The 144,179-nt window shown below is 42.0% G+C and overlaps 1 protein-coding gene across 1 annotated transcript; it reads left to right on the top strand.

Annotated features, from left to right (window-relative positions):
* Positions 1 to 58,540: 58,540 nt before the first annotated feature.
* Positions 58,541 to 127,618, top strand: SLC7A14 (solute carrier family 7 member 14). Its single transcript, XM_060100026.1, has 7 exons — positions 58,541 to 58,844; positions 87,546 to 87,782; positions 89,375 to 89,592; positions 98,397 to 98,543; positions 101,082 to 101,290; positions 103,479 to 104,356; positions 127,296 to 127,618. The coding sequence occupies exons 1-7, from the start codon at positions 58,541 to 58,543 to the stop codon at positions 127,616 to 127,618; spliced, it is 2,316 nt and encodes a 771-aa protein (XP_059956009.1).
* Positions 127,619 to 144,179: the final 16,561 nt, after the last annotated feature.

Here is a 144,179-nt window from a genome sequence, read left to right as displayed (position 1 = left end):
AGCGGTGACACGCCAGGGGTGACGAGGAGGACGTGATGGGTGAAGGGAAGCTCCCTGGCCAGAGGGGGCAACCCTGGGGAGAGGATTCTCACCTGCACGTAAGCCTCCTCTCTTCCCCCATGCCAAAGCACATCAGTGTCCTACGAATCCAGAGGGCCAGAGTAGGGCAGTGTGGCCTTGCAGGACGCAGCCCCCACCCTCCTTCTCGCTCTTGAGTCACCCCCTCCCTCCCCCGCCCCCCCCACACAGGTTTTTTGTTTTGTGATTGAACAGTAAGATGGAAGTCGCCAAATGACTAGAAGCGAAGTGAAGGCGGAGGAAAGATGCGGGAACGCTGGAACAGTAGAGCTCTCGCCTGTTCCTGGCACTCCCCACCTCACCACCTGTGCCAGACTCGGTTCATTGAGGTCTTGAACCGAGAGGCGCAAAGGAACCGGCTCTGGGGAGGGGTTCTCACCGAAGTGGCGGGGCCGGTCACTGGCCAGAGTTGACCAAGAAACACAGAATGATAACCCACCTCCTCCTCTCCACCCCCCCACCCACCCCGACCAAAGCCCCCTCCAGGAAAGGGTCCGGGAGAACGCCAAGCGGCAGGATAGCACCAGTCAGGAGCCTGGACCACACAGAGGATGGCGGGGAGGGACGCTGTCCGCGGTGCTGAAAGTTCTCCGAGACAGGGAGATAATCCTGCCAGGGGACTGGCGGCTCACCGCTTGCCAACATTTCTCCAAAGCAGAAACTGCGTTAGAACCACGTAAAGGGGGGCAGGTAGAGCAAGCGACCTAGAGAGATGGGTAAAGGTGCTATGCATTCCCTGGTTCTCTGCCTTCCCCCGGACTCCGCTTGGAAGGAGATTTTCCCCACCCCTGGGTAGAGGAGCAAGGAGCGGCTGTCACTCCAGCATCCAGCTTTGCTGTCTTCGAATGGGAAAGAATGTGGCGCCTCGTTCTGTTTTCTCTGCCTGCGCTGTGAATCTTCCTGTTGGTAAAGCGTTGGAAACACAGTTAGGGTTGCTGTTCTGGTAAACACTTCTGTGGCTTTCAAGAACCAGAGAACTGTGAGGCAGCACAAAGGAAGAGGCTTCATCAATGGAGAGACCGGACTTCCTATTCCTGGCTAAAGATTTTTCTCTCTTCAGCACCCTTCTCTCCCCACCACACGTTGTTTACAGCTTCTAGATATAGATCTCTAAGCAGCCCGGTGTGTTTCTTTGATGAGTCCTTTACATTATGGGCTAGATGAGGAAGGAACTAAGCCAATTTAGGGAGGCCACGATAAGAGAATATTTACTAAAAACCTACGATCTGCTGAATCATATTATCTCATTTAAGCTTTACAATAGCTGCTAACCGTAAGTTTCACAAAGTTAAGAAAACTGAAGTTACGTATCTCAAATCCAGAGCTTGGGTTCAAATTCAAGTCTGCTTAACGCTGAAGTGCAAGCTATTTTCATGCCTTCATTTTGGCATTTGGCTTTGGATAGCTGTTACTGGAGAATATAGCAAGAGTCTGTCAAAGGTAGAGGGCCTGTTTTTTTTTTTTTTTCTTCACACACACTACTCTCTCTTCCAACCCTTTCCTCTTTAATCTGTTCACCCACCCACTGTCACTCACTCCCACCATACCAACTGCTTTTGTGCATGCTGCTTGAGACACCACTGTTTACACAACTTGAGCTTCAGGATAACAGAAACACATTAGAGGACTACAACAGCAGGCTTTCCTGAAAGAACAGCAGGGCTTCGGGGAATCTGGAGGATTAGAGCCCACTTGTGCTTTCATAGTTAGAATTACACCCTTGAGTTAGAGGGCTGGAATAATCTTCAAATTCATTAAGCATCATTGTTTTACAAAAAGGAGAATTTGGGAACCACAAGATGGTTATTAGTCTAAGTCAGAAAAATGAAAGGTTAGGATTGGAATCCAGTTGACCTGACTCCAAGGCCGGTGCCCTTTCCACTACCCCCATGGTGCCTCAAATATTCTTCCATGTCTTCTTTGATTATCTTTGACAAGAACATCAGCATGAGTGAACTATGTTCAGTAATTATAAACACTTAAAATACAAGCAGTCCTCATTCCTACTTTTTCTACCTATTCTTTCCCCTTTGGTCTCACTATTCCAGTGTTGTCTGACCCAACATAACTGAGATACCTGACCCACCTTCCTCAGTAACTGTTCTCCTTATAGCAACAAATTGCAAATGGGGAAGATGGTGTGGCATTTCTTTGCTTGCCTTTATGTTGTCTATATTTCCTCTTCTATGATCTACTCTCAACAAATAATTCTGCCAAAATCAGTTACCCTTAGCATCTTCCTATGTTCTCAAAGGTACTTGGAAGAGGCCTCAAAAAGATCTAGGCAGAAATAACTGATCATCATAAGTGCTGATATCTATCAAATGCTAGCCACTATGCTCTAGCCACTATGCTAAGTCTTTTCATAAATCATTTCGTTGAATTTTCACAATTCAGTCAAGTAGATAATTTCATTAGAGATGGTCCTAGAGTTCTAGTCTACTCTAACATACAGTGGACCTGATACTCTATTCATTTTTGCTTGCTTCTATTTCAGCCCACAGTAAAATCTCACCTTCATTAATAGGATTTTTATAGCCCTAGTAATCACACTGGCAAAATGTAATTTTTATATTGAATTGGATAGTTCTATCCTGCTCCAATATCTAGAATTTAGAAATTCAAATTCAAATTCAATTCAAATGGCACTGTTCTGCTGTTTAATCTCTTAATATTTACCACAACATATTCCTCCCATTTGTTATCCTTTACTTAGAGATCCCTTTATGTCTTCCTAGTGCTATTACTGACATTCTGCTTCAAACCCCTTATCGAAGAAATTAAGGCATAACTCATAATTAAATGCGTAACTTCTATTATACCCTCACTGGGTGATCCTGCAAGGGTGCTGTTGCTGGGTTGCTCGGCCCCATGAACCATAATCTTACACTGTCTAGAACCACTCTATCCAATATGGTAGTCATTAGCCACATGAAGTTATTTACATTTTAGTTAGTTAAGATTTACACATTAAAAATTCAGTTCCTTAATCACAATAGCTGTATTTCAAGTGCTCAGTAAAACCGTATGTGGCTAATGACTGCCTTATTGAACAGTGCAGATACAGAAAACTGCAGAGAGTTCTGTTGGACAATGTTGCTTTGGAAAGTGCTAAAAACATCCTCACAGCAACTGAGAACGTGAAATTGGGAATAAGGATTTGGGATGCCGTTTTGAAACATTTGCCATGAGAGGAGAAAAAGCAACTTGTGACTAGGATATCCCCCAAAGCCCAAAGATGCTCAAGACAATAAGGCTAGCAAGGAGAACACGTCTCACTCAAGGAGCTCGTGACCTCTGGAGTTTGCTTCACATAGATTCCATTTTACCATAAAGTAAAGCAAAACGTTCCATTTTACTGTCTTACTGGTTTCCTGAATTCCAACTTAGAAATAACCTAGCGGTTCTTATTCAAAATTCAAATTTATATAAACTTTATATATATATATATCTTATATATGATATATGTATATATTTGTCTTAAGATAGATAGATAAATAGATCTTAACAAAGGAATGGTAACTTGTAAGATACTCTGCCAGAGAAATAGCTGAGATATACTCTTAACCTGATGCTGGTCAAGCATGCTACTCTCAGCCAGTTGTTGCATATGTAATTTTATCACTGAAGGAGAACTTAGGGAGATTGTCAACTCTGGTCTCTAGCAGATCATGCTGGCTTTAATTATAAATACCATTTTGGGAGGAACCTTGGCTTATTCATTTCATGGGAACTGCGTATCTCTTGAAAGGGCTTGGATTTTGCAAGGGAGAAAATATTTTACCTCGGAGCTGAAAAGAGTTTAATTTTCACTGTTTTTAGCTTGAGGGATTTAACTGATTTTACAACCCAAGAAGTAAATAGAACTGACAATGTAGCTTTGAAACTCATGCTGGTAGTATACAATCATTCACTTAATCAATAAAGTAATTGAGGAGTGTCCTATATTAGCAGAGAAATGCTGTGGTCACAGGTGTTGCAATTCCTATAGCCTGGCACATGGGTGCTCAGTAAATATTTGTTGAACTCAGACCATTGTTCCAGGTCTGTTCGTGCCATACACTCATCTAGCCAAGAAATGAGTATTCCCTGAGGCATTTTCCTTCAGCAAATAAAACAGGAGACAAACACAGAACATCAAATCTTACCCTGACAACCACCCTCCTAGCCCCTCTAGGGGCACAGGTAGCGATGGCCAAGACAGACTGCTACTGAGAATTGTGCCTTGCTGTCCTCTTCCAGAGAACAAGGGACACATCAGCCCAAAGGCCTTGCATTTCACTATGATGAGGCAATTTCAGAAACTTAATGCTTAAATGCAATTGTATGTTATTTTTCACTTTTACCTGAAAGAGATATTTATTTCCTTGAGAAAGTATTTGATTGGCCTTCATGATTGTTGCAGGCAATTACTCTTATTACTAAATTCATAGGGAGCTTAGCTTAAAATGAAAACACATATATTGATCAGAGGAGAGCTGATGACATCACAGTCTGGCAGGTCATAGAATATTATCCTTTTCCAGGAATAACTGGGCCTCCCTTTAAAAGTTTTAACTGGCGATTACTGACAAAAATGAAAGAAAAATAGATCATTCTATTCTAGCAAGTCAATAAGCAAATGCCTGGAATTAACTGATTCTCATTTGCCAAAGGCAAAATATTCCAACCCAATAAACTGTCCCACAAATGAGCAAGCTGGTTTCCATGGCCTGTTCATTTTTTAAATTGTTTTTTTTCCCTTTGTTTGTTTTTCAAATAATTAGCAAATTAAAAAACAATTGCAGGGCTTCCCTGGTGGCGCAGTGGTTGAGAGTACGCCTGCCGATGGAGGGGACATGGGTTTGTGCCCCAGTTCGGGAAGATCCTGCGTGCCGCGGAGCGGCTAGGCCTGTGAGCCATGGACGCTGAGCCTGCGCATCTGGAGCCTGTGCTCCGCAACGGGAGAGGCCACAACAGTGAGAGGCCCTTGTACCGCAAAAACAAACAAACAAACAAACAAAAAAAAAAACCGATTGCATCCAGGTGTTTGAACATTCTGATGACAAAATGTTTCTCATAATTGTAAAGACTTGATTGTTCATTAGAGAAAATATTTATACAATATATTATTGTGCCAATATTTTGTAACAATCACACAGCCCAACTTTCTTATTTTGCAAACAGAGAAATCGAGGCTGAGAATGGTCACCCAAGTTAATAGCAGAGGCAGAAGCAAGACTTGAGCCTTCTCTCTCAATCCACTGCTCTTTGCGTCTTTTTACATCATGCATCTTTTCATTAGTCATGAAATTTTTTTTTATCAATGAGTTTAGCCACCAAACTTTTACCAGAGCTGCTAAGAGTAGGAAAGTGAAGGTATTTGGATTTCAGATTATTTTCCTTGCACCCCCAGGTGAACTACTAGTCAAGGATAATCAACAGGTAGAAATTTCATGGGTAGAACTATGAACCAGAAGAAAAGCATTAAAAGCTTCAGAATCTTTGTTGCAAGAATTTGAGCAAGGATTTAACTCCTTTTACCTTCATCATCTTCATCTCTAAACCAAGAAATTTGAATTAAATAGTGTTTCAGGTCCTTCCAGCTATAACATTCTATGGTTCTATGAAATGAGGCCAAAGACTTGAATATACTACCTCACTCAGACCAAATAATCAAAAATAAATGAATTCTTATTTTTACATCATTATTTATTGGAAGCTCTGACATTTCATGCTAGTACTTCACAAAGTAACAACAATAATAACAATGATGATGATCATGATAGCTAATACTTATTTACACTTACTCTGACCCTAAATGTTGGTAATGTTATTATCCCCTTTTTACAGATGAGAAAACTGGATCCCCAAGCAGTTAAATAACCTGCGCAAATTCATCCAGCTAACAAGTTTGTGCTTTTAAGCACCATGTGACTCTGCATCTTTGAAAACCAGATAGCCGGTCTCTCAGATAACTGATGTGCCTCATTTTTAGGCCACTTAACAACACACAAAGCCCCTTCTCTGGGGAATTTTTACTTTACCTACATTTTCTGGCTAGAATAGCAATCAAGAAGGTAAATAGAACTTCAGGTCTCTGGTTCTGATGAAACTATATAGGGATCTGCATTGTCTTTCTGCAAGGTGGCTCTTGTCCTTTTTCAAGTTAATCAATTGTTTCAGTGGTTCAGTACTGAATGTTGGGCTTTGCATGATGCTGCTTTTCCCAGAATGTATGAATTGCCTGCATTGCCAGAAATGAATGAATGTTGGTATAGGATTCAGCACCTTCTATGGCTACAAATGTCAGCCTACCACATCTTCACTGTTCAGTAGAGTTTTCTGGATTTGCCTCTAGGTTTTTTACTCAGAGTGACAATCTAGACAGCTTTTAAGGCAGAGATGGAGAGTTTCCAGAGTGCCATTTCCTGGTGGTGGGCTTCGGTCAAAAGTAAGACTAAAATTTTCAAAATCATGTGTGAAATTCATTTTCTTCTCATTAACCCTACCTTACCAAATTAGTCAAACAGAATATATCACAGTATCTATCTATCTCACTGTGGATTTTAATGTGCACTAAATCTGCTCCTCATATTACAAGAAGGGCCAATGAGATAGCACTTTTTAAACTCCTTATAAACCATAAAGTCTTTACAAAAGAAAGGAACAGATTTTTCATCCTTTCAGTTCTTCTCGGTCAAAAATAACTCTCAAGGGCCTCCCTGGTGGCGCGGTGGTTGAGAGTCCGCCTGCCGATGCAGGGGATACGGGTTCGTGCCCCGGTCTGGGAGGATCCCATATGCCGCGGAGCGGCTGGGCCCGTGGGCCGTGGCCGCTGGGCCTGCGCGTCCGGAGCCTGTGCTCCGCAGCGGGAGAGGCCGCAACAGTGAGAGGCCCGCATACCGCAAAAAGAAAAAAAAATAAAAAATAAAAAAAAAATAACTCTCAAGTTGCTGATATACAGTCCTGAACTAGAGTTGATGGCTAAATCAAAGTCTTTAGGGTTAAGAAGATCTTAGATCTAAGCTGCATGTCTAGAAAATGGCATTTACAATATGGGAGGCCTCCTGGTTTCTTCTAAAATCAATGGTTCTCAACCTCAGGTGCTATCTCACTAAAGGGTTTTTTTTTTATTGTTACATACACTGGGGGTGGGTGTTACTACTGGCTTTGGTGGACTGGGATCAGGAATGCTGAATATCCTGCACTAGACAGGACAACCCCGCACAATAAAAAGAATCCTACCTTTAATGCCCATAGCACTCCTCTTCCACTGAGAAATAGTGCTCAAGGTGAGATGCTGTTCGTGCTTCCTAGTTCACCAGTTGATACAGAGAGAATTTACTTTTGGTATCCTTCCCCAGGTGAAATCCAGACATACTCATGTGAAGTCTACAACAGCTCAGAAGCATTACTGGGATTCTAGTAATTTTATCGAGAAGTAAAATATAAGGTCAGAGATCAGTGGTTTTCAAACTGGCCCTCAGAAGTTTATATAAGAAGCCCCTTCCAACTTCTGCAGGTGCAAAAAGTCCCAGTAGGGTAATATGCCCATATTGCAAGGCCCAGACTAAAGGTTGGCATTTGAGGACCCAAAATTAGTGAATACAATTCTGAAAAACACCACCTTTACAGTTCACTGGAGAAACACTGGGTTATGCTCTTACTTTATGAGAAGCATGGATCTAGCTAAGCACTGGCACAATCCCTGCCCTCAAGTCACCAACACTCCAGCAGTCAGACATGTAAACTCCACTAATTATCTATGCAATGTGACATATGCTATAACATGTTATGAAGGAGCCTCCAAAAAGAGACAAGGGAACGATTCACTTCCATAGAGAAATTACAATTGCACCATACTTTGAATGATATATAATATTTTCTCATGTGGATAAATGAGGGGAAAGGCTATTGTAGAAATGGGAATAGCATAAGCAAATTCTAGAAGTATGAATGAAAATGATATATGTGCAGACTGATGTGGTTAAGTAGAGACCTGGCTAAGAATGGTGAAAGGTCATACTAGAAAGACTCTGAAGAAACTTTAATACAGCTGAGTGGATGTATTTATCAGCCTGGAGTTTATCCTTTGAACAGGGTTTTTATGAATATTTTGGGAATATCATTGAATTCAGGGCTGGTTCATGGCAGATATCAGAATCATGAAGTCTAATCTCACAGCTGGAAGGAACCTCAGAAATCATCCCAGCCAGCCTTCTCCTTTCCTTATGTTTTACAGTTGAAGTAATTAAAACCCAGAGACATTAAGTGACTTGCTCAAGGTCAGCCAGCAAATTAGTGACAGGAGACAGGATAAAGACTAGAGCCTAGTCTATCCTCTTAGTTCATAACATTTTGCCCTGCTCTGTACTGCCTTCAGGAATTTTATTCATCATTGGAGCATAATCCAATGTAACACACAATGTGATTATTAAGTATTTACGAAGCTCCAAGTTTTCCATAGCTCACTATTAAGATATGGTTCCTTCATAACAACCAAGTGAGAGATCAGATCCTGGGCTGCTTCTACATGAGAATATTCTCTTCAGAAACACAGACAAGCAGCATACCCAGCACATGGGCATGGCATTCTTCCCCCGCCTCACACACCCTCCCCGCCTCTTCGTTTCAAACTGCCAGAGATTACAGAGGCACAGCCTGAACAGAAGGCATCTTAATCTCTGGTGATTCTGTAAATAATATGCTGTTCATGCTTGCATATAAATGATCACAGCCTCTCTATTTTCTAGAATGAGGGAGCCTTCAGAAAGATGAAGTTGCCTGCACACAGAGCATGTCAGAGATAGGATTTCAGGCTCCAGAGCACCATCCCTCTTTGTAGCAGGGTTAAATTTTTCACCCATCTGCACACTCCTAATAATTTATCCAGGCTTATGGTCTTAAATTTCACCTCATAGTCAAGTTAGTCTGTGCATATTTAGGTTCTGAGATTGCTTATTTCCCACTTTCCTTTCTCTGGCCACCTGTCCTCCAATATACATCCAACAGAGATCATCTAAACCAATCCACTCAATTTACAAGAGATGAAACTCTCTCTCTGAGAGCCAGAAAGGTGAAGCCACTTGCTCAAGGTTGCACAGCTAAAAGCAGCACTGTGAACAGACCAGATTCTCTGGCTCCCAGTCCCAGGCTTTTCCCTCCACACCAAGCTGCTGCTTTCCAACAGTAGGTAACAGAGCATCCTCCCACTCTCCACACCCCCCATTCATTGACCAACCCCGTAAGGATGGATGGAAATGACTGACTGCACTGTGCTCAGATGCTCATTCCAGGACCTTGTTTAGAATACCCACAACTTATTATCGCCCACATTGTATTGATCCATCTATCATATTAAGAAGCTGGTTATGGAGGCAGGACACTTTCTAGTCTAGAGGCTATATACGATTAAAGCCATTAAGATAGAGATCACCACAGAAAACAGTGTGCCCAGGAAAAAAGAGGGCAGGGTCCATGGCTCCCATCATTTGATAAGGGAGCAAAGTTCATCCCAAATTCATTGGAAATGGCAGGTTATTAGATTCATAAACCCAGAGACCAGATAATCGGGTAAATGGATAGATTTAAGCAAGATTGATTTAAAAAGAGTAAGAAAGTAAAAAAAGAGAACTCCCAAACCATTTCTGCTTCAGGGGCAAGGTGTTTTGCCCAAATTGATCAGCACGGTACATTTAATTTAATGTACACAAGGCTTACAATGATAGGGTTTTTCTTTTTTAGAAAATCAATGAAACTCATATTTTCTATATAAATTCATTCTGAGAAATCATTTAAAGACAAAAACAGGTGGTGTTTCCGTAAAAATTGTGTTGAAAAGAGAATGAGGGAAGAAATCTAAGAACTGGCTTCTCAGGTAGGGTTTCATAGGGTCATCATTGTCTCAGTCTGACCAGCCTTACTACGTATAGAAACTTGATTTTATCAGTTCTATCAAAAGTCTTCTAGCTCTGAAGAATCAAGCCATAATCCCCAAATCCCAAGAGGCTGATGTGTTAACGAGATGCCAATATAGTCACTTGCAATGCAGGATGCTTGTGAGTGTTACCCAGGTCATTCCCATCCTGGTATTAGGATAGCAAAAAAACTGAATGAGATGACTTGTGAGCACATCAGGATCAATGGAGTTGGACAGGCAGTCTCATGAAATTTGCCATCCAGGCTGCAACAAGGACTAGAGAATTCTTCCAAATTCCACCCAAGAACACCTTTCAGGTTACTGGAATGTTGGGCCCTTCAAATAAAGGGTCTTGTTTCCCCTTTCCCTAGTGTTAGAGAAACTTTGGGAAATTATTTCAGCAGGAGGTAGAGACTTTATCTAGTCTCCATGCATTCCCCCATCTTCTGTTAGGATATTATTTCATACACGTTATAACTTCCTAACTCATAGTCTATCTTATACTTGTTACAGGCTAGTCTTCTTTAGGGAGTTCTGGTAGGTGCCCCAGTTTAACCACCAGTCATGAATAAGCCATACTAGTGGTTGGGTTATTTCTGTAAGGGGCAAAACTCTTGTACTTTGTGCTGATTCTGTTTATTCCTCTCCAGAGGGTGCCATGATCTGACCTTGCTCTGAGAGCACCAGATCTGGTTTATCCTTGTCAGTAATCTTCATGTGTGGACCCTGACATTTGAAACTGTATTCATTAGTCACTCTCAACACAGAAAACATTCATGGGGTGACTATGACTCATCCACAAAATGCCAAAGGAATCAACTCTCAAAAGGTTTTTTAAAAATCAGACACCATTGTTACCTCTGACAGAGGTCAAACAACCATTTTAACTATTCTTATTCTTCCCTTGAGCAGACTAGTTATCCTAGTTCCAAGCAGGCACAAACTACAACAGACTGTTTGGGATTCATCTTAAGTTCTTTCCTAGTCACACAGACTTTTGATACACTTTCTATTCCAGCATCAGAACACAGAGGAAGACAATATCTGAATGAGTATAGACTGTCGTGCCAGAAATAAATTCCTAATGTAGATGACTAAAACATGCCACCATAGAACTTAATGTCAAAATAGAAAGAAGACTTCTCTATCTCAATAATGTCTTCATGACTAGCCTGTGTTCTTCTTTTCTGCCCCCAAGACTATTCCAAACTACAGTTGTAAATAAATACTATGGTGCCAACACAGTACATTAGGCATCTGGGGAGAACCTGTCAGTTGAGCTTTGTGATGTTATCTCTTTATACATGTGATTCCAATATGGCAAGTTACTGAGTGTTCTTAAAGTCAAGGATAATTACATGGCTACGTCATAATACTTCTGATAACAGTAATAACAGCTCACGTTTACTCATTTAATCCTATGATATAGGTATTATTATCCCAATTCTACATATGAGAATTACTGAATTTAAATGACTTGCCCAAGGTCTCATAGCCAGAGTCAAACACTGTGCCCTCTGACACCAAAATCTTCCCCATTCGCGTTACTCATCCGCAATTTTAAACTTCTCTCTGAAACAGACTAATCCTAGTATATCTTACATGAGTGCATGGATGATAAGAATGACTCTGCAGCTGTACCTTCATGGCCTTATCAGAGGACTAGACCCAGAGGTCCAAAGACTTAGTGTGGAACCTTGGGCAAGTCATGCCTTTTCTAGGCCTCAGTCACTCCATCTAAGAAAGAGAAAAATAGAGGCTCTTTATTCATTTAGTTATTCACTCATTCAACAAAATATATTAAAAACTGAAGCTACAAAGGAGAAAAACACAGACTAGGAGCTGTTAATAAAAATAGGAACCCCTGTTCAGACTATTGTTGCTAAAATTAAAACAATACTAAGTCCCAAGTACCTAGGGTATGTGGAGAATTGCATTCAGGATTGATTGATTGGGGTTCATTTCTTAATCAGCAAAGTGATTTGAATTCTTCTCACGTAACTGTCAACTAAACAAAATTACAGGCCCAACTGACCAATGTAATGCAAGTTACTACTTACAAAAACAGTGGCCTGCATCCTCAAGGTTCCTGTGAATGGTTTCTGAAGACAAATTTGTCCTAAACAGTCAGTGATGCAAAATACATCTCTAGACTTAAAAGAAATGAATACTGTAGAACTTCAAAGTGCATTTTCATCTGCCTACAGGAACTCATTTCTTTCAGTGAAGGCTGAGATTATGTGATTACCCCAAAACAAGAACATAGTACAGAAAGACTAATAAGCTGTAATGGGAGAACTGATGGCAAAAGGGATATTTATTAAGCAAAACAGGATGGGGGATTTGAAAGAAAGGGAAGTAATTTGAAAGGCCATTTTGTTGTTCAGTTTAAGAAAATTCTAAAGTTTAATCTTGCTGATGGACTAGAGGATATTAAGAAAATGTTGAATGAGAGAGTAAAAAAGAAACTTAAGTCAACCAAAAAAAATGGAGGGGAAAGAAATTGCATTCTTCCTAAAGTACTTTCCCTTCAAAGGAAAAATTGGGGTCGGAGGCACAGGGGCATTTTCTGGGCAGTAAGAAGTGAGATGCATTTCACTTCCCTCAATCAAAGTCTTTACCAGTGTCCCAGGCTTGAGAGTAAGAGGTATATCTCACACAAATAAGCAGATGGGTCTTTCTCAGTTCTGAATCACTCAATTTGCCTCCAGTTTTCCAAAGTCACTTGCAAAAGGCATCGTCATGAAGCCATTAACTAATGATCCCCAATTCACTAAGCTTAGAAGCCTAATTTATATACAGGAAACTATTTGGACTTTTAAGGTAATTTTCTCCTCTTAAGACAAGGGACATCAAGCCTTTCCCAGCACATGACCAAAACAAAACAAACACAAACTCAAAAATCAAGGGAGAATCACAGTTATTAGAAAATGAAGTAAATTTGGACTTCCCTGGTGGCGCAGTGGTTAAGAATCCACGTGCCAATGCAGGGGACACGGGTTCAAGCCGTGGTCCCGGACGATCCCACATGCTGCAGAGCAACTAAGCCTGTATGCCACAATTACTGAGCCCACATGCCACAACTACTGAAGCCCATGCACCTAGAGCCCATGCTTCGCAACAAGAGAAGCCACAGCAATGAGAAGCCCACGCACCGCAATGAAGAGTAGCCCCCGCTCTCCGCAACTAGAGAAAGCCTGCACGCAGCAACGAAGACCCAATGCAGCCAAAAAATAAATGTTAATTAATTAATTAATTTAAGAAAAAAAGAAAATGAAGTAAATTTGCCAGCCTAATCTCACAGCTTAGCGTGTCTGCAGGGCCAGTTTCTAGTCAAAAAGGGTAATACCAGTTTGTGAGTGGAATGTTAAAATGTAACTTATGGCTTGACTGCATCACAACACTAAGGGTGATCCATTTTAACTTTGCTTTAAATGTTAAAGCAAAGGTTTCAGGGTTAGCTTTTTCCTGTTTGTTTTTTTTTTTTTTAGTGAACTATAAGGTGGCCCTCACCAGAATTTGTTTGTTGCTCAGCTGCTTGGAGTTTTTTGGAGAAGTGTTTCATTACAAGCTCGATGGCTATAAGATTAGTAAAACTCATCTGTCCTGGACCTTGAATGCTGAGCTAATGTTAGGCTTTAAGTCACAAGCAGTGGGAGCCCCCCAAGGTTTTCGTACAGTGAAGTTGTGACCAGAAGAGTGACAGAAGTTTCTGGCAACAGTGAGTGGGATAGATGAGTGAGACAGCGAGAGGGTGGAAATAGAAAAGTGAAGTCAGGAGATTAAACTGTGAAAAACGTACAAGAAAAAGCGCATTAGAAAAAGCGCATTTCATAGCTGTAAGAATCAGGGGCCATTGTTGCTATTTCTTGGCTGGTGTGGAATCATGTCGCCTGGATCTTGAGATGAGCACAGCTCCCAGGTCTGGGGAGAGAGAGCACCCTCTCTCCTAGGCGTCACACCTGACTTGTGGCCCCCCTTTCTCTCAGCTGACAGGAGCCCCTCTACACTTGTGGTGAAAGGGTTGGTGGGGATGAGCAGAAGTACAAAGAGGGGGAACACCAGATAAGCTTTGCCTGCCTGGAACCAAAATGGCGCCAAGGAGGCACCATGAGGAAGTGAAGCAGGGGCGGTGGTTTCAAGTCTGCCTCTCTCCAGCTGCCTGTGCGTCACCTTGCACAGGTCTCTTTGCTTTTCTGGGCCTGAGATGCCTCATCTGTAAGACAGAAAGGCTACCATGGATGATTATCATGGTTCTTTTCAGGTTGAAAATGTATAACACCAGCAGCGTATTATTAAAGATGCATTTCACGGACCATATTCAATTCAATTCAATTCCAGCATGGACCACTGTACAAAATGCCAAAGCTCCAAAGGGCTTGATTTCCTCTGTTTATTTTTTCTCCCTCTGTTTCTTGTATTTTTCCATTATTTTTCTGATAGAGTATTTTTCCCCTGTTCCATTTGTTTCTTCATTTTCTGGTGGCAGCAGGGGAGGGGCTGTTTCAATAAGACAAGAAACTGAGATCACCTGTTTATTGACAAGACAAGGAGAAGCCAGGGCCTAACCAGCCAGCTCTTTTCCACATCATTCTGCTGGTGACCCTCAGCCCAGCACCAGCAAGAAGAGGAAGTTGAACTCACCCTCCCTTCTGACTTTTTTTTTTTTATCACTGCTTTCTCCACCAAGCTGCAGGCTTCCAGATGTTCTAGGCAACTCTCTCCCTCACTGCCTGCAAGCCAAGCAAGGTGATGGTTGTCACCCCCTTTACCCTAGGAAAAGTAATAAAGAGAGAGGCATTTTTTACAAGTCTTGCTGTAGTTTAGATTGACAATAACTAATATGCACACGCACATGTACACACACAGTGCAGCCTCCTATCTGCACCTGCCTCTGTTTAAGCTTGGCTTCCTCAAATCCAGCCAGTCAGCAGGGCCATGGAGGCCTCACTTCCAAAGGACCGGACACTGAATTCGTCACTTGAGCTACTATTGCATTTGAGAGGCCTCAGCTCCTTGTCTTGCTCATCTCAGCTGAAGCTGAGCTCAGCTAGGGTCTCCCCTATTTTGTTCCTCTACCCAACTCCCACCCCCAGCCCAGGGCTTCCGACCCACTACTTCGGTGTCTCACTTCCTATGCCAGTCTGGTTAATATTCCAAGGGCAACTTCGTTATCTCAAAAGAAAGAGAACCAGGATGGTATAGGAAGTGAGAGTCTATTTCTCCTGCTCCTCATAGGTTAAGGAGACTAGAGATTTTCTCCTAACAACCCAGGATTCTGCAATGAGAACCAGATTATTGGGTGGCTAGAAATATTTTAAAAATAAAAACTTGATACCCAAGAAAGGCCTATGTGGATCTACATAGGGCCCAAAGCTGGAGAGATAAGGAAAGATTTCGTCGCCAAAAAAGTTCTATGGGAAGTACAAGTTACTATTAGAATTAGAAGAGGTAGTTGGTCCCGCCCTGTATCCTAGAGTCATGACAATAATATCTGTGTTTTAATCCAGTACATACCAGGCACTTCATATATTGAATACATTAACATGAATTAGCACAATAATCCCATAAGGCAGGCATTTCTATGTGCATTTTTTAGATAAAGAAACCAAGGCTCAGGGACTTCCCTGGCGGTCCAGTGGTTAAGACTCCGCACTCCCAATGCAGGGGGCACGGGTCCCATCCCTGGTCGGGGAACTAAGATCCCGCATGCTGAACAGTGCAGCAAAAAAAAAAAAAAAAAGAAAAGAAAGAAAAGAAAAAGAAGCCAAGGCTCAGAAAGACTATAAACTTTAACAGGTGAGGCAGAGACTCTAACACAAATCGGTCTGACTTCCAAGACTATAGCCTATTACTTTTGCAAAAGGATAAACTGCTAAAACTTAAACTTGATGAAATAAAACCAAAGCCAGACACACCTCCTGGGTCCTGGGACTACTGCCTGTAACCAGCAGTGTGACCCTGGGCACATCTTTTAGGTTACAGTTTCCTTGTCTATGAAATGAGTTTCGGATCCAATTATTTCTTCCAGCTCCAGCACCTGGGAGTGTGCTTTCTAGTCCCTGCATGTCTCTTTCACAGGAGCCAGCAGCTAAAGTCTTATCTCAGCACAATAGATCTCTAACAACAGGAAGTGCCACTTCAGAGGCTCTGGAAATGACTCAGAAAATCATTCTGTTCTCCAAAGAGAACCTATAATTTATATGACTGTGATTACCCACTGGTCAGGGCCAGCCTAGGTAATATTCAGTGCTGTTTATTCCACCAGCATTCCACTCCACGGCATTCTGATGACATTGGAGAGAGGATCTGTGCCCCGTTTTTTGTCACCCATGTGTTAAAGGGGACAGTGAATCAAAAATGAAACAGGGTAAAAGGTCCATATTACAACCCACACGTACCTCTTATGTGAAAACCCATTACGAGAACATGTTAATGGTAGGCAGGGCTGGGGTTATTTACTATCAAGGAGTCTTCATTTAATAAAAGGAATCACCAGGATTCCTAAATAGTGTATCAAGTTCAGTCTGTCAGAGACTGAACTTGATGGAGTGATAGATACTAAATCCAATGCTGACTGAATGCAGATCAAAACCAAAGTGGGAACGTGTGTTATTTAATGTGAAAATAAGATATCCTGTTTGCAAAGCTTTGCTTTACACACAACCATTAGGAACTGGTATTTGCTGAACTGATGTGAGAGTACAGTTTGTATGGCAGAAGGCCCACAGGTATGAATCTATGCAGCGGGGTGAGGGAAGGAGAATGGAAAGTGGAGGTAAGATGTGACGGAGCCCCATTTTTCTGCTTAGAAAGACATCATGGCAGTAAATATTGCACTGACTTTTTAAAAAACTAGAAGGATGTTGCTAGAAGAGAGGATGATATATGGTGCAATTCTTTGAGTTAAACAACCAAAAGTGAAGCTTCATCTAAGCCATGTAGAATATTAATAGGACTCCTTTGGTCAACATGTTAACAATTAAAGAGAGTTTGACAAGCAAAAACAATATTTCTTGTAGCAAGGCCGGCAACCAGACAATGCCAACATAAACAATATTTCCCAGGAGGAATCAGGAAATCTTATTACTGCCTCTGTGGTTTACCATGTCCTGACCCACAAATAACAATACATTATCAACAACACACTGTGGATAGCCTTTTAAAGTTTATATCACTTTTCCACATGGCATTTCTTATTTAATCCTCTTCACAACCCTGCAGGGTACACAGAGCGAATATACCATCTTCATTTTGTAGACAAAGAAACTGAGGTTCAGAAAGGTAGAATGACTTGTCTAAAGACACACAAGTTTTCTGCAACAGATTAGTCTAATACCCTAGGCTTCTGACTCAGTCCAGGGCTCTCTCCACAATACCCCAATAAGATCTGAGGCTTGGGGCGCCCCCAACTATATCAGTTTAAGTGGAAAACAGCTTATATATTTTGTGTGAGGTGCAGACATAGCAACTTCTCACACTGGGAAGTCTGTGAATCAATTAACAAATATTTGTGGCAAGAAGTTTGCTAGGTTGTATATTAACCCTGAAAAAGACTAAAACATAGGCCATGTCCTCAGGGAGCTGACAGCTGGGGCGCCTAGACTGTGAAGGGACTTGAGGCCACAAGATGTATTATCAGAAGTAATATTAGCATCAATTAAGGCTCAGAGAATGAAGAGGTGAGTCAGAAGAAAAAAATGGGAGAGCGAGGGGAAGAAGGGTTATAAGACCCAGGACAGGGCACTAACGCTTAAGGACTTGGTTTTGAAGGTACACGCAGGAAGGACTGTAGATTTAGGCCCTCTGGAAGAGGGGACTTGAAACTGAGACCCCTACACAGATCTAGGACCTTCAAAGTACCTCATTCTCAGTGAAAGGAGAGACAAGAAAAATCCTACCCACTCCATCAATGATCATCAAGGGAGCTTGTCTCTGCCCAGAGCTCTGAATAGAGAACAAAAAAAGTCTTGCCTGAGAAATCAAAACCTCAGCCTTTCCACACAAGGGTGGAGTCCAGATTCACACTGCTCACTCAGTATGAGAATCCCAAGGCTGGGAATTTAACATAAAAATTGGGCCACAAATACCCATGAGGCACCTGGCAGAAGAAAAATGCAAAACAACTCTGGAAGGATACTCCCACAACCCAGGCCAGACAGGATATCCAAGATAAAACAAGCTCCACTGAAGTTTGCTCACAATCAAAAATTTAAAAACAGATAAAGAATTACTCCCCCATGAGTCAGAATGAGTAAACACAGAGAACTGGAGGTTTTCCCAAGAACCTAAGATAATAGAAAATCTGAAGGAGACTGAAATAAATGTGTTTAAAATAATTTAAAAACCAAAAGAAAGTGGGGAGGGGACCACAAAGAAAGAACAAGATGTCATGAGAAAAAAAAAATGAATTTGAAAAAGAACCAATTGAATTTTTAGAAGTGAAAATATGGTCACTGAAATTAAAGCCTAACGAAGAGATAACACATAGCTGGAGAGAGAATCAGTGAATTGAAAGATTTTAGGCAACTGTACAGGATGCAGTAGAGAAAGATAAAAGAGCTGGATATATGAAAACACCATTAGAGATAAGAAGAATGAAATGAGAAGGCCAAGCATTTATCAAGTAGGCATTTCAGAAAGAGAAATCAGAAAAAGAAAATATGTAGGCAACAATGTTTGAAAATATAATGCCTGGGAATTTTCCAGAATTTCATAAAGATATGAATTCTCAGGTATAAGGATAGCCACCTGTTCTGAGCAGGGCAAATAAAAATAAACCCATACCTAGATACATGTAATAAACTTCAGAATGCCAAAGACAAGACAAAAAAATCCTAAATGTACACAGCAAGCATAAAAAGATTACCTAGAAAAGAACAACAGTGGAATCTAAGCATACTTTTCAATAGCAACAATAGAGACCAGAAGACAGCAGAATAATAATGTTCAAAATGCTGAGGGAAAATAACTGTCAATTAGTATTCTATACACTTTTAGAGTAAGGCTGAAATAAAGATATTTTCCAACAAATATTAGGATACTTACTCACTCAGAGACCTTCAATAAAAGAACAACTAAAGAATATTCTTCTAGGGCTTCCCTGGTGGTGCAGTGGTTAAGAATCCGCCTGCCAATGCAGGGGACTCGGGTACGAGCCCTGGTCTGGGAAGACCCCACATGCCGTGGAGCGACTAAGCCCATGTGCCACAATTACTGAGCCTGTGCTCTAGAGCCCGTGAGCCACAACTAATGAAGCCCGCGTGCCTAGAGCCCATGCTCTGCAACAAGAGAAGCCACCGCAATGAGAAGCCTGTGCACCACAACCAAGAGTAGCCCCCTCTCACCGCAACTAGAGAAAGCCTGTGTGCAGCAACGAAGACCCAACGCAGCCAAAAATAAAATTAATTAATTAATTATTTTAAAAAAGAATATTCTTCTAGAGGAAGAATATTGAGACCAGAGGAATAATGAGCAAAAAAGGAAACTGGAAACTTGGGTAAACCTAAAGAAACACCTCCACACCAGTGAGAGGCCCGAGTACCGCAAAATAAATAAATAAATAAACAAAAATAAAGGATAATGGCCAAGGCAGTGTGGACTTAAAAACAAGGTAGGGGGGCTTCCCTGGTGGTGCAGTGGTTGAGAGTCTGCCTGGTAATGCGGGCGACACGGGTTCAGGCCCTGGTCTGGGAGGATCCCACATGCCGCGGAGCAACTGGGCCCGGGAGCCACAACTACTGAGCCTGCACGTCTGGACCCTGTGCTCCGCAACAAGAGAGGCCGTGATAGTGAGAGGCCTGCGCACCGCGATGAAGAGTGGCCCCCGCTTGCCGCAACTAGAGAAGGCCCTCGCACAGAAACGAAGACCCAACACAGCCCAAAATAAATAAATAAATTAATTAATGTAAAAAAAAAAAAAAAAAACAAGGTAGGAATATAATAGTAGCCAACAATAACACTGAAGAGTGAAGGAGACATTCGACTTCCGGGTAAGATGGCGGAAGAGTAAGACGCGGAGATCACCTTCCTCCCCACAGATACACCAGAAATACAGCTACACGTGGAACAACTCCTACAGAACACCTACTGAACGCTGGCAGAAGACCCCAGACCTCCCAAAAGGCAAGAAACTCCCCACATACCTGGGTAGGGCAAAGCGGAGAGATTCCCGCACAGAGGAGCGGTGCCGAGCGGCACTCACCAGCCCGAGAGGCTTGTCTGCTCCCCCGCCGGGGCGGGCGGCGCTGGAGCTGAGACTCGGGCTTCGGTCAGAGCGCAGCGAGAGGACTGGGGCTGGCGGCGAGAACTCAGCCTGAAGGGGGCTAATGTGCCACAGCTAGCCGGGAGGGAGTCCGGGAAAACTCTGGAGCTGCCGAAGAGGCAGGAGACTTTTTCTTCCCTCTTGGTTTCCTGGTGCGCGAGGAGAGGGGATTAAGAGCCGCGTAAAGGAGCTCCAGAGACGGGCGCGAGTCGCGGCTGAAAGCGCGGAGCCCAGAGACGGGCGTGGGACACTGGGGCTGCTGCTGCCGCTGCCAAGAAGCCTGTGTGCGAGTGCAGGTCACTGTCCACACCGCCCTTCCGGGAGCCTGTGCAGCCTGCCACTGCCGGGGTCCCGGGATCAAGGGGCGGCTTCCCTGAGAGAACGCACGGCGCGCCTCGGGCTGGTGCAACGTCACGCCGACCTCTGCCGCTGCAGGCTCGCCCCGCACTCCGTGCCCCTCCCTCCCGCCGGGCCTGAGTGAGCCAGAGCCCCCGAAGAGGCTGCTCCTTTAACCCTGTCCTGTCTGAGCGAAGAACAGACGCCCTCCGGCGACCTACACGCAGAGGCGGGGCCAAATCCAAAGCTGAGACCCAGGAGCTGTGAGAACAAAGAAGAGAAAGGGAAACCTCTCCCAGCAGCCTCAGAAGCAGTGGATTAAAGCTCCACAATCAACTTGATGTACCCTGCATCTGTGGAATACATGAATAGACAACAAATCATCCCAAATTGAGGAGCCAGGAGTCAGTGCTGTGCCTCGGAGGTGGGAGAGCCAACTTCAGGACACTGGTCCACAAGAGACCTCCCAGCTCCACATAATATCAAACGGCGAAAATCTTCCAGAGATCTCCATCTCAACACCAGCACCCAGCTTCACTCAACGACCAGCAAGCTACAGTGCTGGACACCCTATGCCAAACAACTAGCAAGACAGGAACACAACGCCACCCTTCAGCAGAGAGGCTGCCTCAAATCATAAAAAGTCCGCAGACACACCAAAACACACCACCAGACGTGGACCTGCCCACCAGAAAGACAAGATCCAGCCTCATCCACCAGAACACAGGCACTAGTCCCCTCCACCAAGAAGCCTACACAACCCACTAAACCAACCTTAGCCACTGGGGACAGACACCAAAAACAACGGGAACTACGAACCTGCAGCCTGCAAAAAGGAGACCCCAAACACAGTAACATAAGCAAAATGAGAAGACAGAAAAACACACAGCAGGAGAAGGAGCAAGATAAAAACCCACCAGACCTAACAAATGAAGAGGTAATAGGCAGTCTACCTGAAAAAGAATTCAGAATAATGATGGTAAAGATGATCCAAAATCTTGGAAATAGAATAGACAAAATGCAAGAAACAGTTAACAAGGACCTAGAAGAACTAAAGATGAATCAAGCATCGATTAAAAACACAATAAATGAAATAAAAAATACTCTAGATGGGATCAACAGCAGAATAACTGAGGCAGAAGAACGGATAAGTGAGGTGGAAGATAAAATAGTGGAAATAACTGCTGCAGAGCAAAATAAAGAAAAAAGAATGAAAAGAACAGAGGACAGTCTCAGAGACCTCTGGGACAACATTAAACGCACCAACATTCGAATTATAGGGGTTCCAGAAGAAGAAGAGAAAAAGAAAGGGACTGAGAAAATATTTGAAGAGATTATAGTTGAAAACTTCCCTAATATGGGAAAGGAAATAGTTAATCAAGTCCAGGAGGCACAGAGAGTCCCATACAGAATAAATCCAAGGAGAAATACACCAAGACACATATTAATCAAACTGTCAAAAATTAAACACAAAGAAATCATATTAAAAGCAGCAAGGCAAAAACAACAAATAACACACAAGGGAATCCCCATCAGGATAACAGCTGATCTCTCAGCAGAAACTCTACAAGCCAGAAGGGAGTGGCAGGACATAATTAAAGTGATGAAGGAGAAAAACCTGCAACCAAGATTACTCTACCCAGCAAGGATCTCATTCAGATTTGATGGAGAAATTAAAATGTTTACAGACAAGCAAAAGCTGAGAGAATTCACCACCACCAAACCAGCTTTACAACAAATGCTAAAGGAACTTCTCTAGGCAAGAAACACAACAGAAGGAAAAGAACTACAATAACGAACCCAAAACAATTAAGAAAATGGGAATAGGAACATACATATCAATAATTACCTTAAATGTAAATGGACTAAATGCTCCCACCAAAAGACACAGACTGGCTGAATGGATACAAAAACAAGACCCATATATATGCTGTCTACAAGAGACCCACTTCAGACCTAGAGACACATACAGACTGAAAGTAAGGGGATGGAAAAAGATATTTCATGCAAATGGAAACCAAAAGAAAGCTGGAGTAGCAATTCTCATATCAGACAAAATAGACTTTAAAATAAAGACTACTAGAAGAGACAAAGAAGGACACTACATAATGATCAAGGGATCGATCCAAGAAGAAGATATAACAATTGTAAATATTTATGCACCAAACATAGGAGCACCCCAATACATAAGGGAAATATTAACAGCCATAAAAGGAGAAATCGACAATAACACAATCATAGTAGGGGACTTTAACACCCCACTTTCACCAATGGACAGGTCATCCAAAATGAAAATAAATAAGGAAACACAAGCTTTAAATGATACATTAAACAAGATGGACTTAATTGATATTTATAGGACATTCCATCCAAAAACAACAGAATACACATTTTTCTCAAGTGCTCATGGAACATTCTCCAGGATAGATCATATCTTGGGTCACAAATCAAGCCTTGGTAAATTTAAGAAAATTGAAATTGTATCAAGTATCTTTTCCGACCACAATGCTATGAGACTAGATATCAATTACAGGAAAAGAGCTGTAAAACATACAAACACATGGAGGCTAAACAATACACTACTTAATAACGAAGTGATCACAGAAGAAATCAAAGAGGAAATTAAAAAATACCTAGAAACAAATGACAATGGAGACACGACGACCCAAAACCTATGGGATGCAGCAAAAGCAGTTCTAAGAGGGAAGTTTATGGCAATACAATCCCACCTTAAGAAACAGGAAACATCTCGAATAAACAACCTAACCTTGCACCTAAAGCAATTAGAGAAAGAAGAACAAAAACATCCCAAAGTTAGCAGAAGGAAAGAAATCATAAAAATCAGATCAGAAATAAATGAAAAAGAAATGAAGGAAACGATAGCAAAGATCAATAAAACTAAAAGCTGGTTCTTTGAGAAGATAAACAAAATTGATAAACCATTAGCCAGACTCATCAAGAAAAAAAGGGAGAAGACTCAAATCAATAGAATTAGAAATGGAAAAGGAGAAGTAACAACTGACACTGCAGAAATACAAAAGATCATGAGAGATTACTATAAGCAACTCTATGCCAATAAAATGGACAACCTGGAAGAAATGGACAAATTCTTAGAAATGCACAACCTGCCAAGACTGAATCAGGAAGAAATAGAAAATATGAATAGACCAATCACAAGCACTGAAATTGAAACTGTGATAAAAAATCTTCCGACAAACAAAAGCCCAGGACCAGATGGCTTCACAGGGGAATTCTATCAAGCATTTAGAGAAGAGCTAACACCTATCCTTCTGAAACTCTTCCAAAATATAGCAGAGGGAGGAACACTCCCAAACTCATTCTATGAGGCCACCATCACCTTGATACCAAAACCAGACAAGGATGTCACAAAGAAAGAAAACTACAGGCCAATATCACTGATGAACATAGATGCAAAAATCCTCAACAAAATACTAGCGAACAGAATCCAACAGCACATTAAAAGGATCATACACCATGATCAAGTGGGGTTTATTCCAGGAATGCAAGGATTCTTCAATATACGCAAATCAATCAACGTGATACACCATATTAACAAACTGAAGGAGAAAAACCATATGATCATCTCAATAGATGCAGAGAAAGCTTTTGACAAAATTCAACACCCATTTATGATAAAAACCCTGCAGAAAGTAGGCATAGAGGGAACTTTCCTCAACATAATAAAGGCCATATATGACAAACCCACAGCCAGCATTGTCCTCAATGGTGAAAAACTGAAACCATTTCCACTAAGATCAGGAACAAGATAAGGTTGCCCACTCTCACCACTCTTATTCAACATAGTTTTGGAAGTTTTAGCCACAGCAATCAGAGAAGAAAAGGAAATAAAAGGAATCCAAATGGGAAAAGAAGAAATAAAGCTGTCACTGTTTGCAGATGACATGATACTATACATAGAGAATCCTAAAGATGCTACCAGAAAACTACTAGAGCTAATCAATGAATTTGGTAAAGTTGCAGGATACAAAATTAATGCACAGAAATCTCTGGCATTCCTATATACTAATGATGAAAAATCTGAAAGTGAAATCAAGGAAACACTCCCATTTACCATTGCAACAAAAAGAATAAAATATCTAGGAATAAACCTACCTAAGGAGACAAAAGACCTGTATGCAGAAAATTATAAGACACTGATGAAAGAAATTAAAGATGATACAAATAGATGGAGAGATGTACCATGTTCTTGGATTGGAAGAATCAACATTGTGAAAATGACTCTACTACCCAAAGCAATCTACAGATTCAATGCAATCCCTATCAAACCACCAATGGCATTTTTCACAGAACTAGAACAAAAAATTTCACAATTTGTATGGAAACACAAAAGACCCCGAATAGCCAAAGCAATCTTGAGAACGAAAAACGGAGCTGGAGGAATCAGGCTCCCTGACTTCAGACTATACTACAAAGCTACAGTAATCAAGACAGTATGGTACTGGCACAAAAACAGAAATATAGATCAATGGAACAGGATAGAAAGCCCAGAGATAAACCCACGGACATATGGTCACCTTATCTTTGATAAAGGAGGCAGGAATGTACAGTGGAGAAAGGACAGTCTCTTCAATAAGTGGTGCTGGGAAAACTGGACAGGGACATGTAAAAGTATGAGATTAGATCATTCCCTAACACCATACACAAAAATAAGCTCAAAATGGATTAAAGACCTAAATGTAAGGCCAGACACTATCAAACTCCTAGAGGAAAACATAGGCAGAACACTCTATGACATAAATCACAGCAAGATCTTTTTTGACCCACCTCCTAGAGAAATGGAAATAAAGACAAAAATAAACACATGGGACCTAATGAAACTTCAAAGCTTTTGCACAGCAAAGGAAACCATAAACAAGACGAAAAGACAACCCTCAGAATGGGAGAAAATATTTGCAAATGAAGCAACTGACAAAGGATTAATCTCCAAAATTTATAAGCAGCTCATGCAGCTCAATAGCAAAAAAACAAACAACCCAATCCAAAAATGGGCAGAAGACCTAAATAGACATTTCTCCACAGAAGATATACAGACTGCCAACAAACACATGAAAGGATGCTCAACATCTTTACTCATTAGAGAAATGCAAATCAAAACTACAATGAGATATCATCTCACACCAGTCAGAATGGCCATCATCAAAAAATCTAGAAACAATAAATGCTGGAGAGGGTGTGGAAAAAAGGAAACACTCTTGCACTGCTGGTGGGAATGTGAATTGGTACAGCCACTATGGAGAACGGTATGGAGGTTCCTTAAAAAGCTACAAATAGAACTACCATATGACCCAGCAATCCCACTACTGGGCATATACCCTGAGAAAACCATAATTCAAAAAGAGACATGTACCAAAATGTTCATAGCAGCCCTATTTACAATAGCCCGGAGATGGAAACAACCTAAGTGTCCATCATCGGATGAATGGGTAAAGAAGATGTGGCACATATATACAATGGAATATTACTCAGCCATAAAAAGAAATGAAATTGAGCTATTTGTAATGAGGTGGATGGACCTAGAGTCTGTCATACAGAGTGAAGTAAGTCAGAAAGAGAAAGACAAATACTGTATGCTGACACATATATATGGAATTTAAGAAAAAAAAATGTCATGAAGAACATAGGGGTAAGACAGGAATAAAGACACAGACCTACTAGAGCATGGACTTGAGGATATGGGGAGGGGGAAGGGTAAGCTGTGACAAAGTGAAAGAGCGGCATGGACATATATACACTACCAAACGTAAGGTAGATAGCTAGTGGGAAGCAGCCGCATAGCACAGGGAGACCAGCTTGGTTCTTTGTGAACGCCTGGAGGGGTGGAATAGGGAGGGTGGGAGGGAGACGCAAAAGGGAGGGGATATGGGAACATATGTATATGTATAACTGATTAAATTTGTAAAATAAAAAAAAAAGAGTGAAGGAAATCAATAAGAGCAAAAGGAGTTAAAGGCACTTGTTTCATGTAGAAAGTAAGGAAAGATATTGACTAGCTTCATATTTTAGGTCAATAAATTAAGGGTAACTAACAAAAATAATAGATGGTATATAATCAAATGAGTAAAAAGGAAAATGTATTTTTTATTCATTTGATTAAAAAAGGGGTAAAGTGGAGAGCAAAAAAAAAAAGACATGGTAAATACATAAGACAAAATAATATAGGGGAAATAAATCTAAATATTCCAGTAATCCAAAAGTATAAACATATTAAATGAGTAACTTTAAGGTTCTAGGGTGGATTTTTAATATTTTATTTAAGGGATATACTTGAAAAACTAAAGACATAGAAAGGTCTAACATTAAGGGCTAGAAAAATATAATCAATATTTTTCAAATACTAACCAAAAGAGGATGTTATAGCTCTTTTAGTATCATACAAAATAATTTTAGTATAAAATATAAACAAAAATGATAGTAACATAATGATAAAAGGAAAAACTTATCAGGAATATATAATTCTGAACCTGTATACCCCTAACAATATAACTTCAAAATATATAAAGCAAAAGTTATCAAATACATAAAATTCCCAAGTGTGAAAAGCTATTAAAAATTTTTAGATGTAACATAGTAAATCAACAATACTTCCATAAAAAATTATTTGTTTTGAAAAATAATGTTTAGATAAACATATAAAACTTTATTGTGTCAGAGTAAGGAAAGATTTCTTACATAAATCACACACACGCACATACACACACACACAGCATATCATAAGGGAAAATACTGATAAACTGACTACATTAACATTAAAGACTTCTGTACAAAAGACACTATTTAAAAAAAAGACAAGTCACAGAGTCGTTATAGCATTATGAGCTACATATGACATATTAGAATGCAGAGTGAATCTTAAGATAGAAAAGAACACTAGCTCTCATAGCTCATTTCTTTCTTATATGTGTAAGAATTAAAAAAAGTTTAGGGAACTGGCTGGTACTGTTTTTTACAGGTCAGTACTACACAGTTAAATGTGTATGTGGATGTGTGTGTGTCTTTTCTGTTATGTATTGTTCTAGACACATGGTGAAAGTGGTTATATATGTGACTCAGGCAATATCAATGTATAGACTAAATAAAATAAGTCAAACAGATTAACTGAATATAATATTTCACTGGAAATTAAAAACACCATCCAGCTATGCTCAGGATTTCCTTCTGTTATGGAGAAGAGCTGCAAATGCTAAGACACTCCCTGCTCTTGGTATGGTTTTCCATAAACCAAAACTTTGGTCCATCATGTGCAGATTATGAGGGGCTCTGTGGAGAGGCAATGCTTGTTTTGTTTCTCAGGGAAGAGGCTCACCTCCCAGTTAGTTGACTTCTTTTGGTTTTTTAACATAGAAGTTGTTTTAACCAAAAAATTTTTGAAGAGCACAGCCATACTGGATAAAGAAAACCCAATCCCCATAGCTCCTTTATTTGGAGTAAAATTTCTCTCCTCAGTATTTTCACAAGAATTGGGATACTTAAAGCATTATTCCAACTAAATCCTCTTTTGAAGCAAATTTTACGTTAGCTATCAGAGGTAGAGAGAAACATCACAGGAGGTCTACATTTGCCAGGATATTTTAGCACCTTCCATTTTAGATTCTGAAAAACATGCTTCATTGGAAAGAAAAATCTCTGTTTAATTTGAGGATTCTGTCAGCAAAAGAAGTGCAAGAGCTGTAAGTCTCCTTGACACCACGATAAAATGAACTTCTAGCAAAAAAGAAAAGAAAGGAAAGCCACAGATCTACAGAAGATACAGTCAATGCATTTAACTATCAGAGAATTAGTATAAATCACATGTATTTTAAAATTCCTACAGATGTATAAGAAAAGAAACAACAGCACAGTAGAAAAGGGGCAATGATCAGGAATAAGCAATTCACAAAAAAGGAAACCCATGCGGTAAAACAAACAAAGAAAAACCATGAAAAGACCTACTTAACAAATTGAATAATCAGAGAAATGCTGAACACATTAAACCCACTGAAGGCTTTTCAAACCTATCATATAAGCAACAATTTTAAAGCCTGATAACACTAGGTGTTGGTGAGGATGTGCAGAAACATAAGTCTTGCACGTTTCTGATGGAAGTACCAATTTCTGCAACCATTTCAGAGAGCAGTTTGGTGGCTCGCTAGTATCTAGTAAAGTTAAAGGTCCCCCCACTTTATACCCAGCAACCCAACCACACACATGGAAGGAGACACACACTGAAAGGATGTTCCCTGCAGCATGGTTTGCATTCGTGAAAAAAGAGGAGCAACCAAACTGCCAGCATTAGGAGAATGAGTAAATAAATTAGTAGATTTGTACAGTAAGATATTACACATGAATGAAAATAGATTACCTAGACCTAGAGACAGATCAACCTCAAAATTAAAAATTTAAGTGAAAAAGCCAGTTGATACGATTTTTAAACATTTTGAAGACAAACACAATAATCTATAAGAATACAACTTAAGTGGTTAAAAAAAATGTTTAAAACATCCATGGGAATGATGTGTACTATCTTCAGGATAGTAGTTACCTCTATGGAGAAAGAGGGAAGAGATAAAATAGGAGAGTCTTAGCTATTAACTGGTACCTTTTATTTATTTTCAGAAAGAGAGATCTATAGCAAAATTGGTAAAATCTGTTAAATAGGAGTGGCTATCATAGTGCTTTCTATACTTTTACGTATGTCTGAAATATTTCATAATTTAAATTTTTTATGTTTTGTTTTAAAATTTGAGGCACTGTGCCTAGTCCCATATCAGAGCAGCAAGATGGCCTCACTGAGGTTGGGGGATTTGAGAAAAGTCTTCTTAACAATTCATGAGAGAGTGGAGGGGGAATTCCCTGGCGGTCCAGTGGTTAGGACTCTGCACTTCCAATTCAGTGGGTACAGGTTCGATCCCTGGTCAGGGAAATAAGATCCTTCATGCCCCACAGTGCGGCCATTGTCAAAGAAAAGAATTCTCAAGTCCCAAGAGAAAATAATTTTTTTAAAAAGAGAGTGGAATTTTGGAGGTCACAGTCCTACAGAGAGAGATGAGGGATGAGACCATCAGGTACCCCAGGCAGGGCTCTCGCACACCTTGACCAGCCCAGTCCGATCTGTGTTTGTTTCTTCAGAGACTGGAGATCCCAGCAGCTACAGCCACAGGTGCTCTGTCATGGAAGGAAGGTCCTGGTCCCAGTGGATGACTCAGCCTGGCCAGAAAGTTGGCAGAGACTGAGCTGGTCCTTCTCACCTCTGAAATGCCAGTGGACTGAAAGGGTTCATTTCGATTTGGTTGTTAATTACACACTGTGTGAGACTGGAATCTCACCTAATAAAGCCAACCATAGTCTGGCCTCCCAAATTCAAGAGGGGAGGGGGGTCGGGGGGAGAAACTCCGCATGTGTCAGTTGAATCTATTTGCTTGTTTTATAGCCCAGGTATTAGAATTAGTAATTTTAAAAAAAAATCTGTGGCATTCAGCTAGAACAGGGATTAATCAATATCCCATTCTTTTTTTTTTTTTGCGGTATGCGGGCCTCTCACTGTTGTGGCCTCCCCCGTTGCGGAGCACAGGCTCCGGACGCGCAGGCTCCGGACGCGCAGGCTCAGCGGCCATGGCTCACGGGCCCAGCCGCTCCGCGGCATATGGGATCCTCCCAGACCGGAGCATGAACCCGTATCCCCTGCATCGGCAGGCGGACTCTCAACCACTTGCGCCACCAGGGAGGCCCCAATATCCCATTCTTGAGTCAAGCAACCTAATGAGTGTTCAAGGGTGAAAAATTGTTTGCTAGAGAAAAGGAAGGAACAAAAAATTACTCTGTGAATGCTACATCCCTTACATGAAAACAATTTTTAAACTGGTATAATGGTAGGCATGTTAAGGTGGTAGACTATAATCTTCTTCCTACTTTCTAAATTTTTTACAGTGATAGTTATCAATTTTATAGTAACAAAGTTTTTAAGAAAAAAAGAGTAACACTGTATTTCTGAAATCAGAAATACAGTTCTATTGTATTTCTACTGATTGAGAGAAATAGATCTTTTCTGGTACCCAGAAGAGAATCTTACAATCACTTAAGAAATCAATTTGAATTAATGACATTCCACCTTTCTAAAAGAGAAAAGAATTGCATTCTATCTTCTCCCCCTGAACAAATTTAAAAATTGAAACAACCCTGTGAAATCACTAATGTTCTGTTTAAACAGGCCCTTTATCAGCATTAATACTAGCAATTGGTAGAAACACATTAATTAGTAATTTTGTGAGGTACAAGTTTAGAAAGCACTGTATGTCACTTGTGGTTTTTACGAAACAGACTTTCATGCAATTAGACTCCTATATACACCTCCCAGGGCCGTCATTTAGCCAGGCAGTTACTAGCATGAAAATCAACAGTTCCCCACAGAAAAACATAATTCAAAAAAACACATGCACCCCAATGTTCACTGCAGCACTATTTACAATAGCCAGGTCATGGAAGCAACCCAAATGCCCACTGACAGATGAATGGATAAAGAAGATGTGGTACATATATACAATGGAATATTACTCAGCCATAAAAAGGAATGAAACTGGGTCATTTGTAGAGATGTGGATGGACCTAGAGACTGTCATACAGAATGAAGTAAGTCAGAAAGAGAAAAACAAATATCACATATTAATGCATATATGTGGAATCTAGAAAAATGGTACAGATGAACCTGTTTGCAAGGCAGAAACAGAGACACAGACGTAGAGAACAAACATATGGACACCAAGGGGGGAAAGGGGGAGTGGGATGAATTGGGAGATTGGGATGGACATATATATACTAATATGTATAAAATAGATAACTAATGAGAACCTGCTGTATAACACAGGGAACTCTAGTTCACTTCGCTGTACCGTAGAAACTAACACAGCACTGTAAAACAACTATACCCCAATAAAAAAGAAAATCAACAGCTCACATTCTTTAGCTGAACAGGGCCACACACAGGGAGAACTATTTATATCAGGACTACGCACTATTATAACAGGACGGAATTGCCACCCCTTCTGCTTAGGTGTAAGGAGAAGCTTAAACAAGCCATTCTTATACTATAACCTTATATTTATAGCCAGTGAAAAAGCCCAGTCATTGAAATCCAACTTTGTAATTCTCCATTGAGAATGACATTATAAGAAAAACATCATGTTTAACTCTGTCATTTGACATTTTTCATACCAAGTGCGTGTGTTCCCTATTTGAATTTCAGCCACAGTCTTATCACTGAGCTACTCACATCTACCATGGTGATCTGAAAATAAAACTGGCTATTTGCCCAGATAGTGTACAAAACACAGCAAGTTAGAAGTAGAATGGGGATTTAGAACTTGAGAATTGTAAACCTGAAAGGGAATGTAAGTAGTTAATCCCTCCCACCCTGCCTTTTTATTTTCTAAATTAAGAATACCAAGGTTCCCAGCAGTTCTGCCCGAATTGGGTTGGTGCAGTTTCCCAGTGACTTGAACACAGGACAAGGTAATATGAGATGCCCTAGGGGAGCTCCTCCCTGTATTCCAGACTTATCCTTCTTGCCCCCATTGTGTAGTACAATCCAATTTCCCCTTGGCTGTCAGGACCAATCAGCCCAGCCAACACAGTAACCCCCTTCCTTCCCTTTTGATTCAGAGACATGAATATTACCCAAGATTACAAAACTATTCAGTGGGAAAGAGAGGACTAGAATTCAGAATTCACTCTTGTCTCTCAACAGATAGTAATTAAACAACATTTACTGATGCTTACTGTAAGTCCTGCATTTTCTAAGCACGTTCCATGGAGCATCTCTTCTAATCCCTACAATAGCCCTTTTAGGGAAGATGCTATTATTACCCCCATATCACAAAAGGAAAAACTCAAACCGAGATGTGGAGAGCTCAAGTTACAAGGTCACACAGCTGATCAGTGACAGAGCTGGGATTTGAATGGAGGTGGTCAGATGCCAGATCTCCACTCTTATCCACTAGGTCTTATTATTTCCTTCCCATCTATGTCTCCCAACCCAATGCCACCTCCACTACACGGGCTCAAAGGGGTCCCACCACTTCATTTCCAGCCTCAGCACCCAGCACGGAGTCTGACACAGAATCGGCGCTTGGTTAGAGTTTGATAAATAGGATTGAACTATTCTAGGTAACAAAATTAGGCAACTCCAGAGGCACTGTTCTTAAAATCAGTATGGAATTACATAACTCAGGAACAGTGACAAATTAAGGCTGATTGAAAACTTCCTGGCCTGAAGCCATGATATGATAAATCATAAAAGGTTTAGTTTGTGGTTTTGTTTCTTTTTTTTTTAAATTAATTAATTTATTTATTTTTGGCTGCATTGGGTCTTCATTGCTGCGTTCAGGCTTTCTCTAGTTGTGGTGAGTTGCTCCGCAGCATGTGGGATCTTCCCAGAGCAGGGCTCGAACCTGTGTCCCCTGCATTGGCAGGTGCATTCTTAACCACTGCGCCACCAGGGAAGTCCCTGGGTTTGTTTCTTTAGTACTTCCAATGTGCCTGGACTGTACTAAGCACTTCACATACATCATTTTATATCATTGTTCACAAGAACCCTGTAACGTAGGTGCTGTGATTATCCCCAGTTTGCACAGCTTGGCGGGCTGGAGTAACTTACCCAAGACCATGCACTAGTATGGGGTAGAGACAAACTTTTAACACAGAAATGTTTCATTCCAAAGTGTGCACTTTTCTACTATAAATATAAAATATGTGTTAATCCAGCCATTTTGACTATTTTTTCCCATGTGGTGACCCACCATTTACTGTGCTGATGTTGAAAAAGAGGATTAATATCTTCCTTGAAGAGCAACCCTGTTATATCAAACTTGTGTGGCATCCTCCAGGGCACTAAGTGATTCACTGAAATGTGCACTACAAAAATAGCATGACAATTAAAACCCACCCCTACAAGGAGCCCTACATACATTTTCCCTTTTAGTCCTCACATCCAAGTAGGGATGATTAATAGTGTTTACAAAAGAAGATCTGAAATCCAGAGAGGCAAAGGTGCTTTGCCCAAGGGCACACAGAGCAGCAATGGAAGCCAGAACTAAGGGAATGCAATCCTGCGGACTTCCCAACTTGCCATACTGACTCCCGGCATCTAACCCCAGTCCTTATACAGGCTGCAGGCCGTCCTGAGCCCCATGGGACATTAGTTATCTATATGAGAAATGGGCTGTGATCCCAACCATTTATGAATATCATATCTTAAATATATGTTATTAGCTAAAGTCTGAAGGTACAAAAACTTTCGAATGGCATGCCTTAAAAGGTAATATAATTCAATGCTTCCATTTTACAACTGAAGAAACTGAGATCCAGAGAGGTGAACCGTCTTTTAATTCAACCAACAGTTATAGTACACCCACTTCAGGCAGAACTTTGTGCCAGCTCGCACAGGGTAGACACGTTAGTAAAGGAGATAAAACAAATATGCCAATTATTAAAATAACAGGCAGAAGAGTTATAAGTTGCCATCCTCTAGGAATCTCTTCTAAGCAGATATAAAAAATGTGGTCAAAAATGTATATGCAAGCAAGTTCATTTTGCATTATTTATAATAGTAAAAACTTGATAGAAACCTAAATGCCTAACAGTACCAACAAGAGATGAATGATTATGTTAATTATGGCACAACTATATCATAAAACATTGAATAACCATTCAAATCATATTTTATAAGACTATTTAATGATCTGAGCAAATGTCCCTAACATAATAAGAGGTGAAAACAACAGAATCCTATATTGTATGTACAGTTTGAGCATAACTTGGAACATTTCGCACCAAAATGTTAACAGTGGCTAATTCTAGGCCAGAGACATTGCACAGGCTGCCCATTTGTGGAGAGGAAAATGCTGAATGTCAGTTAAAATGCAGTTTCAACATGGCCCTTTGGACTTCGTACTAAACAAATGAAACATAGGCATAGAAGAGAAAATACTGAATCAATAAACCCCGACAAAAATCATTTCTCCTTAGCTTAAAAAGCCAGGAGCTGCCATCTGGCTCATGGTTAATTTCGTTCTGGTCATTCTGAATTGTGTTACTGACGTCATGGCTGTGCGGTGCAACATGTAATACAATCAATACTCTAATCACTCCTAGCCATGCCCAGCACAGTCCTTGGACAGAGGAGAAGAGTTTATCCTCTTCTTGCTCTTGTCCTCTTTTTTTTTTTCTTTTTTAGCTCTGAAATCTGCAGTTTTCCCCAATGACTGACTATCAAAGTCACACCACGGAGGGGTTAAAAACACCGGAGGGAAAGTTACTGGAAGCATGTGCACCAGAATATTCACAGTGCCATCTGTAGACAGTGGAATTCATGGTGATGGATGTTGTTTCTTTTTATTTAACCATATTTCTTAAGATTTTTCCAACTAGTGTGTATTAATTTTGGAATTAAAAAAAACATCAAATCATGCAAAAAAAAAAAACTTTTATCGGTGGCTTGGGCATCAGAGCAGTAGCAGGAGAATTGGTGTCCAGGGTTGACTCTAGTGCCAATGTTTGCAAATAAGTAATTTAAACACAGCAGCTGCCACTACAGACAAACTTATTCTTCCAACTGTTCCCTGCACTCTGGCTGCTTTTAGTTCCCCAGAGCTTCCTCATCTCTCCATAGCCTCTAATTATTTTCCATCAGACATTTCCACTTTCCTTGAATATATTACATGGGGCATTTGGGTATTAAATTGCCTCTTTCCTAATGGAACAAAAAGGCTTTGCCTCATCATAGAATTTCTAGCATTTGGAAGACTTTCTATTGTTGTTGTTGACGATGATGATGATGAAGTTGGTATTTTTACCTGGAAGCTTCCTTTCCTTACTCTCTTGAATTACACATACAGACCCCTGTCTGTCTTCTCAAATAAAGGTATATGTGTTATATAAATAAGTGATAATAAATCTTTGTGAGCTTCAAAGCTAATCAATGCCTCAGGAGAAACAGAGCAGTTAGTTTCCTGAGGAATAAGAACTTAGGGGAGTACCCTGAGAAAACCATAATTCAAAGAGTCATGTACCAAAATGTTCATTGCAGCTCTATTTACAATAGCCAGGACATGGAAGCAACCTAAGTGTCCATCAACAGATTAATGGATAAAGAAGATGTGGCACATATATACAATGGAATATTACTCAGCCATAAAAAGAAATGAAATTGAGTTATTTGTAGTGAGGTTGATGGGCCTAGAGTCTGTCATACAGAGTGAAGTAACTCAAAAAAAAAAAAATGGTCATGAAGAACCTAGGGGCAAGACACAGACCTACTAGAGAATGGCCCTGAGGACACGGGGAGGGGGAAGGGTAAGCTGGGATGAAGTGAGAGAATGGTATGGACATACATACACTACCAAATGTAAAATAGATAGCTAGTGGGAAGCAGCCGCATAGCACAGGGAGATCAGCTCGGTGCTCTGTGACCACCTAGAGGGGTGGGATTGGGGGGCGGGAGGGTGGGAGGGAGATGCAAGAGGGAGGAGATATGGGGACATATGTATATGTATAACTGATTCACTTTGTTATAAAGCAGAAACTAACACACCATTGTAAAGCAATCATACTCCAATAAAGATGTTAAAAAAAAAAAAAAGAACTTACAGGAGTACTGAAGATTCACTCTTGCAACAAAATTCACTGATCCCAACAGTGTACCAGGCAGTGTACTTTGGACTGAAGTGGAACCAGAGATGCCAAGATGAACAAAGCCCAAAGTCCAAGCATGTTCCTTGGGAACTCAAGGAAGGGCACGGCCAGCTGGAGAGGGGACCCACAAGGCTTCCAGAGGAGCTGATGGAGCTGGTTCTAGAAAATGAATGTGATTTCCTAAGAGCTGTCAGTGTGAGCAATGGAGGGGCAGTGAGTAGTGGCAAGGCCAGTTCTGTAGGCCAGGTGGCGTGCAGGACAGGGATCTGGAGGGTAATCAAGCTGATGAGCTATGCTGGAAGGCTTGAACTTCATTTCACAGAGCATAAGGAGCTATTAAAAGCTTTTGAGCAAGGAATAACCTGGAAAGACTCATATTTTAGCCATGTGGGAGATGGGCTGGAGAGGCAGAGACGGAAAAAGGCTGAAGGTACAGAAGGTGCCTTTAGAGAAGTGGTTCTCAATGGGAATATTGCTTCCTGAGGGATACTCTAGAAAGTTATGAGACATTTTAACTGTCAAAATGATTGGAGGGCACACTGGCATGTAGTTGGCAGGGGCTAATAATGCTAGATGTACTGCAATGGGCAGCATAGTCTCATAGAAGGAAGAATTTCCCTGCCTCTCACATGACTTTCAAATGCCCCACTGGACAAACATACAGGTGAAAAACCTGTTGACAATTGTCTGAGCCCAGAACATAATACCATTTTACATGCAAATACTATGCATAAATTTTATATATGCCATAAAGACAGGCATACAGATCAATGGAACAGAATTGAGAGCCCAGAATTAAACCCTTACATTTATGGGCAAATGATTTTGACAAGGGTATCAAGACAACTCAATGAGGAAAGTATAGTCTTTTCAACAAATGGTGCCGGGGCAGCTGGATATCCATATACAAAAGAATCTTATCTCAAACCATATACAAAAATAAACTCAGAATGGATCAAAGATCTAAATGTAAGAGTTAAAACTATAAAAGTCTTAGACAAAAACATAAATATAAATGTTCATGACCTTGGATTAGGCAATAGTTTCTTAGATATGACACCAAAAGCATAAGCAATAAAAGAAAAAATAGGTAAGTTAGACTACATCAAACCCCAAAACTTTTGCATTGTAAATGATACCATCAAGAAAGTAAAAAGACAGTCCACAGGATAGGAGGAAATATTTGCAAATTATATATCTGATAAAGATCTAGTATTCAGAATATATAAAGAACTCTTAGGTCTCAATAATAAAAAGACAAATATTCAATTTTAAAATGGACAAAGGATTTGAGTAGACATTTCTCTAAAGGAGATATGCAAACAGATAATAAGCACATGAAAAGATGTGCATTAGTTATTAAGGAAATGCAAATCAAAACCACAATGAAATATCAATTTATACTCACTAGGATGGCGGTAGTAGAAAAGATGGATGGGGGCTTCCCTGGTGGCGCAGTCGTTGAGAATCCGCCTGCCTATGCAGGGGACACGGGTTTGTGCCCCGGTCCGGGAAAATCCCACATGCCGCGGAGCGGCTGGGCCCATGAGCCATGGCCACTGAGCCTGCGCGTCCGGAGCCTGTGCTCCGCAACGGGAGAGGCCACAACAGTGAGAGGCCCGTGTACCACAAAAAAGAAGAAGAAGAAAAAAAAAGATGGATGATAACAAGTACTGATGAAGATGTGGAGAAACTGGAAACTTCCTATGTGCTGGTGGGAAAGTAGAATGCTGCAGCTGCCTTGGAACACAGTCTGGCAGTTCCTCAAAATGTTAAACATAGAGTTGCCATATGACCCAGCAATTCCACTCCTAGTATAAACCCAACAGACTTGAAAGCATATGTCCAGACAAAAATTTGTGCACAAATGTTCACAGCAACATTATTCATAATAGCCAAAAAGTGTAAACAACCAAAATGGCATCAACCAATGAGTGGATAAACAAAATGTGGTATATCCATACCATGGACTATTATTCAACCACAAAAATAAATGAAATTCTGATACATGATACAACATGGATGAACTCTGAAAACATTATAAGTGAAATTTATGACACAAAAGGCCACATATATTATTGCATTTATATGAAATACTTGAAAAAGGCAAATCCATAGAGACAGAAGGTAGATTCGTGGTTTCCAGGAGTTGGGGGAAGAGGCAATGAGGAGTTACTTTTCATGGGTATGCGTTTCTTTTGGGGGTGATAAAATGTTCTGAAATTAGACAACTGTGATGGGTATGCAACTAAAAATCACTGAATCATACATTTTAAAAATGAATTTTATGACAGGTGAGTTATAACTCAATTTTTAAATTTTATATGTGCTGAATTTTTCAGAAAGGCAACTAACATACAAATCAAGGGCAAGTGGTATTAGGTTTAATTTGGAAGTTTTCAGAAAATCACTTCACTCACAAACCCTCATCGGTAGTATTTGGATCACCAACAGCCCACAACTTTGTTACTTGTGGCTGCTGAGAGCACCCTGGGCATAGATGCAAGTTTGAGTACTTCATTATATTGTGCTTGAGAATTTACAGTTTGAAGAGCATTTTTATTATAAATTAATTGCCTTCTAGTTCTTCATACTGCAAGGGCATTATATTGATTTTTCTTAAATAATGTTTGTGGGTTAATTATATTACCTATGAATTTCATGTCAGTAGAGGAATGGGTATGATTCCCCATCACATTAATAATGTAATGCGTGCTATAAAAAAGCTGGCACTGAGGCTAATAGAATTGAGGACCTTGACCTATTTTCAAATCAACCCCTCATTACACACATACTCAGTCACAACCATCATTTAATTATAACCCAAGATCTTCCTCTTTTCTTCATTGAAGCCTTACCCATTAGGCCTCTGCCCCTGTAATTAAAAGATTTCCTGTAAAAAGCTTAAATTGCTTTTCTATCTTTGCTCTCATTCACACTCCCCATGCCTCCATGGGTTTGGGGTAAGGTGATTTTTCCTGATTGATTTACATATGCTTTCTCCCCTGCTCATGTTTTAAAGTATAGTGTGGAAGTGACCACAGGCACCATTGTTTACTCTCAAAGGATGCAATCTTCATGTCACTGTTCAAGCCAAGTGCCTCTCTGTAGGATGTCAGGTGGGGATAACTGTTGGTATTCTTAATTTCTGAGATCCTAAATAAGTGTCACATTGGGGACATTTAAACAAATTTCCTCAGCTCTGGCTGAGTATAAAACCTGTAGAGGAAGAGCCTGGAGAGGCAGAGAAGGGACAGAAAGCCAATGTCCAAATCTGGACCTAAGCTGTGTCATCATTAACAAGTCACTTTATGTCTCTAAACCTCTTTTTTTCATTCTTAGTTTAGGGATATTAATGCCTTACTTCCTGCCTTACAGACTTAGGACAATTGAATGTGAAAATATTTACAAAGTGTTTTGCAAGGAATGTCAACTCATGTGTCCATTCCTGTGTTGCCAGAAGTCCTGGCTTGGTGCTGGGGACACTACAGTGCCCAAGACAGACACAGCTCTGCCTTCATGGAACTCAGAGACTAAAAGGGACAAACTCTGATGAATAATGACACAATTAATTCATTTATTCCATGGAGTGTTCAAAAGGAGAAGTGTGGGGTGCTATAACAGCTTATAGAGGTGGGGGATAGGACCAAGCTCATTCATAGATCAGAAACGATGCTCAGGTGAGGCCTGGGGCTCAGTAGGAGCAACCTAGCCAGAAGTTTCAAGAGTCTGGTCTGTGATTTTGTTTAAAATATGGATTCTTAGACCCCCACTCCCAGAGATGTGAAAAAGCCTGAGGAGCTGTGTTTGTGCTTTTGGTTTTTTGAGTTTCCTGGGTGATTTCTCATGTGCAGCCAGATGCGGGAACAACTGACCTCAGCAAAGAGTGGGGAGGATCAAAGCAGGTAAATAGAACAGCTCCTGCAACGGCCCAGAGGTGGGATTGGGTCTTGCTGCTAGATGCAGACCAACTACACAGGCAGAGGCATTTTCTGAAAGCTTCTTAGAAATGCAGAATCTCGGGCCCCATCTCAGACTTACCGAGGCAGAAACTGCATTTTAACAAGATGCCCAGGTGATATTTACGTACATGTAATGTACCCAGGAGCACTGGGTAGGAGAAGGCATGAACTCTGGCTTATATATCTTGGTATTGTTAGCACCCAGTACACATTAGACACTCTGTAAATGCAGCCTGAAGCAAGTTTTACTGATGCAAATTTTTATTTTATGGGAACTGCCAATTTCAGAAGCTGTTAATACTGGCGGGAAATGGATACAGGCATATGATACTGAGGAGTGTGTAAAGTGCCACAATCTTTTGAAAGGACAATCTGGCAAAGGCACCAGAACGTAAAAGATGCATACCTAATTAACTGGGCAACTCCACTTCTAGGAACTTAGGGTAAGGGATTATATGGAAATGTCTGCAAAATATATGTCCACTGGGCATTGCTTATGAGAGAAAAATAATGAGAAGAGCTTCAATTTCTATTAAAAGAAGATTAAACTAATTGTTGAACATAGATGTTCCTCTATGATGGAATTACTTCCTAAGAAACCCATCATAAGTCAAAAATGCATTTAATACACCTAACCTACCAAAAATCACAGCTTAGCCTAGTGTAGCTTAAATGTGCTCAGAACACTGGACTTCTCTGGTGGCACAGTGGTTAAGAATCCGCCTGCCAGTGCAGGGAACATGGGTTAGTGCCCTGGTCCGGGAAGATCCCACATGCCGCAGAGCAACTAAGCCTGTGCACCGCAACTACTGAGCCTGCACTCTAGAGCCCGCGAGACACAACTACTGAAGCCCGTGTGCCACAGCTACTGAAGCCCGCGTGCCTAGAGCCCGTGCTCTGCAACAAGAGGAGCCACTGCAGAGAGAAGCCCGCGCACCTCAACGAAGAGTAACCCCCACTTGCCACAACTAGGGAAAGCACGCGTGCAGCAACAAAGACCCAACGCAGCCAAAAAAAAAAAAAAAAAAGTGCTCAGAACCCTTGTATTAGCCTACAGTTGGGCAAAATCATCTAACACAAAGCCTATTTTGTAATAAAGTGTTGAATATCTCATGTAATTTATTGAGTACTGTACTAAAAGTGAAAAACAGAATGGTTGTGTGGGTTCAGAATGGTTGTATCAGTTGTTTACACAGTGGCTGACTGCCACTGCCCAGCATCAAGAGACAGTATTGTACCACATACTGCTAACCCAGGAAAAGATGAAAATTCAAAAGTTGAAGTATGATTTCTACTGAATGTGTATCGCTTTCACACCATCATAAGTCAAACCATCGTTAAGTTGGGGAATGTCTGTATTCATAAAATGAGCAAATCTTTGCAGCTCTTTAAAATGATGTATATCTATATTAACTGTCTCGATATCTCTGATACACTAAGTGAAAGAAGATCATAAAATAGTGTCTCAATTTTGTAAAAATATATACATATGTGTGCATGCATGTGTGTGTGGTTAAAAAGAAATAGTAGTAGTTTTAACTTTCTTTTTTAGATCTCTCTAAATTGAAGTTATTTATAATAGGTATATATTGTTTTGTTTCCAGGAGATGGAAAATATTATCACGTTCATAAAAGAAAACAAAACCCTCCACTTCAGAAAGTGGAACCAACTCTATCTGGCTTGTTGAGTCACCGCAGGAGACAGAAGAAGGAGCAGGACAGGGTTCTGATGTCCTGAGGTTGCTGGTTGCTCCATCCAGGGTCTTAGTGCATTGGAATCACCAGGGATCCCCCCATATCACTGATGCCAGGTTCCCAACTCAGACCAATTAAATAGAAATCTCTTGGGAGTGGAACTGGCTATTGTTAGTTTTTGAAGCTCCCCAGGTGACTCAAATTGTTCTAAAAGATTCTAAGGCTGAGAATGTCTGGGGGTCTAACATGAAAGGCCAAGGAGGTCTGTGTATCATCCACCTGCATGTGGTATTATTCATGGTGCTACAGCTCTCACCAACAATACTAGTTCAAGTCCAGCCTTTAGGCAGAAAAAAATGATTTGACAAGTAAAAGCCTGAACCAAATCACCTTCTAGAGCCAGCTGAGTATCAGTGTGAGGGGGCCCCCCTCTGATTGCTTTACTGGTGGACACACCAGGAAACAGCATAGTTTGACAGTGGAATTGCTCCAGGAGGTGGCTTGGAGGTCTGACTGGGAATAGAAAAAGCTTCTGTTTCAAAGTACAGTGCTAGATTTCATATCTTGAGAAGTTATAAAATGCCTTATCCCTTTCTCCTTCTCTATTTGTACTACCACGTGAATTTGTTCCCTCTAAAGAAGTCAGTGGAAATGAGGACACTAATTGACGTCACTGCTCTGAATTTTTAAGTACCATCAGGTTGGCTGTAGCTGCATAACTCAGTCATCATTTGAGATCCACCGAGTCCAGGGTATGTCACAGGGGAATAGGAAGCATCAAGGAGACTCAAACACAGATGCCCTTCCTCCCCGTTCTTCATGCCCCTCCTCCCCATTCTTCATGCCCCTCCTCCCCGTTCTTCATGCCCTTCCTTCCCGTTCTTCAATGTCCTAAAAGAGTCCTCCTCAGTCTCTTCTCAAGCTGCTTTCCAACGAACTCCTATTTTCCAGGTCATTGGAAATACTGGCTTGCCCCTCCCCACCAGGAAACATTAGATTCTGCCTCCTGTCTGGGAGTTGGATGAGTCTTGTCTCCAGACAAGACAGCGATCGCATTTTGTGATCAGATGGGCAGACTGTTATCTGAAGAAGTCACAGCATTTCTTCTCTTCTGGTGCCAGAAAGGATTGCCTGGGTGCTTGAGGCCTGGGTGCACTAGTATTTGAACTTGGGCTTTCTTTGTTGAATAGAGTTCTGTTTTCTCTGTTCATGCCCAACAGTTAAAGTGGGGTTTCCTATTCGCATAAGTCTTAAGTCACTAAAGTAACGCAGAGGAAGGCAAATCAATGAAATGTTAATAGTTATTGAGAGGTTACTGGGTACAAGACACGGTGCTTGGCTCACCATGGGTTAACATAAAGTTGGTTTATTCAAAACTATGCTTTAGAAACATGACAATCTTCCAAACCATACATGATTGTCTATCTTTTCTTTAATAATACTATTAGCTAATGGGAACCTAATCGAAAGAAGTTTTTGTTCTGTTTTGTTTTGGGGTGTTTTTCTTGGTGGGTGAGGAGTTCAAATTAAAGAGCAAAGCTGGAGGTTGATATAACTTTAGTACTTTTAACCAAAGGCTGTTTTGATTTAGGGGCATATATCTTGTTACCAACGGTAAAAGAATTAGGGTGGGTTGAAAGGAGGAATAACCAAGAAGAAATAGACAACAAAATAATAGTTTGAGGTAAGCCCTTACGAATATTAAGAATGAGTACACTACTTTTTACCAAGCTGTTCCAGTTTAGTCAGTGAAACTCTACAGGGCCATGCCACATCCCCCAAACACGTAGCACGATGTTCTGTCTCAAAGTGCTGTTCTACTGTTACGGCATTAATAATAAAGGAAGGGAAAAAGAGACTCTTTGATAAGGGTGGAGGAAGACAGATAGGCTTTCTGATCCCGTTTGGAAAGAGATGAAGAGCCAGGAGAGTGGATGGGGGTCAGAGGCGGGGGTGTATCTCTGGTGACCACAGCACGTGGTTTTAGAGGCTGGTGGCCTGGCTCTTCCACGTTCCAGCTTCAGAACCTTGGATAAATCCTCAGCTTTACTGACACTCACTGTCCTCTTCTGGAAAGGATACCACCACCTTTCTGATGTTTTTTTGTAAGTTATTAAAAACGGACTCTACAGCTATGTTTTCCAGTATAATAGCCACTAACCACATGTGGCTATCTAAATTTAAATCATTAAAATTAAATAAAATTTTAAATTCAGTTCTTCAGCTGTACTAGCCACATTTCAAGTGCCCAATAGCCATGTGAGGTTATAGCTACCATACCGGACATCACAAAGAACACTTCATCACCACAGGACTCTGCTGGACATTGCTGCTCTAGATGGGCCACTGCTCTGGAGATACAAATCCTGGGTTCAAATCCCATATCTGCCACTTAGTAGCTGTGTCACTTTGAATAAATGCCTTAATTGTTCTGTACCTCAGTTTCCTCATCTTTCATTTAGAGATGGTTAAAAATAAATCTCCCTCACAGGGAGAATAAGAATAATATATATATATATATATATATATAAGAATAATATATAATTGTAAGAATAATATATATATATATATATAAATCAGTTACATTTGTGCCTGGTACATAGTAAGCATCATAAAAGTGGTGCTATTCTATAAGTGAATTGTTACCCAAGATAGGATATGGGCAGCGTCTGGCACATAGAAAGAGATGGGCAAATATTTCTACCTGACATGTGATGAACAGAAAAGGCAGAGAGGGAAGACCCTCTTTTTTAAGCACTATGACTTGCATTTTAGACATATAACCATATGACCTCCCCATTTTTAGCCTCACAATAAAAGACTCTCTTTTTTGTCTATTTTACCCCATATCCATTTGCAACAGAATGAAATCCAGGGTTCAAAATAACAAGGGGACTGTTTTAATCCTTTTATGTGTCCCAAGGGGAGTTCACCCCTTTTTACTTGGAGATTTTCACTAACTAAATAGAATGGGGTCCTAGTCAGACCCAAACCACAGACAGGAAGGAATTACACTCTCAGCCCTTGCCTATGACAGGTGAGACCAATTAAGTGTTCTCAATACCGGGCTCCGAACACAGAGGCTCATTTGTTGGGATACTCATCAGTTGTCAAAATATGACACAGAGTTTGACCCACCCTACCCCGCTTGGTGCTAGAGAGACTGTACTTCTTTATGTATCTCATTGATGCAGAATATAGTGAAATGGGTCTTCTGGGGCTGGGTCTGAACACCAGACACCATGGCCTTCTCTTCTGGGGTAGACAGAGAAGAGTAGGTCACATCTGGGCTGGCATCTTCCGGGGAAAGAGGGGAGGTCAAAGGCTCCAGGGCAGCAGGTCCACCAGCCTAGCTTGGAAAAGGGACTTTACACCTTCTACCAAGCTTCAGATCTCAGAGAGGGCAACAGTCTCAGACACATCAGTTCCAAGTACGGGTCAAGGTGCATGGATGACCAATAGCCCAGATGGACCTGAAAGTTTGTAAACCATCTAATCCTCTACCTCAAGGAATATTTGTATTTTTGTTTATATTTGCTAAGTAGATTCTCCCATTTCTTTGTCATGTTGAATGAAAGGGTGTCTTTTCCCCTTCTAAATCACTCTTTCAGCCAAGACATTCCAGCAGCATGGCATAATGGTTTCTTGATGTTGACTCACACTGACCAATACATGGTTACTTGTAAATATCATTCTATGATTCCATTTAACAGTAGACCCCATATTAAGGACTAAAAATGTACCAGCAGTGAAGATCTTCTAGAGGATGTGTTCTTCCTTTTAAAATACCATTACACTAAAGAAGAAGAAGAAAATCACAATAGCTTATTCCTAATAGGAGGTCACCATCAAGCTTGCACACTACTATACTCAACCCATGGCTCTCACTGCTATAAGATGAAATAAGAGTGTTTGAGAAGGAGGACATGAACAACAGTGTTGAATGCCTCTGACAGGCCAAGGCGGGGAGATGAAGGCTAGAATATGTCCATTGGATTTAGCAACACAGATTACTTCAGCAATGCAGTTTTGGTGGCAGGGAACATACAGAAGGCAGAACAGAGAAGGCCAACGACTGACAAGATATGAAGAAGTGGAGACAGCCTGGAGGACAATAGCTAAAGTGTGGCAGTACCTAAACAGGGCACGGCAGTTTGGGGGAGGAGGGGTGTTTTTACTTGTTTGTTTTGTAAGATGAAACTATCGAGAATAATTCAAATTATTAGAACAGTCCAAGAAATTATCAGAATTAGTTGCCTTTGGGGGATGGGGGATAGTCAACCTGGAAAGAAAGAAAACCAATCTAAGAGAAGCCAGGGTCATAGGACTGAGGTATTTGCTTCGGGGGCAGATTCTATCTTCCTGTGTTGGCCTGAGCTTTGTGTAGCAACTGGAAGAATCCTGACTCCAGGCTCCTGGTGATTCCAATCTGCTGTGTAAGGATGATTCTGTAACCAAGTCAGAGCTTTCCTTGGAAATAGTCTGAAAATTCTATCTCCCAAGTGAAAAGAGTGATAATGATAATGTTGGCTAATCTCATTCCATGAGGGAAACAGATCCTAAAACAGTTCCCCATAATGGAGATGCATGGAGACATAACTACAAAAACCAAGGATATATCTTCATTGCCAGGAACAGGAGCAGGCTGTTTTGATTTTCAATTAAACATTTTTTCCTGATTTAAAAAAAAGATACATGCTGACCACAGAAAAGATGAAAATAGAAATCATTCCTAATTCTACCACCTACTGATCCCTCCTTTTTTTTTTTTTTTTTTGCCGTACGCGGGCCTCTCACTGTTGTGGCCTCTCCTGTTGCAGAGCACAGGCTCCTGACGCGCAGGCTCAGCGGCCATGGCTCATGGGCCCAGCCGCTCCGCGGCATGTGGGATCCTCCCGGACCGGGTCACGAACCCGCGTCCCCTGCATCAGCAGGCGGACTCCCAACCACTGCGCCACCAGGGAAGCCCTGATACCTCCTTTTAACATTTTAACACTCTGCCTTCAGAAGAGAATGAAATTAAATAGTACACTGTACAGTTTATATCCTTTATTATTGTTATAGTTGTTTTAAATTAATATATTCTGAGTAATTTGTTATGTCATTAAATATTATTTTAGAACAATATTTTATTGGATGCTTAAAATTTTATTCTTTGAATGCCTCATAATCCATTTAACTCTGTCCCTATTTTTGGCATTTAGATTGTTTCCAATTTTTACCACTATAAATGATATTGCAATGGCCCTTGAAAAAAAAAAAACTTCTTTTGCACCTGATTATTTTCACATGATAGATTTATTTTCCAAAAACATTTATGTCAATTCACACTCCCACAGTCAGTGTATTGAAGTATCATTTCTTTGACCCATTTCTTTGATCCATATTATTGAATATTTGTATTTGCATTAACAGTTGCTATTTAATGTGCTCTATGAGGAATACATTTGAATTCAAGAACTTGCAGTTTACAAACATTTTAACTCAACAGCTTGGAAGCAAGCACTTTTAAGTCAAATAGCTTGTAGGTTGGAAATTCATTTAAAAGTCCCCAAATGGAATCTGGCATTCCTCTGTGAGTTAAGTGCTGTTGGCATTGAAATGTGCTCTCCCAGTTTTCAGATTTCCTAATGAACAGACATGCTGATAGTCAGGAAAGAAACCTGCTTCCAGAGAGGAGTTCTCTCGGCTGTGGATCCAAAGTATACACCAAGGGCCTGCAGATCCATGAACCCTGAGTGGGTGCTATCTTCCAAGTAGACTCAGAAGCTAGAAATGAACAGTATACCCACAGGGCAAAGTGATCTCCATTTTTCAAAAACATATTAAATTCCAGGCTGTCAAAGTGCTCAACTATTTTCCTCCCAGATGAAGGAAAAAAAAAAAAAAGCAATGAAGCAAACTAAAAATTATACCTTCTCTTCTATGGTGCATACTCTATAATGTATGAGATATTTACTGCTCTGATTGGGTAAAAGACTGTTTGAAGTCTCCAAGGAGCTATTGTACATGAACCATCTATACCAAAAAGTACAACTCTAACCTTAACTAGACATTACTGTTTTAATGTTAAATATTTTAATATTATAATATTGTGGATTTTTAATTCAGTCTTCCATTGACTTAATTAATATTAAAGGATCAAAAACACAGAAATATAATTTATTTATAACTAGGTAATATAGATAATTTGGTTTTCCAAAGGGATTTGTGAAGGCAGTCAATGAGCTTAATCATTTGTAAAATCTGAGACTTGAATTAAATGATTTCTGAGGTTTTGTGTTCTTTGATGCTATGCACAAAGGGTACTCAACAAAGGAAGTCATCTTACACTGTAATAGATGTCTCAAGAGAACATGGATTATTACAAACTCCTACTGTAAATTATATCTTTTATAAAGAAATATTTTATGCCAAATATTCTTTTTAGCTGTGGAAAAATCTTCATTCTACAAACAACTGTTGATTACCTACTGTTTGCCAGTCCCTGCTATGGTCCCTGGGGATTCAAGAAAGAACGACACAGACAAATCCATACCTTCAAGGAGTTTACAGTCTAGAGAAAGGATACAGACAATGAAAACATAACTAAATAAATGTCAAGTAGGGATAAATTACTCAAAAATAAATGGATGGATACATACATAAGTAGAGGACAGAAAGATAGATAGAGAGATAGATGATAGAACTTGAGAGAAAGAGTCTGAAAGACCAGGGCTACTTTTAGCCCAGATGATCCTGGAGGGCTTCTCTCTGCAGAGGTGACATTTCAGCTAAGACTGGAATCAGGAGAAAAAGAAAGTCATGCAAAGACCTGAGATAGGAGATTCCAGGTAGGGGAAATAAGTGCAAAGGCCCTGAAGCAACAGAGAATTTAGTGTGTTTCAAGAATGGAGAGGAGATCAGTGGACCAAAAGGGAGGGTGGCAGGCAATGAACTCTGAGAGGAAGTAGACACCAGGCCGCTTACGGCCCTGTAGGCCATTGTAAGGAACTTGGATTTTATTTTCTTTCCAAGACAAAACCATCTGGGGGGCTTTAAAGAGATCCAAGCCTTCAAGTGTATAACAATCTGTGGCAAGACACAACTTAACATATGCTGAGTTGGGGGAAATCAGAGAAGAGGAGCCCCAAGTGGTTAACATACATTTAACGACAGATGAGATATGAGCTGAGTGCCAAAAGAACATGAAAATATGGATAGCTTTGGGAAGGGAAAGACGGGGAAAGAAGCAAGAAGCAAAGGCTAAGAAGTAAAATCTTGTTAGTCAGTGTGTACTTCATCGTCATGCCTGTCTTCCTGGCCAGCCTGGGAGCTCTGAGAACAAGGCGGGCATCTTCCTCCTCTTTCTGTCTCTGCATCTTGCACACATGATGCCAGACATTTAGTAGGTGCTCTGAACCCATAAAGCAGATGATGTGTATTGAAAACTGTACAAACCCAGAGTAAAGAGGGGTTGGGTATGTGGCGTCAGGCTTTGCTGAGAACCGAAAGTTCATGAGGCATGTATAATAACCTACATCGATAAAATTAAGATTCTGTCCACTTGTCTGTTTATTATTGTATCACATACAAGCGGCCATTATCAAAATTTGAAGGATCTGCTTGAAATTATCTGACTTAAAATGCAGACTCTTTAGAATAGTAGAAATTTCCTTTGGGGGCACTGGAAGGAATCTCAGAGACAAGAATCTCCAGAATAACTGAATCAAAGTACAAAGAGGCCTGGGTATGCGTTAAGACACAGTGAATAGGGAACACAAAAGGAGTTTCGAATATGGGCTCCAAACCCAAAGGCACAAAGGTATCCAAATTGCAGTTATGGATTTGTGAGGGAGCTTCTCACATGGGCAACTCTGTTTAGCATATGCAGGGAGAGAAGCTGCAGGGATGTATCTACTTAAGGATTTTCCTGAGCGATGCTGAGGAAGCCAGCTGGTTAATAATGAAAAGTGTTTATTAGACTCCTACAAGACTCTTGCTTCTCCAAATTAGGATGAAGAAATTCCCACTGAAGCCAAGTCGATAGGAAAAGTTTTGAGGAACATTAAACACCCTCAGCTCCTTTAAAGGAACATTACCACACAGACAACTAGGTAAATGCCTCATTTTCCTTTGGGGGTCACCCCAAGCTTGGTATGACTGTGATATCATACAAAGAAAATGTAGGCAGCTCTGTCCACCTTCTTCTTTTTTTTTTTCATCTTTATTGGAGTATAATTGCTTTACAATGGTGTGTTAATTTCTGCTTTATAACAAAGTGAATCAGTTATACATATACATATATCCCCATATCTCTTCCCTCTTGCGTCTCCCTCCCTCCCACCCTCCCAATCCCACCCCTCTAGGTGGTCACAAAGGAGCGAGTTGATCTCCCTGTGCTATGTGGCTGTTTCCCACTAGCTATCTATTTTACATTTGGTAGTGTATATATGTCCATGCCACTCTCTCACTTTGTCACAGCTTACCCTTCCCCCTCCCCATATCCTCAAGTCCATGCTCTAATAGGTCTGTGTCTTTATTCCTGTCTTACCCCTAGGTTCTTCATGACATTTTTTTTTCTTAAATTCCATATATATGTGTTAGCATACGGTATTTGTCTTTCTCTTTCTGACTTACTTCACTATGTATGACAGACTCTAGGTCCATCCACCTCATTACAAATAGCTCAATTTCGTTTCATTTTATGGTTGAGTAATATTCCATTGTATATATGTGCCACATCTTCTTTATCCATTCATCCGATGATGGACACTTAGGTTGTTTCCATGTCCTGGCTATTGTAAATAGAGCTGCAATGAACATTTTGGTACATGACTCTTTTTGAATTATGGTTTTCTCAGGGTATATGCCACCTTCTTAAATATGGAGCAGTAGGAAGAGCACTGGTGTGAGGTTAGGGGGAGGAAGGAGGGGAAGATGATATCAGGTGGGGATATCCTCCCTGCGTGGGTGCTGGAGGAGAAAATGACATATATATATATATTATATATATATATATTATATATATATATATATAAAACTGAATCACTTTGCTGTACACCTGAAACTAACACAATGTTGTAAATCAATTTAAAAGAATAAATATATATTTTAAAATATGTGTCAGAAAAAAGATAGATGTCATTGTTTTAACATATTGAAATTTAAGACTGCTTATTACTGCAGCAAAAGCTGATTAACGCAGTCAATAACTTTTTAGAAACAGAAAAACAAATAGTAAGCTTTGTAAAGGAAGCTGAAATGATACCACCTCTTTTGCATAGCTATTCAGTTGTCATAGATTCAAACTTTCCTGTAAAAAACATTCCAAGCAAAACAAAGCCAGCTGTGTCTGAGATCTCACATACAATGTAAATGGGCTAGCACATTGATAAGTAATGTAGTAGGTGATCAAGAAATACCTCAAGTGGACTTGATCAATCAAACACTTAGCAAAGACATAATTGGGAAGGTTGGCAGTCTGAAAATCAGGAACCCTGGTTTTAAAGCCAGTTGTACATCTGAGTGAATTTGTCAGGCACCAGCATTGTATGATTTAGGAGGTTCATGCGTGCACGCACGCACACTCACTCTCACACACACTCACACACACACACACACACACACACACACGGCCAGACGGATCAAAAACATCTCCCTTACCACTCTTTTATGGTCCAAGAATGTCACCATGATAAACTGCAACCTGCCCAAGAAGTACAAATCAGAATGTGATTGATCTAGAAGCCATACCATGTGAGACAGTGCCGATCACTGAAGAAATTGAAGATGTTTAGTCTGGGGAAGATAAGACTCCAACAGATATGTTAGTTGCCTTCAAGAACTTGAAGACTTTCCTATAAACAGATTAGCCCTAATCAGTACAGATACAGAGAACAAAACTGGGGACAACAGGAGAAATTTACCAGGACACAGATCTCAATTCAATTTACTAGGGTGTTCTGTTCGGATGCCGCAGACCCTGGGATTCACATATATCTGACCTGTATCTGGCCACCCCGTGTAAAATCATAGTGACTGACAGGCAAGTGACTCCACAGTTGGGATATGAACTTAGAGCCACAACTGGCAAGTTTGGAAGAAATAGAAGAGCAACAGAAGCCAGAACCTCAGCAGAGAATCTGCCATCAAAGACTCTGGCTAAGTGAGCCACAGTAAGCCACAGCAAGAAAGTCAAAAGGAGGTCGTGCTTTCAGGGATCGGGTGGTGACTACAGGTGAATCCACCATGCCCTAGCCACCTTTGTGTGTGTGCATTTGGGGCAGAAAAGTCAAGGGTGTAAAGGAATGAGAGCAGATATAACATCCAAAGGTCCAAGCAAATCGGCTGAGGATACCCCTTTAGATAACAAAACACGGGAAAGGAGAAAGCCCTTCCCTAAAAGCATGAAAAAGGCAAGCATGAACACCTAGGAGTGAAATACCAGGGTGTACAGTCTGCAGCCATAGAATCCAGGGGAGCTTCAGCAGAGAAGAGCCCCGGGTAAGGGCTGGGCAGTAGGCCAAGGACCCTCTAAGAGCTGCCTAGGGAGGTGGGAGGGGGTGTCAGCAGTCAGGGACAAAAAGACCTGGTCATCGGCCAGAGGAGGGTGATGCTAGCAGGCTGCCACTTCCTGGCAGTCATGTATGCCAGACACTGTGCTAAAAGCTCCACACGTTAACTCCTTTGCTCCTAACTAGCCCTGTGAGCTAGTTAGCGCCCTTATTATCCCATTTTACAGATGGCAAAACTGAAGCATGGAGAGGCTCTTAGCGAGTAAGGGCAGAGCCAGACTTTGAACCCAGGGGAACTGGCTCCTGAATTAGGTTCTTAACCAGGAGCCAGGAGCTCAGCCCAGAGGAGAAGCAGCGGGGCTGGTGGGGAGGAAGGCTAGCACACGACCCAGGGTACAGGAGTTGGGGGCGGGGCCTCAGAAGGCTCCTTCAGATCCTGCGGTCACCTGGAAGGGGGCTCATCAAACCTGGCACTTTCAACTGCAACCTCCTTTTGCCTGGGGACATTGATGAGAAGAATTTTGTTGCAATCTTAACTGTTCAACCACGTGAAGGGGCAGCTTCCACCGGCCAATGTTCCTGCTGCTCCAGATGTTCCAGCAAAGGCTGGACACCAGCTCATGGGAAGTGTCAGGAAGGGATTTTTGTAATCCCTTAGTGTATTTGCAAAATCAGGCAGGAATGATTTGAGGCTGTTTACTGTTTTGTTAGCCTTCGTTTCCTTCCTCTCTTCACCTCCAAACGCAGGCTCCAACCTAATTCAACAATCCTACCTAGTCGGTGAACTTCCAAGCCATAATTCTTTTCATCCTCACACAAACCTGCTCTTACTGTCATTATACCTGGAGCCCACTGAACCCTCAAGCATGCCGGCAAACACCACAATGATGACTCCCTTCTCCCAGGGGCCCTGCAAGCCTTCCTTAGCTATAGCTGTGAAGTATTTTGAGAAACTTGAATTAAAGTGCTAGAGAAAGCACAACACACATTTATTGCTCATCTTGGAAAGACAGCAGCAATAAGCTTCCAAAACTCTCTTTGATTAACATAATCTGGGGGTAATGAATATGGATATTGTCAATAGTCACTTAGAAGCATGTTTTCTTTTGTACATTTTGTTCTCTCCAGTAAATTTCCAACCAAGAAAGGAAATGCCCCAAGCCCCTGTTTTCATCAATAAAGCAAGCACTCAGAGGAATTACATGGAGGGAATGGAGCCAGGAAGGAATTCTACCACCTTCAATCTTTATTCTAGTTGATTCTCTATGTTTTCACCATGATTTCTAATTATCTACCAAATTGAACCTGTCACGTCCCTAAGCAGCCTGGTTCTTTTCTCAGTGTCTCTGTGACAGTTTCTGATGAAGGGCTGATCAGGACAAATATCCCAAAGGGTATCTCCAGATCCACAGTCACTGCCTGCAGAAGACTGCTGCTGAAAGGCCCAGTTACCTGCCCAGGAAGAGAAACAGGAAGTACCTGTCGGCCTTGGGACCCCACGTGGAAAATGGCAATGGGTCAGTCAAGGTTCTCCAGAGAAAGAGAACCAATAGGATTTATACAGATACATATGAGGGGATTTCTTACATGAGGAATTGGCTCACATGTTATGGAGGCTAAGAAGTCCCATGATCAGCTGTCTGCAAACTGGAGAACCAGGAAAGCTGGTGGTATCATTCAGTCTGAGTCGGAAGGCCTGAAAATCGGAAGGGGCAGGTGATGTGAGTCCCGGTTTGAGTCTGAAAGCTCAAGAACCAGGAGCACCAGTGTCCGAGGAGAGGAGAAGACGGGTATCTCAGCTCAAGCAGAATCAGTGAATTCACTCTTCCTCTGCCTTTTTGTTCTATTCAGGCCCTCAACGGATCAGATGATGCCCACCCACGCTGATGAGGGGATCTTCTCTACTCAGTCCACCGATTCAGATGCTAATCTCTTCCAGAGACACTCTCACAGACACACCCAGAAATAATGTTTTACCAGCTATTTGGCATCACTTAGCCCAGTCAGGTGGACAAGTAAAATTAACCATCACAGGCAGCATCTGGTTTTCTACACCAGCACTTTAGTCATTACTCACAGGGCAGTGGACCCTAACCCTGCTGTGCTAGAATCACTTGGGGAGCTCTAAGGATCTAAGGAATCCCTATATCTATGCCACACCTCAGACCAATTAAATTGGGATTTCTGGGGCTGAGGCCAGGCACCATTGTTCCTGAAAGATCCCCAGGTAACTGCCCTGTGCAGCCAAGTTGGAGAACCATGGCTGCCCTCAGCAGCAGGTCCACACCTCACTCCCCTCTGTACTGATACATCTGTCCTGGCACTGACTCATCATTGGGCATGAGTCTTCAGTTAACTGAGCAGCAGCTACAATGAGCTTTTAAAAATGTAAATCATATCATGTTGCCCACCTGAATAAAACCCTCCCATGGCTTCTCATGGCTCTTAGAGTAAACACAAACCCCTTGTCTTGGCTTGAGAGACCCTCAGCAGCCTGACCCTGTGCCCTTCAGGCAGGAAAGCCAGGAATAACAGCTTGGCAAGTGGAGCCAAGGCCCAGCTCTGCACTTATAGGCTCCATGACTTTGGAGAAGTTACTGGACCTCCCCGGCCTTCTCTGCCTCACCTGTAAATGCAGATTTAACTAGTTGACACATGTAAATCTCTCACGTGGTACCTGAATCCTCCTCATCACACTGTCCCAGTGTCACTCAGTTCCCAGAGCAGGCCACCCCATCTCCCCTCTGGCCCAGCTCTGCAAGACACTCTCCTCTGACACCTGGCATGACTGGCTGCTTCCCGTCACTCAGGAGCCAATGCTGTGACCACAGAGACCCTCTCGCCCCTTCATCACCCTGTTTGACTTCCTTTATGGCCTGTATTCATTTGCTAGGGCTGCTATAACAAAGTATCGCAAAGTGCAAGGCTTAAATAACAGAAATTTATTGTCTCACAGTTCTGGAGGCTGGAAGTCTGAGATCAAGGTGTCAGCAGGGTTGGTTCCTTCTGAGGGCTGTGAGGAAGGATCTGTTCCAGGGCTCTTTCCTACCTTCTGGTGGTTTGCTGGCAATCCTTGGTGTTCCCTAGCTTGCAGATGCGTCACCCTGATCTCTGCCTTCATCTTCACAGCTCGTTCTCCCTGTGTGTGTGGCTCTGTGTCTGAATTTCCTCTTTTTATAAAGACACCAGTTGTATTGGGTTAGGGCCCCATCCTACTGCAATGTGACTTCATCTTAATTAATTATTCAGTACATCTGCAACGACTCTATTTCCAAATAAGGGCACGTTCTGAGGTACTGAGGATTAGAGCTTCAACATATAAATTTTGGGGGGACACTACAACATACCCTTTATCCCTCTCTAGAATGATCTGGTTTTATTTTTCTATCTGTGTGTTGAATTGTCTTATCTGTCTTCACTAAATGTTATTGTTGATACTGTCTGATTTTTCTGCAATGGCCATGCTATACATTTGTAATATGAAAAATAAGTAAAGACAAGGCTTTTAGAAAAAAAAAAAAAACCTTCTCCCTTGCATTGTGATTTGGGTGGCCATCATCTCCAGGTCTAGACTGGAAACTCCACGAGAGCAGGGACCGTGTCTTAGCATCCTTGAGCCTAACGTCATGCCTGGCACATAACAGATGCTCAGTACATGCTGGCTGAGTTGAAATTAAATAGATATGTACATTGATTTCCCCACAAGAGCTCAAGTAGAGCAGTTGTTCTTGCAGCCTTCCTGGTATACATTTTCTCACAAATCTGGAAATCTTAAAAAAAAATGCTGGCACTCTAGGCTTTTGAATGACTCTGGTATATACAGTGGCACTATCTAAATGTACTGATATCTAAGATGTCAAGAATTAACACACAGCATGAAGCAACGCTGTCAAATTTAGGAGGAAATTAAACCAGTAGTTCCATCACCCAATGCCTGTGAACCAAACTGCTACATTTCACCTGATTCTTCTAATTAGGTTGTATCTACAAAGCTTTTAGAAGTGGACAAGTGTTACATTAAGTGCTAAGTAGTATTAATTAATAATATGGGTAGGTTACACAGGCTGGAACTTGCTGTAAATGTAAATGTCCTAGGCTTATCAGCACAGTACTTGGAATCAATGTTCCAGATGTATTTTTTAAATTCTTTATAGAATTTTATGAAGCTTCTGGCTTCCAAAGAAAGTAACTTCATATAATCTTGGCATTTTCTAACTTGACAAAACTTTAGAAATCATCTAGTATAATAATTCTCAAGTCTATCAGACCCAGCACCTCTTTTTTGTAATACATGTTTTGATACACCCCTCTTTAATATCCTAAAGCAAAATTCATGGGTAACCTGCCTATATATAACATATTTCAGTATTTAAACACTCAGGCAAGTACAGCTGTCATCATGAGATGCTTGCACTATATGAAAAAGTACTGTAAACGTGCCAGTTTCAAATGGCAGTCTGTTACAGGTGTGCTGAATGCGTGATGCAACACCATGGGTTGCACTGAAAGCGTGTCTTGGTTTTCTAAAACAGTGATGAACTCCACTTAAGTTCAAAACTAAAGAATTTACAATCTTCCTTCAATTTATTCTGTAATTGCCTTCCTGGAAAAGTCAAGGTACTTGTCTATTGAAACCATCCAAAATAATCTCATGTGCTTATATGTAAAACAGAGTTAGGTTTTAGGTTCAGATCATCATAACCAGAATTTTCACCTACAAGAATGTCCGGGGCTTCCCTGGTGGCACAGTGGTTAACAATCTGCCTGCCAATGCAGGGGACATGGGTTCGATCCCTGGCCCGGGAAGATCCCACATGCCGTGGAGCAACTAAGCCTGTGCGCCACAACTACTGAAGCCTGCGTGCCTAGAGCCCGTGCTCCGCAACCAGAGAAGCCACTGCAATGAGAAGCCCGTGCACCGCAACGAAGAGTAGCCCCCGCTCACCGCAACCAGAGAAAAGCCTGTGCACAGCAACGAAGGCCCAACGCAGCCAAAAATAAAATAAATTAATTTTTTTAAAAATGTCCGAGGGCCTCCCTGGTGGCGCAGTGGTTGAGAGTCCGCCTGCCGATGCAGGGGATGCGGGTTCGTGCCCCGGTCTGGGAGGATCCCATATGCCGCGGAGCGGCTGGGCCCGTGAGCCATGGCCGCTGGGCCTGCGCGTCCGGAGCCTGTGCTCCGCAACGGGAGAGGCCACAACAGTGAGAGGCCCGCATACCACAAAAAAAAAAAAAAAAAATGTCCGATATCTGAAAATGGTATGACACCATCCCACATGTTTAACATCTCTGGGGCCCACCAACCAAATGCCATGAACACTCCCCCTACCCCAACCTCTGAGAGCAAAAAATTTCTCAAAACATTTTCATTTCATTTGAGAACAAAGTTCGAAGACAATCCCGTGGGGTGGCACTGCCCCTCTTGAGAGTTGTAGATCTAATTTTACATCCTTATATAAAAAATGAGGATTTGTGTCCCCAGAGATTATGCCCAAGAATCACAGACCAAGTCTTGGCAGAGCCAGGTAAGAAGCACTTAGAGTTTGACAGAAGAGCGTTTTCCACAGGCCAGGCATTGTCTTAAGCTCTTTTTAGACAAACACTAATTTAATTCTCACATTGACACAAGGCAGGAGGCTTGATTATCCCCACTATGCAGTAGAAACTGAAGCACAGAGACATGAAGTAACGTTCCCAAGTTCCCAGAACCGTAAGCAGCAGAGCCCTGACTCAGACCACCCTCTTCATAACGACTATGCCACACAGTGCAAACTATGGACTGTCTTTTAGGACTGGAGGCAAGACAAAGGGGGAAATGCAACCCTCCTGCATTATAAATACACAGGTTAGATCAGTTCTACCAGTTCAGTACACGGACCTCCATCCATGCCTTCAAGCCATGGTTTGTTTCCCACCTGGTCTCATCTTCCTTTTTCTTGTGTTTTTCCTGCAGACATTCATTCCCAGGAGAAGGCTGCCCTGGGGCCCTCTCGACCTCTCCTAAAAGGGAGATCCCTGGTCACTAGATGAGTTCCAGAAGCATCCACTAAGGCTTCTGCAGCCCTCTGCCATCAGTTGACCTTCACCACAACCCATCTCGCTCAGGATGAGTGGCTTCCTCGCCTCCCTGGACCCCCGGCGAGTGCAGTGGGGGGCTGCCTGGTACGCCATGCACTCCAGGATCCTGCGCACCAAACCGGTGGAGTCCATGCTGGAGGGAACTGGGGCCACCACAGCACATGGCACCAAGCTAGCCCAGGTGCTCACCACCGTGGACCTCATCTCGCTCGGAGTTGGCAGCTGCGTGGGCACTGGGATGTACGTGGTGTCTGGCCTGGTGGCCAAGGAAATGGCAGGACCTGGCGTCATTGTGTCCTTCATCATTGCAGCCGTTGCATCCATATTGTCAGGTAAGCATCTTGTGCGGGCGCAGGCCTGTGGAGAGCGTGCCCGCAGGCCTGTTACTGTTCGTCCCACCCTCCTAGAGTATTTAGTGGTGAGATGAGCAAAGTGGTCATCATGCTCCCTTTTTGCCTTGACTATCAGTGAGTTCAGTGCTAGGTTTTGGCTCATGTAGCAGCTTCCTTTTTCTTTGGTTTTTCGATCCAAATAAATATTCTGGTGCCTAGCCATTGCCCAACTTCTCATTCCCTGTCATGTCGTAATGGCTCTATTTTTATTCTGTCTCCCTTTCAGGAGAAGATAGGTCAGTTCTTTCGTGGGGGGTGGATATAGCCAGGATATAAATAATAAGTACTGGATAGGCAGAGTAGCAAAATGACAAGTCAGTAAATCTGATGTGATTGGGATTTTATGAGCCTCAGACTGGCACTGTGATCTCCAAGCAGGAGGAAACCAAGTTAGGAAATAAAGTCATCGTGAGAATCACAAAGCACCATCTGCCACAGCACTTCAACAGACTGATATTCTGCAGAGGTAGCTCAGCTAGCTCCTTCTCTCTCCTTGAGAAACAATCATAAAACTCGTTTGTTTGTTTTATTTAATGAAGTACCAGGACTTACATGTTGATAATTTGTGAAATAGCTCTATTTCCTTTTCCTCTTTCCTCCTCTTCTCTTGAGTTGGAATCCACAGTATCTTCCCAGATGCTGGGGACGGGTCAATGGACACCTTGAAAAAGAAAGAAAAGGAAACTTCCTGCTTCTTGATGGTTATACTGCAAAAGCATGAGGCTTTGCTGGGTTTGGGATTGGCAGATCACGTGGGTCAACTCATGCCTTGGCAGTGAATGTTGTGGCCTCTTCAAATGCTTCTGGAGAAGTAAAGATGCTAACTTACACTGGGAGTTCTGTGTACTAATGCACACCATCACAAGAAGAGTTCTACATTAGTATCATACATCCAGACTAAACAGTCTTCATCCATGTGGGATGCACAGACTAGGGATACGCCATCAGAAAGTGCACTGGTTTATATCTGACATCGTTTTAATGTGATGAGGAAAATATTTCCAGAACCGATTTTATTTATTTCCTGTCATGGCTTATATCCTTGTTGGTCTTACCACTATCTTTTCCTGAAGTCATTCTCTAATATGCATGAACATCCTAATATTTGAGATTCCTGCAGAATAGAGGATTTTTTCCTTATAGATGAAAATAAATTATTCACATGAATAAATTCTGTGGATGCTTGAAATTCTATTAATATTAACCTGATTGCAATCATTTTCAAACTTGTTTGGCAAGGAAATTATTTGGGGGAAGGTGCCAGATTCTTACTCACCATAAATTTATAAATCTAAAAATGTTAGCACATAGAACAGAAGAGCAGGGGTAAGACAAAAGGCAGGCATGTAACCAGGGAGTGCTACAGAGGGCTCAGGGCAGACGGTTCAGAGTCCTGCCTGGTCAGTGCAGACTGCACAGCCTCCTCTAGATCCCATCCTATTAAGGCCCAGTCCCCCAAACCATGACAGTTCCCACAAACGAATGCTTCTTTCTTATCCTTCAATGTGCTTCATTACATTTAGAAATTAGAACAAGGCCCAGTCACATTCCGGTAGCCTGTCCCCCTGACATCATGCTCGTGGGTGCTGTGTAACCTAGACTGGGGCTGTGGAGGGAGTATTTACACCATAGAAATTTGAAAATGCTACCAATCAGAGTTTGTTTGTTTGTTTGTTTGTTTGCTGTTTGTTTTCAGAGAGTGAGTTGTTAAACATTTACCAGCACATCAGTGAACCAGCTTCACCAAAGGCTCTGGTACTGGCCAGTAATTGGTGCCTTCACCACGGCACCAGGCACCAGAAGAAAGCCCTGCTTCTGTCCCAGTAGGGATGCCCCTCTCTGCACATGGCCTCATCCATAACATTTCTCTACACTTTGTAACTGACATCTCCCAGCTGAGGCCAGCCAGAATCCTCCTAGAGCCCCCAGCCAGGGACAGGACCAAAATAACTGTGCCAAGGTTAGCATTTTTATATGAGTTTTCTTCAACCAGGCCTCTCACTCTATGATCCTTTGCCATTAAACCAAGGAAAGTCTCCCTCCACCCTCTTCTTTCCACTCCCACACCGTCATCTCCGTAGAGCTTCTCTCTGGACCCAACTTCCCACTGCTTCTCCATATCTGCATCTATCTCCAGCAATAACTGCTGCTTGGTTGCAAGAGTAGAATAAAGAAAAAGTTGGGATTGACTAGATTTAGCTTTTCCCAGGCAGAGAGAGAGGGGGAAAAAAGCAATGGGGCTGGGAATACTAGAAAAGGAAGAGGAAATACTGCTGGACCACACAACTTAGGTTGGATGAGAAGGGAAGTGAGAACATGAAGGCAGCGGTGACTTATGAGAAGTGGTAGGATCGATGAAGACTGGTGTTCTCAGTGAGGTCAGGAAATCACTGAAGTAAAAACACCGAGAAAGTGAACTAGAAGACAGAAGTGAAGTTGAAGGGTAGGATGCTTGAAATTAAGATTTCAGAGAGGTAAAGTAATCAGTAACGATAATTTAGACTTGGAACCTGGCTCAGCCACTGATCAGCTGTGAGACTCTGAGCAAGTTCCATAACTTCTCTGAGCCTCAGTTTCTCCACCCTGAAGATGGTGACAATAATACCTACTTCACAGAGATGTTGTAAAGACTAAATGAGGTATCTGTAAAATGCCCATACAACACCTGGCACGTAGCACCTATTAAGTGGTTATTATTATTTTGTGCCAAACCCTATATTAGGAGTTTGCCATACATCATCACATTTAAAATTCATAATATCTCTTCAAAGTAGGTTTTATTATCTCCAGTTTTACATATGAGGAAACTGAAGTTTAAATAACAGAAACTAGATTTGAATTTATTACGCCAGCAATATCTCTCAACCCTGACTATGAATTTAAATTACTTGGGGAATTTGCTTCTGAATAATGGACTGGGGGAGGGAGGCTCAGCTTTACTGAGTTATAAGTACATACAGTAAAGTTGACCCTTTTAAATATACAATTCTATGAGTTTTGACCAATACATACAATTGTGTAACCTCCACTACAATCAAGATACAGAAGAGTTCCATCACCCCCCAAATAATTCCTTCATGTTACCTCTTTGTGATTTTCCCCTCCTGCCACCCCCAACCCCTGGCAACCACAGACGTTTTCTGTCTCTATACTTTCGCCTTTTCCAGAATGTTATATAAATGGACTCATTCAGTATGTAACCTTTTGAGTTTAGTTTCTTTCACTTAGTATGATGCATCTAAGATTCATTCGTGTTGTGTGTTATCAGTGAGACGTTACACTTTATTTCTGAGTAGTATCCCACCTTATGGATATTCCACAGTTCGTTTTTTTTTTCTTTTCAATTTATTTTATTTTTTATTTTTATTTTTTGGCTCTGTTGGGCCTTCGTTGCTGCGCACAGGCTTTTTCTAGTTGTGGTGAGCGGCAGCTACTCTTCGTTGCAGTGCGCGGGCTTCTCATTGCGGTGGCTTCTCTTGTTGCAGAGCAAGGGCTCTAGGCATGCGGGCTTCCGTAGTTGTGGCACGTGGGCTCATTAGTTGTGGCTGGCGGGCTCTAGAGCGCAGGCTCAGTAGTTGCGGCGCACAGGCTTAGTTGCTCTGCTGCATGTGGGATCTTCCCAGACCAGGGATCGAACCCATGTCCCCTGCATTGGCAGGTGGATTCTTAACCACTGCGCCACCAGGGAAGCCCCCCACAGTTTATTAGTTTACTAGTTGTAGGACAACGGGGTTGATCCAGTCTGGGACCATTATGAATTAAGCCATTATAAATATCTGTGTACAGATTTTTGTGTGAACACAAGTTGTCATTTCTCTTGAGTAAATACCTAGGAGTGGAATTGCTGGGGTTTGTGGCAAGTATATGTTTAACTTTATAATAAACTGCCAGACATTCTCCCAAAGTGGCTATCTTATTTTTGATTCTCACCAGCTATACATGAGAGTTCCAGTTGCTCTGTTCTTTGCCAGCACTAAGAATTGTCAGGTGTGTTTTTTTGTGGCTGTTTTATTTGTTTGTTTGCCATTTTAGAAGGTGTATAGTGATATTTCAATATGGTTGCAATTTGCATTTCCCTAATTATGAATATTTTGAGCATCTTTTTATGTATTTATTTGCCATGCAAATATATTCTTTGGTAAAGTGTTCAAATATTTTTCTCATTATTTAATTGGAGTCTTCATTTTCTTATTAACTTTTAAGACTTCTTTATATATTTTGGATACAAGTTCTTTATTAGATATATGGTTTTGCAAATATTTTCTGTCAGTTTGTGACTCATTTTAAAATTTTCTTTTAATTTCTGTTTATTTCTTTTTAAAAATACCGATGCTCAGGCTCTACGCCCTAGAGATTCTAATTCAGTTGGACTGGGATAGAGCCCAGGAACTGGAATTTAAAAAAAAATTCCCCAGGGAATTCTAATGTGCGGCCAGGGTTAAGAACTACTCCACTATAGGAACTAGGAGCTACCTCTGGAATAGCCATGACCTACAAGAAGAGGAAATGTATGTTAAGATAGGAACTATTTGGCCAGCAGATTCTTAAGAGACTTTTGCCCTTGTGGCATCACCTCCCATGAGATGAGCAAACCAGCTTATAACATGAAACAAATCTAAGAGAGAGAGCCACTTTCTCTATAATTTGACAAGACCCAAAGTTACAAAAACTTCCCAGGGACTTCCCTGGTGGCACAATGATTAAGAATCCGCCTACCAATGCAGGGAACATGGGTTCAATCCCTGGTCCGGAAAGATCCCACATGCCGCGTATCAACTAAGCCCCATGCACCACAAAAACTGAGCTCTGTGCTCTAGAGCCCGTGCGCCACAACTGCTGAAGCCCACTCACCTAGAGCCCGTGCTCCACAACAAGAGGAGCCACCACAATGAGAAGCCCGCGCACGACAACAAAGAGTAGCCCCAGCTCGCCACAACTAGAGAAAAGTCTGTGTGCAGCAACAAAGACCCAACGCAGCAAAAATAAATAAAATTAAAAAAAGAAAAAAACTTCCCAGGCTCCTCCTACTGTTCCTGCCCCAACACCATAACTGCCCACAGCCCTATCACAGGTGGAGGGAAATTTATCAGAGGAAGCAGCTTGTGCTGTAACCTTTACCCTTGTCCAAAAGGTCTTATCTACTCTTGAATAGCTCAGCAGCCCACAACCAGACCCCGTGCCCATGCCAAACCTTAAAACCCTTTTATATATACCAGACTGTATAAACCAGATAGGGGAAATAGTTTTTCTTCCTGGTTCCCACTGACAGCTTTGTTGCAAGATGAGGGATGGAAGGAGGGTAGTTTATAGAGGTTCTCTAGTTCACTGGCTTGGGATGAAACACAATGCAAAGCCTCTGTGTCAGCGACACCTGGCCATTAAAAGTAATCTGCCCCAAGAGGCTCCTATGAATGGAACGTGCGTGGAGAAATAAAACTTATTTCCAGTTCTTTTAATATTAATAAAATTGAACCTCAAACAGAGTGTAGGTCTGAATGACTCCTAAGCTCTTGCACTGTCTACAACTACCCTTTCAGCCCATTTCTCAGGTGGTTTTGGTAAGGATTAAATGACAGTAAGCATGCATAGTATCAGTCCCCTGCCCGGTACACAATACCAGTAATTTTTATCATCTGCTCATGAGAAATAGTAGCAAAAATCTAATAAGATATGGTTTGGGAAAGGTGTATTGGGTACCTACCACATGCCAATCCTGGAGCAATACCAAAAATAAATAAGAAATTGCCTCTACCCTAAAGGACCCATCATCTCCATTAATGGAGATGAATGCTAAACCTGATAAGTAATTATGGCAATACTAGTAATGATAATAATAATGATAGTAGCAGCTACCATTTATTGAGCACTTACTGTGTACCTAAAGAGCTCTAATTGCTTTATACATTATTTTACTCAATCTTCACAACAACCCCATGTGTAAGTCGTGTTATTTTCCTCATATTGCAGATGAGAAAAAGGAGGCTTCTGAAACCTTTGGTAATTGGTTTAAGGCTCTTGTTTAAGAGGTGATAGAGCAAGGAATAGAGTGAAAGCAGTCTGACTCCAGAGTCCTCTCATGAATCACTCTGCTATTCTGCTACTGTGTTAGCAGACTAGGATTAGGTTCAGTTGATACAGCAGAAAACTAAAAATGAAAGATAATTTCACTTCCCTCTTGTATAAAAGAAGTCTGGAGGGAGGCTGCTACTGTGGCTCTGCAGTCATGGGTAATCAGGCCCCTTGATCTTTCTGCTCCACCATCTGGATACTTGGCTTCCATCCTCAAGGTGACTGCAAGATCCACGATGGCTGCTGAAGCTCCAGTCAATTTGTCTGAGTTTTGGAAGGCAGGAAGGAAACAGGAAGTTGAGGCAGGTCATTTCCCACATTTCTGTCCCTTTTTAAAGAAGCTTTCTCATAAATCCTTTCCTATAACTTCCATTTGTATTGCTTAAAACCTGAACACTTAAGATACAGCAAGTGAGATTGAGAAATGTAGTCTTCTGACTGGGTACATTGCCAACCCAAGTATTTTAGGGGTTCTACTGGTGGTAAAGAAAAGGAAAACTAGCTGTCACTGCCACACCTATAATGGATGCATAGCCCCTAAGCCCTCCAGTTTGCTGAGGTCAAGTTGTTCTGAAACATTTAAGTAAAATTTGTTCTGATTCCCAGTAATGTACAATCAGAAAATCTAGTCTCCTTCAGTAAACCTAGAGAGTTGTGAAGCTTACTTCCTCCAGCTCTGAATCTCTGCTTCCATAGAGTCTCTGTCTCCACTCCATGTTTCATTGGCTTCTTCCCTTTTCTTCACTTCATCATCCAACTAGATGATACCCCAGTCCCTCCTGTCCTCCAACTAACAGCAAGGTAAAGCTGTATGTGCAGTGAACTTTATGGAAAGTTTGGGCCAGAGGTAGGAGATATAATGCAGTCCATCCCAGCAGACAGCAAGCTTACGATGGAATATAGGCTACTCCAATTCTCCCTGGCTTTAGAGAATGTCCACAAACCCTCTGTTCTTCTTGACTTCAGCCTCCAGCCCCATTGATGGGCAGCCTTCCTCCTTCAAACTGACCTCTACTCCCTCACCTGCTTACTGTCAAGCCCTAAAACTCTTTTTTTTTTTTTTTCGGTACGCGGGCCTCTCACTGTTGTGGCCTCTCCCGTTGTGGAGCACAGGCTCCGGACGCGCAGGCTCAGCGGCCATGGCTCACGGGCCCAGCTGCTCCGCGGCATGTGGGATCTTCCCGGACCGGGGCACGAACCCGTGTCCCCTGCATCGGCGGGCAGACTCTCAACCACTGCGCCACCAGGAAAGCCCAAGCCCTAAAACTCTTGTTCATATCTTATCCAGAGCAGTCTACATATCTTTCTATCGCCCTCCAAGTTCATCCTGGCCATTCTCCAAAGACTATCATCCCCTAACCAAAATGGCCCACCAGGATCATTCATTTAAACAAAGTGAGGTCTAGAAGGAGGGATTTGGGGGCCAGGGCAGAAAGGTTAGAGATCATTCTGTAGTCATTGAGAAGTTCAGTGGCGTGACCAGATCTGTATTTTAGTAACACAGCGGGGAGAGAACAGAGGTGGGAATCTGGCTGTGTGCATATTGTACAGAACAGGCAAGAGACTACGGGGCTCTAGGCCCTGAAGCGGAGCTGACAGGAAGCCTGGGATGGAGAAGAAGATTTGGGGCATGGCTGGATGAGGGAGGGTGAGGGAGAAGGATAAATGCTCTTTCTAGCTCAGAAAAGGCACATAATAAATGAGAACATTTTTGAGATAATGTCATTTGAACAATGGATTTACAATACCATCCTGGTGAAAGAAAGTGAAGGCAGAAACAGAAAACTCCAGGAAAGAGCCCCGCCACAGACACCACGAGGTACAGTAAACTAATCTTTGTGTTCAGAACACTGCATACGGTGCTCTTGTGGAGCGCCTCCTCTCCATCCCCACCAAGCCAGTGCAGGGAGAGGTGATTTTAGTTCTGCCCTCAGCTGAGAAGCCAGGGGGTCAGAGGTTAAAGTAACTTCCTGAGAAGCAGGCAGATATTTACTGGCAGAGCCAGAACTCAAATCTAAGATTGCAGGACTCCAAAACGCACGGTCCTCCATTTCAGCAAGCTGCCTCTGATATCTTTAAGGCAAAACACTCTTTCTCATTAGATGGGGATTAATAAATTGCAATGGATGAAACGGTCTAAAAGGCAATAAAGGACCATCACACCGAGTAGTATGTTTCTCGGCACTCTAAGTTTATGGTTCAGCACTAGGGTTGATCATTTGTATTTCCTGCCATCCTCACTTGCTCTTTAGCATCTTCTCAACCAACATTAGGTGAACCCTGGTAACTGAATCCCTGGAGAGGTGCTAAGGGGAACAGAGTTCTTTCCCACAGACGAGGCTCCCAACCGCCTCCCTGGGCTTGTTCCGCAGACCTTCTCAAAGTTTAAGCAGAGTCCCCTCGTTCCAGTGTTCATCTCAGGTTGGATTTTCATGCCAAGGAAGATCGCTAAATATTTAGGATCTATTTAGATAGTCTGGTGAGTTTCTTTGTTTTGTTTTTCAGAACAGACCATTTCCCCCTCCCCAAATTGAAGCCAGACCTGAGAGATGACCACCGGAAGGGTTGGCCCTTCTGCAACCTATTTTCAATGACCTAAGATCACTCATTCATTCCACAAACTTGCATTTATTTGTTCCCCCAAACATATCTGAGAACTGCTCTTAACCACACTGGGAGGTGGGGTGGGAGAGGCAGAAATGCAAAGTGGGTGAGAGGGTAGAGAGGAAATGCAAAGATGAACAAATTCAGGGCCGTCTTCAAGCTTCTTGAAGACTAGCTCTCCAAAAGACTGTCCAGATACACAGCTGTAGGTTGAAATCTTAATAATGATAGCAGCTGCCCCTGATGTTTGTAAAGTCTCTAAGACAGAAGTTAGTAAACACTCAGTAAATGTTAGTCATTACTATTATTATTACTATTGTTTTTATTATCATTAGGCAAATTCTGTGCCCTGGGCACCATGCATCTACTACCTCATTTAATCCTCTCAGCCTCCCTGGTAGGTGATAGTAGCTTTCCTGTAGTATGCCCAATCACAATAGCTAAGCCACTGAGCACTGATAACATGCCTGGCACTAGCTGAACACCAGTGGCACAATCCTCTCAACAAATCCTACAAAATAAATACCATTGTCAGATGCATTTTGCAGATGACAAAACTGAGGCTTGCATGGGATGGGTGACTTGTCCGGGGCAACGAAGCAGTCAGCGGCAAAAGGCAAGTCTAAATTCGATTCTGCCTGCTCCAGAGACTGTTACCACCATGTTGCTCCATGCAGACACACCCCCTCAAAAAATTTAAAAACTCGCCAGAGAGAATCGAATGAATCAAGGAAACCCTCATTCCTATGGGTTTCAAAAGAGCCTGTAGCTCATTCTATTCCATTGATTAGGGGAGCACTTTTCTAGCTCAAAACTTCTGTAACCCAGGTCATGAAAATGACGTCTAAGCTCAGCGGCTTTCTGTCACCTGTCAGCAGTGAGAAGGGTGTTGTGAAGTGCATGTAGCTCTTCTATGTGGGGCTGGATTGACAGCCCTGTAGGAAGGATGTCAGTTACCAGTTCAGAAAAGGTGAGCACAGTTTAATAGAAATATGCAAGTTTCTCAAATTGCTGATTGTGAAAATGAGTTTCCTCCAGCAAACCCAGGAGAAACTGGGCTTCTTTTGCATCTTCTCCAGCACTTGCTGGGGTGGACAGTGCATACCGAGAGCCCCCAGCACGGCTGTCAGAGGGACTGGCCGCCGGCTCTGGGCTCAGCATGGCAGGGTGCCGCAGAAGACAGGCAAGAACTCCGAGACAAAGGGCTTGGCATCGATCGATGCAAAGAAACAAGACAGGCACACGTGAAATAGTCATGGGAGCTGCAAGAGACAAAGGGCCTGGGTCAGAAGTCAGGACACCTGGGATCTAGTTCCAGCTCTGTCCCTCAGCAGCTCAGGACCCTGGAGCAAGTCATTCACGTCTCTCGACCTCAGTTTCCTCCTATGCACAACGAAGAGTTCAGATTCGATTGCCTGCATGAGTTAGGGTGAAAAAGAGAACTTAGGGAGCAGAAAGATTTGTAAAGAAAGGTCCAATGCCTCAACTCCCCCCACACACATCCCAACACCACGTAGCACAGGAGCACCAGGTAGCATCAGAGCATTAGCCCCGGAGCTGATCTACCTCACTTCAAGCCCTGCTCGGCCATTCACTACTTGTGCAACTTGAAAAATGTACTTAACCTAGAGCTTCCCAAGCAGGTTGCCAAAAATTATAGGTGTGCCAAGGTATTGCTCCCTCAGCCCTCAGGGCAGCAGGAGGTGGGAGAGGCCCAAGGCTACTCACCGCTACCTGTGAACGGCCTCGTCCCTTTACACATGACCTCCTTCCCACATCCGTACAAACGTCATTTTCTAGGTGTATTCTGTCAAGTGGAAAATATTGGGAAGTCCTGAGAACCTGTCTAGATCCTGGACTCATTCTCTGTAAATGGAATAATGATGGCCTCAGCATCATTTCTATCTTGTGAGATTAAGATCGAGTATGTAAAGTGCTCAGTAGAGCTGGTGCACACAGTAAATGTTTAGTAATGTTTGCTCTTATTTTTACCCTTACTACCACTACGGCTGGCCAGAGCTCCAACCTAACAAGGCTAGGTTCATTCTTAGTGCAAATGAGCAGGTTCAGATTCTGAAACCCCTCAGCGCACACCTAGTAAAAGACTCAGACCCACCTCCTACTCACCCTTTCTCCAGATAAACCTTGGGCAAAAAGCATACTTTTGTTTCTGAAGGCATTTGCCCAAGAGGAACTCTCATCTCTACAGGGACAGTCCCCTTCAAACAATCTGTGCTGCAAAACATAAAGAAAAGCTGTGCCTCAAAAAACAAGTAAATAAGTACATAAGAGAATGACAAATTGTGGTAAGTGCTCCATGGAAATTAAACAGGGTACCAGTGCAAAGTACTCTCTCTCTCTCTGAACAAGTGATATTTAAGCAGCCTCCATTCTGTGCACTAAAACAGGGGCTAGAGGTGAGTCAGGCACAACAAGCAAGCATAACCACCTGAGACAGGAGCGCTCATGGAAACTCACAGAGGAGTTATTCCTAGCACCAGCGCCTGCCCTTGGGGCTCTGGGGAAAGGCAGACTATGTACAGAGTCTAACTGGCTGGCCACAGCAGATCAGGAGCTCTGCGTGTGCCAGCCATCAGCTCTGAACACCCTGCCCCACTCGGTGCCCCTCCTCACACTGCCAGGCCACAGAGGCTGGTGCTAAGGGCCCATGGCCAGCCGAGTGAATCAGGGAGGCCCACTGCCCCTACCCCGGCAAATTCCACCAGCCCTGGCAAGGGGGTGAGATCACCAAAGCAAAGGGGGTATGAAGAGAAAAGAACAAAGGGCAGAACTTGGTTAAATGGCTACAATCAGATGGAGATGGAGAAATCAAAAGCAATAATGGAGAAAGAAAAATGTAGGCAGAGGAGGAGGAGTGAAACTGAAGGAAGAATATATTCTTACACATGGAACTGAAGAAGGTGTAAGCACTGGCATCCCAAGCTGCAGGGACGCTGGTAAACGGCCTTTCCAGTTGACAGCCTGTGGACTGGAGCTGCCAATCTCTGGGGTACAGCATAGACAAACACCATAATACAAAGGGTAGAGCTGGCATGGAGAAGAGAGAACAGCAAGCAGTAAAGTGAAACTCTGATTTAACAACCCAAGAAATGCCTTCATCTGTGCCTGTGCCTTATTGAGTGTCCATGGGTAGCTGTATGTGTGTGAAAAGCAATGATTTGCTAGCATACATCACAAACATTTCAGACTCTGCTTCACCACTGGCCATTTACATAGACCTGGCCCTCCAAGTCCCTGTAAAGTAGTTGAACACATATAAATATATGTATACATTTACATAAGTATGTATGTATACACAGGCACACATAAATATATCTTTATATCCTATCAACTCTTCAGGAATTTCCTATTCTGTAATAAATTCAATAATAGTCCTTGGTTATTTATCTTGAGACTTTATTTACAAATACCCCAGTTTATAATTTCTGAGGTTTTTTTTTTTTTTTTTTTGCGGTACGCGGGCCTCTCACTGTTGTGGCCTCTCTCGTTGCGGAGCACAGGCTCCGGACGCGCAGGCTCAGCGGCCATGGCTCACGGGCCCAGCCGCTCCGCGGCACATGGGATCTTCCCGGACCGGGGCATGAACCCGTGTCCCCTGCATCAGCAGGCGGACTCTCAATCACTGCGCCACCAGGGAAGCCCTTCTGAGGCTTTTTAAAGAAAATAAACAATGCAATGAATTTCTCTTATGTATAAAACATAGATACAAATGCCTGCTCCTTTGCAGACACTTCTAAGCATGTTTTAATTATGAGAGCACTCGACACAAAAAAACAGGTCAAGAGCACTCAGTGTTTTCCTTGGAGGGCATGCCTCTGTCAAGAAGCCACCAACATATCCAAGGGATTCACTGTTCCATTCACTGGAGTTGTCTTGTAGAAAAGTCAGCTAAAATCCCACCATCGCTATTGTATTTGGTAGGGGCTGTCCAGTTGGAAGCAATCCATTAGGACCATCTAGGTGAGAATCTAGGAAAAACAGTTACCCCAGATCCTGGTCAGCTGTGCCCCAGTACTGTTTACCATGCACTTCATCCTTCCATCCTCATGGACCAGTAGGCAGCAACACTCACTCCTTAAAATACAAACTTCATACTTATGCCCTACAGAAGGCCAAATTCTTCTAGAGTTTGTGGGCTGGAGGGTAGAAAGGGCGAAGGAGAGGGAGGGAGGTGAAAGTGGTACGTGTTTGTATCCCAAACGTGTTTGTACCCCTGGAGGGAGGAGAACTACAATAGAAAGAATTAGGAGCTGTAACCAAATCCCCACACCCAGAAGATTCTCTCTAACAACGTCCTGAATCCTGAGTCTCTGGTCCTCCCTCTCTGCATGTTGGCCCATTTTGGAAAAAAGTCAAGATGGCACCCCTTTTAGGAGGGGTTTCTCATGTCTCTGGGAAGGTCCTCCACTGAGAGCAGATCCAGGTCCATGAGAGATTCTCTGGGTCTCACCCTCCTGGGCACCTGCCAAGAACGCAGCCTGTCCCAGGGGAACCTGGTCCCACGTGATTGTCAAGTGGGCTGAGGAGGCCACACAAGGGCTCAGGTGTGTTCTCTTAGCATTCTCTTTTAGTCCTGCCCACTAAATTCTCAGGGCAAGGGGGTGATGGCCTGGTCCCCTCACAGAAGCTTCTTAAGACTGTCATCTGTCAGCGCGACTTTCCTCTGCTTCAGAAACGGGGGCACTGCCTACTCCTGGAGAGATGAGCTGGAAAATGTTTGACTGGCTGTCACTTCAGTGCCTGCCCTCCTTGCCTTTCTGCACAAAGCCTTTTAGGCTCAGTCATCAGAGTCATCTGGACGAGGGGCAGTAGGTCTCATAAAGAAAGGCTGAACAAGAAAATGGGAACTTTCTCTTCACCCTCACCATTTCTAACAGGATTTGTGGAAAAGAACAGATGATTCTAGATGAAAGATTAAGAACCTAAAAAGAAATTTTTCCAGGTTTTGATTTAGAAGTGAATCAAGCACACATAGGGCTTGGTCTAGATTCTAGATGACTTCGCTGCCAATGCTGAGTCTCTAAAACCATCAGCCAACAATACTTGTTTCTCATCTCTTTTATCCCATCTACGAGGCAAAGGCTTCTGCACAGACAGTCCAGAAGCTACTGCTAAGTAAAGCTCTCTGATACCCTTTTCCTCAACTGTAGTAACAGCCATAGCTCCCGCTGGAGGAGTGCCTGCCCACAACAACCTGCACAGTAGGCATCGCCATTGCCAGTTTCCAGATTGAGAAACTAAGGGTCAGTGAATTGGGTGACATGCTCAAAGCCACAGTTAGTAATAATTCTAGTTGCCATTTATCAAGCACTTACTGTGTGCGATGCACTGGGCAAAGTGATCTGTGTGCATTATCTCATTTAATTGTTATAAGCACTCTCTGGGTCTCTCTCCAGAGGCTGCGTGTCTTCTATGACACCTCACAGCTTCTCCTAAAGCAAAGAGGGGCTGCTGATGGAGGCCCCAACATTCCCTCGCAGCTTACCTGAGCATCAGATGAGGAACCATGTACAATGGGCCTACCATGGGTAGATGCCCCAACACATGTGTCTTTCCCTTTTGTAACATCTTTTCCCCTGCAAGGCTCTCTTTGATGTTAACCCAAGGTCACCTACATAAAAATGTTATGAGCAGAAAAAAGGGCAGTTCTAGCCCACCTGCCACCTCAGCAATGAAGAGGGACCAATCTGGGCCAGAAGATGGACTCAGGAACAGCTAACCCTGTGAATTTTTCAGTTGAAAGCAACCATATGATCTTTATTATTATTATTACCATCTTCATTATCATTGATAAAGCAATAAAATTAATGTACACTAATGATGACATTAACAATAGCATGACCAGACAATATAATACTGGAATTCATCATGTTATGAAAACTGTACCTTCCAATAACCTCTAAAATATTTTCAAAGGGGAGATGTAGACAAGAGAGTAAACAGATAGGCTGGTCTTATTTCATAAGTAAATTAATAAACTTCCTTGACCTATTTTGGGGGTCATTTCTCTGACTATGAGGACAGCTTCTTTCCTTCCTGTTTATATGTTGATATATTGGTACAGCAGGTTGGGGAACTTTCCAGTTCTCTGCTTCTTACCCAACTTTAATTGGAGGCCTGTCAGGTTCAGTAAGTAATAGTGTCACACACCCCCTGATTGAAGATGCCACCCATTCCCTAAACACAAGCTCTTACTGTCCACCTGGGACCCGCTTTGGCAGAAAAATTATGGCGCTCCCAGACAGACTGCTTTTCTTCCAGATGCATTTGTAAAAATTGCCTGGGCTTCACTGACAGGTGATGGAGCGACCAAGGTTACTCAGGTAGAAGAGACAGTCGAAGTGGGAGGGAGAGAGAGCCTGATGGATTACTCCCTGAAAAAGAAACCCACAATTTTCTTGGCTGATCAAGAGCATTGGGAAGAGGACATTGGTGCAGGGTCACAGGGGGCTGAATAGATGTTTCTCAGAATCCAGCAACGTGCTTCTCAAGGGGGACAGTGATGATGGGGATACTTCATTACCACCATCTGGAATTCAGTGCTGCAAAGAACACAAATGTTTCCAAGAGAATTCGCACTCTGTTTCTCTCTAGGGTCCTGTGATTTCTCCTTATACCCCACTCGCAACCTACTAGCAGTACTAGCAACCATATCAGTATATACAACATGCATAGCCCTGCTGTGAATTTATTAATGGAACAGAGATATTTTAAGAAGACTAAGAAAATGAGAAGGAAATGGGTAACAATGATCTCAGCAAAATGCTGTCTTTGGTGAGGACTTCCTTAAAGACATGTTTGGGTCTAAGTGGTGAGTTGCACTGGTGTCATCCAACAGCTGATTCCTTCCTGAGTCTAGGAGACAGAGGATAATTAGCACCCAGGAGGAACTGACTTCATGGACAAGGAATCGCTGACCGATACACCATGTTCAAAACAACCAATCAGGCCTGTTATCTGTGACCTGTGGCCAGTCACCCCAGGCAGGCTCCTCTGAGCAACACACAGGCTGGGACTGATCCCAGAAGCCTGAATGAAACTGCAGAGTTGGCTAATTGTTTTCTTGGACGCTCCTCTCCACTCCTTCTCATACCTCCTGACACTTCTCATACCTCCACTCCTTCTCATACCTCCTTTTCTCTATGGATAGTCCTTCTGGCTGTCTGAACACCTCACTTCAGAACTCAGGGTTGCAGTTCTTTAAAGCAGCCCACGCATTTTCCCCCACTCCCTGCAACTAATATCTCCTTTCTTGTTTTCTTATAATTGTTGCTTTTCTGGTCTGTCCTCGCCACTAGACTATAAGACCCACAGAAAAGGAACTGTATTCTTCCTATTCACCTTGAAGTCCCTAAAATCGACCACAGATGCATCAAGATGGCACCTTATAAATGTTTCAGATAAATGAATGGATGAATTGGAAAGCTCCTAGAACTGGGTATCAGGAGACTTCCGTTCTAGCCCCTGCTCTGTCATTACGTGAATATGCAGCTTCAGGTCTGGGGCTCGGCTGCATCCTCTATCAAGTAAGAACACCACCCAGATGAGCAGCTGATACCCCTCCCCACCCTGCGCTCAGTACAGCCTGTGGGTCCTCAGAGGATAGTCAAAAGCTCTGGGGAGGCGTGGGATGCGGGAGATCCTGGGCAGACCAGCCTCAGGTCTCCTACTCTCTCCTCAGACAGAGCACCCTGCTTTCACTTATTTATGTATTAAGCTCTCAAATAAGACTTTGTGGGCAGAGTGGGTTTTACAACCAAGAGAAAGCTTTACGACTATAGTAGATGAACCGTACGGCCCTTTTCTGCTAGATTCCCCCAACCTATTAACCAGGTCCCGCTCCCTCAACACTTGACCCCAGTCCACCTCTGCAGACTCATCATCTTCAATCCCCAAAGCAGCCTATACGTCATTCCAGCTGTGCCCTTTCATCTGCCTGAGACCCCCCTTTCCCATTTTGTTCTGCCTGGGAAAGCCCGGCTCACCCTTCAAGATGCAACTCAAAAGCCTCCCCACTTCGTTTCCCCACTTCCCCGGCAACCAGAGAACCATGCTCCCTCAGAACCACACTCACCCCACGGGGCTCCCAGAGCACCTCATAAATACCCTACAACGTTACGTATCAGCCGCGTGGAATCTTCCGGTTATTAAGCTCTTTGCCGATTGGAATATAGACGCTTCAACGTCAGGAGACCTGCCTTACTTTCCGTTTAAGTCTCTGATACTCACCACAGTGCCTGATTTAGTAGGCACTAAAGGAAGGAAATTAGGATGTCCGAAGTTATTCAGGAAATCAGCAAATTCGCTGATAAGTAGGTTAGGGAATTAGTCAATATGTTAAACTACATGGTAATGGGAAAACCTCTCTTTATTTGAGTAGAGTAATTGGTGTTCAGGTGTAATAACCACTAGATTTGTTTTTTGTTTTTTGGGTTTTTTTTTTTTTTGCGGTACCTGAGCCTCTCACTGTTGTGGCCTCTCCCGTTGCGGAGCACAGGCTCCGGATGCGCAGGCCCAGCGGCCATGGCTCACAGGCCCAGCTGCTCCGCGGCATGTGGGATCTTCCCGGACCGGGGCACGAACCTGTGTCCCCTGCATCGGCAGGCGGACTCTCAACCACTGCGCCACCAGGGAAGCCCTAACCACTAGATTTAATCTTCCCAGGCCCAAGTACACTTTTAAAAAGTACTTACTTGTCTGATGGCTTTCTTTGGTGGAAAGAAGAGGGAAATGTATTTCTTGAGTGCAGAAACCCTTCTCTACCTTTCACCTACCGCCAGCGGGATCTCTCTCCTTTACACCCTCTTAGGGTGGAGAATCTTTGCTTCCTAGTCCTGAGAAGGTACTAGAGAACCAGGGTGGGCAGGCTGTGAATGACAGGATGACATCAGACAGGGAGGAACATGTAGTGATCATCTTAACTCTTGGGCAGCGCTGTCTTAGGTACGAGTTAAGAAAGTTCAGTATTGTTCGTAGGCTCCCTGGAAGTATCTAACCGAAGCCTGGCCTATTATACCTATATATGATAGGACCATAGACTCTCGGAGTTAAAAAGAAATTCACACTGAAAGGAACTGAACTTTTCTGAACCTCAAATCACACATTTGGGGTACTCACAAAGGGAAGGATAGAGAATGTTTCAAATATGGAATCTTCTGGTATCTTGTCCCAACCCACTTTTCAATGTGTAAATCCTAAGTTTGACTGCTCTTCAGGCTGGGAATTACTCAATTTAACCAAAAGTAGCTCTAGGTATGGAAATAAAACAGAACACTAGGGATATTACAAAATAAGAACAGGGGTATGTTTACAATATACTTAAAAGGTAGATAACCGAAAAGGATATCAGAGCTGCAGGCTATGAGGAACCATTCCTGTTTTCTCTAGTCCTGCAGAAATGAATGCTCCATACTGTTCGAGAACTTGCCACCTCTGAACAGCCCTAATGGGAAAACTTCCATCATGTTCTCTGCAGCACACTGTCACTCGTTGATGGCCATCTGCACCCTGACATTGTACTCTCTATTGATTTTCTCCAGCTATGCGGTTATACTTTTTTTTTTTTTTTTTTTTTTTTTTTTGCGGTACGCAGGCCTCTCACTGTTGTGGCCTCTCCCGTTGCAGAGCACAGGCTCCGGACACGCAGGCTCAGCGGCCATGGCTCACGGGCCCAGCAACGGTTATACTTTTGGAATCAATATGCCTCTCCCTCTCCAACCACTTGATGAATAGCCAAGGAATGAAGTCACTTTGATAATAGCATAAGGCAAATATGATTGGGAAGGTAACTCTGGGGCAAGAAATTTTTGAAATGCCTTACTAAATTGAGTAGAGATTGTTTATAAACTTCTCTCACATTTAGAATAGTGATTCCCCATCCTAGTACACCAAATTAACTTTAGATAATAAATACACTGCAATTCTTTTTCTACTATTCTGCAAAGCAAACTAGAGATAATGTTACCTTCCTAAATACTAACTTTTAAAAAAAATCACCATGCCTTCTGTATAGAAGATAAATGAAAGAAGAGTAATTTCTGATAAAAATAATATATCAGCATGTGAATGCTGGGGCATAAGTACATTAGGGGACATAACAGAGTTGTCGGTTGCCTGCCGTCATTTGTAGAACCACTATGAATGCAACTGCTACAAATGTACCTTCACATAGGTGTGCTGTTTGGTTCTCAAAGACCATGAGTCTTGAGCTGCTGCTGATGTGGTTTTCCCAAATGATGAGCAACTCCTGGTAAATTTTGAGACAAAACAAATTACAACTGTCCCTCAATTTACCCAGTCGTTACATCCCAGGAAAATTCAATGTATATAAAACCATACCAAAAAAATGCTTTTTGTTAATATGTAAAATGAAGATAGATTCAAGCTCAGAAATAATAAACAGGTTTTGTCTTACATGAATGTCCACTGGGACCTTCGGAATCATGTAAGACACAGGACAATGCCTCATTCAGTGGGACAGTCCCACACATTGCAGAATGTCTAACAGCCCAGGCTCCCACCCATTTAATGCCATGAGTGCCCACAATAATCATGTGAACCACAGGCACCCTCATAGATTTCCAAAATTTCCCCTAGGAGGCAGTACTACCTTTCCTGAGACTACTGGCTTGCAGTATTTCCTACAGGGTTTCCCCCATTGACCCAAATGATTAAGAGTAGCTTCTAGCTGTAAAACCAAAGAACAATAGCATGAGAAGGTAGCCTGAAGCTCATCTAGTTGACCCCCTCATTTTACCCAGGTGAGGTAAGTAACTTGCCTTTGGACACTCGGTTACCACATAATCTAGGATGAAAAACAAGGCTTCCCTTTCCGTGGTTTTTATTTCTCATTGAAATTAGAAAGATACCCTTGAATGTGTCTCTCTTACACATGAGATAGTTGAAACAAACATTGAATGGCTGACAACATTTTCCAGTTTTTTCCCAGAATACTTGGGGTTGAAATCACTCACTCCTCACCACTGAGCTTCAGTGCCAAGCTGTAAACTTTCTAGTGTCCAACAAAAGCTTGGATTCTTGCATACAAATAAATTAGAAGTTTTCAAAAATAAAATCCCTCACAATGTGTTCAAAATGAGAATGTGTCCCAAAGAATGATTTATGGTAGCAGAAATTGTCTTACAGGGTTAGTGGCTAATTGATTGTCCCACTGTTCTCCCCAAACTCTAGTCATCAGGATCCAATCAGGTTTGGGGAAATGAGTGACTAAGATTCTATATGTTCCTGCACCATGCACAGCATAGGGCCTCTTCCTCCAATCCAGCAGATCAAGGGGTGGGTCCCTTCACAAGACCTAAAGAAGACTTGGCTCTTTGCTAATTACCCTTGGTCAGTGGGTTCTGATGGTGAATTGGATGTTTTTAAATTTAATTTGTCAGATCAAATATTAAGGAGAGAACGTTTGACTACCCAAACTTCACAATACTGGCTCTCCAAATTAAATTTGCCATCAAACTGAAGCCCATTTCAAAAGCATTCCTTGCACAAATTCTACTTATAAGCCTTGTACATTATCAGGTGGTAAAGAAGGATGGAGAGATGAAGCCCATAGAATATAAGAATTCTTGGGTATATAGAGATCGGTTCAAGATGGCGGAGTAGAAGACCATGCTCTCACTCCCTCTATCGAGAACACTGGAATCACAACTAACTGCTGAACGATCATGACCAGAGAAGATACCCCACATGCAAAGACAAAGGAGAAGCCGCAATGAGACAGTAGGAGGGGCGCAGTCACAATAAAATCAAATCCCATAACTGGCGGGTGGGTGACTCACAGACTGGAGAACACTTATATCACAGAAGTCCACCCACTGGAGTGAAGGTTCTGAGCCACACGTCAGGATTCCCAACCTGGGAGCCTGGCAACTGGAGGAGGAATTCCTAGAGAATCAGACTTTGAAGGCTAGCGGCATTTGACTGTGGGACCTTAGCAAGACTGGTACAAACAGAGACTCTACTCTTGGAGGGCACACACAAAGTAGTGTGCACATCGGGACCCAGGGGAAGGAGCAGTGACCCCATAGGAGACTGAACCAGACCTACCTGCTAGTGTTGGAGGGTCTCCTGCAGAGGTGGGAGGTGGCTGTGGCTCACCGCGGGGACAAGGACACTGGCAGCAGAAGTTCTGGGAAGTACTCCTTGGCGTGAGCTCTCCCAGAGTCCAACATTAGCCCCACCAAAGAGCCCAGGTAGGCTCCAGTGTTGGGTCGCCTCAGGCCAAACAACCAACAGGGAGGGAACCCAGCACCACTGATCAGCAGACAAGTGGATTAAAGTTTTACTGAGCTCTGCCCACCAGAGCAACAGCCAGCTCTACCCACCACAAGCCCCTCCCATCAGGAAACGTGCACAAGCCTCTTAGATAGCCTCATCCACCAGAGGGCAGACAGCAGAAGCAAGAAGAACTACAATCCTGCAGCCTGTGGAACAAAAATCACATTCACAGAAAGATAGACAAGATGAAAAGGCAGAAGGCTATGTACCAGATGAAGGGACAAGATAAAACCCCAGAAAAAGAACTACAAGAAATGGAGGTAGGCAACCTTCCAGAAAAAGAATTCAGAATAATGATAGTGAAGATGATCCAGGACCTCGGAAAAAGAATGGAGGCAAAGATTGAGAAGATGCAAGAAATCTTTAACAAAGATCTAGAAGAATTAAAGAACAAACAAACAGAGATGAACAATACAATAACTGAACTGAAAAATACACTAGAAGGAATCAATAGCAGAATAACTCAGGCAGAAGAACGGATAAGTGACCTGGAAGACAGAATGGTGGAATTCACTGCTGCAGAACAGAATAAAGAAAAAACAATGAGAAGAAATGAAGACAGCCTAAGAGACCTCTGGGACAACATTAAATGCAACAACATTCACATTATAGGGGTCTCAGAAGGAGAAGAGAGAGAGAAAGGACCCAAGAAAATATTTGAAAACATTATAGTCGAAAACTTCCCTAACATGGGAAAGGAAATAGCCACCCAAGTTCAGGAAGCACAGAGAGTCCCATACAGGAAAAACACAAAGAGAAACACACCGAGACACATAGTAATCAAATTGGCAAAAATTAAAGACAAAGAAAAATTATTGAAAGCAGCAAGGGAAAAATGACAAATAACATACAAGGGAACTCCCATAAGGTTAACAGCTGATTTCTCAGCAGAAGCTCTACAAGCCAGAAGGGAGTGGCATGATATGCATAAAGTGATGAAACGGAAGAACCTACAACCAAGATTACTCTACCCAGCAAGGATCTCATTCAGATTTGATGGAGAAATCAAAAACTTTACAGACAAACAAAAGCTAAGAGAATTCAGCACCACCAAACCAGCTCTAAAACAAATGCTAAAGGAACTTCTCTAAGTGGGATACACAAGAGAAGAAAAGGACCTACAAAAAAAAAACCCAAAATTAAGAAAATGGTAATTCATATTGATAATTAAAAAACATTAAAAAATGATCATATCGATAATAAAAAACATTCATATCGATAATTACCTTAAACGTGAAGAGATTAAATGCTCCAACCAAAAGACACAGGCTTGCTGAATGGATACAAAAGCAAGACCCATATATATGCTGTCTACAAGAAACCCATTTCAGACCTAGGGACACATACAGACTGAAAGTGAAGGGATGGAAAAAGATATTCCATGCAAATGGAAATCAAAAGAAAGCTGGAGTAGCAATATTCATATCAGATAAAATAGACTTTAAAATAAAGAATGTTACAAGAGACAAGGAAGGACACTACGTAATGATCAAGTGATCAATCCAAGAAGAAGATATAACAATTATAAATATATATGCACCCAACACAGGAGCACCTCAATACATAAGGCAACTGCTAACAGCTGCAAAAGAGGAAATTGACAGTAGCACAACAATAGTGGGGCACTTTAACACCTCACTTACACCAATGGAGATCATCCAGAGAGAAAATTAATAAGGAAACACAAGCTTTAAATGACACAATACACAAGATAGATTTAATTGCTATTTATAGGACATTTCATCCAAAAACAGCAGATTACACTTTCCTCTCAAGTGCGCACGGAACATTCTCCAGGATAGATCACATCTTGGGTCACAAATCAAGGCTCAGTAAATTTAAGAAAATTGAAATCATATCAATCATCTTTTCTGACCACAACACTATGACGTTAGAAATCAATTACAGGAAAAAAATGTCAAAAACACAAACACATGGAGGCTAAACAACACGTTACTAAATAACCAAGAGATCACTGAAGAAATCAAAGAAGAAATAAAAAAATACCTAGAGACAAATGCCAACGAAAACACTATGATCCAAAACCTATGATATGCAGCAAAAGCAGTTCTAAGAGGGAAGTTTATAGCTATACAAGCCTACCTCAAGAAACAAGAAAAGGGCTTCACTGGTGGTGCAGTGGTTGAGAGTCTGCCTGCTGATGCAGGGGACACGGGTTCATGCCCCGGTCTGGGAAGATCCCACATGCCACATGCCACGGAGTGGCTAGGCCCGTGAGCCATGGCCGCTGAGTCTGCGCATCCAGAGCCTGTGCTCCACAATGGGAGAGGCCACAACAATGAGAGGCCCCCATACAAAAAAAAAAAAAAAGAAACAAGAAATATCTCAAATAAACAATCTAACCTTACAACTAAAGGAACTAGAGAAAGAAGAACAAACAAAACCCAAAGTTAGCAGAAGGAAAGAAATCATAAAGCTCACAGCAGAAATAAATGAAATAGAAACAAAGAAAATAGCAAAGATCAATAAAACTAAAAGCTGGTTTTTTGAGAAGATAAACAAAATTGATAAACCATTAGCCAGACTCATCAAGAAAAAGAGGGAGAGGACTCAGATCAATAAAATTAGAAATGAAAAAGGAGAAGTGACAAAGGACACCACAGAAATACAAAGCATCCTAAGAGACTATACAAGCAACTGTATGCCAATAAAATGGACAACCTGGAAGAAATGGACAAATTCTTAGAAAGGTATAACCTTCCAAGACTGAACCAGGAAGAAATAGAAAATATGAACAGACCAATCATAAGTAATGAAATTGAAACTGTGATTGAAAATCTTCCAACAAACAAAAGTCCAGGACCAGATGGCTTCACAGGTGAATTCTATCAAACATTTAGAGAAGAGCTAACACCCATCCTTCTCAAACTCTTCCAAAAAATTGCAGAGAAAGGAACACTCCCAAACTCATTCTATGAGGCCACCATCACCCTGATACCAAAACCAGACAAAGATACTACAAAAAAAGAAAATTACAGACCAATATCACTGATGAATATAGATGCAAAAATCCTGAACAAAATACTAGCAAACAGAATCCAACAACACATTAAAAGGATCATACACTATGATCAAGTGGGATTTATCCCAGAGATGAAAGGATTCTTCACCATATGCAAATCAATCAATGTGATACACCATATTAACAAATTGAAGAATAAAAACCATATGATCATCTCAATAGATGCAGAAAAAGCTTTTGACAAAATTCAACACCGATTTATGATAAAAACTCTCCAGAAAGTGGGCATAGAGGGAACCTACTTCAACATAATAAAGGCCATATACAACAAACCCACAGCAAATGTCATTCTCAATGGTGAAAAACTGAAAGCATTTCCTCTAAGATCAGGAACAAGGATGTTCACTCTCACCACCATTATTCAACATAGTTTTTGAAGTCCTAGCCACAGCAATCAGAGAAGAAAAAGAAATAAAAGGAATACAAATTGGAAAAGAAGAAGTAAAACTGTCACTGTTTGCAGATGACATGATACTATACATAGAGAATCCTAAAGATGCCACCAAAAAACTACTAGAGCTAATCAATGAATATGGTAAAGTTTCAGGATACAAAATTAATGCACTGAAATCACTTGCATTCCTATATACTAACAATGAAAACTCAGAAGGAGAAATCAAGGAAACACTTCCATTTACCACTGAAATGAAAAGAATAAAATACCTAGGAATAAACCTACCTAGGGAGACAAAAGACCTGTATGCAGAAAACTATAAGACACTGGTGAAAGAAATTAAAGATGATACCAACAGATGGAGAGATATACCATGTTCTTGGATTGGAAGAATCAATATTGTGAAATGACTATACTACCCAAAGCAATCTACAGATTCAATGCAATCCCTATCAAATTATCAATGGCATTTTTTATGGAACTAGAACAAAAAATCTTAAAATTTTTATGGAGACAAAAAAGACCCCGAATAGCCAAAGCAGTCTTGAGGGAAAAAAACAGAGCAGGAGGAATCAGACTCCCTGACTTCAGACTATACTACAAAGCTACAGTGATCAAGACAATATGGTACTGGCACAAAAACAGACACATAGATCAATGGAACAGGATAGAAAGCCCAGAGATAAACCCATGCACCTATAGTCAACTAATCTATGACAAAGAAGGCAAGGATATACAATGGAGAAAAGACAGTCTCTTCAATAAGTTGTGCTGGGAAAACTGAAGGGCTACATGTAAAAGAATGAAATTAGAACACTCCCTAACACCATACACAAAAATAAACTCAAATGGATTAGAGACCTAAATGTAAGACTGGGCACTATAAAACTCTTAGAGGAAGACATAGGAAGAATACTCTTTGACGTAAATCACAGCAAGATATTTTTTGATCCACCTCCTAGAGTAATGGGAATAAAATCAAAAATAAACAAATGGGACCTAATGAAACTTAAAAGCTTTTGCAAAGCAAAGGAAACTACAAACAAGATCAAAAGACAGACCTCAGAAAGGGAGAAAATATTTGCAAACGAATCAGTGGACAAAGGATTAATCTCCAAAATATATAAACAGCCCATGCAGCTCAATATTAAAAAAGCAAACAACCCAATCCAAAAATGGGCAGAAGACCTAAACAGACATTTCTCCAAAGACATACAGATGGCCAAGAGGCACATGAAGAGCTGCTCAACATCACTAATTATTAGAGAAATGCAAATCAAAACTACAATGAGGTATCACCTCACACCAGTTAGAATGGGCATCATCGGAAAATCTACAAACGACAAATGCTGGCGAGGGTGTGGAGAAAAGGGAATCCTCTTGCACTGTTGGTGGGAATGTAAATTGATATAGCCACTATGGAGAACAGTATGGAGGTTCCTTAAAGAACTAAAAATAGAATTACCATGTGACCCAGCAATCCCACTACTGGGCATATACCCAGAGAAAACCATAATTCAAAAAGAGTCATGTACCACAATGTTCTTTGCAGCTCTATTTATAATAGCCAGGACACGGAAGCAACCTAAGTGTCCATCGACAGATGAATGGATAAAGAAGATGGTACATATATACAATGGAATATTACTCAGCCATAAAAAGGAATGAAATTGGGTCATTTGTAGAGATGTGGATGGATCTAGAGACTGTCATACAGAGTGAAGTAAGTCAGAAAGAGAAAAACAAATATTGTATATTAACGCATATATGTGGAACCTAGAAAATGGTACAGATGAACCAGTTTACAAAGCAGAAATAGAGACACAGATGTAGAGAACAAACGTATGGACGCCAAGGGGGGAAAGCGGCGGGGTGGTGGGGTGGCGGTGTGCTGAATGGGAGATTGGGATTGACATGTATACACTGATGTGTATAAAATGATGACTAATAAGAAAATAAATAAATAAATAAACATTAAAAAAAAGAATTATTGGGTAAAGATGTGGATCCTGCACTACAGAGAATAAGTTAGTTACCTCCTAAACCCTTCCTTATACTGCACTTAAAAAGAAACCTACTCTATGTGCAAACTCAACCCCCTTCAGGAGAAAAGAACACATAAGTTACACAAGTCCGCCAAGCATCCAAGAAAATATCACCAGGTCTCACACTCAGCACTTACACACTCTATACTTTCCTTATAGAGTTCCTCAGGCCTTCCTTCTGACACCACTTCCTCTTAATTTTAGACTCACCCTAACAATTTAAACATCAGGTGTTGGAAGCAGCAATTTAGAATAGGAGGAGGTCAGACTGCTCCATGTAAGCCTTGCGACAGCAACAAGAAGAAACAACTGAGAGTCTGACCTCCAGGAAGTGGATGAAAACTATTTTACAAAGTGGAGGGAAGGGGGATGACATAGAAACTCAAAATAAATAGCAGCCTAGGCCATTCAAGGTAGGGACAAACAGCTTTGCTAGCCTTGAGAGCATCTCCATAATACAGGACAATACAGTAACTAATGTAAAAGAAAATTATGTTCAATATATTTTGTAGCAAAATTCCATATAACAATAGAATCTTAGATTGTCAGAGTAGAAAGACACTTAAGACAGCAGCCCAGCCTAATTCCTTTACTTTACAAGGAAGGAAACAGCGTATAGGGGTACACAGGTTCAAGGTAGAGTCAAGACAAGAGGGCAGCCCAGCTGGTCCAGTGCTCCTTCCACACGGACGCCCTGGCACTGATACCACTGAGTGGAAGGAAAAGAGACAGTGCATCACTTTTAATCATTCATTGTGTCCATGCTTTTGACATCTCTCTTTTTGCTTCCTTGCACTGATTTTACTCCCTTCAAAAGGAGAAGAAACTTGTTCTCTTTAGTCACAAAAGAGTGAACAATTTTTCCCTGATCTGTGATGAGAGAACCTCAAGGTTGGCTCTTAACAAAATTGGGACTGAAAGTAAAGTTTACTTTGAGTTCCCTTCTACCTCCTCCTATATCCCATTACTGGTGCATTTCCTCCAAGCTGTCTTATGTCTGTCCTTCCACTTGGTACCCCACCCATTGGCCCTAAATCCAGAGTTCCTAGTACAATGTAGAATATGCTCCCAACTTCCAGAAGTTTGGTATATTCCCTGTCTCTTTCTAATTTGATCTCTAATTCTATAAAACAAAAAAATGAGGCAATATACCAGTGTTTCTCAAATATAAGTGGGGAGCTTGTTAAAATGCAGATTCCTGGTCTCCATCTCCTGAAACTACAATTCAACAGATGACTCTGGTGGAAGGGGGCCCTGACCCACTTTGGAAAACACATGACTTCTGCTTGCCTCTCCAGCCTCAGACCCTCCTAGTACCCCCCAGGCACATCCCACTCCACCCAAAGCTTCATACTGTCTCTCCCCACCATGTCTTTGCCTCATGTTCCACCTTCTGAGTGCAATTAATTCCTCCGCATACCTCAAAACCAGCTGAGGCATATGTCATACCTCTGCTCTCCTTGCTCCTGTATGTCTCTGGATTATTGAGCTTATACAGCCTATGATGTGAGCTGATTTCCTGGTATAGCTCCCCTTGAAGGCAGGGCCCTACCTTACTTGTCTTTTTTTAGTCCCAGCACTTGGCACCTTCCCAAGCACATAGTAGGCACTCTAAAAGTGTTCATTAAATTACCTTTTGTATGTGCTAAATTTCCTAGTTAATAACTAGTCATTTACTTATATTTGCATTGTTATTACCCACCCACCCACCAGTATAGTACAGGATTTTCGAGGGTTGCTTGAGGTATCACTCTCAAATGAGGAACACCTTTTGTAACAGGTACAAATGAAAGAGAAGAATGCTAGCATAATCTAACCCTGGTGCCATCAATTGTGGGGTCATAATGAGTTAGATCCATGTTCACTCAGGATATCTGACACCTAAGGAACAATGACAGAGACACATACAATAACCGGGAGTTTTCCTAATGAAAAAGATCAGCTTCTAATAGTTCCTTAGAATTAGTTCTGGCATTCATTCAGGTTAAAAAGTTTTCCAGAAGTGAAGCTGGAACACATTAGAACTTTGAATTGATTCATTTATATAAAACTTTGCCTATTTGTTCTAAGATCCCAGAGATTTCCAGTGTTTTCTACCCAAGATGGTTAACCACCAGAAGTTTAGCTCATCTCCTGAAATCCATCATCCATGTGTGTGTCCCATGCAGGTGTCTGCTATGCAGAGTTTGGAGTCCGCGTCCCCAAGACCACCGGGTCAGCCTACACCTACAGCTATGTCACTGTCGGGGAGTTTGTGGCGTTTTTCATCGGCTGGAACCTGATCCTGGAGTACCTGATTGGCACTGCGGCCGGCGCCAGCGCTCTGAGCAGCATGTTTGACTCACTGGCCAACCACACGGTCAGCCGCCGGATGGCGGACAGCGTGGGGACCCTCAACGGCCTGGGTGAGACTGCCACAGACTCTAACCCCAACATGCAAACTTGCTGAGTCAAATAAATGGGTTCCTCTTTCAGGATGCAATTTGGCAAAATGTATCCAGGGCCTTAATACATCTTCTTTTGCCAAGTAATTCCCCTCTGAATCTAGCCTAAGGAAATTATTCTAGTTTCCATAAAAGCTTTATATGAAAAGATGTTCATCACAGCTTTATTTATAATAACAAAAAATTAGAAAGAGCTTAAATATTCTACAATGATTACATAAACTAGGGCAGCATATTATATAGCTAGCAATTAAAAGGAAGACCAGGAAGACTGCTGTAATAGCATGGAATATGTTTTTGATGTGATGCTGTATGACAAAGGATACAAATTGGACGTGCATCATGTTAATAACTATATAAAAATAAAACGAATACAGGAAAAAGAACTATAAGGAACTTCTCCAGTGGTTTCCTTAGAACATTTAAAAAATTTTTCATAAATAAGCATGCATTAATTTTTAAATAACAAAATATATTTCTAAAAGAAACAGAATGGATGAGTAACCGAAATGAGTGAATACTAAATAATCAGAAGCTCATGTAACAAATACTTTGACACTTCAGGCTCTGAGCCTCACTTACCACCCACTTTCCATCCTGATGTCTGACTATCCCTTTACATTCAAGGGAAGCTAAACAGTAGTTGAGGAAGCTTTGGGGTCTTGCCCCAGAACTTCCAGGGACTAATTCAGTGGCTGCATGCAAGTCATTTGACTTTGGTGCCCTTATCTCAGAAGAACTGACCAAAATGCTGAGCACCTAGATACCATGAGAAGATAAAAAATATGAAGACCACATTTTCTCAGTATAATGATTTCATAGAATTTTAGGTCTGAAAGTGTCCTCCAAAACCAGGTAGCCCGCCCTTTCACTTTACAGATGAGGTCCGGAGAAAGGAGGCACTTGCCCAAGGCCACACAGCTGGTTACAGGCAAGAGCTCAGCTGAAATCCAGGAGCGTGACTGCTGAGGCAGTGCCGTCTCCATTCTATAGAGGGCAGGAGTCCACTGGCCAACAGACAAGACCAAAAGAGCGGGGCATGTTCCCCGGCCATCTTCTCCGCAACCACATTCACTCAAATGGAAAGAACACCCTTCTTCCAATAATTTTCAAAGACACGTATTTCTAAATTTGCTAACAAAGAGAAATTTATGGACTATAAACTAAACAACAATGAAGATAAAACAGTTCAAATAACATGCATGTCAGATCCATATATACATCTGAATGTCCTGGGACAGTCCTGATTTTGGATGTTCCATGTGATGGTTCCATAGACACTGCTGTAATTGTCATATCATGTGTTCCAATTTTTGGTCCAGGATATTAGGCCGCCTCACCTATACACCAAAACCTTCCCATTTGCAAATAGACACCTGTGAACCACAGTGGAGGTGAACACACGCACGCACACACACACACACACACACACACAGTTCCTTCTCCCTCCGTAACAAACTGACCACCTTTCTCTGAGCTGAGTGCAGATGCACCGGGGTAGGCCTGGGAGTTTTTCTCCCTGGACAATATTAGCTCATGTCTTTCCACTCTAGGGAAAGGAAAACAATCATACCCGGATCTTCTGGCTTTGGTGATCGCAGTCATCGTCACCATCATTGTCGCACTGGGGGTGAAGAATTCTGTGGGCTTCAACAACGTACTCAATGTGCTGAACCTGGCAGTGTGGGTATTCATCATGATTGCAGGCTTCTTCTTCATCAATGGGAAATACTGGGCTGAGGGCCAGTTCTTGCCCTACGGCTGGTCAGGGGTGAGTTCATTCCTAAATCCCAGTGTACCTGTTGCACGCTCTGCTTTCCACCCTGTGACAGTCTGAGACATACTTTCAAGAAAATGCTGTTTGTCTCATAACCTTCATGGCACTCTTTTCATCTCTTTTATCTGAATTTAATTGGAATGTTCTGAAGAAGTGGTTCTTTTTTATTTATTTGTTTCACAAACATTTGAGATCCTATTTTATGTGGAAAACAATAATAGACTTGAAGTTCGGGTCACTTGCAATATACCTAATATTACGCTAAGTGCTCCACATATAATATCTCATTTAACCTTCCTAATAACCTTGCAAGGAGGATATTTACATTCTGGTCTTACAGATGAAAAAAACTCATACTCAGAGAGGTCAAATGGCTTGCTATTAAGCACACAGTGTAAGTGTCCAAGTCAGGACCCAAAGCCAGGACTGTCTGACTCCATAGCCTGTACAAGAACAGCTCAGTCCTACAGAATCTCTCTACAGTCTATTCAGACAGTCCGTAAGTACACAAGGCAGTAAAGGAGGCCGGGAGAGTGGGCGGGTGAGGAAAGCATGAGTGTTGCCTGGGTATGGAAAAAGAAAAGAACAGTTTTCAAATCTAATCCCAACATTTGACCCAAGGTGGAGAGTCCTGCTGGGGTCTGAGAGCAGAGAAGCCCACCTGGTGTGGTCTGGGGGTTGGCAAGAGAGTGCGCTGGACCAAAAGGACATTTTCAGATCTCATCCCTGTGATCTGATGGTGTGGTTTATGCTAAAGAAAGATGGGAAGGTCCGAGTGGCAAATTCTTTATACTGAGAAGTACTAGTTCTAAGTCGCACCTGGATTCTTTCTCTAGCACGACTAAAAATGCTTACTTTATGGATTTATTGGTAAAATTCACCAGCTCGTTCTTCTTTTTTTTTTTAAATAGTTGAATATAAATCAGAGAATTTTGAGTTAGAAGGGATCACAGAGGTCACCTGATCCCATCCTCTCACTTAACAGGTAAATAAACTGACGCTGGGAGAGGCACACCCACCCAGAATCAGTGACAGAAGCAAGTCCAGGATTCCACCAGTTTTGCTTTTGTAGTTTTTGCTTACACTGGTTTTCCTCCAAGAGGTCCAGGGACCAGAAATAGCTCTTGGAGAACACTCAAAATAATTTCTGTGTATTCTAAACCATGCCACGCTGTTCAATGCAGAGAAACAAGCAAGGAAGCAATTTAAGCCAAGGTTTCTAGTCTTCTGCTTATCAGTAAGAATTTGCAGAGTTCATCCCTCCCCCTTGAAGTGAATAAATCCTAAAACTGGTTAAAACCAGAAGAAGAGACAAAGAAACACTGTTAACCCCATTCTGGATTCCCAAGTCTATATTTTCTTATGATACAAATCGTTCCCTTCCTATCAAATAAGAAAACAACAAATTGTAATAATGAAAAAGAAAGAATGTTTTCCCAGAACTCAACTGCATTTTCATCATAGCACATGAAAATGTTCTCACCATTTTCTTAACAATGTAAGAAATTACTGGGTCATGGACCTACTACAAGACTTTGGCCAACAGTTAACTTCTGTGCTTTCAGGTTTTCTCATCTATCAAGTGGTAAAACTAATGACAACCAAATGTCTGCAAAACAAGAATAAAATCTTAGATGTTTTTATGTGCACACTGTGTGGTTAGCAACAGCGATTATGACAGGAGGAAGGAGTTAGAATTTACCCACTACCTGCTGGGTGCCCAGCATTCTGCTCTATGAATATTATCTCACTCTTATAACAAAACTTTAAAGCAGGTGCTGCTATCCCCAACTTATAAATAGAGAATTCAAGGCTCAGAGAAGCTGGGTAACTTGCCTAAAGTCACTTAGCTAGTCGGTGCCAGGACTGAAATTCCCACCCAGGTGTGTGGCTCCAAAGTCCCTTCCACTACACTGAGTGCCTTATGTATGATGACCCCTCCCTTCTGAGCCTTCTTTAAAAAAAAGTAAGAATGTAATTAATCTGACATGTTACATTTTCATTTCCTTCAAGCCTTCACAAAGTCTTGGGGTCTTGGAGCTAGAAGGAGCATTAAGATGGGGGCATAGTTAAGCCGGCCCAGGCCAAATGTGCATTTTTACTGAGACATCATATCAAAGCAATTTGAAAACTCTTCTTAATTACTCAGATCATGTTTAATTTTCAAAATCTTCCTAAGAACTTATCTAAATGGCACACACTGTAGTCTAGGCCCCATGTGAAGACTGGAAATAGTCAATATCCTCTGTGTAAATACCCTTTGCCCATGCTGAAGAAGATGAACCAGTCTTTTAGCTCTTCCTTTTGTGCTTTGTTCTGGGGTCTTTATTCTCTTTGGGGGGATCTCCTCTCCCTGCTCAGGGGCTCCACATCCGTCCTCAGTCAGGAGCTGCCTCATCACAGAAGGAGCTAATCAAGCTAGACTTAGGGGTTTCCCATTTACCCAATCCCAGTTCTCACTAGCTTCTACAGAAAGAAAAGAAAATTGGAAATCAGGCATAAAAAAGAAAGGAAGGATGCCATCCCTAACAATTTTTTCCTTATGACATACTCTTTCATATACACTTTTCATTTAATCTTCACCACAGCCTTGCAAGATAAGTACAATGATCTCCACGTTTACCTCAAAATAACTGAAGTTTAGAAAAGTTAAGATCACAGATCTAGACTGTAATAGAGTTGAAAGTCAATCCCAGTCCTAGATGAGCCAAAGCCCTTATTTACTCCATTATGCCCAAGTTTGCATGCATCGAACCAACTGTCTTTTTTGGCACCTTTGGCCACTGACCTCACTCCAACCCAAACGTGCTACCTGGAGTAGGCTTGTCATTGGTCACCAAAAAAGCTTGGCTTGGATTTTGGATTTTTCACTGCAAATCCATATTCCCTGCAAGAAATTCAAATATATGTCCTAGTGGCTATGCCTAAAAACATCATCTGAGCACAAAGGACAGCCCAGTGTGAAGATGATGCTGACTCGTCCTCTCTGCTATCTGCCTGGCCTTGGATTTCTGCGTTGTACATTTCCTCCACAGCTGACTGCCTAGACCTGTTCTTTCTCGACTTTGGTTTCAGGTTGCTTTTCCAGTCCAGCAAGGCCAATTTGAATATGGATGCTATTTTTTAAGATCTGACACCTTCTCATGAGCATGTCATCCACCAAGTGAATAAACACTCCCTACTCTGTCATCTGACAATTGTCAACAAAATCGAGTTGCCTACTTGGCAGCTTCATGAACTTCTTCACTCCTTAAGGAAATTCTGACCCCCACCCCTGACAAGGGGACTAGTGCAGAGTTCCAGTCCACTTTCTTCTTCAATCCTTTTAGGTAGGACAGGATGGAGGAAACCACTGTGGACAGAGTGGTTTATAAGGATACCATTACATGACTTGAAACACAATTTTCAAGGACTCTGAAAGAGTTAAAGAGCGATCCATCCTCTGGCCATGGACCCCTCAGAAGCCTACTCTTTCCCTGCTCCAACCACTTCCTTCCAAAGAAAATAGCATAAGGAATGGTTTACTCACTTACAGGTTCTGGGTCAAATGCTTCTTTGGTCTTGAAGAGCTTAAGAACAACAAACATTTTTTTCCCTATATCAAGTAACTGCTGGCCCTCAGCTGAACCCCTGCTTCTATCTGCAATTCCTCAGCTCTTGAACATTGTCGGATGCATATTCGCTATATGTTATTTGTTCTTGATGCTATCTTATGGTTTCTCTTTAACCAAGTAAGACACTCTACCAGCACAAATAGCTCCCAGGAAAATGGTTCAGAGCAAGTATTTGTGGGGAATGCTGACAGCCTCTAAACAAAGGAAAACCTGTTTCCCATGTCTCCACATTTGAATCCACTTGTTGGAACCTATGAGCACATTCCACTGTCGCTGTGGACAGGCTGCTAATAGATCTGGAGCATGAGGGTGGTAGGAAATGTTGTTAATGTTGGAGTTCTGGCTTGTGACCTTGAGAGTGAATTATAAAATGTGCCTAATTATCTCCTAGGCACATCTGGCAGACACGCCAAGGCAGAATACAGAGAGCTGCCTCATCCTAATGCCTCTCAAATATCAGCAAGTCACAAGGGCCAGCTTTTAGGGATCCCAGACGCTGAGTAGCAGGCCAGCAATGTCATTCTTTTGTCAACTAATTAAGCAGCGGCCCGCCAGCAACTGAGGCACGTGCTGTTTCCCTCTGTAGAGGGAAGGAGCCATCTGGATCGCCTGGCTGAGCAGCTACACCAGGTGGACTTTGGAAAACAATTTCCATTAATGTCATCAAATAAAAATCAATACTGTTTTTTTATTTATATAAAACATTAAAGGAAAGTTAGGATAAAGTACAAATGAACCCAGAAATACACACACACACACACACACACACTTCACCCACCAATTTAATTCACAGATGCTCACCCCTAGGTACCGCACACATTCTTTCATGCATGGAATTGTATCCTAATCGTAAATACCAGAGGCCGGATCTGAGATCTGGGTAGAGTGAAGTGGAAAGCAGTTTTAGTGGGTATTTGGGTAGAGATACACCCATACACAGTTTCATTTCGTGGTTCTTTTGTATTTACCAGAGATTATTTGCTTGCAAGGAAGAAAAACTCATTCAAACTAACTCAGGTAAAAAGGTGACCCTATTTGCTAATTGTATTATCTTTTCTTACATAATCTGTTTATTTAATCTATATCTTGTTAGGCCAGAGTCTGTTTGATCTTGGCAGATGTGCTGATTTTTCCCCATTTGCCCACAGTCCCCAGATCCATTCTCTACCCCTCATGCTCTGTTCTGTGCTCCAGAAGACCCCCTGCTGGTTGCTTCCTGTTGGGTTTAGCCAATGGGAGATATCATCAGATCAGAAGGTGAGAAGAGAACAAGGCCAGGGTATTTCTTCCTCACTTCTTCCCAGCCTTGACCCCTAGAGCGCCTTCACTGAAATCATTCATTTGAACCATCTGAGTTAAATTCCGTGTCCTGCCTATCACAGTAGAACCTCCAGATGTCCTACCTTTGATCTGCTTAGTCTTTCTTCAACCATAATTTCTTTCTAGTTCTACACATGCAAGTTCAGGCTAACAGACATTCTCTTTGCAAACTTATTCTCTCTCTTCCCAACTTGATCATAGTTAATTTTCTGGTATCTAATCATTATCAGTAATTGCCATCCATACTTTCATTCATCTGGGAAATAGTAGCATCCGTGTTTTACAAATAATATAGATATTTATTAATCTTTTTCAGTTTGTTACCACAGTCAAGGTAGCATTTCGGGTCGTGCAGTGTCCTCTAGGCTCCAAGCCCCAGGAAGTCAAGCTCAGAGTGCTTTTTGCACATAATTGCATCCACATCACCAAGCACAGTTCCTGGTTCTTGGGAGCAGTTTAAAAAATGTGTCAAGTTCTAAAAGAAAAATAAGGAGGACGAGGAAGAGGAGGAGGAATTTGTGCCCTTGGTCTCATCTGTTCTAGAAAAACTTATAATAGTAATAAAAATACTACTGATAAGAGGAATATTTATTAAGTACCTATTGTATTCTATGACTGTGGTTGACTGTATTATCTCATTTAATCCCTGGAACAATCCAACGAGCTAAACACGATTTTTATTTCCATTTAAGTGATAAAGAAAATGAGACCCCAAGGGGTTAGGAACTTGTTCTAGGTCACCAAGCTAGTACATGGCAGAACCAACCTAGGTCTGACAGTCTACAGAATCTGCACTCCTAACCAAGTCCTATGCCACCCATTTGCATGGCTCTGTGATTCCCTCTGGAGCCTTCAAAATTGGAAGGTGTCCCTCCAATTCTGTCTGGAGGTATCTTCCACTGAGTCCTCTTTTTCAGTTAGACATCCCCTGGTCCTCAGTTAATCTTCATATGGCATGGTTTACAGACCTCTCACCTTTCTCCAGGGTAGACTGGCCCTATAGTTCTTATTTAGGACCTTCCTACCCACATATCCTCAGCAGGGAGCTCTTCCAGTATCTATGACCTTTCCATCCAGCACTGATCACACCAAGTGGGCATGGCACCGTAGCCGTGGGACATCCTAATTGGGAGCAATGCATCTTTAGACTGATTGTCAGAGAAGGTCACTGTATGATTTACAAGAGGTGTGTGTGTGTGTACGGGAAGAAAGATGTTAAAGGAAGAGAAGACAGGACTGATTTCTGGAAGCTGTCTTAAAGCAAGGCTTTCCTTAACTGGAGCAGCTTAGCGAGCCTACAGTCCCAGCAATCATTCATCCCTGAACACCAGAGACATCTTTTAGACAAATGAAAACAAAGCACGTTTCCAAATCTGTGAACCTCCACATACGATGAGGTGAGATCTGTTTGACCTCCTTGTCTGGATGCCAAAGACAGTTTCCACATCTTCAAATGGAGGACTTTGCTGCTGTGAAATTGGGAGTTATCTCCTCTCCCAGAAAGTACCCCTCTGGTGACAACTGCTTGTTTGAGAAGTTCTTTCTATTAGAATAGATCAGGAGTTCTTAGATTTTTTTGTGTGCAGTGGACTCCTTGGCAGTCTGGTGAAGCCGATGGACCCCTTTTGAGTTATGTTTATACTATGTATAAATTGTGTTTATAAATGAATAACCTAATTACATAGGAGTTCGAAAGAAATCAATTACAGTTAACCTATGAACAACATGAGTTTGAACCAAGCGGTTCCACTTAGGTGGATTTTTTTTCAAAAGTAAATACTACAGTACTACACCAGTCAGTGGTTGGTTGAATCTGCAGATACAGAACCACAGATATGAAGGAACCGAGTACATGGGGGAACCACAGATACAGAGGGCCAGTATAAGTTATACTCAAATTTTCAGCTGTGCTGTGGTCGGCACCCCTAACCCCCATGTTGCTCAAGGGTCAATTGTATATTGAAATATAGTTATAAAAATATTTTTAAATTGTGATATAACAACGTGCTTTGTTATTAGTGCTTTAAATATTAATATCTATGTCTAATAACTGACATAAATTGGCAGTCACAATGAGCACAAGTGGTATTTCAAGATCTCTGCAACAACTAATACAATGGGAAAATAGCTGATTGCTATTGGTGACAAAGTCACAGGTACTGTTAGTCACCTACACTCATAATTGAAAGAAATGATAACATTCAGTTGAAGGGTAGTGAACAGAAAGATGTATTTTTTTCTCTGAAAAATTCTCAGACCCTCCCCCGCGAATTGCATGGACCCCAGAATAAGAACTTCCAGTTAGAGAACTGAAGCATTAAAGTCCTGACAGGAGAGACTGTAGAAGAGACCAACTCATTTTACAGATGAGCAAAGGTTGCTTTTGAAAGTTTGAGACAATCTTCCATTTTGTGATGTTCCTTGTAGGTTCCACTTCTCAGTATTTTGTCTTTTACCTATTGAGAAGTCAGTAGGAAAGGTAAGAGTGAAAATTTAGGGACAGGTGTCTGCTTGGCACGTGTTTAGAATTTCATCATGTATAAACTGAATATGGAGAAAAGGAAAAAATGGTCAGTCCACAATGAGCCTCACTCCTGGCCCCCTGGCTAGAGCTTGCAGGTTGTCAAATGCCCTCACCCCATACACAAAACCCCAGAAAAATCTCTTTCATCTTCCCCAAATGGGACACCCCCAAGCATTCAAAGAGGCACGTTTCTTACTTTCAGCTGATAATGAGAATGCTAAGGTGGGAAAACATAATTTAAACTTCGATAGATTCTTTGGAAGAAAGTCACACACTCCTCCATGGAAGATTTTCACTGCTTGACTCATCAAGTCACAACCACCCTTGGGATCACATAGGCTCCTGTCAGACATCCAGCAGATGTCACTGGATACCACCGCCTCAGCTTCACACTGCCTCACTCCTCATCCTTCCCCTGCCCTGTAGCCCAACAAGGCCACTCAAGCCCCCAAAAGGAACAGTAAAGTCAAATCGTCTCTACCTGTCTTCCCATGAAAGACACTACACGATTTGAAGATCTGAAAATCTTTTATATCCTTTCACACCTGGAAGATGCCCTGGAGATGATCTCCCAGGGTCACTAATGGTAATCTGGGCAGGACAATTTGTGCAAGAGCATCTGAGCCCCTACACTAAATGCCAGAAGTGCCCACCCCATGTCTCTGTGTCGGTCACAAGTACCTCCCTACATTTCCAAACAACTACGGGCAGTCATACAGACTCTGGTTGTGCTTGAGAACCACTGAATGAAAACAGAGCATAAAGAAGTTAATGAGTTCCCCAAGACATAGGGATAGCCAACTTATTGATTTATTCATAACCCCACTTACTTCCAAAAATTATTTGAATGTGTTGAATGGCCTCGTTTTTTTTGGGGGGGGGGGTGGCTTTTTATTTGTTTGTTTGTTTGCAGTACGCAGGCCTCTCACTGTCGTGGCCTCTCCCGTTGCGGAGCACAGGCTCCGGACGCGCAGGCTCAGCAGCCATGGCTCACGGGTCCAGCCGCCCCACGGCATGTGGGATCTTCCCGGACCGGGGCACGAACCCATGTCCCCTGCATCAGCAGGCAGACTCTCAACCACTGCGCCACCAGGGAAGCCCTGACCTCGTTTTTATGTGGATATAATTCTTCTTATCTTCATTTTACACTTGGGGGAATTTCCCAGTGTCACACAGCTAGAAAGTAGAGATCAGAACTCAAGCGTTTAGCACAAGTTCCACCATGTTACTCCTTCTACCACTCAGTACTGTTTGCCGGGCACCAGGCAATCCTGGGGACCACGTCAGGCCCTGGTGCTGCCCGGACACTTTGAGTCTGATAAATGTCTTCATCCTTATAGGTGCTGCAAGGAGCAGCCACATGTTTCTATGCGTTCATTGGCTTTGACATCATCGCCACCACTGGAGAGGAAGCCAAGAATCCCAACACATCCATCCCTTATGCTATCACTGCCTCCCTGGTCATCTGCCTGACAGCATATGTGTCTGTAAGTACCAAATGCTTATGTGACCCTCCTCATGGCCTTTTCATATTGGACCTTAAAATGTGGCTCTGGGACTGGGTTTCCTTCTGTCAGGAAGTAATCCTTTACTTGTGCCTTCTCGGTGTTTGTACGCATATGTTTTGTGTTGCTCCCTCTTTTTACACTGGCTCAAGCTCACCCCACCCACCAATGACAAGGAGGAAATCAGGGCTCCAAACTGGAGACAGGAGAAGCCCCAGGTCCTCACTTCAGCCATGGCCCCCGTCCCTGCTCCGTCCTATGCACAGGCTCTTGGTGTCCACTGCTGCCCACGGGATCGTGTGCAGGGAGTGGGCTGCCGTCCAAGGAGCTCAGATCACAGGCTGGCAGTAACGGGCGGGTGTGCAAGCAGAGGCACTGTGGGCCTCTGCGCGCCCTCCTCAATGCTCTTCTGTCTTCTGGGAGCTTCCCGGCAGCAAAGAGACAAGGCTCTCCCAGGGTGGGGAAAGAGAATTCATCATCCTCTAGAAATGCTTCTCCCTTAAATCTGGTGGGTTGGGGGGGGTGCAGAGTGGGAGAAGATGTAATTTCTTTCTGCTATTGCTCCCTCTTTTTACACTGGCTCAAGTTCGCCCCTTCAGGTTTCCCTGCCAAGGGAAGTCCTTAGAATGAAGCCTTCAGGCTGTCTCCTAAGGATCACGCCCCTCAGACACTCCTCACACTTCTGATGTGTCATCTCTCAGCTCCCATCCCAGAATTCCTATCACAGAAATAGTTCAGCCACATGCAACATCCCCCTCAGCCCCTGGCAGTGGAGAGGACCAGCTGGTAAGCCGACAGATGCGTGGTTACACAAACCCCCCCAAGTCCTGGGGGTCCAACTCACTTCAGCCACCACAATTATCATAGAAAGAGCCAGCAGCCGGGGTGCACGCTGTCGGCCCGGCCGCTCCTGCTGCCACAGCATGCGACAAGAACCTCTTCACAACGCCTACCAAAAAAACCGGAAAAACACCTTCAGCAACAACCTGAAGAAACCAGGCCAAGGGATCATTAAGGCAAGCTGCAAAACAGGATTGTCCTGGAAGCCAAAAGAAAACAAGAGAGCAGCACTAGATGTGGTTTGCCCACCCAAATCTTTATGGATAGGTCAGTTATCACCCCCCCAACCCCGCCCCATGCACACACATGCAACTGGCTTCATCTTATCCAACCCTGATTAGCCCTGCAGACAGAATGTTCAGGAACAGCTGGGGTTGGGGGAAGCAGGCAGGGGTAGCAGCAGAGACACTCTGCTCTGCATTCCCCCTCCCTCATAACTCCCCTCTTCCAGTAGTCAACCACTGTGGCACACACAGTAAAGTTAATAATCACAGTTCCTTCCTTAGAATAGTGCTTTATAGACTACTGAATATGTCTACGCATCTACCAACTTTTGCCCATCCTAATCTAATGTGGGCAGGAGACACTCTGAGAGTTGCTGTAAGAATCTATCCCTCTCTCCTCAGGTCTTCCCCGATGTTGCTGGGAAAGATTGTCTTTTAGGATGCGTGGGTCCTAACCATGCCTCAGGGGTTGTTTGGTCTTGTGTTGGTCAGCAGGTGCTCATCCTACCACCAGGAAAAAGTCAAATTGCTGGGCTGTGGTCATTCATCCTGCTGTCCTCCCTAGTGGCGCATGGCTTCACTGGAGGATCTTGGCTCCTGAGCAATAGGCAAAGAGGTGATCTAGAAGTGAACCACTCTCTCCTTTTCAGGCTCTGGACTCCCTCACGGATGCCAGGATTGGCCTTCACAGGCCAGGGGGCACCTGGTCTTATGACTGGCGGCTCCATCACCTGGGGCCAATTATGACGGGAGGGATGTTACAGCAGATCTATGACATGTGAGGAGAAATAGGTCCTGGTTAAGCAAAGCCATAGTGGTCTTAGAGCCCACAGTAGTACTGGATTCCATCCTGATGCCATAATTTATTTCTTGGCCTGCCTGGTTCCTGGGACTGAGCTACAGAGAGGAAATGGAGACATGAGTCCCGTCAGTTAATCGGTTGTGGATCTCCTACGCATTTATCTTTAGAGTTGTGATCTCTGGTCTTTAGGGTAAGATCTAGTACAGTTAAGATCCTGTAGGACCCTGAAAGTATAAAAGAAATGAGACTCTTGTCCATGTGGGCAGGGTGCTCATGGTCACTGCCAGGCCCTGGCTCTAGTGCCTTTGGCTGCAGCTCCTTCCATCGGATAATATCTGCCCTTCATTGAACTATCAGTGTAGCTCTGCTTTCATGGAGCTGAAACACCTGCAGACTTATCCCTCAGATACAAAAGGGTCACAGAGAGATATTGCAAATGATTTGGTCTAGTCCACTAAATTCACATGTGGGGAGAAAATACTGAGACCAAGCATTCCAAAGGCCAAATAACTGGTCTAAAGTAAAGGCAGGTGCCAAGAAGTGGCAGATCCAAGCCCCCATGCAGGACCAGGCCTCTTTCCTCTCCTATGGGACCTCCATCCATGCTTCAGACAGACCCCTCTACCTCCAGCCATGGTTCCTCTTGTTTTACAGGTGAGCATGATCTTAACTCTGATGGTGCCATATTACACAATTGACACGGAATCCCCGCTCATGGAGATGTTTGTGGCTCGTGGGTTCTATGCTGCGAAATTCATAGTGGCCATCGGGTCGGTTGCAGGACTGACAGTCAGCTTGCTGGGCTCCCTCTTTCCAATGCCGAGGGTCATTTATGCCATGGCTGGCGATGGGCTCCTTTTCAGGTAAGGGCTATGCTCGGTGGCATTTATTCTATTCTTCCATGCCTGCCCAGGGAGACTGTCACCCACTGTCAGCCTGACTGTAATTTTGATGTGAGTGCCTGTCACATAGACAATGGAACTTGTCATATATCTTGGCAAAGGGTTTGAGTGAAATTAGTTTAGGTCCCAAAACAGCCCCTCTGTTTGACCCTGGGTCCCTCAATCTAGCAAAAAAATAATATGTCCCCCCAATGGCCCCCTCCCCTCTTATTTGACATTGTATAAAGATGGTGAGTGCCAAAATGCTACATTGGGTGGCCTCCAGAAGGAAGAACCCATCCCAGGGGCATCTGAGGCTTGCCCTCACATTGAGGCCTGATGACTGCCCCCTCTGAAGCTGAAAAAGTTCACAGTTACAGTCAAAGAGAGGATAAGACCCTCTGAACAGAGCCTAGTAATAGTAGCAACAATCGCTACCATTTATTGAACATTTGTGTATCCCAGGTATATGGTATCCCATTTAGTCAGCACAATAACTCTATTTTACAGAAGAGTATACTAGATGAATATACTCAGAGAGGTTAAAAAAAAAAAAACTTGCCCCAAATCCCCCAGGTGCTGGGTGGCGGGGTCAGGATTTGAACCCAGGACTGTCTGACCCCGACAACCAGACTTTTAACCACACCAGTACACTGACACTTCCAGCCCCCTAAGCTGGCCATGAAGTAGCCTATCTGCCCATGGTACAAAGAGGATGTGGCCCCATCTCTTGGTTCCTAGTGTCTACTGTGTGAAGAGCTTACAGGGAAGGCATTCTTCAAGCGCACAAAACAAGGAGTAAACCTCCAAGGAGCTCCCAGGAGTGCAGAGGGATCCAGCTCAGGGACTTTATCTCTGCCATCCGCTGTCACATTCTGCACCGTTTCCTCCGCATACCCCCTAAGGTCACCACGAGCTGTGACCTTGGGGGAGCTGGAAAGATCAAGAAAAGGCTGACTAGCTATCTATTTTATATTTGGTAGTGTATATATGTCCATGCCACTCTCTCACTTCGTCCCAGCTTACCTTTCCCCCTCCCCGCAGCCGCATAGCACAGGGAGATCAGCTCCGTGCTTTGTGGCCACCTAGAGCGGTGGGATAGGGAGGGTGGGAGGGAGGGAGACGCAAGAGGGAAGAGATATGGGAACGTATGTATATGTGTAACTGATTCACTTTGTTATAAAGCAGAAACTAACACACCACTGTAAAGCAATTATGCTCCAATAAAGATGTAAAAAAAAAAAAAAAAGATGTTAAAAAAAAAGAAAAGGCTGACCATAATGGAGGTGTGACAACTTCACACACCCAAAAGGTTTTTCAGCTGTCAAAGAAAACCAAGAGGAAAGATGCTGGGGCTCCGAGCACAGTTTATATTCCTGTTTCATGGACTGAGTCATGGAAATAAGGGAGGAATGGAAGTGGAGGGAGGAGGGAGTGCCAGAATGAGAGAGGAGGAGGGCGGGAACCTACCTAAGCCTCCAGGAACTGCTAAAGAAGGGTGCCATTCAGTCACCCTTGTTGGTCTTCTCTATCTTCTCCTGTTAGTGAGTGGCCAGATTTAGCTTTCATCCAGGAGCACATGTTCTCAATGACTGTACTATTTTGCCAACCAAATCCCTGTACTTCTGTTGTAGAGCAAGTGCTTCTCAAGCTTTGGCATAAATCAGAATCCTCTGGAGGTTTTTTAAAGCGTAGAGTTTGTTGGGCCCCACTCCCAGAGAGTCTGACATGGTAGGTCTCAGGTAAAATCTCAGAATACATATTTCTAACAAGTTCCAAGGTGATGCTGATGCTCCACAGACCACACTTTGGGTAACACAGGTGTAGAGGACCCCCAAAGTCTGTATGACTTTGCCAAGTATCCCTTCTTCATAGCAAAGCCTATGCTTCAATTTAGATTTCTGAGAACCCCCTAGATTCAATCAATCCATCACATCACATAATGAAGTAGGAATTTTAATAAAGAAGTTTGGCTCAAACTCAAGGAATTAAAGTAAATTCTGTTTAAATTCTATTCTGGGAACCGAATCCTGGGGCAGGAATAGCAGCTGTATTTAAGGCAGTGAATCCAGAAGTAAGCTGGAGAAACAGGACCAGGAGGTGTTAAACCATGTTGAATCAATCCCCACGTGTAGCTCACCGTGAACCCTCTGCTTGCCCCTCCCTTCAGGTTCCTGGCACACGTGAGCTCCTACACAGAGACCCCAGTGGTGGCCTGCATTGTGTCGGGGTTCCTGGCGGCTCTCCTCTCCCTATTAGTCAGCCTGAGAGATCTGATTGAGATGATGTCCATCGGCACCCTCCTCGCCTACACCTTGGTCTCTGTCTGCGTCTTGCTCCTTCGATACCAACCAGAAAGTGACATTGACGGGTTTGTCAAGTTTTTGTCTCAGGAGCACACAAAGAAGAAGGAGGGCATTCTGGCTGACTGTGAGAAGGAAGTTGGCTCTCCTGTGAGTGAAGGGGAAGAGTTTTCCGGCCCAGCCACCAACACATGTGGGGCTAAGAATTTACCATCCTTGGGAGACAATGAGATGCTCATAGGGAAATCAGACAAGTCAACCTACAACGTCAACCACCCAAACTACGGCACCGTGGACGTGACCACAGGCATAGAAGCTGATGAAACTGAAAACATTTATCTCATCAAGTTAAAGAAGCTGATTGGGCCCCGTTACTACACCATGAGGATCCGGCTGGGCCTTCCAGGCAAAATGGACCGGCCCACAGCAGCTACAGGGCACACAGTGACCATCTGTGTGCTCCTGCTTTTCATCCTCATGTTCATCTTCTGCTCCTTCATCATCTTTGGTTCCGACTACATCTCAGAGCAGAGCTGGTGGGCCATCCTTCTGGTCATTCTGATGGTCCTGCTGATCAGCATCCTGGTGTTTGTGATCCTGCAGCAGCCAGAGAACCCCAAGAAGCTGCCCTATATGGCTCCCTGTCTCCCCTTTGTGCCTACCTTTGCCATGTTGGTGAACATCTATCTCATGCTAAAGCTCTCGACCATCACGTGGATCCGGTTTGCGGTCTGGTGCTTTGTGGGTAAGCAACTTCCTTTGAAGCCTTGAGAGTTCCCTTCTAAGACCTTGATCAGGCTTATCTCAAAATTACCTCCTAGCTGGACTGGGCATCACTCTTCCAAGAGAAATCTGGCTGGTTCTGTAGATCCCTACTTCCTGCTTTAGAGTCAGAAAAGCCAGTTGTGCCCTTTCTGCCTGTTATGATCTTGGTTGTTAGTTTTGAAGAATGATACTGATCAATCCATCACTTCATTGAATACTATTACTGGATGTTCTTCTTGTGGATAATTAGTATCATAGAAAGGCCACTTAAAACGAATCCACGTGTTTAGAAAGGACAAAAATAACATAAAAATGAGGGTGGGAAAGGCTGATTGGAATTCTTAGAAACTAAAAATTATGAAAATTTTTATTTATCTTACGTTCAACAAAATTAAAATAGCAATCATGCTGGGCTTCCCTGGTGGCGCAGTGGTTGAGAGTCCGCCTGCTGATGCAGGGGACACGGGTTCGTGCCTCGGTCTGGGAGGATCCCACATGCTGCGGAGCGGCTGGGCCTGTGAGCCATGGTCGCTGAGCCTGTGTGTCCAGAGCCTGTGCTCCGCAACGGGAGAGGCCACAACAGTGAGAGCCCCGCGTACCGCAAAAAAAATAATAAAATAAAATAAAATAAAATAAAATAGCAATCATGCCATGTTTTTTTAAATGAGCAAACTATGAATTAAGTATGGGGTTTTAGGCACAGTTTTTTGACAAAATTGTATCACGGCACCATTTAACAGCCCTCAGTTTTTGTTGACTTTGCAAAATATTCAAGTTTTTCATTTTTTCCCCAAGATCTTTCTTCATCCTTTGATAATCATTCTCTTGGGAAGTACCCATCATACCATCATCCTTGTTGCTTTTCTCTTCTTCTATTGATAACTGATAGGACTCTGTTGGGTCATCAACGTCCACAGCTTTGAGTGAATTACTATTGCTCTCTCTAAACTCACTTTCACTGCCTTCAGGAAGTCCTGTATCATTCCCAAGATTTCTAGTTTTCCTTTGGGATCAATTTATATTATATTCACATTACATGTTTATCCTATATGACCATCACTGATGTTTATGAAATTGCTCGGGATTGGTGCTCGTGATAACTTGAGAAGGATATTTAAGTGAAGACTAATTTTAAAGTTCCTTAGTTACTATTTTTATATTTCCTATACAACTTGGTAACCCTGGGGTCTCTGGCAACAAATACTTAGCTAAGGAGAGTCCTTAGGTGCTTTGAGGAATAGGAAAATAAAGAAAAAGTAACTCAGCCTTAAGGGAGGCAAGACAAATATGTGTGAATCAACCAGCCTGGGCAAGGCAGCATAGAGAGTCATTGAGTTGTAGCCCATCCACTCCTTGAGGTCAGGGATATGGGTGTTCAACCTGGTGACCTCTGTGCCAGAACATAGTTTGTGCTTAATAAATACTTCTCTATGATTGTAAAGTACTCTTCAGATGAAAAAAAGGAAACTTCCAGTCAGAATAGCTGGAAAGGACTTTAAGGAGGTAGAATTTGAACTGGGCCTATAAGATAGGATTTAGGTAGAGGGAGGTGGGGGGAAAACACAGTATTCAAAGGAAAGAACATATGCCTCCCAGAAAACTCCTCACATCCAAAGGCCATCCTATGCTTTCCTGTAAGCATTTTGTACCAATTTTTCACTACCCTAAGCCTCATCCCTTGTTAGACTTTAAGGGATCTCTTGAGAGGACCCCACCGACTCATCAAAGTTCTAAGCATTTATATGGTTCATTCACAGTCTCTCTTTTCTGTTTAAACATTTTCCCACTGGAACAAGAAGCTAACCAATGGAAAGATGCTATTATGGGTAGAAATGAATGAAGTGGGTAGAAATATTAGAGTCATGTATTTGTCAAATGAATGAAGGCACAGACACAAATACACATGAGTTTATTCATCTTTTCCTGGACTATTTAAGCTAGAAGAAGCCTCCAACATGCAGTACAGTGTTACCCACAGTGTGGTGACCATTCCATTGTTAATATTTGGACTGATTTTAGAGAGTATATAAATGAACTTTTTAAAATATTATATGATTATTATTCACTTTCACAAATACTAGAAAAATATATACATTCCCATGAATCTGGTGATTATTTTAAACTTTAAAAGTGAGTCAAGGAGATTCAAGATGGCGGAGAGTAGGTGGACGTGGAGTTCATCCCTCTCCACGATGTATCAGGAATACATCTGTAGATGCAACAATTCTCACAGAACACCAGCTGAAAACTAGCAGAAGACCTTGGACACTGGAAAGGACTATAAAGATCCCTGCATAACTGGGTAGGATGGAAAAAAAGAAGGGAGAAGGAGGAGGAGAGGAAGCAGGCCAGGTCCTGCACCCCAGGGAAGGGAAGCTGAAGCAGAGGAGAGAGCCCCAAATTTGGGGAAACCCCCTTTCTGATGCAGAAATAGACTGGAACAGAGGGGAAGCATTAGAGGCTGTCGGAAGAGGGTGAAGCGGTCAGTTTGTGGGAGACAGGGCAGAATGAGAAATAAACAGACGGTCCATACTGTGGCCATACGTGCCCAGGACTGGGACGTGTATTCACAGGTGTGCAAAGGGGCTGGGAGCTGGTGCGTGGGGACTGGAGAACAGGCTCAGAGGGAGAAGTGCTGTTGGCTGTGGGGAGACGGACTGAGGGGATGGGAGGGAGGAAATCTGCCTCAGGGAATGCCTAGGGAGGAAGACTGGACTGCCATGGAAGCAGGGTGCTATTGCTCAGTCACACACAGGGGGAGGAAGCACTACTGTAGCCTCTCTCTACCTACACACTGGCACCTGCCAGTGACAATAAAAAAAGCCCCCTCAGGGCTGGCCCTCATGTGCCTTACACCGGGAGGCAGAAAAGGCCCTTGCTAGGGCCATATCTCTTGCAGAAAAGGCCCTCGCTAGGGCCATATCTCTTGCACCTGTGGCCACCGGCTTCCCTGCGCATTTGGCACCCCTGGGGCTCCCATGATCCAAGCAGTCATACCACCTCTGCGCCTGGTCCTCACAGGGGCAGACCCAAGAGCTCCAAGGCAAACTCAGGACAAGACTCCTGTGGGTGGACCATGTGCAGAGCTGGGAATAAAACCAAAGCTGAACCCCAGGGATGGGGTGACTAAGGAAGAAGATGGAAAATCTTTCCACCAGCTATACAAGCTGAAGATTAAATCCCCACAATCAGTTAGGTAGACCCTGCGTCTATGGAATATCTGAGTAGACACTGAGTGTTCCCACAAATGAAAACAGTCTAGGGCTTCCCTGGTGGCACAGTGGTTGAGAATCTGCCTGCCAATGCAGGGGACACGGGTTCGAGCCCTGGTCTGGGAAGATCCCACATGCCACGGAGCAACTAAGCCCGTGCGCCACAACTACTGAGCCTGCGCGTCTGGAGCCTGTGCTCCGCCACAAGAGAAGGCCGCGACAGTGAGAGGCCCACGCACCGCGATGAAGAGTGGCCCCCACTCGCCGCAACTAGAGAAAGCCCTCGCACAGAAACGAAGACCCAACACAGCCAAAAATAAATAAATAAGTTTCTAAAAATAAAAAAAAAACAGTCTAACTCTGGCAGCTGTGGACTTTGAGGGCAGCACAAGCAGGAACTGGGCCAGATCAGAGCCTGAGTGGTCCCCACAGTGCCCACAGCAGGTCCAGAGACCAGCGCAGAGGCAGAGGAGAGCCTCCTGGGGCTGTGGCTCACAGCGTGTGCAAGGACACTTACAGCAGACACCCATGGAAACATAATTATTACTATTGACTTTATTATGTTTTGATTCATTCTGTTGTTGGTTCTAGCTTTTTTTTTGGTTTCTTTTTGTTTGTTTGTTTCTTGTTGTTTTAGGGGGGTTTTTTGTTTTGTTTTGGGATCTCTGTTTTATAACTTTAAAAAATTTTTTTATACATTTCTATTTATACTTTTTCTGTTTTCCTGTGTTTTTCCCCTTTTTATTTTATTTTATTATCTTTTTAATCATTTTTATCAGTTTGTTGTTTCCTTGCTTTATTCTTCAGTTGGCACACTGCTTTGGTTTTGTTTTAGGTTATGTGTTTTTGTTACTTTTAATCCTAATTGTTTGATTTCATTTTTGAATTCTTCTATTTGTCTGGTTGTTCTCTGGCTTTTTGTTTTATTTGGCTCTGTTTTTGTTTCTTTTATGTGTGTGTGTGTTTCCTTGTTTCTGTTTATGTTTGATTTTGTTTTCACCATTTCTCTGGGGTTTTGTTTGTCTTTTTTCTCTTTAATATATTTTCTATTTTTTTTAATATTTGTTTCTATATTGCTTTTCTGCTCTTCTGTATTCTTTCCCCTTTCTCTTTTTCTTTTTTTTTTTTTCTTAATACCATTTTTGTTGGTTTGATTTGTTTCTTTGCTTCATTCTTCAGTTGGCACTCTGCTTTGGTTTTATTTTTTGGTTTGGGGTTTTTGTCAGCTTTCTTCTTAATTGTTTGATTTTCTTCTTGGGTTCTTTTGTTTGTCTGCTTGTTTTTCTATTTGATTTATTTTGTTCTGTTTTTGTTTCTTTTGTGTGTGTGCATGTTTCCTTGTTTCTGTTTGTATGATTTTACTTTTTACCATTTGTCTGGGGTTTTGTTAGTCTTTTTTTTTTCTTAATCCCCCTTATTGCCAGGACAAGCGACTTGCGGGGTCATGGTCCCTCAACCAGAAGTCGAGCCTGAGGCTCTAGAGTGGGAGCATGGAGCCCGGGATGCTGGACCACTAGAGAATTCCTGGACCTAGGGAAGATTAATCACCAAGAGCTCTTTTGGAGGCCTCTATATGAATCCAAGACCCAGCTCCACCCAACTGCCAGCAGCTCCCAACGCTGGACGCCTCACACTAAACAACAAACAAGACAAGAACAAAAGCCCACCCATCAGCACACAGACTACTTAAAGTGCTAGTAAGCTCACAGATACCCCAAAACATACCACATGACATGGCCCTGCTCATCAGAGGGAAAATACTCAGTTCCACCCACCAGAACGCAGGCACCAGTCCCTCCCATCAGGAAGCCTACACAAGGCACTGGATCAACCCCACCACCGGAGGCAGAGAACAGAAGCAAGAGGAACTACGACCCTGCAGCCGAGGGAAAGAAGACCTCAAATACTGTAAATTAGACAAAATGAGAAGACAGAGAAATATCTTGTAGGCAAAGGAGAAAGATAAAAACCCACAAGACCAAATAAATGAAGAGGAAATAGGCAAACTACCTGAAAAAGAATTCAGAGTAATGATAGTAAAGATTATCAAAAATCTTGGAAAGAGAATAGAAAAAATACAAGAAACATTTAACAAGGACCTAGAAGGACTAAAGAGCAAACAAACAGTAATGAACAACACAATAACTGAAATTAAAAATAATTTATTTAATTTTTTAATTAAATAAAAAATAGCGGAAAACTGAGGCAGAAGAATGGATAAGTGAGCTGGAAGATAGAAAGGTGGAAATAACTGCCAGGGAGCAGAATAAAGAAAAAAGAATGAAAAGAATTGAGGACAGTCTCAGAGACCTCTCGAACAACATTAAGCGTACCAACAATGAATTATAGGCATCCCAGAAGAAGAAGAAAAAAGAAAGGGTCTGAGAAAATATTTGAAGAGATTACAGTTGAAAACTTCCCCAACATGGGAAAGGAAATAGTCAATCAAGTCCAAGACATGCAGAGAGTCCCATACAGGATAAACCCAAGGAGAAACATGCCGAGACACATATTAATCAAACTAACAGAAATTAAGCACAATGAAACAATATTAAAAGCAGCAAGGGAGGGGCTTTCCTGGTGGCGCAATGGTTGAGAGTCCGCCTGCCGATGCAGGGGACACGGGTTCATGCCCTGGTCTGGGAGGATCCCACATGCCGCGGAGCGGCTGGGCCTGTGAGTCATGGCCGCTGAGCCTGTGCATCCGGAGCCTGTGCTCCGCAACGGGAGAGGCCACAATGGTGAGAGGCCCGCGTACCGCAAAAAAAAAAAAAAAAAGTAATAAAAAAGCAGCAAGGGAAAAGCAACAAATAACATACAAGGGAATCCCCATAAGGTTAACAGCTAATCTTTCAGCAGAAACTCTACAGGCCAGAAGGGAGTGGCAAGATATATTTAAACTGATGAAAGGGAAAAACCTACAACCAAGATTACTCTACCCGGCAAGGATCTCATTCAGATTTGATGAAGAAATCAAAAGTTTTACATACAAGCAAAAGTTAAGAGAATTCAGCACCACCAAACCAGCTTTACAAAAAATGCTAAAGGAAATTCTCTAGGCAGGAAACACAAGAGAAGGAAAAGACTTACAAAAACAAATCCAAAACAGTTAAGAAAACAGTAACAGGAACATACATATCAATAATTTCCTCAAATGTAAATGGATTAAATGCCCCAACCAAAAGACACAGACTGGCTGAATGGATACAAAAACAAGACCCATATATATTTTGTCTACAAGAGACCCACTTCAGACCTAGGAACACAAACAGACTGAAAGTGAGGGGTTGGAGAAAGATATTCCATGAAAATGGAAATCAAAAGAAAGCTGGAGTAGCAATACTCATATCAGATAAAATACACTTTAAAATAAAGACTATTATAAGAGACAAGGAAGGACACTATATAATGATCAAGGGATCAATCCAAGAAGATATAACAATTGTAAATATCTATTCACCCAACACAGGAGCACCTCAATACATAAGGCAAATGCTAACAGCCATAAACAGGGAAATGAACAGTAACACAATAATAGTAGGTGACTTTAACACTCCACTTACACCAATGGACAGACCATCCAAACAGAAAATAAATAAGAAAACACAAGCTTTAAATGACACATTAGATCAGATGGACTTAACTGATATTTATAGGACATTCCATCCAAAAACAACAGAATACACTTTCTTCTCAAGTGCACACGGAACATTCTCCAGGATAGATCACACCTTGGGTCACAAATCAAGCCTCCCTAAATTTAAGAAAATTGAAATTGTATCAAGCATCTTTTCCAACCATAACACTATGAGACTAGATATCAATTACAGGAAAAAATACTGTAAAAACTACAACACATGGAGGCTAAACAATATGCTACTAAACCACAAAGGGATCACTGAGGAAATCAAAAAATACCTAGAAACAAATGACAATGAAAACACGACAACCCAAAACCTATGGGATACAGCAAAAGCAGTTCTAAGAGGGAAGTTTATAGCAATACAATCCTACCTCAAGAAATAAGAAAAATCTCAAATAAACAACCTAACCTGACACCTGAAGCAATTAGAGAAAGAACAAAAAACCACAAAGTCAGCAGAAGGAAAGAAATCATAAAGATCAGATCAGAAATAAATGAAAAAGAAATGAAGGAAACAACACCAAAGATCATTAAAACTAAAAGCTGATTCTTTGAGAAGATAAACGAAATTGATAAAACATTTTTCCAGACTCATTAGGAAAAAAAGGGAGAATACTCAAAGCAACAGAATTAGAAATGAAAAAGGAGAAGTAACAACTGACACCGCAGAAATACAAAGGGTCATGAGAGACTACTACAAGCAACTATATGCCAATAAAATGGACAACCTGGAAGAAATGGACAAATTCTTAGAAAACTACAACCTTCCAGGACTGAACCAGGAGGAAATAGAAAACATGAACAGACCAATCACAAGTCTGAAATTGAAACTGTGATTAAAAATCTTCCAACAAACAAAAGTCCACGGCCAGATGGCTTCACAGGTGAATTCTATCAAACATTTAAAAAAGAGCTAACACCTTTCCATCTCAAACTGTTCCAAAATATAGCAGAAGGAAGAACACTCCCAAACTCATCCTACGAAGCCACCATCACCCTGATACCAAAACCAGATGAGGATGTCACCAAAAAAAGAAAATTACAGGCCAATATCACTGAACATAGATGAAAAAAACCCTTAACAAATACTAGCAAACAGAATCCAACAGCACATTAAAAGGATCATACACCATGATCAAGTGGGGTTTATCCCAGGAATGCAAGGATTCTTCAATATATGCAAATCAATCAGTGTGACACACCACATTAACAAACTGAAGGATAAAAACGATATGATAATCTCAATAGATGCAGAACAAGCTTTTGACAAAATTCAACACACATTTATAATAAAAACTCTCCAGAAAGAGGGCACAGAGGAAACCTACCTCAACATAATAAACTCCATATATGACAAACCCACAGCCAAAATCATTGTCAATGGTAAAAAACTGAAAGCATTTCTTCTAAGATCGGGAACAAGACAAGGGTACCCACTCTCACCACTATTATTCAACATAGTTTGGAAGTTTTAGCCATGGTAATCAGAGAAGAAAAAGAAATAAAACGAATCCAAATTGGAAAAGAAGAAGTAAAACTGTCACTGCTTGCAGATGACATTATACTATACATATATAAACCTAAAGATGCCACCAGAAAAGTACTAGAGCTAATCAGTGAATTTGGTAAAGCAGCAGGATACAAAATTCATGCACAGAAATCTCTTGCATTCCTATACACTAACAGTGAAAACTCAGAAAGAGAAATCAAGGAAACACTCCCATTTACCACTGCAACAAAAAGAATAAAATATCTAGGAATAAACCTACCTAAGGAGGCAAAAGACCTGTATGCAGAAAACTATAAGACACTTACGAAAGAAATCAAAGCCGACACAAACAGATGGAAAGATATACCATTTTTTTGGATTGGAAGAATCAACACGTGAAAGTGACTATACTACCCAAAGCAATCTACAGATTCAATGCAATTGCTATCAAATTACCAATGGCATTTTTCACAGAACTAGAACAAAAAATTTTACAATTTGTATGGAAACACAAAAGACCTCGAATAGCAAAATCAATCTTGAGGGGAAAAAAATGGGGCTGGAGGATTCAGGCTCCCCGACTTCAGACTCTACTACAGGCTACAGTAATCAAGACAGTATGGTACTGGCACAAAAAAAGAAATGTAGATCAGTGGAACAAACTAAAAAGCCCAGAGATAAACCCACACACATATGGTTACCTTATCTTTGACAAAGGAGGCTAGAATATACAATGGAGCAAAGACAGCCTCTTCAATAAGTGGAGCTGGGAAAACTGGACAGCTACACGTAAAAGAATGAAATGAGAACACTTCCTAACACCATTCACAAAAATAAACTCAAAATGGATTAAAGACCTAAATATAAGGCCAGACACTATAAAACTCTTAGAGGAAAACATAGGCAGAACACTCTGACATAAATCGCAGCAAGATCTTTTTTGACCCACCTCCTAGAGTAATGGGAATAAAATCAAAAATAAACAAATGGGACCTAATGAAATTTAAAAGCTTTTGCACAGCAAAGGAAACCATAAACGAGACGAAAAGACAACCCTCAGAATGGGACAAAATATTTGCAAATGAAGCAACGGACAAAGGATTAATCTCCAAAATATACAAGCAGCTCATGAAGCTCAGTATCAAAAAAATAAACAACCCAGTCCAAAAATGGGCAGAAGACCTAAATAGACATTTCTCCAAGGAAGATATACAGATATACATGAAAAGCTGCTCAACATTACTAATCATTAGAGAAATGCAAATCAAAACCACAGTGAGGTATCACCTCACACTGGTCAGAATGGCCATCATCACAAAGTCTACAAACAATAAATGCTGGAGAGGGTGTGGAGAAAAGGGAACCCTCTTGCACCACTGGTGTGAATGCAAATTGATACAGCCACTATGGAAAACAGTATGGAGGCTCCTTAAAAAACTAAAAATATAACTACCATATGATCCAGCAATCCCACTACTGGGCATATACCCTGAGGCAACTATAATTCAAAAAGATACATGTACCACAATGTTCACTGCAGCACTATTTACAATTTCCAGGACATGGAAGCAACCTAAATGTCCATCGACAGATGAATGGTAAAGAAGATGTGGCACATATATACAATGGAATATTACTCAGCCATAAAAAAGAACAAAATTGGGTCATTTATAAAGACGTGGGTGGGCCTAGAGTCTATCATACAGAGTGAAATAAGTCAGAAAGAGAAAAACAAGTACCATGTGCTAACGCACATATATGTAATCTAAAAAAAACGGTACTGATGAACCTAGTGGCAGGGCAGGAATAAAGACGCAGACATAGAGAACAGACTTGAGGACACAGGCAGGGAAGGGGAAGCTGGGACGAAGTGAGAGAGTAGCAGTGACATATATACACTACCAAATGTAAAATGGATGGCTAGTAGGAAGCTGCTGCATAGCACAGGGCGATCAGCTCGATGCTTTGTGATGATCTAGAGGGGTGGGATAGGGAGGATGGGAGGGGGGCTCATGAGGGAGGGGATATGGGGATATATGTATACTTATAGCTGATTCACTTGTTGTACAACAGAAACTAACACAACCTTGTAAAGCAATTATACTGCAATAAAAGTTTTTTAAAGAGTCAAATTGAAGAAAACATTAGTACTAGTACATGTGCCATATGATTCAAAGTAATAATTAACACTTATATAGCTCTTGCTACATATTAGCCATCATTCCAAGGACTTTACTTATGTTAACTTATTTAATCTGCACAACCATCTGCATTTCACAGATGAGGAAACTGGGGCACTTGACTGAGGTCACACAGTTAGAATACAGCAAAGCCAAATTAGAACTCAGGTGTGTGGGTCCAGAGTCCATGATCATAACCACTATACTAAAAATGTAGTATATGAATATAAATAACATAGAAATAAATTTTGAGAAACACTGACACGGTCCACCACTTCCCCACTTCTCCCTCTCTCAACCTTACAGATAAGTAAACTGAACCTCCAAGAGGTTAAATAACATGCTCAAGGTCAACAGGAATAACAGGAAGTTATTCATAGAGCTATCACTACAATCCAGAATCTCCATGCTCAGATCTGGGGCTCCTACCTCCCCACCAGGGTGCCTCTGAACAGACCTTCTTATTTGCTCAGAATGTTTGATATGTAGTCTGTGCAGATTAACACATAACATCAGGGCTGGCTCCATGGGTGGATGATCTGTGCAGTTACACAGGGCTCTGCACTTGGCTTAATGCTCTGCTGCTGTCTTCTTGAATTCTTAACAATTTTTTAACAAGAGGCTCCATGGTTTCATTTTGCACTGGGACCTACAAATTATGTAGTGAGTCCTGCATAATATCTATGTTTCTGGAGAACCAGAGGAATTTTGCAAAAGTGATGAGGTGGCAGGAACCCCCTGCCTATGGTTTTGTTTTTTTGATACAAAGCTAGATTTTATTTGCAAATTTTTTTAATGTTAGCATATCTAAATTCATATATGTGATTGGTTTGCAGTTTTTGTTTTAATTTTTATTAGAGCATAGTTGCTTTACAATGTTGTATTAGTTTCTACTGTACAGCAAAGTGAATCAGCTATATGTATACATATATTCCCTCTTTTTTGGATTTCCTTCCCATTTAGGTCACCACAGAGCACTGAGTAGAGTTCCCTGTGCTATACAGTAGGTTCATTAGTTATCTACTTTATACATAGTATCAATAGTGTATATATGTCAATACCAATCTTCCAATTCATCCCACCTCCCCCTTTCCCCCTTGGTATGCATGTTTGCTCTCTACATCTGTGTCTCTATTTCTGCTTTGTAAATAAGATCATTTATACCAATTTTTTCAGATTCCACACATATGCATTAATATACCATACTTCTTTTTCCTTCTTACTTCACTCTGAATGACAGTCTCTAGGTCCACCCACATCTTTATAAATGACCCAATTTCGTTCCTTTTTATGGCTGAGTAATATTCCGTTGTATATATGTGCCACATCTTCTTTATCCATCATCTGTCAAGGGACATTTAGGTTGCCTCCATGTCCTGGAAATTGTAAATAGTGCTGCAGTGAACATTGTGGTGCATGTATCTTTTTGAATTATGGTTTTCTCAGGGTATATGCCCAGTAGTGGGATTGCTGGGTCATATGGTAGTTCTACTTTTAGTTTTTTAAGGAGCCTCCATACTGTTTTCCATAGTGGCTGTATCAATTTACATTCCCACCAGCGGTGCAAGAGGGTTCCCTTTTCTCCACACCCTCTCCAGCATTTGTTGTTTGTAGATTTTCTGATGATGCCCATTCTAACTGGAGTGAGGTGATACCTCATTGTAGTTTTGCTTTGCATTTCTCTAATAATTAGTGACGTTGAGCATCTTTTCATGTGTTTGTTGCCAATCTGTATGTCTTCTTTGGAGAAATGTCTATTTAGGTCTTCTGCCCATTTTTGGATTGGGTTGTTTATTTTTTTGATACTGAGCTTCATGAGCTGCTTGTATATTTTGGAGATTAATCCTTTGTCCATTGCTTCGTTTGCAAATATTTTGTCCCATTCTGAGGGTTGTCTTTTTGTCTCGTTTATGGTTTCCTTTGCTGTGCAAAAGCTTTTAAATTTCATTAGGTCCCATTTGTTTATTTTTGATTTTATTCCCATTACTCTAGGAGGTGGGTCAAAAAAGATCTTGCTGTGATTTATGTCACAGAGTGTTCTGCCTATGTTTTCCTCTAAGAGTTTTATAGTGTCTGGCCTTATATTTAGGTCTTTAATCCATTTTGAGTTTATTTTTGTAAATGGTGTTAGGAAGTGTTCTCATTTCATTCTTTTACGTGTAGCTGTCCAGTTTTCCCAGCTCCACTATTGAAGAGGCTGTCTTTGCTCCATTGTATATTCTAGCCTCCTTTGTCAAAGATAAGGTAACCATATGTGTGTGGGTTTATCTCTGGGCTTTCTAGCTTGTTCCACTGATCTATATTTCTGTTTTGTGCCAGTACCATACTGTCTTGATTACTGTAGCCCTGTAGTAGAGTCTGAAATTAGGGAGCCTGATTCCTCCAGCTCCGTTTTTTTTCCTTTTTTTTCTCAAGATTGCTTTTGCTATTCGAGGTCTTTTGTGTTTCCATACAAATTATAAAATTTTTTGTTCTAGGGCTTCCCTGGTGGCACAGTGGTTGAGAGTCCGCCTGCCGATGCAGGGGACATGGGTTCGTGCCCCGGTCTGGGAAGATCCCACATGCCGCGGAGCGGCTGGGCCCATGAGCCATGGCCGTTGAGCCTGCACGTCCGGAGCCTGTGCTCCGCAACGGGAGAGGCCACAACAGTGAGAGGTCCACATACCGCAAAAAAAAAAAAAAAAAAAAAAAAAAAAAAATTTTGTTCTAGTTCTGTGAAAAATGCCATTGGTAATTTGATAGCAATTGCATTGAATCTGTAGATTGCTTTGGGTCATATAGTCACTTTCACAATGTTGATTCTTCCAATCCTAGAACATGGTATAGCTTTCCATCTGTTTGTGTCATCTTTGATTTCTTTCATCAGTATCATAGTTTTCTGCATACAGGTCTTTTACCTCCTTACGTAGGTTTATTCCTAGGTATTTTATTCTTTTGTTGCAGTGGTAAATGGGATTGTTTCCTTAATTTCTCTTTCTGAATTTTCATTTTTAATGTATAGGAGTGCAAGAGATTTCTGTGTATTAATTTTGTATCCTGTGAGTTTACTAAGTTCATTGATTAGCTCTAGTAGTTTTCTGGTGGCATCTTTAGGATTTTCTATGTACTGTATAATGTCATCTGCAAACAGTGACAGTTTTACTTCTCCTTTGCCAGTTTGGATTCCTTTTACTTCTTTTTCTTCTCTGATTGCCGTGGCTAGGACTTCCAAAACTATGTTGAATAATAGTGGCGAGAGTGGATATCCTTGTCTTGTTCCTGATCTTAGAGGAAATGCTTTCAGTTTTTCACCATTGAGAATGACGATTGCTGTGGGTATGTCATAAATGGCCTTTATTATGTTGAGGTAGGTTTCCTCTATGCCCACTTTCTGGAGAGTTTTTATCATAAATGGGTGTTGAATTTTGTCAAAAGCTTGTTCTGCATCTATTGAGATGACCTTATGGTTTTTATTCTTCAATTTGTTAATATGGTGTATCACATTGATTGATTTGCATATATTGCCTTTGGAGTCAGACAGCCCCAAGTTCAATCACAGCTCTGCCACTTCCTTGTGACCTTGGGAAGTTCACTTAACTCCTTTGGGCCTCAGTTTTCTCATCTGTAAAAATGCAGATAATTCTTTTAGCCTTGATCTAGTTGCTGTTTGGGGCTTAAATAAGAAAATATCAGAGAAAGCAGTAAGAAATATTGTTTTGTTGCCTTTCTTTTAAAAAGCTAGAATGATTCATTGTCTCCCAGAGTAGCTATCACATGCCAAAGTACAACATGAACCTGTTCTGACTCAGGCTGCCTTCCCAGTTATCAGGCAGAAGAAAACTCCCAGAGAACCTTTTGTAATCTTGCTGATAGCACAAACTTCAAACTAGCTCCAGAAACTGATACTCCTTGGCATGGGAGGATGCCACCCTGCAGCTTGGGCTGGCCAGACAGAGGGCAATGAAGCCTGCAGTTTAAGAAGCACCCAACTGCTAGCTATTAACTGCTTTGGTATCATGATCTTTGAAGGCTGGAATATAAGTAAGTTTCGCCTAGAACAAAGATTCTCAACCTTGACTACACAACAGAATCATGAGAGTGGCTTCTAAAACATTCTATGACCAGGATCCCCTCACAGAGATGTTCTGATTCATTTGGTCTGGTATGGCCAACTATTGGGTATTTTTAAAGCTCTCTTAGGTAATTTTAATGTGAAGCCAGGTTTACAATGATCTAGAACAGTGGTTCTCAAAGTGTGGTCCCAGACCAGCAGCATCAATATTATGTGGAAACTAGTTAGAGATGCAATTTCAGAGCCCATCCCAGACCTACAGATAGAATCAGAATCTCTGAGGGCAATTTAGATTTTAACAAGCCCCCCAGGTAATTCTGATGCATGCTCAAATTTGAGAGCCACTGATCTAGAGAGAAGAATAAGAAGATATTAGCAAGAAGGGCAGATAATTTAATTATAAAACTCCCTATTTTTGGATATATAAAGTATATCCATCCCACAACCCCAAATTGGTTTGTAAAATTTTTAACTATCTTGTAGAATAAATATCCTCTCTCTAAACATCTGAGCCTCCAAAATGCCAGATTATTCTTCTTAATCTCTCTATTCATAATATAAGTTTCCTGGGGAGAACAGTAGAGAGATTTCTAAATGGAGCTTCTTATGAAACTTCTGATACTTTTTAAAAAGATTTACATGGTTAGGCTGAGTCATAACTTGATAATCTTCTTAAACACATTTTTTTACCCAAATTTCTCTAAATGAATCTTAATTACAGCATTTTTGTAACAATGTTTTGCTAAGTTTTTGACCTTGAGAAGAGCACAACTCACAGCGAGAAACGAGGCACGGTCCTAACTAGACACCTAGCACTTGTTTATTTTCCTTTTGACAAGAGAAATAACACAAATAGCAAATGTTTAATAATCCCCAACAAAATGAACACAAAGCGGCCTTCATCTACCTTTTCTCTTCGATGATGCAGTTTTGTAAAGGAATACCTCAGGGGTTGGGCAGAGGCTCAGGGAATATGAAACTAGGAGGGACCAGTAAGAACACAATACAATGGTATTTTCCAGGCATGTGTCAGGTCTACTGGTCCCTGTGGGCCTTTATTGTAAATGAATCATCTGTTAGACCAGCTGTGGGTGCCCTGACTCTGGAGTCTGTCAAGTTTTCATCTGGAATTTTTTCAGTCCCTCTGAGGAAAACAAATTACCATCTATAGCTCTAAAGAACAGATAGGACTTGTGATTTGCGCAATGGCCCTCATAAATCCTGTACTAAACCATCACTATCCCAAAGAGAAGGCATACTTTACGGTCTTCGCCTGAGCTCTCATCTGAAATCCTATTGGAAACTGACCCAAAGCAGCCACTGTGATGAAGGGAAGAGGAGGGAGAGAAGGGGGCCATGAATTCGACCTGAGAGGGCACCAAGATAAACAAATTCTTGATGATATGTCCCATAAATAAGTTTGAAATTCTCCTTGAAGGAAACAAGAAAACAACTGGCAGCTTCAACATCAAAATCATGCTCAGAAGAGCAAGAAAAATCACGGAGGCCAGAGTGAGGATGGCCACAGGGCCAGGGTGATTCCAAGAGGGAGGGAGGGAGGAGGTGAATCGTTCAGCAGCTGAGGCTGCCTGCTGGCAGAGGTGCTGGGCTACACAGGGAGACACCTGGCTGAGAATGAAGGGAGAGGAGAACATGGCAGTGGAAGGCCCTGGAGCGGGTGTGTGCCGTGCACCCTTAACAGATAGCGCTGTGAAAGAGTGGGTGATGGGCTTCTTTCCCTCAGCATTACATTTGTGAGATTCATCTGACTTGTGCTTGTAGTTTTAGTTTGTTCGTTCTCCTTGCTGTCTAGCATTCCACTGTGTTGATATACCAAAATGTATTTATCCATCCTGGTGTCCATGGATATTTAGCATGTTTCCAGTCAGGGCCATTAGGAACAGAGCTGCTACGAACATTCTTGTACATGTTTTCAGTGGACACACAGACACATTTCCCTTGGGCTTCTATTTAGTTAGAGGTGGAACTGCTGGCTTAGATTATTGGACTTCTTAATATGTCTTTAGACAAGATTGCGTTCTGTCTCACAGCCATTATACTCAACAAATAACATGAGGGTCTCCAGCTCCATTTTGCAGGTGGGAAACGGAGGCATAAAGAATGTGACTTTATGTTAGATCAGCTGCAGGGCCAGAAGAGAAGCTCCCCCGGTCCCCATTCCATCCTGAGCCTGCTCTTCCTGGCCACACCATATTAAACAAACCTTACTGTTATTACAATCAACAGGGCTTGTGAGTATTTAAAAAATAACCAGCAAAGTGGGAGCTGGTGGGGATTGTGCTGGATGGGAGGCCACCTTCTCATTACCATCTTCATTTCTGCATTGGCAAGTGTCTGTTTTGGAAAGTTGATCCCAGAGTAGTAAAAATAAAAAAGCCTCCGGGCATAACAAGTGCCTTGTTACCTTCAGCGGGCAGGGCTTCCTGCTGGAAAGCTTGCCCCAGGAAGAGGCTGCTCCACCCAGCCTGAGGTCAGGTGGCCCACCTCTCTTGGCCCTGAGCATGGAGCCATGTTCAGAGGACAGGAAGCTCCTGGGGGACTCCAGAGGTCAGGGACCTTCTTCATAACCTGAGCTTGTTCCTACAGGATTGGAAATCTGTCTAGACCCAGGTCACCCAGGCTCTTTTCAGCATTGAGTTTCTGTTCTGGATTTCTCCCATATGATTCAGAGGACCCCCTACCCCTACCCCTCTCACTTGTAGGTTTGAGGTCATTTGCTTAATTTGAACAGGATGGACCGAGACAAGTGGAGTAAGTAGGTGCTTCGCCAGCTAACACTGAGGTGCCCTGAACTCGTGAAGGCAACCTGGCATCCCGAAAAGCTCTCTGGAGGCCCCTGGGTAGGATGGGAGCAGCCCTCCATTTAGACTCAAGAGATGTGAGTTCTGGTGCCATTTCAATCCCTGCATATTGCACACTTCTTAACTTCTCTGGGATGATGGACGAGGAAGTGTGTTTGTATAAAGGGCCTTCTGATCACAAGGTATTGTTACATAAAGAAAGCCCATTCAATTTCTGAAGGCATGATTCTTCATCTTGTCGAGCCCGAACCTCTCAGGCTAGACAAGATGAAGACAATATGGCAGGCATAGTCTCCACCCGGGAACTTCTGTCCGGAAAAGAAGCCAGAGCCTCCCTTTGAATATGTCCCTTCAGCGCAAACAGCCTCTCACGGGACTCATTGCCATTACTGGGTGCCCAGTACAGCCGTGTCTGCTGTTAAAACATTGAAACACGTCTGTGCCTGCTGCTAACTAGTCACTGCCAGGAGTGCTCCCTCCCCTCCACGATCCAGCAACTAAAAAAATAACTCCAGCCCAGCAGGGGCGCCTCCAAGACCCTGCTGCAACACAAAAGCTGATTCCCTTCTGATTTTTAACATCACACCTGCCTTTCATTCATTCAGATATCAGATGTATAACTACAAAGCAGTGGATCTAAGTTTTTATGGAACTGGAGAATTAAGTACCCAAATAGAATAAGTAATATTATTTATCAATCAGCCATCTTATTCTTGAGGCTTGGTTCCAAATGACTTCTGGCTTATGCTAAAAGCAAATCTACTTTCAAAAGATAAAACTTTGCCATCTGTAAGGGTTTACAAAAGAGTAAACCCAATCCCAGTGACAACCTAAATGACAGGACCCAAAAACTATTTCAAGCAATGATAGCATCATTGGAATAAGTGTATAGCTCCAAAAAGTGAAGAGTTTATCCAAACATAATAATTTGGGGAAATCTTAATGCTGCTGGGTATCAGATGATATTAAGGAATTTTTAAAATAAATTTCTTTTTTTTAATACATTTATTTCTTTATGTATTTTTGGCTGCACTGGGTCTTCGTTGCTGCACGCAGGCTTTCTTTTTAGTTGTGGCGAGCGGGGGCTACTCTTTGCTGCGGTGCGCGGGCTTCACATTGCGGTGGCTTCTCTTGTTGCAGAGCATGGGCTCTAGGCACACGGGCTTCAGTAGTTGTGGCGTAAGGGCTTCAGTAGCTGTGGCTTGCGGGCTCTAGAGCGCAGGTTCAGTAGTTGTGGTGCACGGGCTTAGTTGCTCCGCAGCGTGTGGGATCTTCCCAGACCAGGGTCCTGTGTCCCCTGAATTGGTAGGCGGATTCTCAACCACTGCACCACCAGGGAAGCTCGATATTAAGGAATTATTATCAATTTTTAGATGTGATAATGATACTAAGTTAAGGTTTTTAAAGGAGTCTATTTTACAGATACATACTGAAACATTTACAGATGAAACAGGATGAAAGGGATTTGTTTCAAAATAATCTAAAGACAAAGTGGTAGGGGGGAGGGAGTGGGCTAGCGATTAATACATAGGCTTTTTTATACTATTCTCTCCACTTCTGTATGTTTTAAATTCTTCAAAAGTAAAGTTCAGCAAAATTGTTTCCAATCAGTCTATACCTCCCAGCCACCCCTGGTAGGTGGGAGAAAGAACAATTGAAAGCAGCCTGGATTAGGACATGGAGGACCCAGAAGGATCCACAGTCCAAACGCTACTTAAACACTGACTGTGTAGCTGTGGAAAGTCCTGTATTTCGCCTTGTGCCGCAGTTTCCAGCCTGTGAAACGCACATAACCTTAACACACACACACACACACACACACACACACACACACACACACACCATTCTGAAACAGACCAGGAGGAGTCTAAACAAGACAACATTTGTAAAACATTTTGCGTTCCTTGGGAGAAAGGTGTGACATAAAGGATGCATCACTGTAGGACCTCAGCACCCAGAGGGGTTGTGTGAAGTTTTGTTCAGATGATTCAGGATTCCCAGAGCTCCCCACAGATTTTTCAGAAACGACCTCATGCTTCCTTCTCTAAGCCAACTGAAAAAAGGAGCAGAAACAAAACACCCTGCTTCTACACAGGAGGCTTTTAGCAGCTCTGTTTACTCCTCCAACACAAAGCCCTTGTTTATGTGTGACAGATGGTAATACATGTTTCTCTCTTCTCTCCGCCCCCACTCATTTGTTCCCCTCTGTTCCTTTGTCCCCCTCCATTCTTCCTTTTCTCCAGTCCTTCTCTGCCTCACACCACTTTTCCTGAACTGATTCAAGGGCCAGGGAGAAGGATAAAGGCAGACAGAACGCCAAGCCCTAGGAGAACGCATGTGCCCAAGCTGGCTATTCATGCTGTCAGGCCCATGCACACAGTCGATTCTTGGTTCACAGCACTCATATTTGAAATGTATTTTTGAAGACAGAGTGACACACCTTTGAAACTGTAGGGGGCTCAGAGCAAACATTAGGAGGCCCATAAATATTTCTGTGGTAGGTTTCCATGGATTGCTTTCCCAAAGTAATCACAGTCGACACATTTGTGTACAGACACACACACACACACACACACACACACACACACACACACACTCCTGTTCCTTCCAGGCCCAGCCACTCCCCAGATAGAACCTAACCTTGTACCAAATACTTTTGTGCTAGGCGCAGTCTATAACGCAGCAGTGGAGGGGGTGTGAGGGGCTGAATAAGCTACAGCCTGCTCTCTATCCTCATGGAATGCTGCTGCTGTCCCTCACAGACCCAGGCAAGTGACTTAGTCTTTCCCAGCCTCCATTTCTTCGTCTGTAAAATGAAGGTATTCAAATAGGTAAATGACACTGACTCTTTTCCAGCTCTAAATATCTATGATTCTATGAGTAATCACACCAAGGCTCCCAGAGAATTCCCATAAACCGATCTACCTGACACCCCAATACTTGGTGGGGAGAGGGGAAGGTTTGTCAGAATAGATGTCAAACCAGTGCTCGAATGATGACCCGTATAGTACGGAAGAGAGAAGCTAAGGGCAAAGGGGGAAAGAAAAAATGGTATTGTTTAGTAGGGAAATAACGTGCTTATAAATAGGATCCGAGAAGGGGATCAAAGAGGAAAGAATTGATGTAATAGATACCAAGCCGAAGGAGAAGACAAGCTTTGGCACCTGCCTGTATGTCTAAGAGTAAAGACAGCAAGAAAGAAAAATCGGGCATAAGGAGGTGTGTGCCTGACGATAAACTCAGTCTCCTGAAACAAACATGCTTCCAGGGCTTCCTTGGTGGCGCAGTAGTTGAGAGTCCGCCTGCCGATGCAGGGGACGCGGGTTCGTGCCCCTGTCCGGGAGGATCCCACATGCCGCGGAGCGGCTGGGCCCGTGAGCCATGGCCACTGAGCCTGCGCGTCCGGAGCCTGTGCTCCGCAACGGGAGAGGCCACAACGGTGAGAGGCCCACATATAGCAAAAACAAACAAACAAACAAACAAAACATGCTTCCAACAGATGCATTCTCCAAGAAGCAGCATGCTGGCCCTTTTAAGAGAGGCCTCAGTTTGGTGCCTTGCTCTACACAAGGATAATAACTATCCCCCATGGCCACACCCACCCCCAGACAAGAAAGAGTAAAGATCCATGCTCAGAAAAAATGAAGTTGCTATTTCAGAATAGCTACCTCTGCAAATGATTAACTCCAGGATTTATTACCAATTAGGACTATAAATCTCTGCTTACTTTGGCTCCTGGAAAGTTGATTTCACTGGGGGATGGCGGGGTCGGTGGGGAGAATCCAAGCTTAAAAAGACACACTGCAAATTCAAAAGGAAGCAGGATACCTCAAGCACCAGAGCTGGAAAGCAGGCTTCACCCTGTGGTTCTAAGCAAACAGCCCAGCAGATGCCCACAGGGTTAGCAAAGTCAAAGAGACTAGTGCCACCGAGAAGAGGGCGTTGGGGCCTGGAAGGAGGGTGCATAACCGAGGGGCCCCCAGCGGCCAGGCCACAAAATGGCCAAAGCTGGCAGTGAAGCATGCGCATCAGGAGTTGTTTTTTTGTTTGTTTTTTTTTCTGGCCACACCACGCAGCTTGTGGGATCTTAGTTCCCTGACCAGGGATCGAACCCGGGCCCATGACAGTGAAAGTGACGAGTCCTAACCACTGGACCGCCAGGGAATTCCCACATCACGAGCTTTAACGTTCCTGATCTCAGGGGTCCTCAGCCTTGGCTGACCACTGGAATCACCTGTGAAGCTTTAAAAACACCTATGCTTGGGTCACACTGCAGACCAATTAAATCAGAATCTCTAGAGGATGAGGCTCAGGTATCAGGACTGTGCAAAAACTCCCCAGGTGACCCTCCAGGTGCAGCCAGGGTTGAGAACCACTGCTTATCTCATTTCCTCCTCACAGCAACCCCAAGGTATAGGTACAATATTCTCATGGTTTCATAGAAGAGAAAGCTGAGGCACAAAGACACTCAGTAACTGGTCCAGGGTTACACAGCTAATAGTGACAGAGGCATGATTTGAACCCAGACCTCGCACTCTTAACCATCATGCCCCATGGCCTCCAAGGCTACAGTTCTCAGTGTTCCAGGCCCTGAGCCTTCATGGGCTTTTCAAGGTAGAAAATGGGGTCTCTCAAACTATTTTCATATATCTTTTCCTAACAATTCTAATAGAAATGAAACATTAGCCCGTATTAATGCTACGTATTAACTAGGAAGGCAGGTTTCTTTCCTTCCCTTGGAATGAGAAGGTTGCACTGGACACTGCATGCTTATCAGGAGTTCTCATTCGTTCCTTCAACAAACATTAAGTGCCAGTGTTCTGCAGAGTCTATAAAATAGAACCACCCTGTGCAGATAAGCACACAACAGATATCCTAAGGGCCGAAACAGTGGCATGCACTAGACACTGTGAGAGTCCACAAATGAAAGTGGACAGCTGAGTGGCAGTAATGTACTATGACTTTGGTGAGTGAAAAATGGCAAAGTACATTGTAGGATCATATACGCATGTTGCTACGTGGTGAAATAAAAGATGGAGTCCCTAAGTGCAGGTATGGGATAATAAGATGCTATGAGGAGGTTGGGAATACCCTGCTGGTGATCCATAACTATTTAATCCAGAGTAGAAAATGCAAATTCCTGGCTAGCACCTACATGAGTACAGTGAGCTAGATGTCAACAGGGGAGGGGGGACTGAGGTGACCTCAAGAGCCCATATCCTAACTAAAGAGGCAACTAGTTCTCACCTCCAGCCAAACGTCTCCATATCGGAATGTGGGTACAGTGCTATCAGTCCTTCTGACTTGTTTAGGGGAAGCTGTAAATATGGGTTGCTTAATGCAAGATCTCCCAATTTTTAAACAGCATCTAATTCGAGTCTTTTCAGTACACTGTATAGACCAAAGAAAACACATCCAGCACCAGCTCTGCTTTCACAGTTGAGAGTGAGCTCCCTGCTTGACCCAAGATCCCAAAGCAACTGCTCATCCCACCTGTGCTTCCCTCCACCTCCCACCTACAGGTATGCTCATTTATTTTGGGTACGGCATCTGGAACAGCACCCTGGAAATCAGCGCCCGAGAAGAAGCCCTGCACCAAAGCACGTACCAGCGTTACGACGTGGACGACCCCTTCTCAGTGGAAGAAGGTTTCTCCTATGCCACAGAGGGCGAGAGCCAGGAGAACTGGGGCGGGCCTGCGGAAGACAAAGGCTTCTATTACCAGCAGATGTCAGATGCACAGGCAAACACCCAGACGAGTAGCAAGGCGAAGAGCAAAAGCAAACACAAACAGAACTCAGAGGCCCTGATTGCCAATGATGAGTTAGATTACTCTCCAGAGTAGGAGCAAACACGCAAGAAATGTGTAGAAATGATGGTGATTTATTTTCAGTAGCTTAACCTGTGGGCTAGAAGGTGGAAACGTCTTTGGCTCTCATTTCAAAAACCCAGCCTTCCCCAAAGTCAGTCCCCAGTCATAGCCTGTCATTTGCCACTTCTGCTCTTCAGGATGGTTCTGTCGAAGGGCTTCACCCAGGTCCCATAGCTGGTCCCCTTGTAAAAAACAAACACAAAAACAAAAAACAAAAACACTAAACAAGAAGCTACAAGAAGTTCTATCTTAGGTGCAACCATCAGAGCTGATGGCAGCAAACGTTTCCCAGGCCTTTGCTTTGCTGGTTGAATCTTTTCGCTTCTTACTAAGGCCCCAAGAAGCAGGGAGTAAACTTCTTGGACCACACTGAGGCTGCAGCTCCTCCTGGAGATGTGCCAAAGCAGGCAGGGGTGGGCACAAGGCAGCATTTCAACCACCTGAGGCCACAAGGGCAAAGCTCTGTTCTCAGCATGCTGGGCTGAGAGCTGCTCCCTGAGGCCAGGTGGCACATGGCACTTCCTCAGCAAGCCACATTTTGTCCTGAAATCTCACAAAAACAAATTCATGGAGATGCGTGGCTCTTGTTCTTCGCCAAGGTTCTCACAATCTCCCAACTAGAACTTTAGGACACAGCATAGGTCAGGGACTCTGAGACCATGACCCCAAAGATTTCAGACTCACCATAGACCCAATAATATGGTGAGAAGTACCATCAAACTCTACTTAAATGCCCAGGAAAAAAAAAAAAAAAAAAAAAAAAAAAACCTGAATAACCATCTCTTGCAGTGAAGGCCAGAAGGGCATTGGCAAAAATTAACTCTCTGTCATGCCTTCTCTTATACCAGACTCTAAGCTCCTGCTGATAGGATGAAAGAGGGCAAAGTAGGAGCATGATTTCATGGCACTAGTATGCCTTGAAGAAGTAGGCTGTTTGTTTTATGATCAGATAAAAAAGCTTTACAAGGAGAAGTGACCCAGCCACTGAGATCACATTGCAAACTCTACTTCAGATTTCTAAAATTATAAATTCTGTAGTTTTTTGAGATATGCAACCACTTGATTGGTGGGTGCTGCTCTAAAAACAAAAATATTGAAGCACAGCTACTTAGTAACTGCATTCCATGAGATCACATTTCACTTCTGAACCTTATTTCTCTGGAGTAGCTCACTTTTAGATGTGTATTTTTCCTGTTATTTCCCAAAGTAGTTTCACTGAAGCCCAGAGAAAAATCTGGTAAGGTCTAAATCTGGGCCATAGAGGGGCTCTTAAAGGTATTTTCTCTGAAACAAGGTGGAAGAGAACATTTGCAACAACAGAAAAACACATGGTCTATGCATTCTAGTCCTGGGTTACAGGGATTCCAACACTGCCTTGAGATGTGCACACATGTATGTGAAGGCACAATTTGGATCAAGCTAAAATCTTTGTGAGAATTTCCTGAAAGGGAGGCGCAATAGCAAATTCTTTGCTCTCTCTGTCTCCTGGATCTAGAGTTATGCCAAAAGTTTTCCAGAACATCAACTAATGTTTAAGTCTATTCTTTCTTAAAGGTTGAAGTTTGTGCCACCTTGGCATGTTTCAGGATTATAAACAGGAGGCAAAAGCACATTTTTATGCAAAACTAACACTGATCAAGAATGTACCAAGTCTTAAGCAATGCGAATAAAAAGAAATGTAACATCTGTCCTTGGAGGCTCACAGCCCAGGGAACGAGCAGCACCAGAGCCTGATAAATGTAGATAAAACAACCGAACCTGACAAGTCCTCTTGGTTGATGCCCTGGGCTTTAACATAATATTTTTTTTGTTGTTTTTTTTTTTTTTTGCTGTACGCGGGCCTCTCACTGTTGTGGCCTCCCCCATTGCGGAGCACAGGCTCCGGACGCACAGGCCCAGCGGCCATGGCTCACAGGCCCAGCCTCTCCGCGGCATGTGGGATCTTCCCAGACCGGGGCACGAACCCGTATCCCCTGCATCGGCAGGCGGACTCTCAACCACTGCGCCACCAGGGAAGCCCCATAATATTTTTTAAAAGATCAACCGAAACTAGTTTTTTTTTTTTAAATAAACTGCATATCCCACCCATAGCCAATGTATGCCATTTAAATTCAAATAATTACTGTTTCCAGATCTTCTTTTTCATTCCTCTGTATTAAGTGTTTAGAGCTCTGGTTTCCTGAGGTCATTTTTTCATTTTAATGTAATGCTTGGCAATGCCATTTTTCTCTCGCCTAAGATTAACCATAAAGATACAGTGCCTGGTGTGTGAAATACATCCTTGGGGATTAAATTCACTATCAGTAATTTTTGTGAAAACAAAGTTTCGAACTGGTCTTAGGACTCAACAAATCTGCCTAATTTAAATATAATCTGTTAAACTTGAGACACATCCAGACAGATGGGATGGGGCTGTATTCCTTAAAAGTGTTCAAAGAGAAATATGAATACAAAAATAACAAAATCTTAACGTGAGTGAAAGAGCTTCCTTTTACTAGTAAGGTGTAGGTATTAGCATAACCATTGTCTGGTGGCAGACGTATGCAGTTTCTGCAGCGTGAGAAGAGAGAAGGCATGCTTTGGTAAACCCCGTTGGTCCTGATTTCTTGAAGGCCTTCTCTAAATCACTCTCATTTCAGGAGTCATTTCTCACCAGTAGCATCTCTATATTTTTTTAAGCTTTGCTCTCGTTATTGCTCTAAAGTTGATTAGTCATTTCACCCGTGACCTTGGCTTTTTAAAAAAATTAGTCAATATGATAGAAAAAGGTTTTCAAGATAAATAGACATGTTTTTCCCTCATGTTTCCCAGCCTCTGTTAAACAGTCCTAGATTTCACAATGCAGCTTTCAAATACCATCAGCCACTAGAATGATTAGAGTAGCGTTTCCTAATTAATTATCTTAAGACCATATTTGTGGGACCACGTTATAAGATCACCCTATAATTACCTCAGAAACTTAGCCCCTTGAACAGAGTCCAAGAAAGACCTATACTTTACTGAATCCTCTGTAGCAAGAGCTCTTTCAGTGAGATTTCATCATGTGGATTTATGATTTGGAGGCAATTACTTGATTTTTTTAAATTGTATGCTCTTTATTAGCACTCTGCTTCATTTCAAGAGGATTTCAGGTGGCTATAAAAATACATATAATACAGAAAGATTAAGTGAGGAACTGAGGCAAATAAAAATAGAAATAGAAAGGATAAGACAAGGCTAGACGTGTATTTAGTGCACAAATGCAGAACCTTGACATGCATTGGTAGATTTGCCAATGAGGAGGCAACTTAAGACATAATGGAATTGTTGGTAATGACAACAAGAAGTATTCCTGGATGATAAGAATATATCCTTCCCCATGAGGGCAGAGAATTGCAATACCATAATAAGCTTCAGAGCTAGATTTTACCAACTGCATGTGCCTGGCATATAGTGGATGTTCAATAAATATCTGATGATCAGATGGATGGGTGGATGGATGAATGAAAGGAAAATGAAATATCATTTATTCAACAATTTTTTGTGGAGAGCTTATTATGTGCTGTAGGGGTTCAAATATCGAAAAGACCTCCCTCCACTGGAAAGATCATACAGAATGCAGCCCTTGTGTTGAGCCTTGTGGGGTGGGGAGCATTTTGCCAGGTAGAAATGAGGGAGATGCTTGCCAGATGGAGGATCAGATGAGTAAGGTGTAGACTGTGGCTAACAGCTGTCTCCTGACTAATAATTTGTACTGTGCCTCTTTCAAGGGAAAGCAAGAAGCTAGTTTGACAGGAGCACATGATTTGTATTCAGAACTGTAGGAAATAATGCTGAGAAGGCAAGTCAGGGCTCACGCACAGATAGACGTGAATGTTGAACTGAGCTGGCTGGCTCTCCTTGGGTGGGGCGGCAATGAGGAAATGATGAAAGTATGAATCAGGGAAGGCTGGACTTTAAGAAGCTGGGGCAGTGGCTTCATCTGCCTAGCAAGGAGCTAAGAAATTACATACACACTCCTAGTTGATTTAACATACCTAAAGGGGGAAAATATCCATACTTAAAACAATGTATGATTCTTCCTTCGAAATCCTGTCTGATTTCATCAACTTAGGAGAAGTATAGTCATTTAACATGTGGACAGACAACACAAAGTTATTCCCAGCAACTTTAAAATTTTCAACATTAAATTTAAACAACCAAACCTAACAACATTTTATATCTATCTAACCTGAACAGTAAAACCGCAGCTCAAGATTTTACTCAACTTGAGTGTAAAGCCACTTTGTGAAAGGAAAGGAATGATAGAATTAGGTCAAGAATCCAGTTCTTAGTAACAAACTAATAGCTAATCAAATGTCAACATAATGGTCTTGATGAGCCTGTTTAATAAAAAGGGGGGGGGAAAGGTTGTTGAATTTAATGATCCATCTTTCTCTAGAACCTGTGGGTTGGTCAGGATATAAACCTAGTAATATCAGGGAAACAAAGCACAAACTCCTTCAAAGAAATGTCTTTCCCCCATTCTGAAAAGAGTTGATGAACCTGAACTCCTTTACATCCCACTTGTAAATCTACTTTACAAGGGGCTACCTCTTCTCCGCATTATAAAGAGAAGCTACAGGAGTTTGAGAATCTGTCTAAAAGACTAGAGGAAATTGCTGTCCCCTTTCCCACTAGATTTTGGCAGGGCCGAGATGTCAGTGGAAGCCCACTGAGGGTCAGCCGCACGTTTACTAATTCTGTGTCTCAGACTAAAATGTCTTGTCGGGTGGAGATGTCAGAATGTGTCTGAAGCCACAGTTAGGGTCAACTCACCGAGTCCTCGCGGCGGTTAACAGTCCACTCTGGAATTTAAGCCCTTGGGCTAGTGCGCACTCCGAAGACCAGCTTAATTTCTTATGCTGGAGGAAAGGGCGGAGCAAATTCGCCGCCCTCCAAATTCCCCAGGTGGAATTCGCACTCCATGGTGTTTAGAACAAGACTTGTCCAGGAAGGTTTTTCTCTCTCAAATTTCCACGGAGCCTCAGTTTCTCCCATATGCATGCACCTCCCGCACGCTGAGGACCCCCTTGCCTACAGGCAAAGAGAGGCGCCAACTGGTAACCAGTGGTGGCGCCGCCGTGAGACAGCCAATAAGGTGTAAGTAAACAACGCGCAAGCGCAAGACAGCATTCCAACCCTCAGGTCCCACCGCAAGCGGGAACTTGGATGCTGTTTCCACAAAGGAGTTTGTATTTCTCAACTGGAATGGTGATGGGTAGCAGAAAGCCCCTTTCGTGTACAGATTTGTTAGTCCTGTGTCTACTTTTATTGTCTCTCAGACTTTTGAGGAGAGGCTCTTGTAATTTTTCCCCCCATCAGGAGCAACTTTGTTTCTTAAAGGCTTTCCTCTTCTTGCCCGGTTTGAGTAACTCACTGGTCATTCTGAAATACCTAGGCACTTGCCTTGTGCCATAACTACTTCTTTAAGAAAATGTTTTCGTTTTTTAGGACTTAACGCCCAAAAGGGATTAGTGGAAGTTTTGAAGACCATCAAAAGTGAACATATATTCTGTAGCATCAACTAAAATAGTGTTAGAAATCATTAAACAGTATGCTACGTGCATGGAGTTACAAAATTCACATAGGACCTTCACAAAGACAGCTTTGGGCTTGAAGTCTTCTGAAGGCAGGTAGCTGTAATTTCTCATTCTACGAGAACGTTTAGTGCATTTTGATACAATAAGGAAAGAAAATGGCTTGATATTAGAACTAGGAAACAGGGGCAGCCTGGATTTTTTCATTAGGGACTCCCTCTGTGCTTTTTTTCCCCGTTTTCCTGACATTGACATTGGTGGCATTGACTAACGGGAATTGTGCGTCGTGTGAATTTCCCAGGAAGTGCAGACTATGAAGGACTGTATTCATTCTGAGAAGGCTGTTCCTTGTACATCTCCTACTAATTGGTCGTGGCAGTTGCAGGTACTTTGTCTCACTCACTCACGCTTCCAGAGGCTAGACTCTACCCTGGAAATCATAAACACCCACCTTCCAAAGCAAAAACACAGTTAATGCTATGATGGCGCATAAATACCTCAACCATCTGGGCTGATAGAAGGGGCTGCAGGTCTTTTAAAGAGCAGCTATAGTCCTCATCCCATATAGGCACACCATCTAACCAGGACTCACATTCTAGCTTTTCTCACTGTGGAAAAGAAACATTACTGTTTAATTCATATCCAAAGTTATAAATACAGCTTGTAAATTTTACTAACGTGTTTCATTTTTGTTTGGTCCTTGAGAGCTACAACTTGCGTTTTTGCAGATGGTAACTTCTGGTGTTGTTCTCTGCTTTTTTTTTTTTTTTTTTCCTTTTCTGGTATGAACTTGCTGTATTTGTTAAAGTTTGTTTTGTGGTTTCTAATTCCCATTGGTGCACCGTACAATGGGGTGTGTAGTGTCATGAAGAAAGAAATAATATGCAGCTATGTTATGAAGTGTGTTTTATTTTTAAATGACTGTGATGTTGACAATATATTGATTTATCAAGACACTAAGGGAAAATTCTAAATTTACCAAAATGTGTATATTTTAATAAATGCATAAAGCTTTATTGTGTGCCTTTAAATTTAAAAATGGGTTTATAAAGAAAGTCAGAAACAAGTGTCTTACTATAAAATATACATAAAAGTGTAAAGCTCTTACACAGGAGATGACCAATAGAAAAAAGAAAAGAAAAAGGAGCTTTCCCATATTTTGTTACCTTAACCAGTATCTGAAGTCTGCTACTTTCTTTCCATCCTAAAATGGAGATAAGTGAATCTTGCCTTAAATGTTTCAATTGTCCTTTGTAGAAAAGCCAGATAAATGAGCTCATTTTTTGGAACTAATTGCATTATTGTGGAAAATTCATTTTCAGAATAAAAATATTTTAAAAATTACAGCTAATCGACTATTAAAATTTAAATTTGAAGAAAGTGCCATCCTACCTTATAAAGTTCACTTTACTTCTGTGAAGAAGCTAAAATTCCACTTTAGCAGACTCTTGGGAGAACGTGACGTGATTCCATCTCCCTCTCACCATTTTCCTCCAACAAGGTACAGGGCTCTCCCTGGGACCCTACTCACTATGCTACCTCATGAGTTACCCCATTCCCAGTTCCAACTCCCAGTCACAGCCACACACCACTCCACCCTCAGCACCATGGAACATTCGAGTCATTGCCCTCCTTCATTTTTTGGACAAATTGCAGGAACATTACCTGCCTATAGTCTCAAACCCAATTCATGACAGTAGCATTCATTTATTTTACTTTTTGATGGCACAGGTAGTGACACCTGGAGAAAAGGTAGAGGGGAGTATCAGGGTCACATATTGCCCACACCACATGAGATGCAAAGAACCTGCCATGTCTTTATCCTACAACTCCTTAATCTCCCTTGCAAAGGTTCACACACACCCCCCGGGTGGCAGGGGAGAGAAAAACAAACTTTAAATATATTAATTTATGGAATCACAGTTGCCTTCCAGTTTGGCCTCTTTTTAGATGATCTATTCTATGTGGGATAAATTCTCCATCTTCTGGATTCCCTCCCTTCCTCCCCCTTGCTTCTTTCCAAAATGGCATCTGGGAACAGAGCCTATGAGATCTCCTAAGAGGGGGGGGAGTTGGGGTACAGATGAGAACTACGGTGTTCTGGACCCTTAATGGATACTGCTGAAGAATGGTTACCAGGATGGCTCCCTGGACAGATGACCACTGAAGAACGACTGGCCAAGGAGGTTTCATGATGGCATTCATTTCCAAAGTCCATAGGCCTGGCATTTAACTCCAGAAAAGTGCCTGTACATTGATGCCTCTTCATACGGACTCCAGGCCTTTGCTGGTCCACTGAGGCCTCAGCATTTCCACATTAGAACCCACTGCATCCCACCCCACATACCCTCTGGGCCTGGGGAACCAGGAGCACCACCTGGGACTCAAGTAGCAGCCACTCCCTTCACTAATGATGCACTATCATTTCTGGGCTCTGTTCATGGAGGCTTACAGCCAGTGGTGTGCAGCAGCCTGCACATAACAATGATTAACTTTCCGTGACTTTTGTGTCAGTTCCTGAAACAACCATTATTATTTTTTGTGAATTTTATTTTATTTATTTTTTTACACAGCAGGTTCATATTAGTTATCCATTTTAATCATATTATTGTATATATGTCAATCCCAATCTCCCAATTCATCCCACCACCACCACCCCTGCCCCCGCTGCGCTTTCCCCCTTGGTGTCCATATATTTGTTCTCTACATCTGTGTCTCTATTTCTGCCCTCAAACCGGTTCATCTGTACCATTTTTCTAGGTTCCACATATATGCATTAATATACGATATTTGTTTTTCTCTTTCTGACTTACTTCACTCTGTATGACAGTCTCTAGATCCATCCACGTCTCTACAAATGACTCAATTTCATTCCTTTTTATGGCTGAGTAATATTCCATTGTATATATATGTGCCACATCTTCTTTATCCATTCACCTGTCGATGGGCACTCAGGTTGCTTCCATGTCCTGGCTATTGTAAGTAGTGCTGCAATGAACATTGGGGTGCATGTGTCTTTTTGAATTATGGTTTTCTCTGGGTATATGCCCAGTAGTGGGATTGCTGGGTCATATGGTAATTCTATTTTTAGTTTTTTAAGAAACCTCCATACTGTTCTCCATAGTGGCTGTATCAATTTACTTTCCCACCAACAGTGCAAGAGGTTCCCTTTTCTCCACACCCTCTCCAGCATTTGTTGTTTGTAGATTTTCCGATGATGCCCATTCTAACTGGAGTGAGGTGATACCTCATTGTAGTTTTGATTTGCATTTCTCTAATAATTAGTGATGTTGAGCAGCTTTTCATGTGCTTCTTGGCCATCTGTATGTCTTCTTTGGAGAAATGTCTATTTAGGTCTTCTGCCCATTTTTGGATTGGGTTGTTTGCTTTTTTAATATTGAGCTGCATTAGCTGTTTATATATTTTAGAGATTAATCCTTTGTCCATTGATTCGTTTGCAAATATTTTCTCCCATTCTGCAGGTTGTCTTTTCATCTTGTTTGTAGTTTCCTTTGCTGTGCAAAAGCTTTTAAGTTTCATTAGGTCCCATTTGTTTATTTTTGTTTTTATTTCCATTACTCTAGTAGGAGGTGGATCAAAAAAGAGCTTGCTGTGATTTATGTCAAAGAGTGTTCTTCCTATGTTTTCCTCTCTGAAACAACCATTATTAACACTTAACTTCTACAAACTTACAATTAGTTATATTAAAAATAAATGTGATAAATACTCAAAACTAATTATTTTATTACATGTAACCATTATCTATGCTCTTGAGGTTATTTACAACTGTTACATGTGTATGGGGGAAATACTATATAATGATATGCTATTACACATTTCTTCCCAGCTCCATGTTCAATGAGTTCACATTGATAGATTGAAATCAGCCACGGTGGAAGTATTTACACTGTGCAAACTGGCACATGCTGCAAAATCAGGGTTGGTTTTTGTTTTTTGTTTTTGTTTTTCCAGAGAGCTGTTAAACATTTATAAGCACACCATGGCTTATATCCTTTCCAGCTAAGTATACCATAAGCCTTCTGATGTTTTAAGGTGTTCTCACTCCTATCACACCGCTGCACACAGAGCAGGGAAAGCCTGCACAGGTATTTTTCCCTCTCCGTCTTACCTCTATTTCTCCTCCTCTCTCCACCATCCAGCAAGACCATCAGGGGCTGGCTTTCCACTCTTTTTTCCATTTGACAAGGATTCTCCTACATATTATCCTCCTTCCTGGGGGCAATAAGCCTTGCAATTTACTCTTACTGGTGGGAGGGTTGCCCATTTGCCTGTTTACAAATAGTATCCAAGAAGAGTCACAGGGCAAGCTGGAACTAGGGATTATCAGGATCAAAAATAATTGAGTTGATATACCAAAATACAACCTCATTACATGGGTCTTAAAGTTGAAATGTTATTTAATAACAACTACTGGCGACTATGCGGGGAAAACGGAACCCTTGTGCACTGTTAGTGAGAAAGTAAAATGATGCAGCTGCTGTGGAAAACAGATTGGCAATTCCCCAAAGTATTAAAGATAGAACTACCATATGATCCAACAATTCCACTTCTAGGCATATACCCAAAAATAATGAAAGTAGATTCTCAAAGGTATTTGTTCATAGCAGCATTACTCACCATGGCTAAAACATGAAGGGAACCCACATGTCCATCAATGAATAAATGAATAAAGAAAATGTGGTCTCTACATACTATAGAATATTATTCAGCCTTAAAAAGGAATACAATTCTGACACATGCTGCAACACGGAGGACATTATGCTAAGTGAAATAAGCCAGTCACAAAGAGACAAATACTACATGACTCCACTTATATGAGGTACCTAGAGTAGTCAAAATCATAGAGACAGTAAGAAGAATGGAGGTTGCCAGGGGCTGGGGGAGGGGAGAGTGCAAAGTTATTGTTTAATGGATATAGAGTTTCTGTTTGAGTTTGGGAGAGGATGGGGTTGATATTTGCACAACAATATGAATGTACTTAATACCACTGAACTGTACTCCTAAAAATGGCTAATACAGTAAATTTTATGTTATGTATATTTTACCATAATTCTAAAAATTGAAAAAAAAATTTAAAGGTTATTCTAGAGGCATCTTCTCCTTAGTCTGTAACTCAAAACCATTTTAAAAATTAAATACCCCATTAGAAATTTAAGAAATCCCTATATCCCAAACATTAAGTTGACAAACATTAAATTGACAGCTTTTCCACATGTTATTTCCAACTATTAGCAGTTCACTGACTGGCAATAAGAGTATTTTCTGTGTCAAGTTCCCTTCCTCTCCTTAGCCCACATGCATCTACCTGAGGATAAGTTCCTTGCATTCTCATATTGGCCTCAGTCAAATAAAGAAAAACTCTAAGCTCTGACGCTCAGAGAGAAAAAGAACACACACCCGCATTTCTATGACCTAGAAATTTGAATTCTCCAAGCTTTTATTTCATATATGTGTAAGCCTGATGCTTACCCATCAGAGCCATTTAGGGTGCTTTCAGGAAGGGATGAGCCCTCTGGAAGTCAATTAACTGGACAGGATAAGCACTGTGGCAGGCTTTCCTCTAGAGAAGGGAAATACAGATGACTTGTGACACTAATTAACTTCAAACCCAGCAACAGGAACACAATTTGGAACGGAATCCAAAGAGGAAATAGTCCATCCAAATTCAATTCTGGTGACTGGAAGACTGTAATTGAATTTCCTTCCTAGAGGAGTCACTCCTCACAGGGCAGGTGGGGAGGGGGAAGGGGGTTTCCTAGCAATGAGTTTCCCTGTTCTCTGAAGCTCTGTGTTAGAAGCAGCCCCTTTAATATGCTGGAAATAAGTTCAAGGTGTGGATACAATGTCCTCAGCTTTCTTGCCCAGCCGCGTTGACCTTGTACTTAAGGAGGAGGAGATTGGGCTAAGCAGCTATGGTGGAAATGGTGTGTGTGAAGATGCGCTGTGAGCTTCGAGGACCAGCGGAGGACACTGTGTGCTCCCTGATGCCCAAAATGCCTCCACTGGAAACAAGGTCTGGCATTCCTCAAGAAGAAAGAGATCTTCAGATGCCTTCACAGTTAACGCCCCTTGCAAGAAAAAACACAGTGTCTTAATTCATCCACATTGACATATGAGTGACTGACACCCGTTCCTTCCCAGAAAGCAGGTTTTCGCAAGTCATGAGAAAAGATTATGAGGTCTCTGGATGCCTGAGAAAGGGCTAGGGGACTCCAGGAAGTGAAATGGCACAGAAGGGGAAGGCCGGGGCCCCAAAGACACACATGGCCCCATTCACTTGACAACCTTGCCAAGAGTTAGATCTAAATACAGAAGACACCATAAACCAGACCTGATCTGATGCCCTCAAGATCACACTGAGGGGAGAGATGGCTGGTGGGGGGCAAAGAGGCTTGAACTGCAAGAGAGAAAGCTGTATTCCAATCCTGGCTCTCCACAGCTGGCGAGGTAAAACTGGGCAAGCTGCTTCCCCTGTTTCCTCATCTGTAAACAAGAAGTTGACCCACGATTTCTAACTTTCCAGACCACTGCCATGAGCACAGTGAACACATCTTTCTTGCTTCCTGCTGCACCTTGGCACCTAGTGCAGAGCCTGGGATGAGGAGGCATTCAATGAATACTTGTTGAAGGAATGGATGAATAGAAGTATTCTCTCATCATCCAGAGGCCCTCCCTATGATTTTGCCAAAGTAGAGAACAATTTCAATCACCCTGTTTAAATATTCGACAGTTCACCTCTCTGACAGATTTCAGATCTTTTCAGAAATTGATCCTACGAAAATAAATAATCAGAGATATGGTCAAAGATCTATGCCAAAGAATACCTCTGTAATTACAGGAAAAAATAACAAAAAATTGGAATCAACCTAATGTCCCAAACTGGAAGTCGTTTAAATAAATTATAGTGTAACTTTAGAACTCAATACTGCGCAGTCATATAAAAATGTCTTCAAAGAATGTTTCATGACATGAAAATATTCACTAATTACATTAAATTTTTTAAGTGAAATGCAAAGATTACATACAATGTCCTTCGTTTTGAAAACATATATATTTTATATATGCATAGAAAAAATATTTAGGAGATTATATAAAGTATTAACCATTGTTACCTCTGAGAAGTCTGACTTGGGGTGGTTTTGCATTTTCTTCTTTATGATTTTCTGGTTTTTGCAAATGTTCTTCAAAATATATTTTACTTTTATTTTCAAAGATACAATGTAATTAATGTTTATTTCTTATGACATAAGGGCCTTTTCAAATATTTGCCACATCCTAAATGACAAACCAACAAGGCACCTTGGCATGTCTCCCCAACCAACAACACAAATAATAGAATCTCAAAGCCATACCACAGACAGATTTCTCTCTCTACATTGACATGTGTAAATGTAGGATGCTTATATTTCTTCAGCAGAAGGAATCCATACTCAAGTGGAGTTCATAAGCTTGGATACTTGGCTCACATATGTATTGTTAAGTGTTCAATACCAGTGTTAATTTGTTCCGAATGTCAAGGGTATCAAAGAGACATCACAATGCTAAAGGATAAATGCAGATATGTGTGTATTTAGTTGTAAACATTCAGTTTAATGCTTCTACCAAGTAAAATATGCACCATTATACCTTTGTGTTGCCTTGGGGATACTGCCTGTCACACGGAATATGGTCAATAATTATTTGTTAAACTAGGTTGAACAGAATTTCACCCACATCTGCCAAAAGTGTAATTATTTTCAAAATGTGCATATTGTTCATGATTTATAAATGAAATACATCCTTCACTGAGGTCATTCCTCTACTTCAAATCCCCAGTGGCTCCCACTTGCCAACAGAACAAAACCCTTCACTGCCTGAACCCTGTCCATCTCTCCAGTCGCATGTCTAACTCTCCCCCACGTCCGATATTCGGACCACAGCAGACTCCTCGTGGTTTCCTGGGCACACTCTCCTGTCTTCGTGTATCTTCTTGAATGTCCTTTACCCCCTTGTCCACTCAGCAATCTCCCATTCATCCTTCAAGTTCCTCTCAAATGTATCTCCTCTCTGAGTTTCTGGAATTTAACCTCTGCCCTACCCTCTCCGCCCCAACCACATGATCCCATAGCATTTTTATTTTTTCATTTACATGTTGAATACAGTTATTTGTTTATATGTCTCTCTCCTGCTATAGATCAGAAGCCTCCAAAAAATACGAAAAAAAAATATTAGAACTATTTTTCTAAAATATTTTTGGTCTAAAAATTAAGAACAAAATTAAGCCTTATATTCAGTATATTATATAATATTAATATATAGTATAATGTATTGATTATAGTATATATTAAAGTATTAATATAATATGTTGATTAAAATATATTAACATTGATATAATAATATTTTCAGTGTTAAGTACAATGCATAATTTGATTTGTATTGTATTGTATTATGGAGCTTATTATGGATCTATTGAGCCACATATTCATCAGACCATTCCTCTGAGGGTCTAATGATCATCTGGGTCTTCAAGAGCTCCTGAGGCCAGAGGACCCTCTTCAATGAGGGAGGGTAGACAGCACCAGCCTCACTATTTCATTCAAGTTATGATAGTTTGTATAATACAAATACCTATTTAAGTGGATTTATAGATTGCATTATCTGTCTTTACCAAACTAACCTCACAAAAAGAGCTAGTCATCTAAAAAGACTCCTGCAAAGAAACCATAAAACAGCCTTTGCAGCAAAAACAGTGAAGCTAAAAAGTACAAAAGTTTGCTATCTGACAAGGATTTAAAACAAAATAAACATTGTTAATCTATGATCTTATACAATTCATGAGAAAGCAATTTGTTTTTGAGGGAAATTAGTGCAATGGAGAGGTCATTTTGAAAAAAGATGTTTGGACATGTATGTGATTTTCTTACTGAAAATAATATGTAACAAATATAAAAACAGGTCTACTGTACATACAGAAAATTTTTAATTTTAAAATCTGATTAAGAAATTTTACAGAGAGTCTCTATGGGTTTTCAAACAATTTTTTAGAAATAAAAACATGGAACCTACCTGATTAGTTTGAAAAAACAACTGAAAGGCATCAAGGAAGATGGAGAACTGCCGAATTTTAATACAAATCTTTGCAAACTTTGTGGAGGAGGTTGACACAAGAGTATAATGATTGAGGAAGACAGTCAGTGATGTACTTCTTCTATATGGTTCTATGTATTCATATGAAGTACATTTTTTCAGCCAAAGCAGCTATTAAAACCAACTAGTATAATTAACTGAACTAAGAATCAGACTTCTGAATATTTTTATCCCAGTATTAAATAATGAAGTAGGGGCTTCCCTGGTGGCCCAGTGGTTGAGAGTCCGCCTGCCGATGCAGGGCACACGGGTTCGTGCCCCGGTCCAGGAAGATCCCACATGCCGCTGAGCGGCTGGGCCCGTGAGCCATGGCCACTGAGCCTGTGCGTCCGGAGCCTGTGCTCTGCAACGGGAGAGGCCACAGCAGTGAGAGGCCCGCGTACCGCAAAAAAAAAAAAAAAAAAAAAAAACAGTAAATAAATAAATAAATAAATAAATAATGAAGTAGGTTCAAATTCATGGCTCTCATTAAAATATTATTACTAGTAAAAAGAAAAAGAGTTTCTATCATTAATAAATTAATAAATAATGTGAAATAAAATTAAAATGTTTCATTTTTCCCATTCTTTCAACTTTTTGTACATTTTGTACTGTACATAATACATTAATACAGTTGTTCATCTATAGAGATAAGTAAATAAACATACATAGGTATATCTAGAGACAGAAGAGATAGTTAATAAAAGTTTGAAGAGTGCAAATCTTCTTATAAGGTTTAATAGCAGAGACATAAAAAGTGCCCATGGAGCCTGTGCATAAAATGTGAAAAAAACATAAAATGGGGGGGAAATACTTTTAGGTAGGCCATGGTCTATTTACTTTGTAATAATCAAGAGGAGAGAAATCCTCTCTAAAAATTTGAGTGTCCTAGAATTTAAACTATAGCACTGAGTAAAAGATTAGAATGTAAACTACAGCACTGTGTACAAGATAAGAATGTGAAACCATATATTCAGCTAAGAAAATGTATCAGAGAGGAATTAAATATTGAAGTTTAGTGGCATTTTCTGACAAACTCTCAAGATCTCATCATTAAATAAATTCACTTGACCAAACAAAGACACATTCTAGTATCTTTCCTCAGAACACACTAATTTGAATTCATGAATATAATGAAAGTCTGTTTCCAGAAAATGCCCAGAGGGAAATAAGAGGCATTTTTATCACTTATCATTATATAGCAATATAGTTCAAACATGTTTTTTTTTTTCTTTTCTTAAACTCTGTGGAGTTTTGCTTCCATTTAACAGATTAGAAGATGTCTGCATTTGAAGCTAGTTCACTTATTGCTGTGCCCAGATCTTCAGTCGCTACGGAATATTTACCCACTCTTCCTCCCCAAAGTTGCGTCTCAAAAGCTGCTCGGTTGCTGAGATCAGCTTATTGACCTATGAAAGGAGGTGAGCAAACTTAGTAGCAACCAAATGAACTCTTGTTGAGACAAAAGCAGCCAGCTTACTGGGGACAATTTGAGGACAAATAAAAGGAATACCTACTTTCACCATGGGTGGTAAACATATGGAACTTGTTAACTCCAAGTGACAGTGCTAACTCAAGCATAAATGGGTTCAAGGAGGGTTCAGATGCATTCTGAGAGAATAACTCTCTAAAGGGTTATCAAATGAAAATTAAGTTTGGGGAGAACTCCATGCTCTGGAGATGGACCTCAAGGAGAACATGAATCCCATTCCTCTGTCCATCAAAAGCACTGCGGCTACTCTGGCCTGACACAGAGCAAAGTTCTTTTGTTCTTACCATGACATCAGAAATAAATTCCAGATCCTATCACACAGAGGGCGTCTTTGATAGCCTCCCAGGTCTTGGCACTG

Source organism: Mesoplodon densirostris, chromosome 5 (assembly GCF_025265405.1).
Source record: "Mesoplodon densirostris isolate mMesDen1 chromosome 5, mMesDen1 primary haplotype, whole genome shotgun sequence".
NCBI classification, from domain to species: Eukaryota; Metazoa; Chordata; class Mammalia; order Artiodactyla; family Ziphiidae; genus Mesoplodon; species Mesoplodon densirostris.
This window is presented reverse-complemented; position numbering and strand designations above follow the sequence as displayed.

Excerpts from the sequence above, each read along its gene's own strand:
- SLC7A14 (XM_060100026.1), top strand. The coding sequence starts at position 58,541 with ATGAGTGGCTTCCTCGCCTCCCTGGACCCCCGGCGAGTGCAGTGGGGG. Across the intron at positions 89,593-98,396 it reads TGCCCTACGGCTGGTCAGGG|GTGCTGCAAGGAGCAGCCAC; the intron begins GTGAGTTCATTC and ends TCATCCTTATAG. Across the intron at positions 101,291-103,478 it reads GGCGATGGGCTCCTTTTCAG|GTTCCTGGCACACGTGAGCT; the intron begins GTAAGGGCTATG and ends CCCTCCCTTCAG.